Source organism: Pantherophis guttatus, chromosome 1, assembly GCF_059756535.1.
Source record: "Pantherophis guttatus breed Tessera chromosome 1, ASM5975653v1, whole genome shotgun sequence".
Lineage (NCBI taxonomy): Eukaryota > Metazoa > Chordata > Lepidosauria > Squamata > Colubridae > Pantherophis > Pantherophis guttatus.
In genome coordinates, this window is record NC_142063.1 from 205,980,800 (window position 1) to 206,124,978 (window position 144,179).

Sequence of the window (144,179 nt, forward strand, 5' to 3'; positions counted from 1 at the left end):
AAAAGTAAAAAAAAAAGAAGAAGAAGAAGAAGTCCCACCAGCCCTTTTATTCACCAGAAAATCGTAATCCAACAGTTTTGTATAGAAGCCTGTCAGAAATGTGATACATTTGTGTTTTGCATTGTCACTGTCAAAGATGCGAAAGCAATCCATCGTGGAATTCTTGTCAATTGAAAAGTCATAATCTACCAGTGTGGTTTTTCCTTGGCAGAGGCATCAAGAGGATGGGAGAGGCAGTTCCATTTTTCATTCCTTACTGGAAAGGTTCATAAAGGCTACTATTTATTTGGGGGAGGGGGGGAAGTGGATGAAAATTATGTACATTATGGCTCACCTGCAGTTGAATAACCCTACATTATGGAAATCTGGCTTCAGAAAAAGTACAATTCAAATGAATGCTTCATTGCAAATGCAATCAGTATAAACGCGGCTTAATGGACGTAATTATGGTGATGAAACAATAAGAAATTAGAATATCTATAAATTATGTACATTTGATTAATTTTCTTAGGAAAAAAATTACAGATTCTTGCTTTTTTTAAAAAAACAACAACAGCTAATTAGACTAACTGGAGTTGTTATAATTCTGGAACAGGGACAGACCTCATGAGGATGGCCATATTTTTGAACTACAGTTTCCTTATTTATCTTTCTGTTCTACCCAAATGGTTTAATGTGTGTGTCTCTGTGTGAACACACACAAACACACATATAAGGTAGGATAAACTGGGATAAAGGCAGTGGTGGGATTCAAGTAATTTAACAACTGGTTCTCTGCCCTCATGATTTCTTCCAACAACCAGTTTGCCAAACTGCTCAGAATGTTAACAACCGGTTCTCCCGAAGTGGTGCAAACTGGCTGAATCCCACCACTCGATAAAGGTATAAAGAGCTCATCTAATTCAACATTGTCTGTGTCATAGTGGCCAACCATATGCCTTTGGGAAAGCTTATAAATACAAATATGGATAATAAAATGATACTAACTGCCAGAAATTCAGGCCTCCTATCTATGATTCTGGAAACAGTAAGCCATCAATAAGTACGATTATCATGCATTCATAAATGTGTCCATTTATACCAGGGCTGGCTGGGGGATTCTGAGAGTTGAAGTCCACCCATCTTCAAGCTACCAAGGTTGAGAAACACTGATTTATACAAATGACAGGCATTTAGGGATGATTTGCTTTTAATTTTGGAAAACCCTTTAGGGATAGATGTATTATTGGAAGAACGAAGAGAATTTGGAACATTGACTGAATTTAAAATTAATAAAATAAAACAAAGATGCTGACAAAGAATATGAAGATGGAAGACCAAAAAGATTTGTTTGTAAAAACTGGATTTCAGACAGAGAAAAAAGTGAAATATTTCAGTATTATTATGACTAAAGTGAATTGCATGTTATTTATTTTTTTTAAATTCTATGTTAAAGTACAGAATGAAATTAAGAAGGATTTATTAAGATGAGAATAATTATATTGATCACTGTTGAGAAGAATTTCTATGCTAAATATAAATGTGTTACTTAAAATATAGCTCAGGAAGCATTTTATAGAAAAGAAACAGTGGGCAATGACAAGTGGTTAATATATAAAGATTTGCTAGTACAGGAAACTGGGGTATTTAAGATGAAAAAGAGAACAATTGATTGCAAATGAATGTAGTTTTCAATTGTTCTCATATGCACAATTAAGAGAAAGAATTAATATAGTTTTAAAAAGTGCCAGGAACAAAATATAATAAAATTGAATTATATACAAACGATGAACATATGATTGCTAAACTATAAAATCTTTTACCGTTTGAAATGGAAGAAAGCAAATTAAATAATTATGGTAAAGTGGGCCAAAAATATTCAAATGGATCAGTGGAAGAGTATAAAGTTAAAGGTCTGTATAAGATTTATACAGCATAAGGTTAAAAGGCTGAAATTTTCATTTCCTTATAATTTAAAAGAAAACTTTTTAAAAATGATGTACCATTGATATATGACCAAAAGAAATTGTCTAAGATGTATAAAAGTATATTTAATTACTGTTGGAAATATTAAAAACATGATGGGCATTTTATCAAGCAGGAAGGGGTGGGTTTGTGAAAAAAACAAAACAATATTGTACATAAATTTATGTTGATTGATTAAATTTTTGATTTATGTTGATTGCTTATTTCATATCCTAAGACTATCACTAAATATCTTATGATTTATGATGAATGTATTTTTATGATGACTGTGATCATGATTTATCAGTTATAGCTTTTATGTACAATGAGAGTTTATGCACTGAAGACAAATTCCTTGTGGGTCCAATCACACTTGGCCAATAAAGAATTCTGTTCTGTTCTGTTCTGTTCCATTCCGTTCCGTTCAATTCCGTTCCGTTCCGTTCCGTTCCGTTCCGTTCCGTTCCATTCCATTCCATTCCATTCCATTCTATTCTATTCTATTCTATTCTATTCTATTCTATTCTATTCTATTCTATATAAACACATTTGGTAATGCAGAAAGTTTTAAAAATTAACATTCGGATGACATGTAGCTTTTCTTATTAAGACAGATGGACAGTCTTCTAGGGAAAAACTCATGGATGATTGATTTTATATATGGTAACCACTGTTATATGCACAAAGATGGAAGAACCACCAATAATGGATGAATGTGTTGTGAAGATGGCTGAGTTTGTAGAAATTGCTAAATTGGTTTGTTGGGTTAGGAAAGGATTTACAATTACTTTTATACCAGACTGGAAATCTTTTATGGACTTTTTGCTGAAAATGGATAAAAGGATTTATTGCTTAAGAAAGTTTGTTTATGGGAACCACAATATGTAATATGAGAGGGTGAAGATGGTAATTGCTATGTTTGTAACTGATGCAAAGAAGATTAAAAGTCACTTCTCTAGATATCTTCCTTTTCTTTTCTTTTTTCTTTTTTAGTAAAGATAAAGGTTTCCCCCGTTCAGTCATATCTGACACTAGGGGTGATGCTCATCTCATTCCCCAACTGAGGGAGTCTGCATTGTTCGAAAACATTTCCATGGTTATGTGACCAACGTGACTATATGCTGAGGCACATGGAATGCTGTTACCTTCCTAATGAAGTCATACCTATTTATCTACTTGCATTTGCATGTTTTCGTACTACTAGATGAGCAGGACCTGGGGCTAGTATTGGGTGCTCACCCGATCATGCAGTGCTCAGGTCTCAAACCCAGTATCAGCTTTCCAGCTGAGAAGTTCAGCTTCTTTAACCATTGAGCCATCACATCCACAATTTTTTTTTATTATACTTTACTTTTTCCATTACCCTGTTATGTCTTTGTCTTCTTCTGTGTTTCTGTGGTTTGTAAAATCTTCTTTTAGTAAAAAATATTTTAAAAAATAAATGTGTCCATTTAAGATAATGACCATCATCCCTTCTATTGTGCTTTTAAATGATGACTGACCACAAAAGTTTGAAAGATCTCTTCATTCTAGCCAGTAAGAAAATTATTCTTCACTTGTTTATTTCTTTATCCAGAATTTCATCCATTATATTAACATTTTCATATTTATGTTAGAAAATGCAGCAGCTTAGAGTTCTGCTCTCTATAACACTTAACTTATACCCATTATTTTTATATGAATAGCCTCAAAAGCATAAATGTTAAAAAGAAAAGGTTAAGTGAACTGGAAAATAATTCCAAAGGCAATGCAGGCAGACAAGTGCCACAGTGTAAACATTATTGTATGCTAACTGTCTAACTAAAACCCATGGGCAACCTATTGTAGTAGTAGAATTTCTGGATATGGTTTAATTAATTTTTTAAAAAGTTTAAAGTTAAAAGCACAGAGCAGTGGTGGGTTTCAAATTTTTTTACTACCAGTTCTGTGGGTATGGCTTGGTGGGCATGGCTTGGTGGGCATGGCAAGGGAAGGATACTGTAAAATCTCCATTCCCTCCCCACTCCAGGGGAAGGTTACTGCAAAATCCCCATTTCCTCCTGATCAGCTGGGACTCAGGAGGCAGAGAATAGGTGGGGGCGGGGCCAGTCAGAAGTGGTATTTACTGGTTCTCCGAACTACTCAAAATTTCCGCTACCGGTTCTCCAGAACTGGTCAGAACCTGCTGAAACCCACCTCTGGCACAGAGCTATAGATAACATAAATATTCTGAATTTACAACCAGGAGAACTTATATTTAGGGAATGGTGGCGGAGGAGGAGGAGGAAGAGGAAGAAAAAATGAGAAGGAAAATGAGAAGGAGGAGGAGGGGGGGTTGAAACTATAAATATACATATATTCATACACACATACACACACACACACACACAAAGTTTTCACATATAGCTTTTCACCTGAAAATTTTTTTATTGAATTAGACTGTCTCTCATTGGCTATTGAAAAATAATGCCTTTTTAATGGTATCTTCGGCTGTTTGAAAGTGTAAAAAGTAAGGAATGAATTAAATTCATAATTTATAATTAAACACATTTTAATTATTTATAAGACAAAAAAACAGAAACTTGTTTTTTTTGTCTTTCCTTGTTTTAAATAATAAAAGCCAGGTAGTAGAATTTAAAATAAGACATTATATTACTTAATGCATCCTGTTAAAACTGAATAACAAGTTATGTGAGAGTGTGAAATACTCACCAGCAGTTGATTAGATATGGTCTTAGAAATATCTTCTTCTGTTTCAGCTTTAGAAACAAAAGATTAAGGTTTCGTTATTTGTTTCCTGGAACTTTAAACTGCTGGTCAAAGTTATGTGCCATCAAGGGAGCAATTTATCAGAGGAATTGAGAAGAGCAACAACTGTACCTTTTCAGAGTGTATGTTTATCTCTTTAATTTATTTTGGTTGTATGTTTAATTGGTTTTTAATCTATTTGGGTTGTTTTATTGTGTATGCCACCCAGAATCACTATGTGGCATGGGCAGCTATGTAAACATGATGAACAAACAAACAAAGAAACAAATTTTACATTCTACCTGGCTGGGTTTTGTGGTTCCATAGGGACATCTTCTGCAACCAGTCTCAGCTCACCTAATTTGGACAATCCAGGAGAACTCTGATAATACTCCATTTTCAAAAGGTAAAGGAGATGAAATCTTACAAGAGTTGCATCTCTGGTGTGGTATCTGATTGATGCAACAGCCTTCCCCCTGAGAAGCTCTCGCTCTAATACAATTTTTAAAAAGAGTTGGAAGGGTATTTAAATTGTGTCTTTATCCATTTATTTCTTTAATTTATCCATTTCATTTATTTCCTTGCCTTTTGTATTGACTGCTATACATTTGGTTATATGCATAATTTTCAGTCTTATTTTATTTTACTAATATTATTACAAGAGTGTTGTAATACTACAAACCGGGCATTTAATGTAATACATTGGAAGATACTGTAAAATAAACAAACATAAACAAATATATATATTTAAAATCTCTTTAGGTCACATCTATTAATAATGTACGTTACTTATGAGAGTTTTTGGGCCATAGTAAACACTTGCTCATACTGAATTGTGCTTCCCATTTTGATGTCCATTCACCCAATTTGAAGGAATCGTTTTAAATATCTTCACAATAATCCCTTTTCTTTTCTACCTTGAATAGTTTGGCATCATTTGCAAAATCTGGCATTATCACCCTACTTTGAACATCACTTTAATTGGAAAATTATTAGTGCATTCATTCTTTCTTTTTCTGTTTATCAGCCAGTTTCCAATCTGTGAGAACATCTGTCATCTTATCCCATAACTGCTGAATGTGCCCTTCAGTAAAGACCTTTATCAAAAGATTTTAAAGGTCCAAATACACCAAGAATATTGGATCACCCATCAAGATGTTGGCTGACACCTTTTTTTAAAAAAAGCAATACAGTAAAGCAAGATTTATCTTTGTAGAAGCTATCTTGGACTTTTTTCAGAAAAAAAATGCTTTTCTAAATAATACTTTGTGCTGTAACTTATGAAACAGACTGTAACATAACTGTCTTAATAATCTTCTTGATTTCCCCTCAAGTGCTTTTTAAACATTGGAGACATGTTGTTCTTATTCCAAGCCTCAGGAATAAAGGAGAATTAAGGAAAAATTTCCTAATGTTGAGAGCAATCAACCAATGGAACAGCTTGCCTTCAGAGGTTGTGAGTGCTCCATCATTAGAACTTTCAAAGTTACTGCAAAATCCCCATTTCCTCCCAATCAGCTGGGACTCCGGAGGCAGAGAATAGATGGGGGCGGAGCCAGTCAGAAATTTTACTACCGGTTCTCCGAACTACTCAAAATTTCCACTATCAGTTCTCCAGAACTGGTCAGAACCTGCTGAAACCCACCTCTTGGATCCCCTGCTCAAGCAAGGGGTTGGAATAGAAGACTTCCAAGGCAGTGGTGAAATCTAAAATTTGTTACTACCAGTTCTGTGGGTGTGGCTTGGTGGTGGCGGTGGGGTAATGTGACTGGGTGGACGTGGCCAATTTTTTTTTTTAAACTTTTAAAACCATTTTTTCTACAACCTCTTCGGCAAAGAGGTTGTAAAAAAATGCTTTCAAAAGGCTCTGATGATCCAAGCTGAGTTGTCTGATTGGCAGAGGCTTTTTAAAAGCCTCTGCCAATCAGGCAACTCAGCTTGGATCGTCAGAGGCATTTAAAAGAAAAAAAGGTTTTTTTTTCTTTTAAATGCCTCTGACGATCCAAGCTGAGTTGCCTGATCAGCAGAGGTTTTTTTTTTTAACCTTTAAAACCATTTTTTCCGCCGAAGAGGTTGTAGAAAAAATGCTTTTAGAAGTAAAAAAAAAGCCTCTGATGATTCCGCGGTTCAGCTGGGCATGGGTGTGTGTGTGTGTGTGTGTGTGTGTGTGTGTGTGTGCAGGGATTTTTGCTATCGGTTCTCCGAACCACCCGCCTCTATCGCTACTGGATCGGGCAATCTGGTCCGAACCGGGAACATTTCACCCCTGTTCCAAGGTCCCTTCCCAATCTATGTTCTACATTTCAAATGTGGATTATATTCTCCCTAAAGAACCATCTGCCTTACTTGGAAAACACTTCTAAAGTTTGCATTTCTCCTAGGTTCTTGAATACCAAATATCAGACTTTAAATAACTTTAGAAACTTGTAGCTTAATTTCTGGGCCTGTTATTTATGGATATTTTCAATTATATTTTGTTCCAAGCGTTCCATTGTCATAGTCATCTGCCAAAATCATTACCATAGTTGTCATTACCTACACAAAAAAAATTTGCATTTGAATACATATTTAAATACGATTTTCAAAAGTAATGGTTTTCACATTCTTTTTTTTCTAAACATATATCTTCTACATATTTTAAAAAAATGTTTTACTACTTAACTTTAAAATGTGTTTCAATTCAGTGCTTTGTTAACTTTATTTAAAAAGTACAGTGGGTGGGTGGATAGCTAGTCTCACCAGTCCGACTGGGAGGTGCAGATTAGAATGGTTCTTACTGGAATTATTATTTTTTTTAACTGCTATTCACAGGATCCTGTAGAGGGCTCCCTTTCTAAGGAGGGTCCATTTTGTTTTGTTTTATTTAAAATGGAGCCTCCTTAACATTGCAAAAAAAAAAAAAGAGAGAGAGAGAGAGCACCTGTTTGCAGAATAGCATGGATTTATTTTTTTTTAATTTGATTTATATGCCGCCCTTCTCCTGAGACTCAGGGCGGCTTACAATACACTAAGCAATAGCCTTCGTCCAGTGTAAGGTTTTTTTTTTAATTTTTGATTTATATGCTGCCCTTCTCCAGAGACTTACAATGTGCTAAGCAATAATTTACTGGAATTACACTGGAAGGGTCAGATTATTCAAGATTTTCTATGAGATTTAGCTCTTGAAGTTTATGGCTCATGTCATTTTGGTAAAATAAAGTCATGGATTTAATACTTTACATGAAAAAAGCCATGAAATATAACTCCAGTTCTCATTTAAGTCCATTAGTGTCTTATTAGTTTTCTAGGATTGTTCTAGATCACATTATCATGGGTATTGCTTTATGATAGGGCTATCTGCAGGGCATGGTAAAAAACATAGGATGGTGGTCAGTGGTGGAATTCAATTTTTGTTACTACCGGTTCTGTGGGCGTGGCTTGGTGGGCGTGGCAGGGGAAGGATACTGCTAAATCTCCATTCCCACCCTACTCTGGGGCCAGCCGGAGGTGGCATTTGCCGCTTCTCCAAATTATTCAAAATTTCCACTACCGGTTCTCCAGAACCTGTCAGAACCTGCTGAATAGCACGCCTGATGGTGGCTGATCCCTGTGTAATAAAAAATCTGCCATGTGATGCCTAAAAAAAATGAGTGGTACTTCAATCAGACCATCATTGCCATTTTTGACTATTTTCTGCAGAGGGTCCAGCTTTAAGATAAAATAAATAAATAAAATAAATAACTTTATTGTCATTGTACGTATATACACAGTATACCAGTGGTGGGTTCCTCCCGGTTTGGCCCGGTTTGGCCGAGCCGGTAGCGGTGACGATATGACATCACTGAGCCGGTTCTTTTTGTTTGGGAGCTGCCCACCCCTGCATTATTCTTACCTTTTATTTGGCCCCACCCCCAATCTATTCACTGCCTCCCGAATCCCAGCTGATCTGCTAGAAAGAAAAAAACTGTTTAAACTCTTGCTGCGGGGCTTCAAAGGGCCGCCCTACAGCTGATCAGTGTTAAAAGGCAGTGTGGTGGTAGACCAGTGCACTCGAAAAACAAATGGGTAGACCAGTGCCTCCAAAAACAAATGGGTAGACCGGAATGCTCCAAGAACAAATGGGTAGACCGGTACAGCTCTGCAAGCAGTTAAAAGCCTGGTAGATCAGTACCTCTGCTAAATCCTAAAGAATTATCACATGACCATCAAACCATGCCCACAAAATAAGCCATGCCCACAGAACCAGTAGTAAAATTTTTTAGAACCCACCCCTTCAGTATACCCATACAACGAAATTCACTTAACACCCAAAGACCAGGTCCAACACGCATAACAATCCCGAAACACACTCCCATCCACCACAATTCTCCACCCCTAAACCACCCAAGCATCCATACAACAGACCAAGTAATACTGTCCAACAGCTCATTGATGGTGATGTCACCTTTTGAAACCTTTTCAAGTTAAAAAAGGGGAGGGATTCTGCTGCTTAATTTTTCTGTAACTCTTTAGAACAGTAATTTGGGTGGTTTTTTTTTAGCTTGGTGTATTTTGTTTTTTCAACCTTTGAAGCTGCAACCTTATATTGTTGGGAATAATGTCCCTTCGTTTATGATAGATGAGCAGACATACATCTTGTTTTTCATAACTCTTTTTATTTTTAGTGTTCTGGCTTTTCAAAGGGCTATTCAATGGATGCCATTCGTTAGATAAATTAAAAAAGAGAGTACAATTTTTTTAGCTCTGCTCTTCCCTTTTTAGGCAAATAATCAAACCAAAGAGAAAACAAACAGGGGAGTAGAGCAGTTTGTAAGTGTTCCTTATTAAAAATGGCAGGTATAATATCTTTTTAATTGCTGCAGCATTCAATGCAGGAACATCAAAATGCCTCTGGGAATTGGTGACAAGAGTCAGCAGTGAAATAAATTCATCAAAAACATGTACTTAATAAAAATGGCTGCCGCACAGACCAAAGTTGTTGAATTGTTGTTGTTGTTGTGATTTTTGGTGATTTGAATTCTCTCCTGCGACTGTCGCATCGAAATAACTACAGTTGGGAATTGAGCCCGCCCGATTCATAAGAGTATGTTTTATTAATCACGATTCTTAAGGAAACATTTGCACGGAAGAATGAGGGAGGAAGGCCAGGAAATAAATAATACATATAACAGAAATGGCCCTGAGATGAGTAGCTGTTCAGTTTATAAATATTACAGGTCTTGCATATTCCCCCAGATAAAAAAAACACAGCATTCAACACATTTAATGATGAGCCAAAAAAAAAAAAGAGAGAGAGAGAGAGAGAGGAAAGGATAGAGCATTTTAGTATCAAGTGCAAAACAACTTCCAAGTTCTTTCAATGAAAGCTTTAGCCCCAGTTGTTTAATGTTCACATAGAGCTAAATTTGCCCCATAATTATGGGCAAGTAAAACACCCAGTAATTACTTTATTATCACACTGTCAATAATGAAATCTATCTTGCTGTGAATCATCAAAAATCTATTTCAAACTATTTTCAACTCAAGGCTTCACTTAATAATTCTCGATCAACCCCTCTCATTTATCATTGTTACTGCTGATGATATAACGGTACCATTAATGGCTGGTCGTCTGATTCTTACTATTACAATTTTTCATCCATAATGAAAATGAATAAATACATCATTGGGTTTCTGCTGTAATGGATAGCCGTTGTACTTGCATAGACAATGTAGTTATCTCCTTCTTGAAACATAATATAAGGGTCCATAAGTGTGAATGTGTTCATTTTTGTCAGTTTCCCATAATAAAGGTGTTAGATATGATTCCATATGGATCTGGGGTTACTGCATGCCTGAAATACTGTACAGGTAGTCCTTGACCTACAATCATAATTAAGCACAGACTTACAATGGTAAGTCATTGTGGTTGTTAAACGGTGGCTGATTTGATCACAATCGATTGTGACCATGCCCAATTTTACAACTTTTTTCTGGTGGTCATTAAGTGAATATATTTTATGAAATGGCTACTTTTTGCTGGAAACCAGAAGTACATGCTGGAAGGTAGACCTCATGGCAGCATCTGGATAGCTCTGCAGACTAAGCACTGTAATTCAACACCAGCTGTCTGCAATTAAAGTAAGTTCGAATCTTGCCAGGTTCAAGGTTGACTTAGCCTTCCATCCTTTCTAAGGTAGGTAAATTGAGGACCCAGTTGTGGGGGCAATAAGCTGACTTTGTATAAAAATATACAAAAGTATGAAGGCTATTGCTTAACGCATTGTAAACCGCCCTGAGTCTCCGGAGAAGGGCGGCATATAAATCTAATTAATAAAATTAATAAATAAATTAAAAATATACAAAAGTATGAAGGCTATTGCTTAACGCACTGTAAGCCGCCCTGAGTCTCCGGAGAAGGGCGGCATATAAATCAATTTTTAAAAAAAAAAAAAAATCCATGCTATTCTGCAAACAGGTGCTTTTTTTTTTTTTTCAATGTTAAGGAAGCTCCATTTTAAATAAAACAAAACAAAATGGACCCTCCTTAGAAAGGGAGCCCCCTACAGGATCCTGTGAATAGCAGTTGAGTTGCAGAAGAGCAGCAGGCTGCCTCTGTAGGAAAGCTGATCTTCCCATCAGCCAGGCACCTCTCTCGAAGCTGCAAAAACCAGAATGGTAAATTGGGTGTTCTTGGACCATGGAGCTGGGTGAGGGGCATGCTTAGTCCTGCAAGTTCCTGGGTGGCTGAGTGACTTGGTGGGAAGGAAGCTCAGGTTTTGCAAGCTGCAGCCTGCAGCAACCCAGCAAAGCATGATGGGTGTTAGAGGGGAGGGGAAGGAATTCTGTAGCATCCCTGCAGTTCGTCATAAGAATTAATGATAACAGCGGCCATAACTTTGAAACCAGATGATAAGTACAGTAGCTTGGAGCAGCAATTTATCGTAACTTCAAATGATTGTTAAGTGACCAGTTATAAGTTGAAAACTACATGTAGTTGAGGCAATCAGCAGCAATCAATATTCAAAGCTAACCCCCGCCCCAGTACCTCCCCCCCCCAAAAAAATTAGGGTGTTGCTTACATAGTTTTTGGGTCTTTCTTTACAGAAAGGATACATGACTAAATGAGTTCTTATTCCAGCCATAACAGAGGTAATGTGACTCAGGCTTACATTCCCTTTCCTCCTCATTTTTATAAATTTAAGGAAAAAAGTAAAATCAGCCCAGTAAAAAGTAAAATCGTAGATCATTTTCTTAAAATGGTATTGGAGTATATTCCAACTCCATGTTGTTTTAAACTGTTTACAAGACAATAATTGAAGATGGAGAAATTATATATATTTTACAGCTTTTGGCTGAAAAAGTCACTGTGTGATTCATTTTAATGAGCCCAAATCTTCCTTGCCATTCTGGGCATAGAAAAGTAATTTACACTTCTTTGAAGTAAGTTCAGTAAATCTGGCCCACAGCATGGGGTTTACTTTTCAATATTTCTCCATTCACTTCACACCCTCCTACTTCACTGTCCCTCATTTGTTCGAACTGCAAATCCCTAGCAGTTCGAAGAAGGAAAGAAAGCAAAAATCTAAAAATTCTGCTTTGTGTCTCAGGTCCTGTTTCCTTAAGTTATTTTTTTCCTCATATTATTTTTCTAATGCAATATATCTTTACCCAGAAGCAGTTATTCGAATACGACATTTTCTCTTGCCATTCCAGGAACAAACTTAAATTATATGCGGCATGTAGTTTTTAATCAAGGTTTGCATGTTCAGACATACAAGAAATGGCATGTCCACTAATGAAATTAAGTTCTAGTGATTCAGATCTGTTCTGACCAGGTCCCAAAAGGATATTAGAGCTCCTTTATTATTTGTGCTCCAGCCACCCTAGGAGGTTAAATTAATTATTATTATTATTTTCATTTTCATATTACTTTCCTTCAGTCTGATAGAATTATTGCAGACATAGGATTGAAAAATAGGAGTATTGGTCAAGTAATTACTTGTTTGGTAAGATAGAGAAAACCTAATATGGCATTCAAGTAGATAAGAATAGAATCATTGAAGTGTGGAGATGGAAAGGACTGTAAGGATCACCTAATTTTTTTTAAAAAAAGTTTATTTAGATAAATAGATATGTTTGTCTTGCCTGTTACATTTCTTAGTAATATTTTGAAAATCTACTCATTTTTTAATGGATTTTCAAGACTGATTAATTTTTCTTTTCCAATTCCTCAGCAATAAACCTGCCTAAGAAGTAGGTGTGGCACCTTTGAAGTTCACGTGCCAAAAATGTAATAGCATAAACTTGATAGCCTGTATTTGACTTGCTATATTAAGAGAGTCTCACAATCAGTCAAATTTACAAATCTTTTAAGAGGTTCTGTCTTTAGATAATAATTCAATAATCTCCTATTTACTTTACGAAGTGGGTAAAGCTCCTGCCATATCAGGTTGGTGCAGTGGTGGGTTGCTACTGGTTCAGTCTGGTTCTTGAGAACCAGTAGTAACGGCGGCAGGAGGCTCCACCTACCCGCCCGGACGTCATGACGGACAATCTGTGCATGCGCAGAAGCTTCTGCTCACGCACACGTGCATGCACTCCCGTTGCAAACCGGTAGCAAAGGTAAGTGGAACCCACCCCACGGTTGGTAGGCTACATGCAGTTTGGTGGCCCCTAACAGTATCAATTCAATCCTTTAAACAAGAGCACCATCCTGTCAATTCAGGGGAAAAAAATTACTAGATGAACTTCAAAATATGGCCAAGAAACATATCTGGCATCACCCATTTTTCTGGCTTGCTTTTTGAACTTCATCTTTCTGCTTGATCTTAATGCCATGCCAAACTTCCCCCATTTCTCATTTTAAAACTGTTTTTCGACTGCAAATGACTTGGAAACTATGGTAGAAGTGTGATGAAAATGGAACTAATGTGAGATGATCTCACCCAAGTAAAGTTCATGACATTTCAATAAAGCTGAGGAGATAAAAAAAGGAACTCAAAATGAGCTAAAGTTCTTCAAAAGCTGGCATCTGGAGAGGTGAGAGTGAATATTGATGTACTCCAGTTAGAAGTGAGAAATTGGTCAGTTCTTACAGAAAGGGATTGATTGAATAGTTCTGTAATGCAAAGTGTAGTCGAAATGGAAAAGCACAACTTTGTCTCTACCTGGATACGTGTGGGAAACTGTGAGAGTTCTCTCAATTAGTGCAAATGAAAGTCCCACATGAGTAGTGATTCCAACTGCAGCATTTGTTTAGAGTTAAGTGATGTTCACTCTCAATCATTCTTCCCAGAAATAGAGATATTTACAAAGTAACCAGAACATAGTGCAGTGCAATGAATTATAAATTTTAAGTTATTACTATTATTTTTTATAGATACAATAAAAGAGCAATTCTGAGGCAAAAATAGATGAACTCATCTTCACGTCCCATAAATTTCCCCTTGTCCTGGGAAAATATGCAGTTATTAACTAGGGCTGCAATTTTAAGGCTACCATTTTTAATGCAATCAGTGAGGGAAAAAACCTCCACTGCAAATAGTGAAATTTCAATTGCGGTAAAAATGCACCTGATCATACTGGATTATGAGTAACTTTGCTAGATTAAAAAACTTATTTTTAAAAAACAACAACACAGATATCTAATAGATTAAGCAGATTGATTGTAAACAAATAAATAGGAACCTATAAAATGGTAAATGGCAGATGATTGCAACACACTCTACATGGGGCGAAGACCATCAAGAAGTCTTAGCTGGTTCAAAATGCAGTGCAGTAATGTAATGGGCACCTCCCAGTATGTCTACGTTTCACCACCACAATTCAGAGTGCTGGTCTCTATCTATCTATCATCTATCTTTCTATGTATCTATCATCTATCTCTGTATGACATAGATCTTGGGTATCTGTGGGACTCACCTATCTCCAACTATTTCTGCCCATCTGGTATGTACCATCAGAATTGGTACACTCTAGGTTCCTTCTATTAAAATAGTAAATATTTTATGGGATCAAAATGGTGTGCCTTGTCTGTCCTGCCCTCTGGAAGTGGCCTTTCTCTTTAGTTCTAAAAAGCACAAGATCTGGATTTGGTCTCAAATCCAAAGTTCATGTGTTTATTTTTTTAAAAGTTGATTGGATTTTTATTTTTAAATATACATCAATATCCATACATGAACAGTGTGGCCTCTGAGTATAATTCATTTTGATACAAGTAGCCAGTGGTGAGATTATACTGGTTCGGACCGGTTTGGGTGAACCGTTAGCTCCGACTTTCAGCTGTGAGCGAACCGGTTCTCTCTTTCTTTGAAATGGGCCCGCCCGCCTGCTCCTGCATTATACTCACTTGTATTATACTCACCTATATTTTTGCTTCTGAAGCCCAGCTGATTGGAGCGATGGAGTGGATTGCTGCTCCTCAGCTGTTTTCCTTGCTCTCAGCAATGCGGAGGTTCAATTTTCTGCAAACTGTGCACGTGCGCAAAGCGCACTCTCAGCAAACTGGTTGCTAAACCAGTAGGATCCCACCACTGCAAGTAGCGATAATAATATTAATAATATTTGTTACATTAATCAAATTTATGTAATCCTAGTATTAATATACATATTTGTTTTAAAGGAGTTATTCAATATTTCAATGTTTTGTTTTAATGCCAACAATATTATTTAAACATACATAGTAATACCATCTTTCACCTCTAGTCTTTCCAGCAAGCTATTGTTTATATTCTATTATATAATATAATATAGTATTATAGTATGTATATATATGTATATATTGGTGTATATATATATATATATATATATATATATATATATATATATATATATATATATATATATATATATATATATATACCAATATTCCCCCTGTTTCTTATTTCTACCTTTATTCTGGCTTCTAGTCAGGTCACCATTACTAATCCTAAAGTTAATACACATGTTTATATACATAGTCCTTTATTATTTGGTTGTTCAGTGTTTCAATACACCATTCTAGTACCAATCATCATATTATTTAAACATACATAATAATACCATCTTTCAACCTCCAATCTTTCCATCTAACTATTGCTTTATATAAAAGTATATGTTCTTATTTCTACCCCTATTCTAGTTTTTAATCAGGCCATCATAATATTAGAAAAAAAAAATTCTTTCTATCCATCATCTCTTGTCCATTTTAATACTTCAATTCTTATTCGTTTTTTAGCTTGCCTCCCATACTCCTCTCTTAGATCTTTGTCTCTATCAACATCTGCTTTTTCACCATTCAGTCTGAATATTTCTCCCATCTCTATCCCCCTAAGCTGCCAGGTCTCCAGAGTGTCCACCCAAGCCCCTATCTCCCTGTTGAAAGTATCTTTCAGCTTATCCAATTCCATTTTTAAATCTCTTAAAATACTTTTCCCTTGGTTTATTTCATCAGTCATTATTATCTTTATTGTCTTCTCCTTCTCATCTCCTTGCTTTATTTTCTGATTTGTCTGTTCTATCTTTTCCTCCATTCTTCCTGTTATAATCCTCTCTTTTCTGAACTCTTCGATCTTCATTCATTATTAGTTGTAGGATATTTTCTATTTTCCCATTTATGCCTTGCACTACGTTCTTCATCTCTCTGTGATTCTTTGTCATAGTAACCCTAATGCTTTGAAACATCAAAGCCATTTCTTTTGAAATCTCACTCATTTCCCCCTGAAGAAGCATCTTGTCTTATTTTGGTAAGTCCCGCTCTTACTCAATAATCCAAAAGCAGGACGTGGTTACACTGAACCTATTCCTCCCTTTCCCCATCCAGCTTGGGACTGCACAGTCTCTTACTCCGGGACTCTTTCAGGGGGGCCAAAGTCCCCCTCTCTGTCTGCTGCTGCAGGTGCACATCCCATTACAAATTTGACTGAGATAGGGAACATTCATAGTACCCATGTTGATACTTCATTACCAAAAGCCATATTTGATTGTGACCCTGGGGTTGGAATAAGAGGTAGAAAAGTAGTGACCATCAATTGCAGCCATTAGAGAAGCCTACCTCTTGTCCCTCTGGTGTACGGACAGGAGTTTTGCCCCCTCAGTTTGTTTACAGATTAATTTATAATTCTTTCCATCACCTGAAATTTCTGCTCCAGTTCCTTTCCTTCTTTCATACCTTCAATGCATTACTTACAGAGAGAGTTGTAAGTTAATGTTATCTACCTTTCAAAGCAGCCCTCCCCTAACACAAGTTCATAAAATTCCGTTTTAAACCACATTTAAAGAAACAACCAGCAATAGCAAGCGAAAACCCGAAATGTAAAACCTAAAACCAATATGCCCCTCCCCCAAAACTGCTGTGTAATTTTCTCTGACAATTCCCCCACATTGAAAGGTTGGGGATAATTTGAATTTGCAAAAGGAAACAGAGTATATCAACTGTGTTACAACTGATATAATCAGAGGGATTTCAAAGTAGTCTCTAGAGATGAATAAGCAGAGTGTGTGGGCTAAAATGGCAAGGTCATAAATGGCACTGAAGGCAGTAGATGTTATAATCTGCCCTGCAAATTGAAAATGCAGCCAAGACCTATGCAACCTACAACATGAGGTAAATTTTAACCTCTCCTGGCATCTGCCCAGGCTCATTTTTTTTAATGTCAGGGAATTTAGCTGGGTACTATTGCATAGAATTCTATCTTCTAATACCAAGCATAGATTTATATTTCACTAGAAATTGCTTCATAAAAAGAAACAGCTAGCTGTCTTCACAAGTTTACAACTTTTCAGCCTCGTGATATGTGGAAATAACCCATGACAATATATATATATATATTTTAACCTTCTCGTTGAAGCAACAGTTAACTTAGAATTCATTCTGTTCTTCATCACAATACAATATTTTCTTTTCCATAAGTGATTGTTTCTTAGTGCTAGCTTTGCTAAAGGTAATGGGATTTAATTACAATTATTAGAATAGATTTTTTTCCCTCCAATTCTCTCTCCCTCACATTCTTTCACTGTAATAATATGATCTGATGATCTAAGAATACAAGAGAGATAATTGATCCCAACCTTTTATCATGACAGAAAGAAGAAATAATCCCAGATAATAATAGGAGCTGAATGTACATAAAATAGAAATTAGAAAATGTAGACTACGTGCAGTATCTTTATGTAATTGTTAGACACATTTAAGAAATCTTAGACATACCGCCACTCTTTGTTCCAAAGGTTTTAAAAGAGCTTTACCTCTCATTCATAAAAGGTGCAGAGATTGAAATAATATGGAATTCCTTTATACTGTTTCAATTAATTAGTCCTGTTTTATTTCTTAATACCCCGTGCTATTTTCCTCCTGCCTAATTATCATGGGTTTTTTGAACAGTTTCTTAACTGGGCTCGTTGTGACTGTCCTCCTCTCTTACACACACACACACACACACACACACACACACACACACACACAATTTGGTTTTTTTTCCCTCTATACTTGTTAAAATCCTCATTTTGTGAGTGATTGAAATTTCATTTATATAGGAAGAGAATCCAGAAGTCTAAATAGTGGACCCATCTTATAAATTTTCCACTGGAATAGAAAGTTGATATTCTCTAGCAGGTGTGGGTAAGCTAGCTGGGAGTTTTGACAATGGAAAGTTAAGACATCTAAATAGTACCAAGTGGGAGAAACCTCTATGATGTATTCCAGCTCAGGTATTTTCCTAACCTTATGGCAGTAAGATCTCTATTGCTGAATTACGATGACCATGATCATGATTTATCACTTATTTCTTGTGCACCGGAGACAAATACCTTGTGTCTCCAATCATATTTGGCCAATAAAGAATTCTATCCTATCCTATCCTATCCTATCCTATCCTATCCTATCCTATCCTATCCTATCCTATTCCCATCCCCATCCCCATCCCCATCCCCATCCCCATCCCCATTCCTTTCCCTATCCTTGGTGTCGGCAACCTGCAGCTTTTTCATCCCTCTGCTGCAGCAAAGGGATGAAAGAACTGTCACCCTGTCGCAATGGTGGAGATGGCCGGAGCCTTAGTGTGGGAGCGAAGTGTCCCTGCACTTGCCTTTGTGCGCCTTCATCACATACATTTGCTGTTGCCACTTCTCACATCGCCTTGCACAAGTGAAATTTAGCACATTTCAAAATGGGAGAGGCTTGGTCCCCTCCTCCTGGAGCTCATTATGACATAGAGCCACAATGCAACCCTGCCACACTCAGCTCGCTCTTGCCTTCCAGATGTTAGTTGCTTTTCCTGTGCTTTTCCTGCAGAGTTGCTGGTGTTGTGATGCCCCACCTCCCCACCAGCCAGCTAGTCTTCAGCACAGTGCTCCTGGGCTCATTGGCTTCCGGACGTCAGATTCCTAGCACCCAGCACAGTTCAGGGGTTCCTTCCGCCCAGGGACAAAGAGAGAGAGAGAGAGAGATAAAAAGAGGGGGAAAGAGAGAGAGATAAAGAGGGGGAGAAAGAGAGGGGGGAGGAAAGAAAGTGGGAGGGAGGGAAAGAGAGAGAAAGAAAGAGACAGAGAGGGGGAAAGGGAGGGAAAGAGAGAGATACAGAAAGAGAGGGGGAGATAGAGAGGGGGAGAGACAGAGAGAGACAGAGACAGACATAGAGACATAAAGGGGAGAGAGAAATACACGGAGAGGAGGAGAGAGAGAGACATAGAGAGACACAGAGAGAGAGATACAGAGAGAGGGGGGAGAGTGACACAGAGGGAGAAATACAGAGAGGGAGGAAGGGAGAGAGACAGAGACAGAGCAGAGAGAGAGAGAGACATAAAGAGGGGGAGAGAGGGGGAGAGAGAGATACACAGGGAGAGGAGGAGAGAGAGGGAGGGGGGAGAGAGAGAGACATAGAGAGACACACAGAGAGAGATACAAAGAGAAGGGAGAGAGAGAGAGAGAGAGAGAGAGAGAGAGGGAGAGAGGGAGACAGAGACAAAGCAGAGAAGAGGGATGTCAAAAGGGTTTTGTGGTTCCCGGTGTTTTTTAACAACCGTCCTCTGTCCTAATGACCAGTTGGGTAGGCATGGCTAGGGGGTCATGTGATTGGGTGGGATGAGTGACATTGAGTTGGCCATGCCCACCCAGGTTTAGCAGCTCCCGGTGTTTTCTTTTCTGTGGGAAACAGGTCCAAATGGCTCTTTGAGTGTTTAAGGTTGCAGACCACTATCCCTATCCCTATCCCTATCCCTATCCCTATCCCTATCCCTATCCCTATCCCTATCCTATCCTATTCCTAGGATGATTATTGGCTTTCCATAAACTGGGAAACAAACAAACTATATGCCATTTGTTTCTCTGAAACAATACTGGGGAAATCCTCAAAGGGGAAGATAAATGAGAAAGACAGAGTACCACCAATATTTTTGTAAAATTTTTTTCATTGATGAATCCTAATCTACCGTTCCTTGCCAACTAACCTCTATCAAAATTACCTAAACGTTAAGCATGCCTGCAGAACTTCTTGCAAGTTGCAGCGATAGTTGGAAAGAGGAGAAAAAATGAACACTAATAAAAAAAGCTGCTAAACTTGAAAGCCAGATATGAATATATGACAGCTCATACATCCTTAGTGTTGAGCGAGTCCTATTTTCCTTAAACGTCCCTCCCGCTCCCCCATCCCTCTCTCTGCTAGTTGCCACTGAATGCAAAAGAAGACACTGATCAAAAATGCCTTTCCCTGATGAAGCCATCTGCCATCCTTTTTCTCAGCTTAATGATTTTGTACCCAGGAAGCCTGTCAGTCTTTCCTGGAGGCAATTCTGAAAAATGGTATCCAAAAGAAGAGCTTGGCATGTGAGGTTCTTTAGAAAGAAAAAAAAAATCTGCAGCATTTCTCTCTTGCTCATTGCAACATGAAAGAAAGATTAGACCAGGAATCCACAGGTTCTTTCCTCAACAACCCTTTGCAGCAAATGTCAATGCAAACAGAATTAGAAATATAAAGGCTCTACTGGAATTTCTATGGGAATGGCTTTGAAACAGTCATAGCACAAGTGGTAACAGTGAATGAAGTCGTCCCATATCTATCTTTCCTTGGTCAAAAATTCACACAAGCCACGTTTGTGAACAACATGGCTGAAAAGCAATGCAGGTGTCTGAAAGTTGTAAACAAAAAGAGTCATGTTTCAAGACCTTCTTTCGGGGACACAGAAGCTTTAAAAGTTTGTTTAAAGGGGTATCTTCAAGAATTCTCATTAAAAATCACTCTGCACTAGAACTTAGCTAGACTTAATTTCTCTTCGAAACAAATACATCTTTGGTTTACTTTAAAAACGGCAGACTTGGGGGATTTTGATCCAAATTTTCAGTAGATGGAATTGCAATATCCTAGGGAAAATTTCAAATGAAAATAAATGTGGTTGCTTTCATAATTCTCTAGAAAGAAAGAGAAAGATTACAATTAGGCACTCCCCCCCCCCAATGAATTAGAATATGCTTTCTTATCTTGGACATGGTCTGCGCATTCCTAAGGATCATTACAGTTTCCAGAACCACTCCAATGAAGTCATCTCTGTAGGACATGGTCAAATGAATAGTGTCATGCTATCAGCTGATCTGATTACCGCTTTAGAAAGGTCAGATAGAGATGCTATAATGGGCAGATCCAAGTCAGCAGTATGACATTGCATTGGAACACATCAGCTGAATAGTTCTTAGTTTTGAGAGAAAGAACCACTCTAGTTTTGTGCCATTCATTCATTCATCCATCCATTCATCTGGACAACCACTCCCTGCCATATGCTAGTAGACCAATATCCAAAAATGTATTCATTGGCCTGCTTCTATTTTTCCCCATTATTTTGCATTGCGCCCACTACATAATTAGTTTTTAATAAGCAGGTAAACTCAGAATGTGCAAGTGATTTTCAGAATGTGTTGCCAAGGAGAAGAGTTGGCTCTTAGGTCACTTTCCAAAGTGTTAGGTCAATCAGTAGCAATTAGCTGGCTGCCATGGAGTCAGGCTTGACTAACCTCATGGACAAATATTCATCAATTTGACCTGCCTCTAGGAATAACCTGTAGTCTTCCAAAGACAGTATGATAAACATTTTGATACTAGCCATCCAACTTGTCTTCTCCTTCTTTTGCTTCCCTCAGCCTTGCCAAGCAAAGTCATGGATATAACATTTCAGCAACTCGTCGTATCTGCTAAATAAGCAAATTAAATAACATAAAAGCATTATTTTGATGTTGTTATAAAACCCTCCAAAATATTATTTCCCTGCATAAGCTATGGCAGCTGCAAGAAATTTGGTAAAATGTTCAATGTCAGTTAAGAGCCCTGATGGCTCAGTGGTTAGAATGCAGTATTGCAGGCTAATTCTGATGGTTGTCAGCAGTTCAATCATGATTGGCTCAAGGTTGACTCAGCCTTCCACCCTTACAAGCTCAGTAAACTGAGGACCCAGATGTTTGGGGGCAATAGGCTGACTCTGTAAAAAGAGTATCCTGTAAAGCACTGTGAAGTAGTGTATAAATCTAAGTGCTATTATAAAACAAACAAAGAAACAAAAACTGGAAGAGGTGGAACTAATGTTAGCAAGCAGTATTATAAGAATAGGGTGCCATGAGATAGAGACCTCTGCAGTATGTAGGATATTCAGTTTTTCGAATACATTATCAGCTAGTATTTTGTTTGTGTATGTGTATTATTTTCTACTTGCCAATCATCACTTCAAAGAAACTGCCAGTGTTTATTTGGCCCAGAATAAGTGATTGGTTCTTCTTGCAATCGGCAGTATTCTTAGTGAACATCTCTAGATTCAAAATGTGAAAGTATCTATTGTTTTTCTTTCATTGTTTCTCAATGTCCAGCTTTCACAGGTGGACTGGAAAACTGTTCCTTTAAATATTATGATAATTGTTTTCATATAAATATCAGTATCCATCATGATCTTATCTAAGTAATAGACAGTATAGCTAAGTTCAGACGCAGTCCAGTTTTTGATAACAATTTGTGGGCAGACCACATACAGGTGAAAATAACTGGCATCCACCACTATGTGTTGCCAGCCCTCCATACTAATAAATAATTACCTTGTTTGTGAATCACCTGGAAATATCTGGCTTCCCATATTTGGAAGGAGGTTGGATTTGTCAGAAATGTTGCAGAAACCAGGAAAAGTTAATAGTGATCCTGGGCACCAGACAGATGTATATTCAAAATATGTAATTTTGTGTTCTGTATTTATTTGATGTTTACCACTTCTATTTATTTATATGATATACAGTATGTCATATTTTCATTGTTGCTTATTTTAATAATCCTAAAGTACTTTGTCACCAGTCCTGTAGGGCTATCCCATTGCAAATCTGTTCAATACAGTGCAATTATTTGGAAAATACTTTCCCAATAAAAGTGCATAAATTATGCTTTTAAAACTTGATACATTTCTTTTTTTCAAAACAGATGTTGGGTAAACTGCCAATATGCTAGGGAGTGAAGAGGGAAACAACTCTGTACCATGAAAAGTCCCAGGCAGTGGTGGGTTGCTCCCGGTTTGCCCCGGTTCGGGTAGTGGCCTACCCGGCCAGATGTCATCAAAATGCTCTGTGCATGCGGAGAAGCACCGCACGCTCATGCACTACCGATAGCGAACCGATAGCACCGGGATTTGAATCCCACTACTGGTTCCAGGCCAGCATCCTTTGGTCTTTCCCTAAATGTCCGGTTGCACTGTTACTCCATGAAGGGTTGTTATCATAATAGTGATACTACATCTTTCCTAAATAGCATTTCAGGGGGGAAAACCCCTTATGCATTGGTTTTCTGTCTGCAAATATCCAGAGGAAAGTTGTGTGATTAAATGGGTCTATCTCGGAAGCATATATTGGTATCCAAGTGGTGCAGCATTATTTAGCTGGTACATTGCCTGCCTTAAGTTATCAGCATTCTATGCAGAAATATATCCAGCCATAAAGTAGCAGCTAGCTAATTTTGGATGACATCACTCCAGAAGCTGGTAAGATTTGGGAATATAGGCTGGAAAATTAGTAGGCTTCTCAACATGGCTATATTTCTATACTGATTCATTCTCCAGCTTAGAGCCAACTTCCAAAAACTCTAAACAAATTCTGTGCCTAAACTACAGTGCTATTTGCATATCAATATAGTAGCCTTTAAGCATTTGCCTATTTTAAGCATGGCAGGTGATTGAACACATCAAATAGCACTAGCAATAGCACTTAGACTTATGTACCACTCCACACTGCTTTTACAGCTCTCTCTAAGCAGTTTGCAGAGTATTGCCATATTGCCCCCACAACAATCTGGGTCCTCATTTTTACCAATCTTGGAAGGATGGAAGGATGAATCAACCTTTAGCTCCATCGGGATCGAACTCCTGGCTGTGAGCAGAGTTTGCCTGCAATATTGCATTCTAACCATGGCACCATCAGGGTTCCTAAATGTGATGCCATGCTGGCTTACATATGAAATGACACCTATTTTTTAATAAGTCAGAGAATGAATGGATCTGCTGTAAATGCTGAAGTTTGTTTTGAGAATTCCTTGATTCTCCTTTTCCTTCCTTTCCTTTCCCTTTGACACCCAGGACTGTAGGCTGGACTGGGAAATTAATAAAATGAAATGTGTCAAAGGCAAAGACATGCCACTTCCTCATCATTGCCTAAAAACTACAAAGAGGCCATGAAGTTAGCAGAAGTCAAATTATGTGTTATTTTTCTACATGTATGTAATGCAAAAACACTAACCCTTTTGACATTTATTCACAACAAGCCCTCTTCATGAGACGTTTAAGAGTAATTTCTTTCTGCCATGAGAATCCCTTTATTGGCTTCTTCCTCTGCTCATTTTTAAAATGTCCTGTTCACTAGGCCCCCAGGACAAGTTAAACAAGAGAGAAGTAGAATAAAGAGAGAGAGAGAGAAAAGGGGAAAGTTGAATTGATTGCTTCTTTTGCACTGGGATAACCACACCAAATTCCAGTTGAATTAATCCTATGAACAATGAATCCTATCTGTCTCCATTATCCCAAGACTTTTGCCCTATCAAATCTCATTCCCACGTTGTAGGATATTGGAAGAAAATCTTGTGAATTTTCTAGAGTTCACAGCCTGCCATTTAGCTGTAATAAGAGTTCAGGCCTGGGAAGGAATATATCAAAGCTCTGTAAATTAACTTCCATCAGTCCTCCAGACTATTGTCCTTAGAGAATTTTGCAATTTATTTTTCTCTTCTATGGGTAGCCACCATTAGACTGTTTGGTGGCATTTGCTCTTCATTTCCAGGCTGAAGGGCAAAGTGCAGAGCCTGAAAAAAACATGAAGACGTCAACTGCCATTCTACTTACATGTGTCCTATTGTTAGGCAAAGTGGCTTGACCTTCTGTAATGTGACACACGAGAGGTGAAGTAATGCAACAAGACAAATCAGACAGGGCAGTGCCACCCAGCCGATATATGACACATTTCCTTCAAGCCAAACACAGCTTTTAGCAAAGGTAGTACTTTAAAAGTCACTTATCTTTCTTCTTGGTCTTCAAACATTTTGACTGCTCGAAGAGAAGTGGAAAAAAATAAGAAGAGAATAATACATCCTTGTCGTATGTCAAAGGAAAAGGAAGAATGAAGGAATTCTCAAAACAAACTTCGGCATTCACTTCAGATCAATGTCACTGGGTAGTGATACTTCTGTCAATTATAAGCAAGAAATTAATAAGAAAAAAGGCACCATTTCAGATATCAGCAAGTGTGACACTGCATTTGACGAGTTCAACTGCCTGCCATATTTAAAGTAAGCAAAATAAATTGCTAAAGACCTCTTTATTTGCATACATATAGCATTATGGCTTAGGGAGAAAATTTGTTTTGAGTTGGAAGATGTTGGCTCTAAGATGGAGAATACACTGATATAAAAATATAGCCATATTTACAAAGACCAGACTAGACTAGACAGACCAGACTAGACTAGACAGACTAGACTAGACTAGACTAGACTAGACTAGACTAGACTAGACTAGACTAGAATAGAATAGAATAGAATAGAATAGAATAGAATAGAATAGAATAGAATAGAATAGAATAGGATTCTTTATTGGCCATGTGTGCTTGGACACACATGGAATTTGTCTCTGGTGCATAAACTCTCTTTGTACATACAAACAACAAAGTGATGTAATGTAATGTAATGTAATGTAATAATAATATAATATAATAAAATAATATAATAATATAATATAATATAATATAATATAATATAATATAATATAATATAATATAATATAATATAATATAATATAATATAATATAATATAATATAATATAATATAATATAATATAATATAATATAATATAATATAATATAATATAATATAATAGTATTAAAGAGGGCTGTGGGAATCAGATGTTCAGCAGAGTGATGGCATGGGGGAAAAATTGTATTTATGTCTAGTTGTTTTGGGATGCAATGCCTTTAGCGGCATCCTGCAGGGAGAAATTGAAACAATGTATGTCCAGGATGTGAGGGGTCTGTAAATATTTTCTTAGCCCCCTTTTTACTTGTGCAGTATACAGGTTCTCAATGGAAAGAAGACTGGTTGCACTTGTTTTTCTGTAGTCCTAACTATCCATTGGAATCTGTACCTGTTCTGTTTTTGTTACTGTACCAAATGAGAAAGTTATTGAAGTACAAATGACAGGCTCAATAATTCCTCTCTAGAACTGTATCAGCAGTACTTTAGTACTACCAGTAGTATTAGTTTCTTCAGTTCTCACGTTTTGTACTTTGGTGAAACTACTGAGAGTCCTGCTCTAGTGGGTTGTAGTGGGGTATAAATGCAATTTAAAATGTAATTGATAAATATTATTTCCTGTTATTCTCACAATGAGTGCCATCTCTTTTATTGCCCATTCCTTTAATAATAACAAGAACATAACGGAAGATAGCTGGACCCTCATGATGTGGGAAGCAGAAAGGGAATGAAAAGAGCAGGATACTCACTGTTGAATGGGGCTGATAATGAGAAGAGTGACAGGAAAATGGGTAACCAACAGCAATGCTATTAGGGTGAAGAACAATGAGAGGGCACAACAATGTGCTAAGATAAACAGCACGAAAAAATGGGGAGATGCGAAGGAAGCAAAGAATGACCAAAGAGGTTGGGAACAGAGGAAATGGATAGGAGAAGAGCAAGGAAAGAGCAGCAGAATGGTGTGGAGATGTGGAAAGATCATGAAGTTGGGGAAGAAGGAGGAAGAGAAGAAGGAATCTGTCCAGTGGTGAAATCCAAATTTTTTTACTACCGGTTCTGTGGGCAAGGCTTGGAGGGCATGGTGTGGCTTGGTGGTCATGGTAGGGGAAGGATATTGCAAAATCTCCATTCCCATCCCACTCTGGGACCAGCCACAGGTGGCATTTGCCGGTTCTCCGAACTACTCAAAGTTCTGCTACCGGTTCTCTGAACTACTCAAAAGTTCTGCTACCGGTTCTCCAGAACCTGTCAGAACCTGCTGGGTTTCACCCCTGAATCTACCTTGTTAAAAACAAAGCAAAACAAGAAAGCAATACAAGACATTCTATTTCTTTCTAAATATCAACATTGGATTTGTCTGGGAAATACTGGACACATTATCATAATCCTTCTATTTTAGAAGGTTAATTGGTTAGCAATTAATTGCAGGCAGCTGGTGCTACTTAACAGTACTTAACAGCACTTTTTAGTCTGCTGCGCCACCAAGGCTCTGTATTCCTTAGCATAGGATTGAAGAGATGGAGGGAGGTATAGATAGAGCTCCGTATATTTATTTTTAAAAAAAACTCTTTGAACCCTTTTTCAAGGCCATCAACTTTCCATGGAAATGAAAGGAGGAAGAGAGCTGACTGTGGCACTTCAAGGCCAGGTCTCTGAAAGTCTGGCATCTAGAGACCAATGACTCTGGAGCGAGATTCTGAAAAATGCTCAGGGAAGCAACCCAACCAACAGGATTGCTTGTGGGGGGGGGGCACACTGAGATTAGGGAGCTGTTCCAAATACAAGTGCCAAGCGTTTAAACTGGGCTCTGGCTCAAATGGGGAGCCAGCATAGAGCCAGTTTTTATTACAAGGATGTCTTTATCAGCAGCAGACCAATATAGACCAACATGCATTCCAGGTACTGTAGAAGCACACCTAATGCGAAACTCAAGCTTGTTATAGCCATCACCAAACGGTGTGATTTGCTGCTGTATTATCTCTGTCTATGCATCATTTTATCGTCTCGGAACATATATTTTAATTCTACGCACAGTCAGGAAAGGGACTGCATGACTCTGTGTGTGTGTGTGTGTGTGTGTGTGTGTCTGTGTGTGTGTGTGTCTGTGTCTGTGTCTGTGTCTGTGTCTGTGTGTGAGATTAATAGCAGGTGCAGTGGTTTCCTAAGGATATGGGCATTCTGACCTACATAACGAACCCTGCCTCCCTTATGATCTGCTCTATTAATTGCAAAGGAGAAGGGAGATTTCTAAAAACCAAAATCCTACTCCTATTAATATACATCCGGGGAAGCAAAGGAGCACCATGCATTGACACGGTGCTCTGAATCCGAATAAATAAATTAAAACTACAGAAAAATACCTGTAGGTTAAACAGTCAAGTGGTCCAACACTAGGCAAAATGCCAGTTGAAAGATTTCCAAGATTTTGAAAGAGGAAAGGCTGGAGCTGCTTGAGACAGAGGAAATCCTGGTCTAATCAGATCACTTTACTCGATCCTTTGGAAATGATTCCTTTCAACCTGACATCAATTTTCCTTTTTGCCAAAATACCACTGGCCTCGGCTTCCTCTTTTAGGAATAACCGCTGCCCCCCTCCCGCCCGCCTTATTTTACAGTTGTCTGTAGTCACTCTTGCAACCACTATATTTACAGAGGATTAAGCTGTTGGATAGGTCACTCCCTGAAATCAAGTGCATGGCACGTTCCCATTCATTTGTGAGGGCGAAGTGAGCAGGAATGATGGAAAGGCTGCACAAAGCATAAATAAAATCAGACTCCTTCAGGCAATATTCGTCAGTGGTTAATGGGGGAATGATTTTGTTACCTCTGTAGATGAGAATTATTTTGAGGAAGGGGTGGCATGCATCCCTCATGAATAGCAAAGTCATCTGTTTATCATACCAAACTGTTAGCAATATGAAGAGGCTTTATAGCTATGTGTACATCAGAACACAGATGAATCTCCAAATCACAGGTGTAAAGGGAAGGTGATAATTGCCCAGAAACCAGGGCAACAGATGTTAATCGTTTCTTTTTAATTTCTTATATTTCTTATTAAAAAGAAATCATTCCTCAATAGACAAAATCCCCCCTCCCAAAAAAAAAGCAAAAGAAAGGAGGGGTTAGGGAAAAGAGATGTCAGCCTCTCTTTTCACAGATTACTCTTTTCAGTGAAACTGAGTGGAGAAATGTCACTTGCCTTTAATTTGCTGATGATTTTAAGAGCCAAGAAAATATATGCCATTTTTCTGCTTCTGGAGAATACCCTGCACCGATGATGTTTTCTGACACCTGGCAGCGCAGCTTTCCATTAATGATATTTATGCTCAATTTACTCTTCCATTTTTTTTTCTTTCTGATTATTTTTTTCCTTAAACATATCATTTTTGTTCTGCTAAAGGAGAGGGTCTGCATTTTAAAACACCACAATTAGCCACACTTTTGGTAGCTCAGGATTGAATTGTGGAATCCTTGATACTCCCTGAGCTTGGATATTTGCTTACAAACCCATTGCAACTTCCTTGATGCAAATGAGTGGGGGGTTTGCTCCATTAGACATTCCTGCAGAAACAATGATGGAGGTTTCCCCGTGGTGGGATTCAGCCGGTTCAGGCCGGTTCGGGCAAACCAGTTGTTAAATTGCTGGCTGGCCCCGCCCCTTCCTGCCCCGCCCCTTCCAGGAGTCTCCCACATGCCCCATTTTGGCTCCCAGGTAAGTGCAGGGATGCCTACTAGGCCCAAAATGTGGCACAGAGGGGTGGCGCATCCCCCCCCCGCAGCCCCTAGGGAGGTGCAGGAGGCCAAGTGCTGCCTGTAACACCCCTTGGCTACGCCCACCATGGCCACACCCACCCAGCCAGTCATTAGGGCAGAGAACTGCCCTGGTTGTTAAATTATTTGAATCCCACCACTGTGTTTGCCTACATGCCAATTTCACCCACTTGATGCTCATATGTGGAGCCAATAGAGGAGAATAGATGATCAAATCCCATGCTCACTAGGACTGATGATGTTACCTAGTCAGGTAATGAAATGTCAGTAAGCACGCTCAGAGAGCATGAAGGACTCCACAAAGTTCATGCAGTTTTCTTTGACAACTGTGATAAGTTTAGGCTTGGCATTTTTAACTTAACATAGTCCTCTCAAGTCAAAATATTTAATTCTGTTGCAACAGGAGACAGCAACAATCTACTGCCACCATATCTTCAAGCTTTCTGTGTACCGTTTTATGTCATGATCGAGCTGCACTATTGAAATGTAAGTAATAGAAACAATCAAGCAACAGACAGCAAAAGATTATTTCTGCCACAATGAAAACCTTCCCCATCTGCCAGCTAATTCCGGCACTTAATATCAAAGATTACAGAAACAGACCTATTCTATGTATGTAGGGCAATGAAGTGGTAAAAGGAGCTACACCAGGCAAGTTTGACTGAAAATGAGAAGGATTTCTGAAATTACTCCACTAAATTATTTCTGAAAAAACATGGACCTGTCTCCTACCATACTGTTTTTTAGAGATATTTTTTATTAGAGGGAGCAGTTTGAAATAATGTCCTCCTGGCTTTGCATGGTAGTAGTGCAACTGTGTAATAAATTTAAGTGCAGTTTAGAAAATATGTGTATATGTGTGTGTGGAGGGAGAGGGAGGGGGAGAGAGAGAGAGAATAAATAAATATATGACTTGCCTCTGGATAGTATGATTAAAAATGCAGTAGAAACAGGGAGACAGAATGAGAAGAGCCACAGCCTGAAGGAGGTAGATGCTTTAAAGTGACAATGTGCTAATTGGGTTATTCATATCGTGGACTGTGCAAAATATCTGCCAGGATAGAAGCAGAAAAGATTTTTGGAGGATAATGAGTAAAGAGTAAAGAGATCTAACTCTAATGATATACTGACATCTGACAAAAATGTTCATTCTATATTTACTATCCAAACAATAAAGCAATTTTGAATGTGTTCATATCTATATGAATATTGATGATAAGAATATCGAAGGATGTATACATTACAAACCTCTCCAAATATAGCACTTAGCAATAGCACTTAGACTTATATACTGCTTCACAGTGCAACCCTCTCTAAGTTGTTTATAGGGTTAGCATATTACCCCCAACAATTTGGGTCCTCATTTTACTGACCTCGGAAAGGATGGGAGGCTAAAGTCAACCTTGAGCCTGGTGAGATTCGAACTGCCAAATTGCAGGCATCTGGCAGTCAGCAGAAGTAGCCTGCAGTACTGCGTTCTAACCACTGTGCCACCATGGCATATGATGCAAAGGTAGAACATTCTCAGATATGTTCTACACAACTGCTTATCTAGACACAACTGCTTATCTAGAACATTTCCGGGTTGCCTTCTTATAGTCACATCCTGATCATGGCTGCATACAGATCCGTGTTAATTCTGCAAAGCAAACTTTATTCAGGCACATGTTTCAGAATCCAAGAGTTCATATTTGCCTTTTTAATATCTTCTCCTTATAGATATTTTTGGAGATTTGATTTCCCCTGCTAGAAACTCTGAAGAGTTTATGCATACAAAGCACAGGTTGACAAAGACCTCAAATTGCACCTTAAAATATATACACTTCAGATGCAGAAAATACCCAGAGCACAAAAGAGAAAATGGTATTATGCTCTAATTCACAGAAGGAAAAGTGCTTAAGATTGCAGGGCTTCCTGTGCAGAATATAAAACCATTCCAAAAAAGATGTGTGATTTCGCTGTGTGTGAAGAGTTTTCCTTCAATTAATTAAGTATTATAATAATCCTGGCTGGATATTAAGAGCTGCAGCTGAGAGCATATACATTGTTAGTGCTTGAGAGATTTAGTCACTCTTTTTAGTTAGCATTTTCTTTCGTTCTTTTTTTTTTTCAAATAACATTCAGTCTGCAATCATATACCCATTTACATAGGAGTGGTGAATTTAGTAGTAAATTACCAAGTCCACATTTATACATTTGTATTGACCTTAAATGTTATCAAGATGACACATTGGACTTCATTGAAACAGCCTTTTCTTTTTTTGAATGGGTGCTTCTGTTTCACTTGAGATCATATATTTTTCATAATGCAAAGTTTCTCTTTGCTGTATTTATTCAGGCAATGGATTATCTAGACTCATGTGAATAAAGGACATAGCCTTCCATTACAATTTATTCAGTTATGGGAAACATAATCTAGGAAGGACTGTTGAAGGAACTAAGAATATTCTGACTGGAAAAAAGAACTCTGGGGGACAAAACCTAAATACAGAAGACCCATACCATACAGTGGAAGGACTACAGTGGTAGTCCTAAACTTATGACCACAACTGAACCTGAAATTTCTGTTGTTAAGCGAGACATTTGTTAAGCGAGCTTTGCCCATTTTACGATATTTCTTCCCAGAGTTGTTAAGTGAATCACTGAAGTTGTTAAGGTAGCCTTAAGGTTGTTAAAAGAGTGGCTTCCCCAATGACTTTGCTTGTCAGAAGGTTGCAAAAGGTGACCACATGGCCCCAGGGCACTCCAACCATCATAAATACGGGTCATTTGCCAAGCATCTGAATTTTGATCAAATGTCCATGGAGATCCTGTAATGGTCATAAATGTGAAAGTGGTCATAAGTCACTTTTTTCGGTGCTGTTGTAACTATGAGCAGTCACTAAATGAAATATTGTAAGTCCAGGAGTACCGGTACCTAACACTAGATCCAAAGAGGTGACATGATAGAATGGTACATTTTGATAGGAAAGTTGATAGAATCCTTCTTGGCAAAAAGTATATCTACGCAGGGTTTTTAGCATCTTATACACTGGTGGTATTCAGCTGGTTCGCGCCAGTTCAGGTGAACCGGTTGTTAAATTAACCCCCCCTTCCTTTTAAATTGGATTCTGGGTGCTGCGCTGCAATGGAGAAATGGGCAACAGAGCAGCCGGTGTGAAGGAAGGAGAAGGCCTCTTTCCCTCTTTCTTCTCCCTGCTCCTCCTCCTTCCCTCATGTCAGCCTCTCTGTGCCTGTTTCTCCACTGCAGCACAGCACCTGGGATTCACTTTGATAGCGGGGTGGGGGAGGATTTAACAACTGGTTTGCCCAGGGTCAGGTTGGCCATCGCTGGGGGGCTCATCCCACATGTGCGGCAGAGCTGGAGGATGGGGATGGGCCATGCCTCCCACAACAGCCAGCCTGACTCTGAGTAAACTGGTTGTTAAATTATTTGAATCCCACTACTGATTATACCTATAAGCAAGAGTGTTATCTAAGCAGTTTACTCTTTTTTCCCCCTTACCTAGAAGATATGAGTAATTTGGTTCAGGAAATTGTCATTTCTTCATTCTATGGTGGCCTGCAAGAAGTCTTTGAATTGTGCCTGAAAGCAAAATGTATGCATATGGAGCTATTAAAACTGTTAGCCCATTAAGCCATTAAGCATGTCACATGTCCTCCACACCCAAGGCCAGTCAATAAACTGGTTTCAGCTTTCAATAACACCTGATGTTTGCAAGCACATTTCAAAGATGGCTCCACATGAAGCAGGTTTAATTCATCTCACTGAGTCAAAAATAAGATTTGTTTCACAATAACCACAGGAATCATCATCATCAGTCTGGCACAGTACATTTTAAATAAAAATAATAAAACTTTATTGTCATTGTATGTGTATATTTAGTTGCCAAACAACTCTTGACCGCCACTGAAACATGGAGATCTAAATTTAAGGTTGTACCTGGTTATGCCACAAAAATAATATAGGATAGGATTCCTGATAGAAACCATCAAATGATATTTACATCCTCTGATCAATCTGCTTTGACTAATCAGTGGCATCTCTATGGCGTCTGTATTAGAATTAGTTTATTTTACTGGATTTAGTAAATTAATCATTGATATAGAATTTGATCAATTTGCTTAAGTTTAGATGGAAATAAAAATTGGGTACGAGGGTATCTGACATTTATCTTTATGTCACATATTTCAGTGGCAATGTGAGATTATAAAGAGTGTGACACAAGGCATAAGGCTGAATGTCTGTGGCAGAAAATAGGAATCAACAAATAGCAATAGCACTTAGACTTAAATACTGCCCCCGAGTGCTTTACAGCATTTTCTGGGTGGTTTAAAGCGTCAGCATATTGCGCTCAACAATCTGGGTCCTCATTTTACTGACCCCAGAAGGATGGAAGGCTGAGTCAATCTTGAGCTGGTGAGAATTGAACTCCTGGCCATGGGCAGAGTCAGCCTGCAATACTGCATCCTAACCATTGCACCACCAGGGCTCAGTGAAAACAAACATTTTCCTATGAAATTGACACTCCACAAAAGTACTGGAGACAGTATAAAAGAGTCCTTCCTGTCATTTCCACTTACGTAGTCATCAATAGCAATGGCAATTGCTGATAGATTCGGTGGAGAGAACATAGCCATCTACCCGTTCGTAATGTAGATTATCCGCCAAAAAAGACAAAGCAATCTCTGTCTCATAACCTAGTTGGAAGCTAGATTGACATAGATCATGATAATTCATGACATCCAGACACTCCTGAAATTAGGATTCTGCCACATGTCTTAGCACCAAGTCTCAATGTTGGAAGATTCGACAAAAATTAATGCACAGAGGGAAAAGGGAAGAGCAAAAGGAGAAGAGAGAAGAGCAGAGGAGAGTAGAGGAAAGGAAAGGAGAGGAGAATATTATGCTTTTCAGCTGTCCGTTTCTTTGCTGCTTTTGAAAGAGAAGGGGGAAAGTTTATGTAGGTCTCACATCCCATTTTCAGGCATTACAATTCAAAAAGTATGCATTAAAAATGAGCAAGCAGACACCAAAGCTGAATCTACTCTTTCTATATAAAGAGCAGCTTCCAAGCTGTTTGAATTAGTTAAGCTAATCTGAACAGTCCCTCACAAAGTCTCTGCTGGCAAAGAGACTGAGTAAACAGGGAGAGGGGTGTTTTACACAATAAAAGACAGGGCACTATGACACAGGACTCTACAATCTTGGAAGCAAAGGAAATCCCACCTGTTTACATTTCACCCGTAAAAATGTACTACGATTCTATTGTTTTCAAAAGAATGCTCTATCCAATGCAACATTTATTTGTTTAACGGGAAAGTCAAAAGCAAAAAGAAGAAGGAACGTTTAGCGCAGTGCTAGATGCAAAAAGGTGTGAACAAGATGGATTCCTTCTGAAAAAAAAATCTGAATGGAACTGAAAGGGACAAATGCAATCATTTTTAATAAAATGTGTATCCTGAATGATATTCTTCTAATTTATATCCTGTATGGTCCTCCTCCACCTCCTCTGCCTCCCTCCTCTCTTCCCTCTCCTCCTCCCACCTCCTCCTCCTCTCCCTCCTCCTCCTCCCTCTCCTCCCAAAATGCAGCGTTCCTTTTCTAAGAGACATTCAGCATTTACAGGCTGCTTTACTATGAACTTAAACAGTGTCTCAGGAGTTTCTTTTTTGTCTTTTCAGTTTTATAAAAAATCTCAGCTTTCTTTTGAGTAAATATGCTGTGGTTATAAGTCTTTTTTTTTAAAAAAAAAAGAAATATTAGGTTATAAGAGACAAAATACAAAAGTATTTATCCATTAGTCGATGGATAAGTAGCCACAGCTGCAAAATTCATGGATTGAGTACAAGTCAGAACATTTATCATCATTGTTACTTCTAGGGTGCCCATTTTTCTCACTGCCAAAATGCTGCAATTTAGACACACATTTTCTCAAGATAAACTCCCAAAACCTTGGATTCTTGCTTATAGTCTAGTTTCCTTTAAGAGTTATGTGTTTATAGAAATGGCTAGTTTATATTACTATGAAAAAGCAAAAAGTTGGGGTTTGGTGCTAATGCTTTATTTTACTGCAACAGAGGGAGTCGGAAGTCAAGATTTTTTTTTCTTTTTCCCAACCCTTCTTCACTTCTCTTTCCCCCCACTGTCTTCCTATTTATTTTTGTAATTGGTATCTTATCTTATAACCTAATAAAATCTTTTTTTTAAAAAAAAAAAGAGTTATACACACAGCATATTTACTCAAAAGGAAGTTGAGATTTTCCCCCCTCCCTAATACTTGTCCGTGAATTGGATGGATAGTGTCACATTTTTTGAGAATGTGGGAGGCAAGAAGATAGACAGAAAGTGAAGCTATCTGGCTGAAAATAATGAAAGCCAAGGAATGGAAGGAGTTGGGAAAGAAGGTGAAATCACCTCCATTGCTTCTGTCTGTAGGTCCACCAGGAATGAGTGAAGACTCTTCAAAACCAAATTTCACCATGACATGGAAAGCATCCATGGGGTCATGCCTGGATATATTTACCCTCACCCTGTGTGGCTTGCATTTTCATTGTTACTCCTCCTTGGATATAAATGGATGATTACTGGAAAAATGTACAAGATTAAAAGTCCCAAGTGTACTGACCAAGAAATAAATCATCCTGAACTAATAGAGACTTCTGTATAGCATATGCTTACAGGCTTCTGTTTGCTTTGCAATCCAAGGAAAACATTTCCTTTGCTTTGAAATAAAAGGAAAAACAGCCACTTAGAGTCACCTGCAAGATAGGTAGCAAACAAGTTTGAAAGATAGATGATAGATAGATAGATAGATAGATAGATAGATAGATAGATAGATAGATAGATAGATAGATAGATAGATCAATTTTTCTTCAGTTCCCAAGATATCTCTACTACCACAAAGAGAAAGCTGGACTAAATAAATCCATCCCAGCCACAATTTCAGCCTATCTAGGACAAAGAACCTCTGAACAGTGATTTATCACACCATAAACATGCATGGCCTTGCACATTCCAACTCTATTGCCCTTGCTGTTCTATCCTTTTATTTATTTATTGCTTATTCCACTGCAAATATTGGAATATTTATATGCGCGTGTGAATTTATGCACATATGTATGTGTATGAGAAAAGAGAACAGTTTATTAATGTTTATGCAAATTAGTTAATTTTACAAAGGTGTTGCCTTATTCAATACTCCCTTTTTAGACTATCCTCTCAATATACCATACATATACCAGTGTGCCTCCTACACTAATCTTTACTGGCAGAATGCAGCATGGACACATGGAAAAGGTGAGAAAACTGGGGAAAATTCAAGAGTTTTAGCTTTCCTTTCAATGTGATTCTATTTATTCCTTTTTTGGATGTCATCTTAAATTCTGAGTCTTCATACAGTTAGTCCTTTGATTACAGTGGCAGTTGGCACCAGGAACTCCATTGCTAGTGGAAAAGCACAATGTCATGTAGCTGTATCACAACAGTATTACAACAATCCCACGATGCAAAAGCCGCTGGGCATTTTGGGTTCGTGAAGACATTACAATTAAACAACAGTTCTGGTGGCCCTCCCTAAAAAAGGACATAGAGGCATTTGTTGCTAGCTGCCCTGTATGTGCTTCTGCAAAGAGGCCACCTGGGAAGCCGCCTCGGTTACTCCAGAATGTTGCAAGACCTGGAGCTCCATGGAAGGAGATATCCATGGACTTTATTGTTGAACTACCCGAAAATGGTGGAAATACAATCATTTGGGTGATTACAGATTTGTTCTCCAAGCAGGTGCACTTTGTACCATGTCCCAAGATTCCCTCATCAAAGATGTTGGCTAAACTGTTCATTCAACATATGTATAGGTTACACATGTTCGTTCAGGAATGGTATTCCTGAATGAATAATTTCGGACAGAGGGGTTCAATTCACCTCCCACTTCTGGAGGGAGTTCCTGTTATTAGGCCTCTCCCAAGGGCGAAGTTCCTCCCACCATCCTCAGACAAATGAGGCTTGTGAAAGGACTAACTTGGTGCTAGAGCAATACCTCAGTATTGTAAATTACCAGCAAAATAACTGGGCAGACTTACTGCCATTTGCAGAGGTCACTTATAATAACTCCATACATAGTAGTACCAGTTATAGCCCATTCAAGGTGGTATCTGGTCAGGACTTTGTGCCCATTTTTTTTAAAAAAAATTGATTTATATGCCACCCTTCTCCGGAGACTCAGGGCAGCTTATAATGCATTAAGCAATGGCCTACATACTTTTGTATATTTATAGAGTCATCTTATTTCCCCCACAAACTGGGTCCTCATTTTACCTACCTTAGAAAGGATGGAAGGCTGAGTCAACCTTGAGCCTGGTGAGATTTGAACTTACAGTAATTGCAGACAGCTGGTGTTAATCACAATGCTTTTAGTCTGCTGAGCCACCAGGCCCCATTCCAGAACTACTGCAGGAAAAACCTCAAATCCCTTCCTTGGTGGACTGGATTGAGCAGCTTCAGTTTACCTGGCCTGTAACTTGTAAGGCGTTAGACAAGGCTCACCGAGCCCATAAGAAACAGGCTGATAAGAAAAGAGCTATGCCAAAGGATACCAAGTGGGGGATAGTGTTTTCCTCTCCACTAAGTACTTTCCTATTGTACGAGTTGTAAACCCGATCATGGTACAGTTAGACCAAAAACTAGTTCAGTGCAGCTGAATGGACTTGTTGATAGCCAGTCAAAGTCAACCATTCTGGCATACCAGATGGATGGGACCATCTGAAGATACACCTCACATGACACTTTGGGCAGCTGGGGATTGGACATCCACCCAGTGTTTCATGTTAGTTTACTGAAACCTGAACATACCTCCTCGATTCGCCCAGACCAAACTCCCCTCCTCCAGTTCCCCTCCTCATCGAAGGAGAGCAACATTTCGAGGTCAAAGAGATCCTTGATTCTAGAAAACATAGGGGGAAAGTACAGTATTTGGTGGCTTGGAAACATTTCCCTTCCTCTCAATCTGAATGGGTGAATGAGCGCGATGTCAGAGCTCCAAAAATACCCTGATTAGCCTTGATTGTGTTATTCTATATGTATTTTCTGTATTTTGATACATTTGGGAGGTATCTACCCTGTCCATTTTATTTTTTTTAGGTTTGTTTCCTAGGACTAAAGTCTCTTCTGCAGGAGGGCCGATTGTCAGCCTCTATGATGCTTGCTTGCTATTGGCTGCCATAATAATGGGGGGGATGTATAGGTAGTTGGGAGGGGGAAGCAAGCTGGTGGAGATGTCTCGTGATGTGACCAAAAGGGAGGAAAAGGGAGGAATATTCTCATCATCTTCGGCACAGCTGAATGGACTTGTTGATAGCCAGTCAAGGTTAACCATTCTGGCATACCAGATGGATGGGACCATCTGAAGATGCACCTCACATGACACTTTGGGGAGCTGGGGATTGGACATTCAGCCAGGGTCCTTCGGGGGAGGGATTTGGGAATACTTTCAATATGTAATTTTTGCACCTGTTGCCTCAGATCTTGCTTTTTTTCGTTGCTATCAGCGCATGATCAGTAAAAGTACCTTTCTCTACAAACATGGAGTTGGGGTTTTTCTTTCTTGAGTTTTGAACAGAGGCACACGGTGCTGTCATAACTTTGAATGGTCACCGAAAAAATGGTCATAACCCAAGGACTATCTGTACTTTTAAATGTATAGCTCTATACAATTCAGATTATTAGTAAATATGAGGAGGAATGGGCGAGAAGCAAACTGGAAAGATGTCTACATTTATGTCTATGGAGTTTCTCAGTCACCAGATCATTGTTGTCCCAAAGGTGCTTTTTCAAGAGTCATCTGGACTTTCTGGTTTTCCTTTGAATTTCTTTCTCGTGCATAAATATGTGGAATTCTTGCAAGCAAGCAAACAAACTCAGAGAGCAAATTTTATGCAGATATATAAAAATGTTCAACCAATTCATCAGCTCAAGGGCTGATAAAATGACTTATAATAACAATTAAATTAAAATATATTGATCAAGGTGTTAAAAAAAACAGAGCAAAAATTAAGCAGTGTTTGTATAAACAAATTCTAAAATAACCAAGCATTTTTGTTAGGAGAGCAAGTTTATTTTGCTGTTCTGAAAGAAATAAACTTACATTTTTTTAAAAAATGTCAAAATTTATGGAGATTACTTTCCCCACAGCTACATTTGTCTTTATCCATTTTGCTTTTCACAAGGCTGTAAAGAGTATGTTTTCCTAGTGTGTCTGTTGCCTAAATTGATTGTAGATGCCATTATAAATGTGTTTAATCCTACTTTGCTTTTAAACCTGTCTTTTTATTATGTTCTGCTTTGCTGTGAATGACATCCAGTCCTTCACAGCTGAGATAGACTACCAATATTTTAAATAGATCAGCAATTAGAGATTTTTAGCTAGTACACAAAAATAGATGTGCTCCCTTTATTTAGATGTGTCCAAGAAGGATAGATAAACATTTGTTTGGGAAGTTTTAATTTGATTTCCAGGGAAGTAATGGTAGTATGTAGACAATTCTGTGGAGAGAGGAGTCGATAGCCACAGTAGAAAAAGTAGCTGCTGAATCGATTGGCTCCATAGAATTTTACTCTGGAGCAAGGAGAGGGCCAGGATCATTGTGAAGAAGGCACAGAAGAGGCTTTTCTTCCTGAGAATGCTCAGGAAGATAAATCTATCTCAGTATCTACTTCTGTCCTATTATCACAGCACCATTGAGAGTGTCCTGATATACAGCATTCTTGCATGGTATGGGAGCAGCTCTGTAGCAGACAAAAAAGCTTTACAGAGAATCATTAAAACTGCCCAGAATATCATCGGACTCCAGCTACCAGCCCTGGACCAGATTTTTGAATCTTGCTGTTTGAGAAAGTTGCATAACATTCTCAGAGACTCTTCCCATCCTGCTTACAATCTTGTTGCCTTCTGGCAGAAGATACAGAACAATTGAAACTTGGACCACACGTTTTCTGAATAGTTTTTATCCCAGAGCTATAATTGCACTCAACAATAACTAAAGGGCCACCACCAGTGAGGTGTTGGACAGCATTATGTGGTCTGTTGTATGGATATTTGGGCGGTTTAGGGGTGGGGAATTGTGGTGTGTGAGAGTGTGTTTGGGGATTGTTATGTGTGTTGGACCTAGTCTTTGGGTGTTAAGTGAATTTCATTGTATGGGTATACTGTGTATACACATACAATGACAATAAAGTTATTATTATATACACAAAAATGACAGTATACACAGCAAAGGAGATAACCATGCTGCATTTCGTATCACAAATCACTAGTCGAATACTTCCTAAGCGTTTAGGACTGTGTGATGTATTGGCAGATTATGTGAGCAGATCCCAGTAAGGTGGCCTTCTGCAGCTGACCAATGGTGATCTTGTCAGTGCCAGTTGTTTTTAAGTGCTTGCCTAGGTCTTTAGGCACAGCACCCAGTGTGCTGAGTACCACTGGGACCACCTGCACTGGTTTATGCCAGAGTCTCTGCAGTTCGATTCTCAAGTCCTGATATCTGGTGACTTTTTCAAGTTGTTTCTCGTTGATTCTGCTGTCACCAAGTATGGCAATGTCGACGATTAACACTTTTTTCTTCTCCACAATTGTGATATCCGGGGAATTGTGTTCTAAAACTTTGTCAGTCTGTATTCAGAAGTCCCACAGCAGTTTTGCATGCTCATTTTCGACCACTTTTTCAGGCTTATGATCCCACCAGTTCTTTGCTACAGGCAGATGGTAGTTGTGACACAAGTTCCAGTGGACCATCTGAGCGACTGTGTTATGACGTTGTTTGTAATCAGTCTGAGCTATTGTCTTGCAACTGCTCAGTATATGATCAATGGTTTCATCTGCTTCTTTGCAGAGTCTACATTTGGGGTCATCAGCGGATTTTTCTATTCTGGCTTTGATTACATTTGTTCTGATGGCTTGTTCTTGGGCTGCAAGAATCAGGGCTTCATCTCTTTCTTCAGTGTTCCATTGCTCAGCCATAACCAGGTCTTTTTCTTATCTACTTTTCCTTGGATCTTTTCAAGGAACTGTCCATGCAGTGCTTTATTACACCAGCTGTCAGCCCAAGTTTGCATCACTGTTTTCCTATTAATAAGTTGTTGTTGTTGTTGTTGTTGTTGTTGTTGTTATTATTATTATTATTATTATTATTATTATTATTATTATTATTATTATTATTATATTGTCTACAACACATGTGTCAAACTCGTCACATCACGTTGCTGTCATGTGGCGTTTTGTGATATTTTCCCCTTCGCGGAGCTGGCGTGGACATGGCCTGCACGTGAAGCATCTGGTCTACAGCCTGCCAGTTTGACACCCCTGATCTACAAGTGGTCCCTACAGAGACTTTCCCTGAGGGCATCTTAAGAAAGTGGACTCCAATGGGTTTTAGAACTCTGGAAGTCATCTCACCTAAGCCACAATTTGACACCTTCAAATGAATAATGGTTTTGCATATTCCCTCTCTTAACCACCTTAGGAAATTATTTGTTGATGGCTTTTGGGATGTTTTGATGTAAGAATCTTTAAAAGAGCAAATTTCATTATATCAGATAAGTTGCTATTTATTCTTGATAAAGAAGATGCAAGTTTAAGATCTTTTAAAAAATCTTTTGAATAAACTGCAAAAGGGGGACTAGAACATTGATTTTGGAAAGTTATAAACAGATTAAGGGGCCAGACGAACTTGAAAGCATATTTCCTCTGGGTTGGTTAAAATTTTACATGAAGATTTATAAACTAACTGTAAGAAATCCTCCCATGGCAAAGTATTTTTGATTAGATAAAAAATAACAATATCTACTATAAAATGGATTTAAAAGAGCTATAGAAGAGAAATAGATCTTTACTGGACAAAACAGAGACTAAAACCGATTTGAATGTGGGTCTGAAAGTATATTTAAAAATGATTGACTAGATGAATGTTAAGAAAAAAGATACTATCCTTGATTTACAAATGAAACAGGCTGATATCTTAATAAAATGGACATACAAATAATCAATCAGAAGAGTGACTTGGATAGATTTCTTATCTTGGATTTACAAAAAAGATATGTTAATCTAATAAAGGATTTTCTGAGAGCAGACAAAGAAAAAAATGATAAGAAATCAACATGTGGGAGATTACTTGAAGGGATTAAAGATCAAGCTTTTTAAAAGTAAATGGAAAGAACATAAAGTGAATTTATTTTATCAAGATTAAATATATATGCGTTGTTATTTCTGGTTGCCCTTAATGGACTTTTTATTTTATCAAATACCGAATTATGAGGCTTTAAAAGATTGTTTATAGATAAAAGAGTAGACATGGGAAGAGATTTCTCATGCTATATTTTTAGAGAACTTCATAAGTTACTTTGTTAAGAGCCGTGGTGGCACAGTGGTTAAAATGCAGTACTGCAGGCTACTTCTGCTGACTGCTGGCAGCCTGCAATTTGGCAGTTCAAATCTCACCAGGCTCAAGGTTGACTCAGACTTCTATCCTTCTGAGGTCAGTAAAATGAGAACCCAGATTGTTGGGGGCAATATGCTGATTCTGTAAACCACTTAGAGAGGGCTGTAAAGCACTGTAAAGCAATATATGTCTAAATGTTATTGCTATGCTATTAAAAATAAAAGAATATAAAACTGATTTATTTCATTAAGATTAAAATATACATGCTATTATTCCTGGTACCTCTTAATGAATGTTTGCTGATTAGGATGGAATGACAAGATTTTATAATAAGAGATGACATATGGAAAGAAGAGATATTTTACTGAAATATGAGAGAAGGTAATAGGTTACTAGAGTTGTTCGCATTTGTCTGGAGGGAGAAGCATATATATTTCTTTATATATATTTTCTTTTCTTTTTTCTTTTTCTCTGTACTTCAGATATTTTTGCTTTCTATATTCAAAGTTGCATTAGTTTTTTATTTTGTGTTTGTAAACATTAATAAAATTATTATAAAAATTAAGTTTTAATTCATCCCAAAGGTGTTTTTTCAAGAGGCCACTGCACTTCCTTGTTTTTTCTTTTAATTTTTTTCTATAATATAAACATTCCATCTTCCCTTAAATAGTATGTCATCTGGGTACAAATATCTCTGTGCAATAACCATCAAAATTTACAACAGCATTCATTACATTGATATTAATTATCTGATCTTACAATTGTGGCATTGAACATAATAAGCCTATTCATTTTTCCCTCTTAACATATCTTCTAATAAGAATATAATAATAATATTAAACATAATAATCCTAATCATCATAATAAGAACAATCATCATATTGATTATATCTCTATCTTAACATATTTTCTACTCTTCTTTAATTTCCTTCTTTTATTTCCAACTTCCATTTTTATTTTCTAACCATTGATAAAACAATTCCCATATCATATACATTATTGTTTTTTCTTGAAGGTGTTTCACTTCTCATCCAAGAAGCAAAACATCTTCAAAGAAAAAACAAGAAAGTCCAATTGCCTCTTGAAAAAACACCTTTGGGAAAACCATGACCTGGATGACTGAGAATCTCCATAGACACATAAATTTTAATTTGTTTTCCAGCATTGAGCAGAAGATTGGATTTGAGACTCTATATGGTCCCATTCATCTCTATGGTTCTACCACCCTATGCAAAACAAAAACAAAAACAGGAAAGGATGACAGGGCATAACCACAGACCACAAGTAGTCTACTCCTGTTGTAGACCTATGAGATGGAGACATGAGTCAGAACAGAAGATTTTTCCCCAGGTGTAAAATAAATAAAATCCTAGTCCTAGCAGCAATGCATCTTTTTACTGGAGTAGACACAGGTCACCCACTCTCAATCAATCTGTATATCAATAGAATATGGATGTTATGTTTTTCTTATGCATTTATTTATTTAGAACAGGGGTGTCAAACTCGTGTCATCACGGCGGTGTCATGTGATGTATTGGGACTTACAGTAGATTTAAATTTAATAATTTAAAATAGTTTAAAAATTATTTTAATTTTTGTCATTCACATTTCATTTTGTCCCTTTGGCAACCTTTTTCTTTTAATGATTCTATTCTACCATTTTTTAAGATATTAGTATGACTCTTGTCCCGCAGCGAGTTGTCCCATAGCAAGTTGGCCATGATGGGTTGTCCTGCAGTGAGTTGGCTGTGGCAAGTTGACCATGGTGAATTGGCTGTGGCAAATTGTCCTAGACCCATACAATGTACTTTCTGGAAGGTAGGACTGTAAACTCTTTAGATGTCTATCTAAATGTAGCAAATGTTGGCAGCTCTCTGGGCATGTTTTGTGTTTCTTCACATCAGGGTGTCAAACTCAATTTCATTGAGGGGCCACATCAGGGCTGTGGTTGACCTCAAGGGGCCAGGCAGGCGTGGCCGACTGGATGGGTATGGCCAACTGGGTGAATGTGGCCAACTTGATGCCACTTCCCAAACTGCTGCCATGTTTCCTCTTTGCATTGGGTAGACCAGGACAGCCCCACGGGCCAGATCCAACCACATCATGGGCCAGATTCGGCCCACGGGCCTTGAGTTTGATACCCCTGCTTCAGATGGATAAAACACTGCATTACCAAATCACAATCAGCATTATTTTTTTATTAGAACTTCATCTGAACACCACAAAGTGTCCAAGGAGAGGTTACACGCATCTATAAATCAGTTAATGGACAGGAGATACAGATAAATAAATGGGAAACAAGAAATGAGCGAAATGTTGAAAAAGCCATCAAGATAGGCAAGATTGTACATGCTATTTACTTGGGAGCGGGCTGGGGGAGTGATCTCTCCTAAGCCTTGCTCTAATGAGAACAGGATTTGTACCCTTTTAACTCTTAAGTCCTATTGTGAGACCACAATTTCATGGTTCTCCATGATAATGAAACAATTTTAACCACTAAGGCTCTTTATGCAATTTGCTTATCAATGAAGACCCTCCTAACTAGGAAACACTGCAGCATATTTCACAGATTCGGGTCTTGCATGCAAATAAACTTTCCTGAAGATAAAGCTTCCAAGTTTTGCTTTTTATGTTCTCGGTATTTTTCTGATAGTTTTATCCTCACAATGTTGCTTTTTAAATACCACCCACGACAATTAATTACCTAAAAACAGCCATCTTGCAGAGCGCTGTCACTTACAGCAATATTTTGGCATTCTTACCTATTTTCTTTGAATTGTCTGACAGTTAACCATAAACAGCTGGTTTTCTCTTTGCCAAATTTCAGAAGGTAAAAAAACAAACTCTCAACTAACACCAAAAGTAATTTACAATCTCAACTCCCCTACTCTTGTTTCACTTGAAGCATTTTCACTACCTGAAATTTTACACAATTTCACAGTCATGCCCTATTTGGGGGGAGGGGATTAAAACTGTGTATTGCTTGCACATCGAATCCTGTATTTCTGCTGATGGGTTGAGAGGTGCTCTTCCATCAACAGAATTATGTCCTTGAATGCTACCTAAAGCAACATTTTTTTGTTCCGTTAACATTTTAGGAAATGGGACAAGGTTAGAAGGGAAACGTATACATACAAAAGAAATGTATAAGTCACACATAATACACACATACACACACATACAAAGAGAGAGAAACTTTGTGTGTACACACACACACGTGTGTGTGAGAGAGAGAGAAAGAGAGAGAGAGAGAGAGTACTGGTATGTCATGTTATATGATAAATAATTCACCTTTAAGTCAGGTTGTAGAGTAAATTAACAACTGGAGATTAAACATACATGCTTGTATGCTAAGGCCAAATTTCCAAACAGTGCCTCACTCAAGTCTCACAGCAAGAATTTACTCTATTCTAATAGAGTAAATTAGAAATGTTTTTCAGACAGTTGAATAATCAACAGAAAATCTTCATAGCATCATTTTTTTTAATAGCATGGCCAACCATCCCAAATGAGTAATGTTGCATTTTAACAGTACTAAAGCTAACAATTCCTTACTTAAAAGATGTAGAAAGAAATATTAAAGCAACACCTGCAGGATAGTCAATTTCTAATAAGGTTATTGTCGTTGTACATATTTGTATCTTTGTGTGTGTGTGTGTGTGTGTGTACGTGTATGTATGTATATGTGTGTGTGTGTACACATGCACCTTTGAGTCAGTTTTTGATTCCTGGCAAGTCAAGTCCTACAGTTCTCTTGGCAAGAATTTTCAGAAGTGATCTGCTTCCTTCCTGGGGTTGAAGCCGAAGGACTAGTCAAAGATCACCCAGTGAGCTTTGTGGCTAAGGCAGAACTAGAACTCCCAGTCTCCTGGTTTCTAGCCTGGTACTTTAACCACACCAAGCTGACTCAATGCCTTTATAACTAACTCTGCATAAAAATTCACATTTCAACACAACTTCTAAAAATGCATCTCATTTCAAATAAATGTATCTTATTTCTACAATTTGAAAATGTAGCTTGTTATGCTTTTTGGCTTCTGGAATATGTCAGAAGAGTAAAAGCAAGAAGTGCCTAAAATCCAATTTTACCCAAGTCAATGAGATCTGAACAGTTTCAAGTGGAATTAATTAATCAACCTTTGATAAGCCCAATAGTTTTTTCTGTTTTTGTTCATAGAGATGTGTTACAGCCAATGAGTTTCTCCTTCAGTTGTTTGATCTGAAATCTACAAAAAAAAAAAAAAAGATGTGAATTTCATGTGAATTTTCTCATTAAAGTTTGCATGTTGCATATAATTTAACGTCTATTTACCAGTGATGGCGCAGTGCTTAGAATGAAGTATTGCAGGCTAACTCTGCTCACTGACAAGAGTTCGATCCTGACCGGCTCAAGCCTTTCATCTTTCCAAGGTCTGTAAAACAAGGACCCAGATTGTTGGGGGCAATATTCTGACATTGAGAACTGATAGAGTGTGCTGTAAAGCATCTTAAGGGTGGTATATAAATCTAAATGCTATTGCTATATTGCATTTCACAAAACTTTTAGCCTTTCCTACCTTGTTTTATGAGGCATGGGATGTTCTATGAGACATGGGTTTAAATATTGGTTGAGCAGAGGGCATATGCCCTGCTGGGATCACCTGAAGGAAGACTTGTCTCCCTGGATAAGTATCCATACAGGGCTGGGCTGCTAAAACAACTGGAACAACTGGCATCAGTTTAACAAAACCAAATGAGTTGGCCTAGGTTTCATTCAGATTGCATTCAGCTATTCATGGCAATTTTTATAAAAAATGGCATTCTATTACCATTCTTTTCTATTTTTGCCTTATGTATGAAGCCAGGGGTAGGCAAGAACCTATTAGTGGGGTCTTTGGTGTTCTATGAGCTCGGTGGTCAGTGGTGGGATTCAAAATTTTTTACTACCGGTTCTGTGGGTATGGCTTGGTGGGTGTGGCGTGGCAGGCGTGGCTTGGCTTGGTGGGAGTGGCATGATGAGCGTGGCAGGGGAAGGATACTGTAAAATCTCCATTCCCACCCCACTCCAGGGGAAGGATACTGTAAAATCTCCATTCCCTCCCCACTCCAGGGGAACATTACTGCAAAATCCCCATTTCCTCCCAATCAGCTGGGACTCGGGAGGCAGAGAATAGATGGGGGCAGGGCAAGTCAGAGGTGGTATTTACTGGTTCTTCAAACTACTCAAAATTTCTGCTACTGGTTCTCCAGAACTGGTCAGAACCTGCTGAATTCCACTCTGTTTTCTTGCAGATGTTTGCTTATCAAACTAAGTACCATCATCAGTGAACCACCAAGCTCAGAGAGTAACCAAGGACCCCACATTGAATCTTGGGTTAAAAATGTTCTCCTCTATCACTAACCTATTAGTTAGCTGCAACCTGCTCTACCTCCTCCCTCATCCCCTCCATAGGCAGGCTTACACCCATGATTAAGAATTATATTTAAATATATGCAACTGCCAAAAAGACAGCATCTGCCTGTGAAAGGGATTCTATTCCCTTTCCATTCTCCAACTTCCTCTTCCAAACTAATCTACTGAGTTGGAGAAATCTGGACCTGGGCTTGAAGAAGGCAGGATATCAAGGAAAAACTATATTTCATGAATGGAAATACATTTTCAGGATCTTGGATATAGTCCATAAAGTCTTCGTAGAATATTTTTCAATTATAAATGATTTCTCAGCCAATGACCAATATTCTTTAGCAAATTTCCCGATTCACTGGAAAAGCCTCTTTCTGATTAGAAGCAGGCTTTTTTTTAATGGGGACAAAAGAGTGTGACCAACAAAGACAGATGGCTATGTTCTCTTTGGAAAAATTAACTAAGCAATTAGCCAGCTGGCTATAACCTGGCTGCTGTTTTGTCTTTGGTTCCACACTATAACATCAGCTCTTCTTTCTTGATTTTCTACCAGTCAGGATTAATTTAATGATGTGTACAAGTTCAAATCATTTTCACTTTCCCAAGCAATTTCCCCAAACTTGGAAGGGGTTACTAATTTCTTTCATAATTTCCTTGTAAATGGAAAGGATTTTTTAAAATTAAACTGCACAAATTGTTATCATTTTGCCTCTGTCTGCATAATGCATAGCACATAACCTGCAGGTGTACCAGGCATGCCAATAACTCCATAACTCATGCTTGGGTGCACTATTCTTAATGTCAGTCACCAAGGTGAGCTCTCTTACATATTGGACAAGTTATTTTTCAAGCATGGAATTATAGAGTTGGAAGAGACCTCAGCAATTATCTGGTTCAGTCCCTTGCTAACTGCAAAATGTCTTAAAACATTTCAAAGTAATGTGGCTTCCCCTTGAAAACTTCTAATGAAACCTAGCACCTCATGAGCCTACTGGACTTCTTTTCTTGTTGGAGTGAAACGTTTCACTGCTTATTCAAATTGTTTCTTCAGCCTACATGTTCCACTTCCCAGTAGCTAGTACAATCAGGAAATATTCTAATATTTTACCTGAACTAGATTCCCTATAATTTTAACCCATGAGTTCTGATCTTGCTCTCTGAGGAAATAGAAAATAAATCAGTTCTTACTTTGGTGTGACAAGTTTTCAAATACTCAGTCTGCTAATACACTGTATCCAGTGTTTCATTTACCTTTGCTACCGGTTCGCATGCGCAGAGGGTATTTGATGACGTCTGGGCAGGTGGGTGGAGCCTCCCGCCGCCGCTACTACCAGTTCTCCCGAACTGGGGCGAACCGGTAACAACTCATCACTGACTGTATCTCCCATCAGCCCTCTCTTCCATAGGCTAAAAACACTCAGGTCATTTAACTATTCCTTACAGGGCTTTAGTTTAGGACCTCTCATCTTGATAGACCTTCTCTAAACTCACTCTTGTGTGACAATGTCCTTTTTAGGACTGAAACTGTCCCAAATTTGCACAATAGTCTTTCCAAGGCACAGCAGTGAGTCCATATTTTTTTTTTGACAATTTGGACTCAGTGACTCTTGTTAATAGTCCCATAATGGGACTACAATGGGATATTTTAAATTTATCTTCTTGCCACATCAGTAGCTTAATGGTAAAAATGAATATACAATATTTTTTAAAAAAAGATCTGAATGGAAATCATCATCACTATCAATTCAATTCAATTGAATTGATTGAATTGGAAGGGACCTTGGAGATCTTCTAGTCCAACTTCCTGCTCAAGTAGGAGACCTATACCATTTCAGATAAGTGGCTGTCCAGTCTCTTCTTAAAAACCTCAAATGATGAAGCACAACTTCTGAAGGCAAACTGTTCCACTGGTTAATTGTTCTCACTTTTATGAAGTTTCTACTTAATTCCAGGTTGCTTCTCTCCTTTATTAGTTTCCATCCATTGTTTCTTGCTTCTTCTAGTGCTTTGGGAAATAAGTTGGCCTCCTTTTCTTTGTGGCAGCCTCTCAAATCCTGGAATTTTCCTATCATGTCTTTCTTTTCTCTAGACTAGCCATACCCAGTCCTTGCAACCATTCTTCATATGTTTTAGTCTCCAACAACAATAACAACAACCAAAACACATAGTAAATCCATAATTAGGTCTTGCACCTTCATATCAGTGGTGGGTTGCCCCCGGTACACACTGGTTCTATAGAACCAGTAGTAAAACCGGTGGGAGGCTCCGCCCACCAACCCTGACATCATCAGAATGCTTCTGCGTATGCGCAGATGCTTCTGTGCATGCACAGAAGAGCATGCACACACGTGCGGACCCATTGGGAACCAGTAGTAAAGGTAAGTAGAACCCACCTCTGCTTCATATGTCTTCTCATCCAGTCATAGACATAAACACATATTTGCTCCCATATACAGAGAGGTTTATACATCTCACCAATGTACCTTTGTATCCTGAGCTGATCGGTTAATTTAAATAGAGAAAACTGAACATTTTGCTCACTTAAGACACTTCTACATATCCAATTCTGCTACATGTAAACACCAGTGAATTTTGGGGAAGTAGGACTGAGCCTCATGCTATGTCTGTGGGCATGAGTCTATGTGTGCCAATATGTCACACAATATCTTTGTGTGTATCTATGTGTCCAGTTCCACAGCATGAAAACACCCCAAACACTTCATTGCCAGGCACTAAGGACCCTCTTTGTGCTACATAAAGTGGACATAATTGGCCCGAATGTGTTCATAAAGTTGAAAAGGCTGTTCTTTGAGAGACATGAAACTGTACGGTTATAGAGACTAATTTGATTTTGAACTTAATAACCGCAGCAAGACTACTGGTGGCGCAATATTGGAAGAAACAAGACATACCTACTATTCAAGAATGGACATTAAAAGTAACAAATTTAGCAGAGATGGCGAAAATTTCGGCGTATTTGAAGGACCATTCAAATGAAAAATATGTGAGGGAGTGGAGAAGATGGATAGATTATATTCAAAGCAAATATCGGATTAAAAAACTGCAGATAGGTTATGAATAAATATAAAAATGTTATTATGTAATTATATTTAGTACAATGAATGGGGAATTAAAGTACTAGAGTGTGGTAAGATGCTATAGTTAATTAGATTATGTTGGATTATGATTGTTGAACAATATACCCTGTATTTTGTTCTGGGAAGTAGGGTGGGGGGAGGGGGGAGGGAAAGGGTAAGGGAGGGGGGAGGGGGGAGGGGTAGTGGGGGAGGGAGGGGGGAAATGTATGTAAAATTGTTTTAAAACTTTTCAATAAAAAAAAAAAGAGAGAGAGAGATGAAACTGGTTGCTTTCCTTTTCACCATCTATATTTATATATTTATCTTGTGCCCACAGCAATTCTGCTGTTGGTAAATAGTTTCAAATATTTCTTTCCTCCAGACCATCTCCCTGCTTCCTGCTCCTCCAAAGTATCGTTATGGTAATATAAGTGTTTACAGCAAACCATTCTGCCTCTTCTAGACCTACAATCGAACACCATGTCATGCCACTGATGTAGCATTTAAAAGAAGGAGAACAATCTTTGTTTTTAAAAGGCAAGTGCTTGCCTCAAGGATGCTTAAATTGCTCTTCTGGTTCAAAACACGTGGGGGATAATAAAAAAAAAAAACAATCAACTTCCAAGAAAGTATTATCATGTCTGAAGCACTGCTAGTGATACCCAACATTTAATAGGATTTCTGAAGCCTCGAGGGACAAAATGGAAGGGGAGGTGCTAGATTGTGCCCCTTCTTTTGAGGCATTTCACGATGACAGCAGCACTTCTAAATCTCGTACCTGGGGTGCAATGATCCATCAAAATGAATGGAGGCAGCACCATCAGGCACGCTCTGCTAAAACAATTCCTGTGGTGGTGATGAGCATCAGCCACCCAGAACCTTTTGACTATCAACCACAGGGCTGCTGTGAAATGAGTTGGTCACAGATGCCAATTGGTGTGATTTCGGAGATTAGGTGTAGAATACAAATAATTTTCTTTAAATGAATGCGCACTAGAAGACACTGGGTGGAAAGCAGGCCCTAGTTTTGGCTTAAACATACCATTTCAGCAGCTGAGATGGGATGCATTGTGTTACACTTAACAAGACGAACTTTATAGTTGAGGAAGAGAAATGCTGAATTCCAAGAACTCAGTTGCTTTTATTTAATTATCCTCAGGCTGATTCAAGGGCCAGCTTGAATCGGCTCACAGAACGATTTAAAATAACAGGATAATAAAAATTAAAGTTAAAAAGAAACTTAAAGGAACATAATGTTGCATGAATTCCCAAGCTAAAAGAGCAAAAGTTCCTGACTCACCCAGGAACTATATCACTAGGTTAGTTGACTTCCCAATGCAACTACATCCCTCTGACTCTCTTGGGTGCACATCAGTGATTTAGGAGGATACGGAATGATTCATAGCATGTTGAACCAAATCTTTGAACTGCTTGTCTTGTCTTGTTTTGTCTCTCCTTCCTTCCTTCCTTCCTTCCTTCCTTCCTTCCTTCCTTCCTTCCTTCCTTCCTTCCTTCCTTCCTTCCTTCCTTCCTTCCCTCCCTCCCTCCCTCCCTCCTTCCTTCCCTCCCTTCCCTTCCTTCCCTCCCTTCCCTTCCTTCCTTCTTTCCTCCCTCCCTCCCTCTGATCAGACATGTACTGTATTTAATTATAAATACAATGTGTCTGATTAAGTCCAAAGTTTATTTTGCAATGCTATTGTTTTTTTGTTTTTTTTAATCATGGGTATTTATGACCTTTAGTGCCCAACACTATCATCATTTAACTTCAATTTTTGCATACTAGAGGAAAAAAAATAATGACTTTGCTCTTTTGTGAAATTCCTAAGAGAGGTGGATTAATATTGCAGTTTAGAGGGAGTATTATAAAGCAGTGCCTTAATTTTTGTTTTCTGCTTTTTTAAAAAAACATAAACTGGCAAATCTGAAAACGGGCGGGTTATATTCATATCCACTGCCCTTTATAAATTATATCACTGTTCTTTAAATATATAAGTGCAGATATATTTTAAATCAGATATTAAATCATTACTTGGTAAGATGATCAAGCACACATAGATTCAATTTGTAAGTGGAATTCTGCCTCCCACCGATAGAATGAATACACCCCAAGATGCAAGTGATATGATGTGGCATATCACATGATGTGACACTTCTTAAACTACATGGGTGTTAAATCAGATTTTCTTCCCTACCAGATGTCCCATTCAGCCTTCAGGAATTCAGCTCCTACTATGCGGTCTGAAAATTATGGGAGTTGAATTATAGAAGGGCCTTTTTAACATTAAATGAAAAACAAAGTATATCTACTTTGTAATGCCCTTGAAGGTCAATTGAACAGTAAGGTATAACTATTTCTTATTGTGTTTTTAGAATATCGTATTACCATAACGCTTATTAAGAAGATTAATGCATTGCAGCCTAGCTCAAAATCATTCAGGCATTATGTGATTGGTTTTTCATTAAATATTTCATTACAAATAAATCCCTTGATTATTATACTTTTTCAGACTTTGGGATAATCTTTCTTAAAACAAATTATTTAACAGTACATTGACTTTGAGGTTTGTTGATGGCAAGTGCTGCAAACACAGGATAAACTAGGAAGAATGGGTGCCCAATAGCACCAAATACTTCATGATCTGAATAATTACAGGAGTCAGAAAACCGTCCTATAGTGGAGAAAGGAAAGTGGACTGAAATGCCTTCAGCCAAATTTTATGCATCACATTAGCAGATATTCACAGATTTGTTTCTTTTATAGCCAGGACAATCAAGGCAGCAAGCAACCCGACAAATGTGCAAAAATAAATTAAAAGCAATCCAATTAAGGCATAATTAAAATTCATAAATACAAAGTTCACCCTTAAGAAGGTTAAAAAAGCTAGGCTGGAAAAGCTTATCTTCTTTTCTGAAAAAAAGGAAAGAATGGAAATGGGGGTGGGAGGTGTTTTGAAAGTAATTTAACCTCAAGTTGGTTTTCTCAAAGACAAAATTACTTTTGTTTCCTGAATCAGAACATTCATCTATTTCAACTTTTAGTTTACATCTGCACATTTGGCTGCATTTATTTAATGGGATTGGTCCCATTGAAAACCCCTCCAAGGGGTATACTTATATACTCAAAAGATGCTCATTATGTTCATGTGTGTTGGGCCAGTGCCAAAAGATCATTGGACTGGACAGAGGGAAGTTTTGTAGGTGGTTCAACACTGAAGGTTTTTAAGAAGAGATTGGACAAACACTTGTATGAAATGGTATAGTGTTTCCTGCTTGAGCAGTGGGTTGGACTAGAATACCTCCAAGGTCCCTTCCAACTCTTTTATTCTGTTATTCTATGCTGTTATTCTTGGCAATCGGCCTCAGAAGTTCTCCCAGCTCTTGGACAGGTGTAAACAAGTCTATGAGAATCCTATTGGTCAAACTGGCAGCCCACAGGCTGGATGTGTCACTACACCCACCCCACAAAGGCAAAAAACATCTCAATACATCACGTGATGCAATCGAGTTTGACACCCATGTTCTATTCTAGAGAAACTGAAGGATTCCTGTTATCAGTTCCATAATAAGGATACATTCCAAGAGACAAGTTGGTCAGGACTGACACCATAAGATGCTGGGAGGCTTCTTGCCAGTAGAAACATCTTATCCAGGCCAAATAGTTTGGACATTATCTCTCTCCCTCTCCCTCTCCTTCTCCCTCTCCCTCTCCCTCTCCCTCTCCCTCTCCCTCTCCCTCTCCCTCTCCCTCTCCCTCTCCCTCTCCCTCTCCCTCTCTCTCTCTCTCTCTCTCTCTCTGTGTGTGTGTGTGTGTGTGTGTGTGTGTGTATCTTTGTCCATGTTTTCATGTAGATTTGCTGAGACTAGAAGTTCCCAGCAAATCAAAATTATCACAAGCCAAGCTCAACACCTTATGACTATATTTTTTAAAAAACAAGGTTATAGGATTATCATTGATATCATTATCCGAGGGCAACCTCCCCTCTCTTTTAGCACTGGTGATGTTACCTGTTTGGGAAATGAAATATCTGCAAGAAAACGATTAAGCTCAGACCTCTGATATGGGATTTAATTTACCACTGTTTTCTTTTGGGGCAAGTTGAGACCTCTACATCCAATTTATAATCATGGTCTTTTTCGTGATCTTCCATTCAACTGCTCTGAAGGTTTGACCTTTTTTAGCTTTTTAAAACTAGCTAAGGTCAGCAAGATGTTGCCATCTGCTACAGACAATTGCTATTTATAGTTTTTAAAATACCTGCAAGCTGAAATTACCCATTGAACATCACGTATAATCAACCTTTTACCTCAGAAACTATTCTGATCATTGTTCTCAAATACTTGTTCCCCATACAGAAGTAGACTAACCCAACATTACCGTACAGTTTCTCCTTTTTTTTTTATTCCAAAGTATATCTGTGGGTTAAAAATATAGAACACCTCAGATATTTATTTATTTATTTATTAAATTTACGGACTACCTGATCTCATTATGATTGGGCTGAGATGTTTAATGCTCCTATACTTTTTGTGAACTCTGACATCTGCCATTCCCTTATAAAGATGTAACATATGGGTAGTTCTTGACTTACAATGGCAATTGAGCCCAAAATTTCTGTTACTAAGCAAGACATTTGTTAAGTGAAATTTGCCCCATTTTATGACCATTCTTGCCACCATTGTTATGTGAATCACTGCAGTTGTTAAGTTAGCAACATGGTTGTTAAGTGAATCAGGCTTCCCCATTGAATTTGCTTGTCAGAAGGTTGCAAAAGGTGATCACATGACACCAGGACACTGCAACTGTCATAAATATGAATTGGCCAACTTCTGAACTTTGATCATGGGGATTCTGTGTGAAAAATGGTCATGAGTCACTTTTTTCAGTGCCATTGTAACTTCAAACTAGGGGTGAAAAGCTACTGGTTCGGGCCAGTTCGCCCAAACCGATAGTAAAAAATGCTACTGGTTCGCCAAACCTGTAGTAAAAAAAGTGAAAAAAAAAGTACCGAAGATCAGCTGAGTGACGCATGATCATTGGAACTTTTTTTATTTTTAAACTTTTTAAAGCATTTTTAACTACCGGTTCTGGAAAACCAGTTTTCAGATTTCACCACTGCTTCAAATGTTCACTAAATGAACTGTTGTAAATTTAGGAGCACAGGTTATTATATTGTGTGTGTGTGAGGGGGGGGGAAGAAAAAGAGAGAAGGGGAGAGGGGGGGGGAGGGAGAGAGAGAGAGAGATCAACTGCTTGTATTTTGCCAGTGCTGTAAGAAGGAATGACCGAACAGCGTTTTTTGCCCCTGCAAATCATGGTCAGGATCCAGGAATTAAATTCAGTTGGATTGCTCTCTGACTGACTGTTATGTGTCAAATGACAGATCAGGTGACTTCTGGTCCTCTGAAGGAATTGGCTCATCCCTTTATTTAAAGCTTTGGCCCTCCCTCCAGCATTTGTGCTAATTCCAATATGGACGGAGCTCTAAACCTATCCATACTCCAGGCCAATGCAAAGATATAGTTTAATGCTAGGAGTGTTCCCAATGTTTTTCTACTTATCCTCTGCCAGTAATCTGGCTGTAAGGGGCTGCTTTCTGAATAGGCCAAGATTCTCTGAAACAAGGTGCCTGTAATTGCTTTGCCACGGTGTTGCTTAATTTCAGCAATGGCTAATTTAGTATGAAAGCAGTTAGCATTCCTGTTCAAACAGCTGTCAGTTAACATCTCCGGCTGCAGTTGCAATTTGTTAAGTTCATTCTCAAATAATTTGGAAGCAAAAACACTTTGGGTGCCTGTCTGGATCTGAAGACAAAAGGGACTTCTATGTCTTGGAGAAAAGCAAACTTTTTTTTTTTAAAGATAATAGCTGAAGTTAATTCCCAGAAACTTGAAACTTGTTATTTTGCACAGAGAGGAAGATTGCCTATGTGTGTGTATAAAAGCAAATTCAGTTGTGTGAAATAGATTTTAGTTATAAAGAAGGATTTTGATGTTTATAGATTACAAAGTTACTAAATCCCATTGAATTCAGTCCAACTGAAGCTGCAAGCTTAAACATGCTTATTCTGAGGTCTCACTGGAAACAAAGAAACACACATAGGATTGTGCTTATTATGAGTATACAATCCCAAATTCTTGGTACTACAAGAGAAATCTTCAATCAAAATTAAATCTCACTGCATTCCAAAGAACCAATTTCCTAATATGTGCCATCAGCTTTCATTAATTAACACAAATGGGTCATTTAAGAAGACCTCTATTAGATCCAAAATTCCTTTTTGACCTTTTAGTTTGCTGAAACTCATAACCCCAGCCCTAGCAGAATCAATATCTAAAGTGGCCAAAACAGGAAGGGAATACTGTAAACTGCTGCCCCCCTTATTTAAGAGTATTGATGCTATCTAGATAATACTGAAACTACCACCATTCTGAATTGTTACCTAGAATGCCCTAAAGATGTCAGGCACAAAAGATCAAATCCACATGTCAAGGTTCAATTAAACTGACTTATTGCTAATCATGCTTATGCACGGGAATCTTCTCAACTAACAGTTAGCACCTGCTTTGAGTTAGATAAGGATCAACGGAATTCAAGGACATTGGATTTATTTTGTTTGTGGCTATGCAGGGATTCTAGGCTGATCCCTCTTTCAACTCCCCCCACCCAGATTCTGCCATTCCTTCTTCTACATTAGGAAATCTAAAATCCTAACACATCTAAAAGAATCGAACTGGGATGTCTGCCATATATTATGACTGTTAATATGTAGACACAGTGTCATATCCTATTTTCTTAGATGAATCCCTACTACCACTATAACTCAGTTCAATGGAGTGGTATATGCTACAGTCACTGTAATACTGGAGTTGTTTGCCTATGCAATCAAAAGGAAAAGCAGTATATACTCACCCACCCATTCCTCAGAAAATTTACACTATATAGGGGCAGGTCTATATTGACCAGTAATACTGCAGAGCAACTGCCCAGCATTGTTGGCGAACAGATGGCCTTAGACATTAAAATGATAAAATTAAACATATAAACAGATGAATGAAACTTGCCTTGATTTGACAGGCATTTCTCACTTCTAAAGGGATCCAGGCATCTGGGGAAACAGTGTCAAAACAGTCAACAGTTAAATGCACTGGGACGTTCATCAAAAAAAGAAGGAGTTTCAATTGTGTGATTGTGATCACCATCTTGACTTTTTGATTTCCATAGCTTCTTGAATTTGAGATGTAATATATATGGTAGTTGGTCTATATCAGGCTGAGGGAACAGCTTCACTATGTTGAATCATTAGGTAACTAGCTGTTTCTTATTTAGCATGGGATGTAGTTCTTCTGTCCATCCAGTTTCCTCATATATTCCACATAATCCCTCTAATTAGGTTTGGTATTGTCATAGCATTCCATTAATTCCAGGTTCTTTTGTCTCATCCATGTATGATTTGTTCCAGTAATCCATTTATCATCAGATTGTCCTGATTCCTTAACATCTGATCCAACCCTTGTTGATATCCAAGCTGACATGACTCTCTTAGTTTGTGTCATCTCATATCCAAAATAGACAGCTAAAACAATAGGGGGTCTTTGTCCAAAGACTTCTATGGTAAGAAGGTATCAGCCAGAATCCAATCCATGGTTTCTCACATCAAAGAGTGGCACTCTAACTTCTGTGCTATTTAGCTGCTTATGTGTGTGGGGGGGTCTGTGTCTGTAAACACACAGATACATATATGAATATTACAGGAGAGCCAGTTTGATGTACTGTGGTATCTCGGTACTCAACTGCTTCAAAATTCATCAGAACTCGGTACTTGATGCATTTTGAAGCAAAAATCTTGTCTCATCTTTCTCCTGGTACTTGAATACAAGGTAGAACTTGCTGGTGTTGGCTGCCTCATGACTCGCTGCTCCTTCTAGAAGAAATAAAGGGTCACATGGTAAATCACATAGTTTGCTCATTATTTGCTGTTTTTAGTACTCATTGCACGACGAATCCTGGATGAGTACTGAGGTACCACTGTAGTTCTTAAGACGTCAGGTTAGAAGTTGGGAAACCATTAGTTTTAGGTCCTATTGAAGGTACAAAGGCAGCTGGATGACTTTGGGCTGGTCACTCTGTCTCAGCCTTAGAAAGGAAGCAACAGCAAGCCATCTCTGAAATCTTGTCAAGAAAGCAGCAAGGATTAGTCCATGCAGTCACTAGAAGTTGACAGTAATCTGAAGGTACAAAGAAAAGAACTTTATATGAAATGTATTTATATTTCTATGAGAGTTTAAATTCATCCGAATGTTTTGGGGAATGTTACATTTCATGGACATGGATTACAAGAAATCTCAAAAATGGGTAGCTAGTATTGTACTTCAGAAGGACCAAGCATGTTTTCGCCTTCAAATTGAACGTACATGCACAGTTGTGTGTCTTGTCCTTTGATCCCAAAAGCTGCCAAATTATTGCATTTATCAGACTAGCATGGGGAGTCAGTACGCAATCAGAACCACTCAGAAGTCCCTACACATTGTTAAAAAAATGGTATGATACCTACTAAATAAATCTGGCTGGTCTAGCCAAATGGCACATTGCTCTCTTAGAAAGGCAGGGAAAGAAATAGTGACATCAAGTGTCACACAGTCTTTCTAATATTCCTGCAAGGTTCCCCCCTCCCCCCCATTAAATAGGCACAGCTTGTGCCGCGCTCAGCTTCGGCTGCAATCATCAGCAATTGTAGGAAATATAGATCACTGCAATCAATGCACTGTGCTTCCCAGTAAATGGCTTTAGGATCAGGTGCCTATTAGGCATTCCTGTCATGAGTGCAGGGCCTGGTCGATCTCTTCCTGCGCCTGCTGAAATGGTTCCATTCCCTTCATTTAGATGTGTGTTTCTACATCTACAATTTGCTCCAGCAGTTGAACTAAGTTTGACCTCTTCATTATATACTGATGTGTGGGGCTCTTTTATATTATCTGGGCTCTTACAGACATTTTCTGTGACTAGAATGAGCTATAACCTTTTGCTAGCCAACTGTGTTAACAGGGACTCCTTTTGCTCTCTCTCTCTCTCTCTCTCAATAACATTGTTGCTGAAGGTGTTACAGAGCATCTAAGTCACTGGTTTTTCTTCAAGTCGTTAAAGAGAATAATTTCTTGAATCAGGCTCTGAGTCCATATTGTCTGATATTTTGACCAACAAGATTTCTTCAGAATCTGAAACAAAGCTCCTATCTCTGCAAGTTAGGATTCTTTTATAATAGAGGTCTAGCAATTCGGCCTAGCACTGTGTTTCCCAGTCTCAGCTATTTTAAGATGTGCGGACTTCAACTCCCAGGATTCCCCAGTTGACATGCTGACTGGAGAATTCTGAGGGTTGTGGTCTACCCATCTTAAAGTTTGCTGAGAATGAGACTCAGTGCTTTAGAGCAATGCACTTAGAATAGGGCTGTCAAACTCCCGGCCCACTGACTAGATGTGTCACGCGCTAACCACGCCCATGCCTGGTTTAGCGAAGGGGGGAAAAGTCCCGAAACATCATGTGACTCCACCATGACAACATGAGTTTGACATCCATGACTTAGAACATTCAGTGCCTACTCTCTGAGTATTGCAGAACCCTTATTGTATCACAAAGGGTGAGGAGGCACAAAGCTCATTGATCTAGGACTGTGCATTTTAGTCTCCTTTTAGCTAAAAACTCAATTTATTAGGCCAGTAAATAGCTTCCAGCTTAATTTATCTTATAAACTTATAGCCAGGATAAAACAGGCAGAAAAAGGAAAAGTGGAATAATTATTATATTGTATTAACAGTAACCAAGAGTTTGTATTATGACAGTTGGGGTTTGGGTGTCCTGCTAAGCTGTGTTTTGGGTTAAGCAAATAAAAAGACATCCATTCAGTGTCTGAATCAGCCTCTTCATATATTATCTCCCAATAAGCCATACTGTAGAACAGGGGTCTCCAGCCTTGGCAACTTTACGACGTGTGGACTTTAACTCCCAGAATTCCTCAGCCAGCATACGTATACACTGGCTGAGGAATTCTGGGAGTTGAAGTCCACATGTCGTAAAGTTGCCAAGGTTGGAGACCCCTGCTGTAGAATACTACTTATTTATACATATGGACATTGACAATACTTTATGTTGGCTGATTTATAATCTAAAGGTTTACAAAGCAGATTTTTTGGGAAAAGATTATGAAATAAAGATTAAGAAGCTGAGTTATTAATAAGAAAAAGAAATGCCCAGGTTTTAGCCCATTTCAGATCCATTGAATTTTTTCAGTCTTTTTTTTTTTTTTTTCTTCACTGATCAGTGAGTTTGAAACTATATGGAGCAAATTGACATCACTCTAATGCTTTTGTTATTGCGGATGCCTGTTTGAATTAGTTTTTATTCCCCCACTCCCCCCCCCCAAAAAAACCCAAAACCTTGGATATCTTTCTTGGTTAAGAATTGAAGCCCTATTTTCCAAGAAATGTGGAAAGTGGAGAAAAATATGCTCTGATTCAGGAATTCACTAGGCAAATATATATTCGATTGGTCTGTTCAAATCTTAACCAAACAACCTCCTTGGGCATTGTGAAAATTAATGTATAAAACACACACAGTCTAGAGGTCTAATACAACAATGTGTACTAGAGAGAAATCAAATAAAGTCTGGCAAAATAAAAATGGCATTGCTAATGAAAGAACCCTTGTCTGAAGGAATGATGTACCATTTTAATTCTTAGCAGCCTTAGATGCTTTAGACCAGGGGTGTCAAACTCAATATCATTGAGGGCTGCATCATGTTTGTGTTTGACCTTGGGGGGGGGGGTCGGCTGGGCGCACAGCCCTCCCGATCTTCATTTTCATTGGCAGAGTGCTGCAGGAGGCCATCGCAGCTGAAAACAGAGTCCAGGAGGCAGGGGTGGGTTCTAAATTTTTTTACTACTGGTTATGTGGGAGTGGCTTATTTGTGGGCATGGCTTGATGGTCATGTGACAATTATTTAGGATTTAGCAGAGGTACTGGTCTACCAGGCTTTTAACTGCTTGCAGAGCTGTACTGGTCTACTCATTTGTTTTTGGAGGCACCGGTCTACCCATTTGTTTTTGGAAGCATCGGTCTACTCATTTGTTTTTGGAGGCACCGGTCTACCACCACACTGCCTTTTAACACTGATCAGCTGTACGGCGGCTCTTTGAAGTCCTGCGGCAAGAATTTAAACAGTTTTTTTCCTTCTACCCAATCAGCTGGGACTCAGGAGGCAGCAATAGATTGGGGGTGGGGCCAAATAAAAGGTAAGAATAACGCGGAGGGGGCGGGGGGTGCAGGGAGGGCAGGGGGGCAGAACTGGTTCAGTGACATCATATTGTCACCACTACCGGCTCAGTGGAACCAGGCGGAACCGGGCGGAACCCACCACTGTCGGGAGGGCCTCCTGTAGGACCTCCTGTGATAGCCTCCTGCAGCACTCTGCCAGCAAAAACGGAGCTCAGGAGGGTCATGTGCGGCCCTCCCGAGCTCCGGTTTCTCTGGCAGAGGACTCTGGCAGAGGACTGCGGGCCTGTCCTTTGCTCTTTCCAGGGCGGCCCCATGGGCCAGATCTAAGCACCCCGCTGGCTGGATCCGGCCTGTGGGCCTTGCGTTTGACACCCCTGCTTTAGACACACTGTGTTGGAACAACATACTGATAGTCCTTGATTTATGAGCACAGTTGGGACCAGACTACCATTGCATAGCAATAGCACTTATATACTGCTTCACAGTGCTTTTACAGCCCTCTCTAAGCAGTTTTACAGAGTTAGCATATTGCCCCCAACAATCTGGGTCCTCATTTTACCAACCTCAGAAGGATGGAAGGCTGATCTCCACTGCTGCCACCAACTGGTGTGCTAGGCAATAATCAAGGGCTCTTGTGAGCCAGTGACAACTGGCTCCAAAACACCACAGGTTGGGCTGCATGAATGAGGTGTAGGAGATTTCTGGGTTGACACCAGATCTGAAAGTTTTCTTTTCAATCATTTTCAAAGCATGCACAGCTCTAATATTTTGGAAATCTGTGTAAAAAAGCTGTCTGTATGTTTTGGTAATTATATAAACAGCAGTAGGTATCAGATAAAGCTTATTAAGGAAATTGCATTTAAGATTACAGGAAGTTTTCCTTTTCTGTTTACAAGTTCACTGGATTTGTGGGGGAACACACTGCCCTACAAATCATCAAAATACCTAAAGTCAGAGTGCTTAGATGGGTCTGTTTTTTAAGAATTTGTTTTTAAAATTCTTGCAATAATCTGGATGTAGACCCATTGAAGCACTATTGCTCTAGGTATTTTGATGATTTACAGAAGTATTCTAACATGTGTCATTGATTCTATCACACCCCTGTATTTGCAGGCAGTGGGGTTGCTATTCCAAAGATAAGAGGGCTGTTAAGGCTGCATGAAACCTCAACTTTTTGTATAATAGCCACATGGAGAAAAGGAGAAAGTTGTGATCACATGGGCAGGACTACCATATTGAGTTTTTTTGAAGCCTTTTCCATAGACCCACTGCAACAACATCTTCACTTCTGATTAGAAATTAAGGGTGTGGGGAGCTGGTGCTGTTGTCTCACTCTTACATGGAGAAGAAAACCTTAAGGTGAAGCACAGGGACCTTTCTACAAAAGGGTCGTATAAATGGCAGCATTTTTTTTTATTTTCTCTCTCTCTCAATTTCAGGAAAAAAAAAACATCTTGCCTAAATATTAAGGGAAAATTGGGATCCGTTTCCTAACTGCATGAGCTGGTAGGCCTTCCTTCAATAGGCAGTCTCAAGAATAAGTTGGAGAACACTTTGTCCTGGATATTTTTATGTGCAACTTTGCAAATTCTGAAATAAGGAGTTTCATTAGATAGGTGCCCATGAACTTGTTAGCTCTGTGACATTTTGAGTTACCATCATCTTAAAAAGTGTTCATAGAGATACTATATTAAGAGTGCATTTGTAATCACCTGCCATTACACAGAGATATGCTGATAGCTGATAATTTTGCTTGGCTGGTTTAAACTAACTGGGAGATGGAATAAATTCAAAATTTTCAATACTGAAAAAATATTAGGCCCCTCTGTTTCACAGGCATGTAGTTTACTCAACATTATTGTACAGTTTTAAAACTTCACTGGAAAATGCACTCAGTTGCAACAGAAAATGAATCTAAAGAATTTAGTGGGACAAGGTGAATGAAGTTCATTTAATTAAAATCCTGCTAGAGGGTGGGTGACTTGAGTAGATCAATTTTTAAGTTAGTGGAAATTATACACTGATATTCAGACTTAAATTTCTGCATCTAATTAAGGAGTATAACAAATGTGGCTACTTGTATATTTATGAAACATTCAATACTCTTTTAAAACACTAAGATTCTTTTTTTAAAAAGAAAGTTGTGCCATGCACTTTCAGACTATCAATACTAGATATATAACATAGAGTTCAACACTTAACTCTAATTGAAGTGGCAACACAGTGGGAGATCAATGAATAATTTAATGGCTTCAGGGTATGAAAAAGCTGGCTTATAAAAATTGCCTCTTTGCTAATGAATCGTCTATCGCTCTAGTAAGTCTGTGTACAGAAATGGACAAAGGTAACTGGAAGAAGGGCCTCTTGGCCAAGAACCTGTGTCCTTCAGGAAAATTTAGAAGATCTAGAATCATCCAGGTTTAGCCCTTCATTACCTTTGTTTATTTTCTGGCTTCAGAAAGCAGATTCAGAGGGCACCTCACAGGGAGTGAAGGGCCTCACTAAATGTGTCTGTATGCATGTATCTATATTTACAGAATAAATCTAATAATTATTTGTCTATTTATTTATATATACATATACATATACATATACATATACATATACATATACATATACATATACATATGCATATGCATATACACATACGTACGTACGTACATACATACATACATACATACATACATATCCAACCTAGGATGGATGGATGGCAGCATATATTTATTTACTTATTGGCTACATTTCTAATTCACTCCCCATTCCCCCGGTCTCCACAAAATACCTTACAATAATCCACTTCAGTCAATATTATATTTTTAGCATTTAATTGGCATTTTTGAAGCAGATTTTATGTCACTTATGATGATGATTTTTTTTCTTGATTGTATTAACATCAAACAGTGGAAGAGCTATGAAAATAAAGATCATCTTGAGGTTTGTATCTTTCTTAACCGGGGGGGGGGTGCAAAAAGGAAGCAAGCACGTCAGATGATACTCTAATCAGTTTTCTGTTTTATAGAAAGATCTAGAACAGGTATGTCCACTGGACAGCTAGTAAGGTGGCCCCGCAAGATTATAAACATTTAAAGGGGGTTTGTTATTTATATACATTAACTATATTATATATTTTATATGTGGCCCAAGACAATTCCTCTTCAAGCAAGCCAAAAGGTTGGACAACCATGATCTAGATGAAGGACTGTAGCAATGAGGCTTCTCTACTTTGGATTTCTTTGATTTGTTCCTCAAGTCAGCTCTATATCAGCTCCCAAAGGAACTTTCTCTCTGTGCCCATATTTAGATTACTATTTTTACAAGACTGGATATAGGAAAACATTACCATTTATTAGATAGTATTCTTATTTCATAGCTCCTGCTTTACAGTTAATAGTATTAAATATTTGAGTTCTGATTAGATAGAGATTAGATAGGTTGTCATGGGAAGGGAAAGGGCTGTCTTCCTCCTGGACTTTCCACTTAGATATCAGATGCACAGTCTTATGTTTTTGTAGAATGGGCAGAGAAGTCACTGTCTCTTCCTCCCCATGTAACTTTTTAGTGACAGGAACATGGGTAATCTCCAGTTGTTTGGGGTGAACTCCTTCCTCAATTACTGTGATTCAAGCATCAGTGATGACAGCAGTGACAGGCACAATTTGCCACCCTTTCCAATCTGCCATGTTGCTCAGCAGGGTTTATGACAGAGGTGGTCTTGCAAGGTACATAATAGCATCTTCCAACTCACATTTCATTCTGTCCCCCCAAAGCCCACTGTATTAAGTTGTTCATCTCAGCATCTGCCTCTGCTGAAGATAGTTGCTTGGCAATAGACACACTTAGAAAGAAGTCTGGAAGTGGAGTGTAATTTTAGAGAGGGATGACCTTAGCTTAGACCAAACGTCTGGTGGTTCCCAAGTGGTTTCCATCTCAGAAACGTATTGGACACTAATATGTAATTTTAGTAGAAAAGAATCATGAGGCACCCTCATTATTTTCTGAGCCCAAAAAGCCTGCTTTGAATCAAAAGGGTGAAATGTTATGAGGATGTAAATTATTGTGAGAATGCGTAATTCATGAAAATATAGTTTTTGAAAAGTGCAGTGGATTCAGGACCCTCTTTCAAGATTTTGACTAAACTACTTTGTTCCCACATACAGGTAGTCCTCAATTTATGACCAAAATTGATCCTAAAATTTCTGTTACTAAGATAGACAGTTAAGTGAGTTTTGCCCAATTTTATAACCTTTCTTGCCACAGTTCTTAAATGAGTCATTGCAATTGTTAAGCAACTGTAAAGTGAATCTGATTTACCGATTTGCTCATCAGAAGGTTCCAGAAAGCGATCACATGAACCTGGGGCATGCAACCCACATAAATATGAGCCAGTTGCCAAGCATCCAAATTTTGATCATCTGACCATGGAGATGGTGCAACGTCATGTGAAAAATGGTCACAAGTAACTTTTTTCAGTGCATTTTTCAGTGCATCTTGAACAGTCATTAAGCAAAAGTTGTAAGTTGTGGACTATCTGTAATCTGTTTTCATTTTATGATCCAGCATAATTTCTTAATTATGCTTAATTTCATCCTTATCTCAACAAGTCCAGAAAGATTTCTTTTATGGAAATGATAATATCATACTGAATATTTGAGAAGTTCAGGAGGATATTCAGCCAACACAACATACACGCACACTTTAAACCCACCAATACACTAAGGCAGAAGTTTGTCCACCCCAAGGATAAAACACACAGACACAAACTGAGCAACATGGTATATGCAGTACAATGCAGTGAGAAATGTACAGATCTGTACATTGGGGAAACAAAACAACCGTTTCATAAATGCATGACACAACAAGCCCATCAGGACAAGATTCAGCAGTCCATCTGCATTTAAAAGACAAAGGCCACTCTTTTGAAGACAGCAAAGTCCACATTTTGGACAGAGAGGACTACTGGTTTGAAAGAGGGGTCAAAGAGGCGATCTATGTCAAAATTGAACATCCCTCTCTCAGCAGAGGGGGAGGGGTACAACATTGTCTATTCCCAGTCTACATCACAGTCCTTTCAGCAGTACCTAGAAGGCTCCATACATATTTGCACTATTCAGGTAACCCTGAGAACACACATAAACCTCCAAGTAGCCTCAATGACTCTGTAAAAAGAATGCAAATGACCAGCTGTCTGCAAGGAGTATAAATCCTTCCATTCCCCACCATCCAATCAGAGCTGAAGAAGCTTCTTAGATGAGAAGCGAAATGTCTTTAAAAAAAAAAAAGCAAGTCCAGTTGTCTCTTGAAAAAGCACCTTTGAGACATGCTGCTATCACCTGTCTTTCTATACCACAAAATCTGGAAAAAGGGGTAGAGGCAAGTATGAAGTAAAAGTACTGTCAGCCACCCTGGAACCACCTGTCCTTCGCCAGGCAAACACCACATACGCACAAGGGAATTTCTCCAAAACCTGGTTTAATCGTAGCTTACGCGGCGGTTTACAGTAAGCGCTGAAGCCTTATACAGAGCAAAGTTAGAGACACTTGCTTAGTCCGCTAGCTTAGCTTTATAGAGCGATTTTCAATCACTCCTTCATAGCTGCGCAGTTTTGAATCTGTCGCTTATTCTATTTACTCTCGGCTGCACAAGCTTATGACGTCGTCTGCAGCTCCAAAGTTGTGCTCGAGTCGTCTGCATCGGGCCCGGCTTCAAGAAGTCATCTTCAGCTCACCGATCGAAATGCTAAGCTAACCGCTGATTCCCCCCATATACTGCCCGCCACCTAATATCACTGTGTAAGCAAGTCTAGGCACGACACACCCCCTCCACCGTGTTTTGTTGTTAAACTTGTTTCGGAGCCCCCTCGCTTGGGTGTTCATGATGGCGTTGTGTCGAGGGGTTACTTGACACTCGACAGGTACACTACTGGAAATTATGTCTAAATAGTGGAAGATAGATTTTTAAAAAAGGTTATACTGAAGGAATTTACATTTTAAATAAATGAACATTTTTTGAAAGAAAGATTACACTTCAAAGTTATCTCCATTTTCCTCGTGAAGTTGAAGAACTATAACAAAAGACAAACGTTCCCTAGGCTTATGGGACAGGAAAGAACATGCAAATATATATATTTGAACAGCTGAAGTAGACATTTTATGATTAATCTCATCCGTTCCACCCATATATCCCTTTTCCTGTCTCAAAACCAACATTTTTAAATATTCAAGCTAGTAAACATTTGTTTCCCTTTATTATTTTTGGGGGGGGAATCACAATTGTATTTTTTATCTCATCAGCATTTGATTTTTTTTTAACTGCTGACAGCTATGCCCAAAATTCCTACTAAACCAATCTGAGTTATCAACATCTGCTCCAAATTATTTATTTATTTTGCTTTGCAGAAAATTGGCAGTTCTAATATCCTTGAGAGGTGGATAATTGTAATTATCTATGATGCTGTGTAGACTTAATGGCTCAGCAATTCCTGGGGGGGTTGATCTATATTTATTTATTTTGTTCCACAATCTATAGTAGGTCACACTTGTGCTGCAGGAATAGAAGCAGCAAATTTTGTCTTTAATTTTGTATCTGGCATTGCCAATTTGAGGACTTCCAATTTTGACAAATCTGGAGCTTGCCACATTTAAAGAATGGTCTGATGGATACTAGACAAGATGGATTTTTCACAGGCTTTGGTGACGGACTTTAAAGAAGGAAATAAGGAAATGACAGCACTTTAATGGTGAGTTTCCTTTCTTTTTGTATAATAATAATAATAATAATAATAATAATAACAACAACAACAACAACAACAACAACAACAACAACAACAACAAGCCCTAGCCACAAACTGTATGAAGACAAAAATTCAACATGTTACCACCAACAGCAAATGCCGCCTCTGCAATGAGAAAGATGAGACAGTCGACCACCTGATCAGTGGGTGCAGCAAAATTTCACAAACTGACTACCTACAACGCCATGACCGTGTTGCTAAAATCATTCACTGGAAATTGTGCCAGAAGTTTGGATTTGAGTACAGCAAAAACCACTGGGAACATCAGGTTGAGAAAGTTTTAGAGAATGAGAAACTCAAGATCTTGTGGGACTTTAGGATTCAGACTGACAGGCACTTGGTCCACAATACACCTGACATAACAATAGTTGAAAAGAAAAAAGTATGGTTCATTGACATTGCAATACCTGGTGATGCACGAATTGAAGATAAGCAGCAAGAAAAAATCACAAAGTACCGGGACTTACAAATTGAAGTTGAGCGACTATGGAAAAAGAAATCGTGTGTTGTCCCGATTGTAATTGGAGCCCTCGGAGAAATACCCAAAGGGCTACCCCGCTATTTAGAAATTCTAAATTTGCCGGACTTGAACATTTTGACTCTACAAAAAACCACCTTACTCGGAACAGCTTACATCCTCCGACGATACCTTAACAGTTCTTAGGTCCTTGGTTAGGACTCGAGCTGCTGAGCTATTAACCAGCCTCAAAGGCTGTGAATCTCACTAAAGATTAACCAATAAATAATAATAATAATAATAAAAGAATTCCACCAGTTGAACAGAAGAACCGGCATAAACATTGCAATACCTGGTGATGCACGAATTGAAGATAAGCAGCAAGAAAAAATCACAAAGTACCGGGACTTACAAATTGAAGTTGAGCGACTATGGAAAAAGAAATCGTGTGTTGTCCCGATTGTAATTGGAGCCCTCGGAGAAATACCCAAAGGGCTACCCCGCTATTTAGAAATTCTAAATTTGCCGGACTTGAACATTTTGACTCTACAAAAAACCACCTTACTCGGAACAGCTTACATCCTCCGACGATACCTTAACAGTTCTTAGGTCCTTGGTTAGGACTCGAGCTGCTGAGCTATTAACCAGCCTCAAAGGCTGTGAATCTCACTAAAGATTAACCAATAAATAATAATAATAATAATAAAAGAATTCCACCAGTTGAACAGAAGAACCGGCATAAACATTGCAATACCTGGTGATGCACGAATTGAAGATAAGCAGCAAGAAAAAATCACAAAGTACCGGGACTTACAAATTGAAGTTGAGCGACTGTGGAAAAAGAAATCGTGTGTTGTCCCGATTGTAATTGGAGACCTTGGAGCAATACCCAAAGGGTTACCCCGCTATTTAGAAATTCTAAAATTGCCGGACTTGAACATTTTGACTCTACAAAGAACCACTTTACTCGGAACAGCTTACATCCTCCGACGATACCTTAACAGTTCCTAGGTCCTTGGTTAGGACTCGAGCTGCTGAGCTATTAACCAGCCTCAAAGGCTGTGAATCTCACTAAAAATTAAATAATAATAATTATTATTATTATTATTATTATTATTATTATTATTATTATTATTATTATTATTATTATTCCACCAGTTGAACAGAAGAACCGGCATAAATGCACTGAGTTTTCTCTTTAGACTTTTACTCTTGTGATAAAATTTCCAAACAGGGCCCCACATTTCTAAGCAACTCCCAGATGGTCAAGGAGATACAGAAAATTCTAACTCTTTGCTGACACCTTATGGTTTTATAGATTTTTGCAGCCCGGCTTTGATAGCATTATTCCCCAAATCAACCAAAAATGAATCTTGGTCTTGCCTATTTTTGACAAGTTTGTGCAAAGCTTGTTGTGGCCTTTGAGTGAAGAGCAGCTGTACATTCCTTGTTCAGCAATATGTCAAGCCAGACATATTCTTAGACATGGACTAGTGAACTCACAAATCGAAGGCTGGAAAAGTCATCATATGAATCCTCTCAGGAGAATGATAAGCTGACAGACCAAAAGGAAGAGGACAAAGAAAACATTAAGGCTTCAATTTCTAAAGCTAACAAACAAAGCATAAAAAGAAAGCTATGCCAAGAGAGCTTTCTCTCTCTAGGATCACTCTCCATTTCCTGCTGTTGGAAGATGAGACTACAATCCAGGCTGTGTGATATGAAATGCTAATGTGACCCAAATGCATTGAACTATATAATCCATAGCCTTTAGGAAGGTCTCTCATCTTCACACCTGGGAGCATATTCTTGTTCTACTCCCTGACTGATTTTGCTAGTAAAATCAGGTAGCTCCTGCCTCTAACCACAAGTTAGCATCATATACTAGAGCATCTCTTGTTCTGCGTTATCTCCTGGGGTTGCCTTTGATTTGGAGTTGGGGTCAGACGGGATCAGGACAATGTTACAAGCTGATATTGTCGTGTATTTAGATCCAGGCAGCAACCTGGAAGTGTGGGTGTGTGGGTATTAGGGGGAATACTCCGTTGATATTTTTAATGAAGTTAAAAGCAGATAAATGAGAGCCTAGCAAGTGGTGAGAATAGTTTCTTCAGTTTAATTGATTAGAGAGTTAATCAGAGTCCCACAATAGTGAGAAAAGTAGATGGCTCACCTGCTGAGCTGCTGATAGGATTGCTATGATATTTTTTTTTTCATTTTATTTTTTATGCTAGGAAATGACCTAAGCTGTTTAAAATGCTTAATTTGTAAAATTAGATAAAGTTTTCTCTGGCAATGGGAGGATAGAACAAATAATCCATCCTGATCCTCATTGAACTTTTGTTGTGGTGGTTTTTCATCCTCCAAGGACAGTCCCAGTCAGTTGGTGAGGAGTAGAGATCTAACTGTCAGGTTCCAATTAATGTACCCATCATAAATCAAACTCCAAGGCATTTCAGTTCCTCAAAGAACAAATTTATTTAGATACATCATCTTGGCACAAACTGGTGGAAAGCAAGTACTAAAGGTTCCCGTGCTTTCCACTCCACTTAAAGTAAGAGTTTCTCATTTTTCCGAAACAGTATGTCACACTGTCCAATCGTGACAAGAGCTGGTTGCTTGACAACGTCTCTCCTTCTCCTCTGGTCAGCCAGCCATTGGAATCTGACTCATGGGTTAACTATGTTGTTTTGGCTGAAGACTCCATCTACCTCTGCTCTTCCCCTTCAGTTCCAACTTGTGTCAACCTGAATTCATGTGAGAATAACCCATGATAGAAACAACCCGCAGCCTGATCAGATTCAGGCTTGAAACTTTAAGCCATCAAAGTTATGTCTCAGTGGAGAGGCCGGGAGGATATGTTTTAACTCAAATCTAACAAGACCATTGATTGTGGACTTTAGAGCCCACTTCTCTATATCTGGGGACTTTCCATCATTAGTTTTGGATGGAATTGCACTGTAGGAGCTGGTATGCAACTTGGCGGTCCTCCTAAACTCTCCAAGAGGAAAACCAAAACCAAAAATACCCTTCTCAGTAAGGAAGACAGATATCTCTACTTTTTCATATAGTCAAGGATCAGTTTGCTGTTTAAGAACTGAGTTATATTTTTAATGTATCTCATTATGAATATTTTTGCTGTTTCTCTGGTCCGTTTGTTCTGATTATCTTCCTTCCTTCCTTCCTTTCTTCCTTCCTTCCTTCCTTCCTTCCTTCCTTCCTTCCTTCCTTCCTCCCTCCCTCCCTCCCTCCCTCCCTCCCTCCCTCCCTCCCCTGTCTTAGTTTCCATCTTCTCCAACATTTTCTTTGCAGGAGAAATTGGTGCATTGTAACAATTGATTGATTGGGCACAGAAAACCAGAAAAGAATATTTTCACAACATGAGTCAGATCCAGAAGAAATAAGTACACTAGGCAAAAGTTAAAACTCATAGTATTGCTTTCTTAGACTTCGAACAGCACCCAAATTATAATGGAAGCCTTTGTAGGCAAAAATGTGCCTTAGAACTGTAAATTCTGAAACTTTTGAATCCTGCCACCAATAAGGAAGATTTGGAGCTCATCTTGTCAATGGGCTGAACACAGCATAAATATGTCCTGCTCACCATTTTTAAAAATTTTACCCTCATAATGTTGCATTTGTCTCGCCGCTAGTCCACAGTGCAGAAAACCTAAATTCAGAGATAGCCGTTTCAGGTTAAGATCAATATTTTCCCTCTGACAAATCTTCTAAGAAGCCTTGTTAACAATGTGAAAGGTGTTGCGACTAGGATTTGCTCAGCTTTTCCTGATCATGAAACTGTGTCAAGGCATTCTCTCTCTTTTTCAGTTTCTGGGCACTGCTTTTATAGTCATTTTGTGTTGGGCCACAGAATAGACTGGACATCTGCTTTTGCAGAAGCTTTTGCTGGACTGGTGCTCTGAAAAATGCCAGTTAAACATTACGGGGAATCCTTCTATAGAAACTATCTGAAAATGGGCAGGATGAGGCCATTTACAGAGAAGGCATGTGGTCACATTTCCTATGGATTTTAGCCATTATATATTATAAGTTTTTTTTTTTTTAGTCTCATTATTTCACATGATTCTGGACACAAGATATTGTAGGCTGTGGAGAGTTTCTGAGCCTGGGAAGCAGTCTGGATGGTTTGGCCCAATCCTCACTATTTTCTGAAAGTAATTTGTCACGTTTTCTGAATCAATTGGAACAAGCAAGTCAACACTGATAATTGCAAAGCTTTTTAAAGAAACAAAATGCCACAAAGAAAAGCCAATATTCCAACATTTGACAAGACTGGCCCTTGAAAGAAATAGGATGCATATCTGAAGAATCAGGAGAAGAGCCTACTCATGACAAGCACTTAGCTAGTATGGGTATTGAATAAATAAACAACCCTCCACAGAGTTGAAGACAGCTGTAGACGGACTTTCATCTTCTTCTAACAGTTATATTTGGTTTCATTAATCAAATAAACAAACTAAGAACATTAATTGCTGTAAGTGCCTAATCTATGGCAGAAGTTGTGCTTTCCAGATAATATTTTTTTGCAATTTCTTTGATTCATCAGATTACAGTTTTTTTCTACAAAAAAAAAAAAAAAGATCACATACAGCAACGAATAAAATTGTGCAGATTGTGTTTCAGCTTTTTTTCCCCCCAGTTAGAACTGTTTCTATTTTTTCTTTTGTTAAACTGAAATAGGCAACTCAGGCAGCTGATTTAAAGTGTAATAAAAGGGTAGTGGACAGTTATTTATTTTTAATAGTCAGATTATTATACTTATATGTACATTATGTTCAAAAACCAAGTAGATTCCCTACCTAGTATGCCTTGCCAGGAATTTGTCTTTGTGGTGTACTTCAGAAGGCTGCCAAAGTCTCTCAGCAATCATAATTAAAAGCCTTAATTAATACATCAGTAGAAGTTTTGCTCTTGGACTATTGTTTGGATTTGAGGAGGCAGGGAGGAGAAGGAGGAAGCTTACACCAGGGTCTTCCTTTCCTAGTGGACAACCAACTAAATATGAGCCAGCAGTGTCCAGCGGTAGCCGAAAAAGCCAATACAATCCTAAATTGCATTAACAGAGGGATACAATCAATATCAAGTGAGATACTAATACCACCCTATAAAGCCTTAGTAAGACCATACCTAGAGTACTGCATCCAGTTTTGGTCACCACACTATAAAAAAGATGTTGAGACTCCAGAAAAAGTGCAGAGGAGAGCAACCAGGATGATTAGGGGACTGGAGACTAAAACATATGAAGAACAGTTACAGGAACTGGGCATGGCTAGTCTAGTGAAGAGAAGGACCAGGGGAGACATGATAGCCGTCTTCCAATACTTGAGGGGCTGCCACAGAGAGGAAGAGGTCAAGCTGTTTTCCAAAGCACCTGAAGGCCAGACAAGGAATAATGGATAGAAACTGACCAAGGAGAGATTCAACATAGAAATGAGGAAGAACTTTCTGACAGTGAGAACAATCAACCAATGGAACAGCTTGCCTTTGGGTGTTGTGGGAGCTTCATCACTTGAGACTTTCAAGAAAAGATTGGACTACCATTTGTCAGAAATGGTGTAGGGTCTCCTGCTTAGGCAGGGGTTGGACTAGATGACCTATAAAGTCCCTTCCAACTCTGTTAATCTGTTATCTGTTATCCTTTTATCATCACTTCAAAAACTCTGGAAAGAAGTTGAGCCGACAGAAAGTGACAGGTCCACCAAAATCACTCAGTGAACTTCCATGACTGAAGGCCCGGTTCTCAATCTGTTGGGAGCTGCCAAATCTATTCTGACCACATATCCCATGCATTCTCTCCAAATAGTTGTTGGGGGGAGGGCGGAGAGATGTGCCCATTTGCATTAAATACATCACCCCAAGCATGGGCAGGAGAAAACAGTCATTTACAAAGGCTCAGACCAGTGGTGGAATTCAATTTTTTTTACTACTGGTTCTGTGGGCATGGTGTAGCTTGGTGGGTATGGCTTGGTGGGCGTGGCAGGGGAAGGATACTGCAAAATCCCCATTCCCTTCCCACTACTGGGGGAAGAATATTGCAAAATTTCCATTCCCACCCCACTCTGGGACCAGCCAGAGATGGTATTTGCCAGTTCTCTGAACTACTCAAAATTTCCGCTACCGGTTCTCCAGAACCTGTAAGAACCTGCTGGATTTCACTCCTGGATGGGGGCGAACAAAACAGAGCAGAAAGATTTTAGAAGATAGTGATGGAAAGTGGAATGGATAGTAGAGATAACAGCTAGAAACAAGTGAGGGGGAGTAAAAGTAGAGTTTAAAATATATAGAGTACAGGATAAGCAAAAAGCAAAGTGCTGCTATAAGGTGCATTTTTATAATTAGGAGATATAATGTCTTCATATTCAAAAGCCCAACATGCTATAACACAATTTTTTAAAGTATTCATCCATCAAGAAATTGTAACAGAAGCGTAAGCATGGTTTTCAAGAGCAAAGCAATTATGTTGATATTGCTGGCAGAAAATAAATGGAAACCTTTTGTCAAGTTGTGTTGTCATCTGAATGAATGTGAATCAGTGGTGTTATATGAAAGTGTTCTCAGTGGAAATGCAAGAGAGCGGAGAATATCTCAATCAACACCAGAGACTGAGGATATTTCTCTTATCTCTGCTTATTCTTATTGCTGCTTGGGTCAAGCATTTAGGGCTTTAGTTTGTGTTTGAAAATGTCAATCAAAGCCCATAGCTGATTGCACAAAGAATACATGTTTAATAGACTTCCAAGAAAGCAACAGCAAACTGAAGACAGCTCCACTAAAAGTGCAGCCAATGACAGCAATGGTAAAAGGAGCTGGTGAATGGATTGGCTTCTTGGAATTCCTCTCTGGACAAGGAGCAGATTTGAGATTGCCCCTAAGCACTCCCTATGGTAGCTCCCCAGGAGGAGACCATAAGATAGTGGTCTTCAGCAGATGTAGAGCTCTAGGAGCCGAGGGATTGGCATCTTAATCCAAGTTGCATTTGGCATCTTAATAGAAACAGGGTTTACATACTTCTAATCATTTCTGTAAATTATTTGATAACTGCTTTTGGGCTATTAGGAACCTTCAGAATGCAAGTTTGATTACACTGGGTGAATCAATCTTTAGTGAAAAACATTTAATGCAAGTTTAAAGACTTTACAAAAAAATCTTATTTTTAATTATTTAATTAATTGATTAGAACATTGATTTGGGACTCTTCTAATTGGCTAAGGGACCAGATGGATTTGAAATAAGAGTTTGAAATAAATTATAAGAATCCATCCTGCAGGAAAATATTGTGGTTTAGAATGATAGATAGATGATAGATAGATGATAGATAGATACCATGTTTCCCCGAAAATAAAATCCTGTCTTATATTTTTTTTGAACCCTGAAATAAGCGCTTGGCCTTATTGCCATGCACTCAAAAGCCCGATTGGGCTTTTTATCAGGAGATGTCTTATTTTAGGGAAAACACGGTAGATAGATAGATAGATAGATAGATAGATAGATAGATAGATAGATAGATATTGAAACTAAGTATTAAAAAAATATTCCCATGGGAAAATGCTATTCATTAGGGGGGGAAATCATTATAAGATTGGATGTTGAATGTTGAACACTAGAGGCGACCAGAAAGAACTAAATGGAACAAAGTATTCTAATTGGACAAATTCAAGGATATTTGGGAACAATCCACTCAGAAATTATTTTTAAGATAGTCTGCTATCATAAAAGAGTTTATAGATTTAAAATAGAAGATAATAAAGAATAAAATATATAAAAGAGGTTATAGAAGAGCTTAAAGACTTTGATTAAGGCTGATTTGAATGTGTATTTAAAAATGATAGAAGAAGAAGAATGATATGGAATAATGTTACATATACAAATGAAGCTGGCTGATGCTTTAATAATTAAAAGGGATATACAAATGAAAACTAGAAAAGTGATTATTATAACTTTCTTACTTTGGATTTATAAAAGAGATGTGTTGGAAAGATTTTCTGAGAAGAGACAAAGAAAATGAAAATAAATCACGTTTTGGATACTATTTAAAGGGACTAAAGTTTAAAATTGTTAAAAGCAAAGGGAAGGACTATTTGATCAAGGTTAAAATATATCAGTTGTTTATTTATTTATTTATTTATATGCCGCCCTTCTCCGGAGCCTCAGGGCGGCTTACAATGCGTTAAGCAATAAATTTATGGTAATTCTTAATGGACTTTTGCTAATTAGGACTGAACGACAATGCCCTAAGAATTTGTTTATAAGTAAGAGATGAGACATGGGAAGAAGACATCTTTTGTTGTATCAGAGAAGGTGATAAATTACTGAAATTGTACTTGTCAGGATGAAGAAGAAGTAATTTCTTTATACAACTTTTTTCTTTGTTATATTTTTCTTTTTTCTCTGCACTTTTAAATTTTGCTTCTTTTTACTTTTTATATTTTCTTGTATTAGTTGTTTGTAACTATAAATTTTAATACAAAAATATAAGAATACATGTTTAGAGTAAGATGAATTCTTTGTCTCTGACTGTTGTGAATGTTCTCTCAGATTTCAACAAAGAGCTGGAAGAAAATACTTCAAAGCAGCCTACTTGGAAATAATGCAGCATGATTATTGCTAGTGATACTATTATTCATAATTATGTGTTGGGTAATCATAATTAGCAAAAAGAGGTAGCATTGTACAGAACATTAGGAAAGAACCAAAATCTGACACACACAAAAATGCCACAGGAATGAGCTAACAGCATCCTTACAGACATATAACCACCTCTTGAAGTGTATTCTATAACTTTCTGTGAAGATTCTGCCTCAGGTGGTAGCAAATATTTCCTTCTGCTGAAGTAATATTAGTTTCAGGAGGACAAACATTGCAATGTAATTCCCAAATGCATGTAAAATGTATACTTTGGGGAGAAATGACAATGACATTGTAAAATAGTGAGTTGTGTATCTGCATTACAAGGATGGAAACATAAATAAAAACAAAACAATAAAGATGTTTATAGTCTCCCATATCTTATTTCAGGAGCACGAGCTGTTTAAGGTCATGGCTGAGAAAGCAGTTAGTGCAAGTGCTTTGATGGGCACATTTCAGCTGGGCAAATTAGCTCATTCAAAATGGCTGATGTTCAAAAAAATTGAAATATGGATTAGAACCAAAAAAGACAATAAAGGGATTAGAACCTTTGAAACTGACCAAGTGGAAAAGAATCATTTCTCTTTATCCTCTTTCATTATTTTAGGGCCTTATATTACTTGGTTGCAACTCTTACCAATCAAAATGAATTCATTGATATGAAGTGCCACAATAATCATATTTAATAATCCCACTGGCCAAGTTTCATATAATCTTAATGAGTAATTTGTCAACATGAGATATAAATCTTTCTATTGATACATATCTTAATCCTTTTCATAATTTTCAGGTCAAAGTTCTTTATTCTTAATGGAAAAAAATGGAGCAATATTAAAGATACTAAATTGACATAGGATTATTGCCGACATCAATACAGTACATTTTTCATTATCCCTGAAAATAATATATTTATTACAGCAGATTTAAATGGGCATCTCTGTTTTTGTAACAAACTGTAATATGTTACCTCCTGTTTGTACAACTTGGTTGTATGCAATATTTGTGATTATTTTTAATAGCTACATTTCAAGGTACGTTGAGAGTTTCTGCTGGAAGACCAAAAAATTAAACAGAACTTAATTTTAAGTAGAAAAGTAGAGACACTTAATTTTGAAAGGGAAACCCCTTCCCCTGAAAAATATTACATTTATTTAACTTCATAATTTTACATGAAAAATCTGTGTATTTATTTTAACATTTTTCAATCGGAAAAATGTTAACTTTGAAAATAAATGTGTTAATTTTAAATTCCAACTTTTTATTTCAGTCATGAAAATATTCTGAACTTTGCATTGTTTTCATATGTGAATTCAAATATCACACTGATATCATAAAATTTATGAATTATTTTATAGTCATGAAGGGTTTTTTCCCCCCTTTTAGGAATTAACCCTTTCCTAGTATTATGATGCAGGATCTGTCTTCACGTGTTTGGTATTTCATTCCTTATCTCTACAGAAGAGCAATGGTTCCCATCCTGTAGCCAGGTAGAAATATCAGCGTCTCATGATATTTGGCTGTTCTTTATTTTTATTTTTTTTGGAGGAGGGGGGGACTTGGGATGACTTCAGAGGAATGATGTATGACACAGTATATACTTTATTGGGATCAGAAGTTTTCAGAAGCCTACAATGAGGATTTAGTAGCATGTACAAAGGAAAGAAATTGGAGCTGCTGCAAAAGAGCATATTAAAGATAATTAAATTTTGATGTAATAGTAATTGTGTGTGGTATTTATTTTATGGTAATATCTCAGTGTTTAAGTTAAATACTGCATGATAGCAGTAGGTTTAGCTGTCTCTTTTGGTAACAACTGTTGTGGTCAAACTGCTGCATTGAATGTGCATGCTAAATATTCATACTGCTACCTTACTTATCACGGGAGATAATGCATTAAAGTGTGTTTCTTGTATGTTTTTCCTCTGGGTGGAATCCAAGCTGCTTTTTTAACTTTAAACACCAAATATAAAAATGTAGCTTGCCTGGGAATGCTTGCTCAGTCTTTATTATTTTCATAGTAAACCTCAGTTTTATGGACCAACTGGAAAAAAAGGATATTTATTGAAGCTGAATAGCCACTAGATCCAAATGGATATAAATGATGTAATATAAATATTTTGTGAGATCTTATATCATTTGTGTTATTTTGCAAATGATATAAATCAATGCAAAAGCATAAATGATGATTATGTTGATAATTGGCACAAAGTATGAAAATGGCATCAATTGTTTGGATTAGGGTTAAGGTTTTTCTTCACAAAGAATGGACTTTGTCTATTAGTTGGAAGTGAAGTCTGAACTCGAATTCTGTCAATTGTATTTGAAGTCTGGCGAATGAGGGTCTCTACAATTGAGGGTTGATTCCTTCCTTCCAGATTAATATTTATATCAGAACTTATGCTACTACTGCATTTCTCATTTTTTACCAAATTTTCATCTAAAAATGTCTGAGAGAAATTTTACTGAGTCAAATTAAAAACAGTGTAAATATTCTAGTGGGTTCATGAAACATCATAACTTCTGATCTATGTTGAAATATTTGCAATGATTTCCTTTTAAAAAATGCAACTCTGTTTATTAAAAGTATATGCTGGGGTAATCTGCAAAGCTTCCAGCACTAGCAACAGGCGTTATACAATTAATGTATCCATGGGAAACCAAATATGATTTGATTCAATTTTAGATTAAAATTCTAATAAATAAATGAGGCAACACAATCATTAAAGCTCTAAGTAATAAACATAGATAGTTTCATTCTATTCTCTAAAATAATTTATGGAATAGCTCCTTCTTTAAAAATATTAAGATCTAAAAGAAAAATCCTTGTAAACATGCCCTCACTTGTTTTTAAATATGAAAGAAAAATTCCTCTTTGGTAATGTACTCCCTTTGTAATTATTCTACATAAAATGTGTTTCTGAAAATGCTAGGATACATACTCAGAATTTAGCCTTTTCAATTGTATTAATAATTATTATTTATTCAAGAATATTGGTTTACCGATGGAATTTTAGAAAGACTGAGATGATGGATAATAAGAAAATATATTAATAAAATGGGAAAACACCAAAACCCCAATACGTTTTAGGTTAGTAGATGGTAATTTAAGACTAGACAATTTAACTGAAGTATTAATATTAACAGTGTGTTAAAAGATATTGTGAATTTAAAATATTAAGAATTAGAAATGGTGGGGACTTTGAGATATACTCCCATGATGGGTTGAATATTGTTAATAATTGGTGTTATTTGTAATCCTATACATTTGGAATATTGATGTTAAGGTGGAATAATGAGTGATTTTTAAAATATTGAATGACAACATTTACTAAGGGATAATAAACACCGGGTGCGAAGAAATGTTATTTATGCTTAAATGAATTAAAGGGAAAATGTAAAAAGAATATGAAATGAGACTAGTATTGTTTGAAGTTGGAAGATTAGAATTCTACATACTATTTGTATTTGTATTTATTGTTAACATTGTATAAAAAAGACCTGACCCAATCAATGTACTGTCAACAAAACATCATGTACGTTTATATTGGAAAAATAAAACATTAATATATAATTTTTTTTAAAAAAAATGGTTTAGAAGATAGTCACTAAGTTAGAATTATTATCTTAGAAAGAATAGTATGATTATGCTTTGTGGAAAACTGGAGTATTATTGAGTTTTTAGTATAATGTGCTCAGATAGTATTCTTATTATTAGGAAATATTGCATGTGGGATAGAAACAGCTAAAATTAGTAACTCGTCTTAAATGTCTGTATATTATTAAAAATGCCATGTCACGTGTGTGTGTGTGTGTGTGTGTGTGTGTGTGTGTGTAGATGGAGATGGAGAGAGAGGGGGGGGAGGGGGAGAGAGAGAGAGAGAGAGAGAATAGTCTGGAGATGACAGTTGATATATGTAGAACTACAGCTTCAAATGTAAAAAGAGTATAAGTGGTGTGATATAAAGAAAAGTAGATATGTTGAATGTTTGTGAAATTAAGAGAAATGGAAAGATACCTTAGATCTAGATGAACATGATATGTACTTGTAAGTTGAACTACGAATGAAGGTACTAAAATTTATGCCAGAAGTATGGGCTGTTGTCAAGAAAGCTGCAGTGCTTATGAAATTAAGAATCCATAGGCAATACTGGTAAAGTTATGTTCCAATGAATAGTGATAATGGAAGAACCTGAGATGATGGGGGCAGTGGAGGGGAATTGAATGAATGTAATCAAGAAAAAAATTATTCCGTTAGGTGATATGAATATATGGGTGGAAATAAAACAAGATAGCATGGGAAAACTGATGAAAGGTTCTGAATGTGAGGTAAATTACTTCTTTTATATAGCAGTGTTCCAGGGGGTCGTGAGGGGGAAAAAGTGATATGAAAGAAAAGGAAAGAAGTGAAAAACACTAGAGTGCAATAATCACAAGGAACGTCTCGCATAAGGAATGGAATTAAAACTATAATTTATTCATTTAATTATTTATATCCCGTCCTTTATATTCTTAACAATAACTCAAGATGGCAAACATCAAACACATCTTTTTCCTGCTCTTTTCCTCACAACAACATCCTTATGAGGTGGTTAGTGCTGAGAAAGAGTGAGAGTGACTAGCCCAAAGTCACCCAGATGGCTTTCATGGATAAAGGCAGTACTTGACTTTTTTTGGGGGGGGGGAGTTTTTTTTTTTAAAAAAAACATAAACATAAAATACATCTTTTCAGAACGAAGCTTTGATCTGGTCATAGAGTTGTACAATTACTAACACCTTTTTAAAAGAAAATTTTTCATATCTCCACAAATTACCATCTTATAAAATATAGAGAAGAAGAAAAGAAAAAAAGAAAAAAAATAGTTAAATGTATTCTTAAAAATATTCAAATCATTACAATTGTTATCAATGTTTAAACAATATTTTAACTATTACTCCCAACATAACATCTTCATTTTTACTATTTATTCCAACATATTGTTTTACATTTCAAATAACATAACTTAATATTTTACTCAATTATTTCCCTAAATTCTATCTATTTAACAGTACCATTATCCAAAAACCCATTACTTAAATCTTTAAATCCTAGCATAATATCATTTCAATTTTCTTTTCTTTTTGTTCAGATGAACGTGTTCTTAAAAATATTCAAATCATTACAATTATTGTCAATGTTTAAACAATATTTTAGCTGTTACTCCCAACATAACATCTTCATTTTTGCCAAGGGCCCAGGGGAGGGGTGGGGGAGTGGCGGTGATTATTAGGGAGAGTCTTTGTCCGAGGGAGACCACTGTTCCTCAGATAGCCGGATGTGAGTCCCTCTTTGTGAAGTGGGGCCGTGGGGTGCAGATGGGTTTGCTGACTGCGTACCTGGCTCCCTGCCACGTGGCAGCGACCCTGCCCGAGCTACTCGACGTCATTGCCGGGGTGGCGGTTGACACCCCCAGACTTATTGTCATGGGGGATTTCAACCTTCCGTCTGCGGGTGAGGCGTCAGAGGCGGCTCGGGAGTTCATGGCTTCCATGACGGCCATGGACCTGACCCAGTTAGTTCAAGGCCCGACTCACATAGGGGGACACACTCTGGACCTGATTTTTGTCTCTGGTCAGTGGTTGAATGATCTTGGTAGAGGGGACCTAGACATCAAACCCTTGTCATGGACAGATCATTCGCTCCTTCACTTGGACTTTCCTACCGCTTTCCCCCGCCGCAGGGAGACGGAACCGACCAAATGGTTCCGTCCCAGGCGCCTGATGGACCCCGAAAGGTTCCTGACGGAGCTTGGGCCGTTTCCTGAGACTCTGGCACACGACTCGACTGAAGAGCTGCTGGCCGCCTGGGAGAGTGTGGCCGCCGGAGCTTTGGACCGCGTCGTGCCTTTGCGGCCTCTGACCCGATGCCGATCTCAATTGGCTCCTTGGTTCTCTGAGGAGCTGAGAGAGATGAAGCGTCGGAAAAGACGCCTAGAGAGCATTTGGAGGACTAGTCAATCTGATTCCGACCGGACACAGGTGAGGTCTTATATCAAGACCTACCTAGTGGCGATAAAAGCGGCGAAATCTAACCATTTTTCTGCTCTTATCGCATCTGCAGAGAACCGCCCAGCCGCCCTGTTTAGGGTGACCCACTCCCTTCTTCGGGGGGGAGTGCGGGAAGATCCCTTGCAAGGCCGCGCTGAGGATTTTGTGCAATTCCTGCATGATAAAGTCGCTCGGATTCGGGATGGCTTGGACTCCGATTGGATGAGTCCAGGGGAGGAGACAGGGGCAGGCCTTGAGAATATTATCTGGGAGGAGTTTGATCCTGTGGCTCCCGAGGATGTGGACAGGGTTCTGGGTAGGATTAGTGCCGCCACATGTTTATTGGACCCGTGTCCCTCCTGGTTGGTACTGGCCTCCCGGGAGGTTACACGAGGCTGGCTCCAGGGGATTATAACTGCTTCTCTGAGTGAGGGTGCCTTTCCCGCCGCCTTGAAAGAGGCGGTGGTGAGGCCCCTCCTCAAGAAGCCTTCCCTGGACCCGGCTGAATTAGCTAACTACCGTCCGGTCTCCAACCTTCGTTTTGTGGCGAAGGTTGTTGAGAGTGTGGTGGCACGACAACTGCCCGGGCACCTGGATGAAGCTATCTATCTAGACCCGTGCCAGTCGGGCTTCAGGCAGGTGCACAGCACAGAAACGGCATTGGTCGCGTTGGTGGATGATCTCTGGAGGGCTCGGGACAGGGGTTGCTCCTCTGTCCTAGTCCTATTAGATCTCTCAGCGGCTTTTGATACCATCGACCATGGTATCATGCTGCGGCGGTTAAGAGGGTTAGGAATAGGGGGCACCGTTCTGCGGTGGTTCTCCTCCTTCCTCTCTGACCGCTCGCAGTTCGTGTTGGCAGGGGGGCAGAGGTCGACCTCGAGGCATCTCGCATGGGGAGTGCCACAAGGGTCGGTCCTCTCGCCCCTTCTGTTCAACATTTATGTGAAGCCACTAGGTGAGATCATCCGTGGTTTTGGGGTGAAGTGTCATCTGTACGCTGATGATACTCAGCTGTACATCTCCACCCCAGACCACCCCAACGATGCCCTTGATGTGATGTCTCGCTGCCTGGAGGCCGTGCGGGTCTGGATGGGGAGGAACAGGCTCAGACTCAACCCGTCCAAGACCGAGTGGCTGTGGCTGCCGGCGTCCCGATATAGTCAGCAGGTGCCATCGCTGACTATTGGGGGTGAATCTTTGCCCCCCACAGAGAGGGCTCGCAATCTGGGTGTCCTCCTGGACACACGGCTGTCTTTAGAAGAGCATATGACGGCCGTGGCCAGGGGGGCCTTTTATCAGGTTCGCCTGATCCGCCAGTTGCAGCCCTTTCTGGACCGGGACGCCTTGCGCACGGTCACTCATGCCCTTGTCACCTCCCGGCTGGACTATTGTAATGCTCTCTACATGGGGCTCCCCTTGAAGAGCACTCGGAGGCTCCAACTGGTCCAGAATGCGGCCGCGCGGGTGGTTATGGGCGCAACTCGTTGTGCCCGCGTGACACCCATCCTGCGCGAGCTGCACTGGCTCCCAGTGGTCTTCCGGGTGCGATTCAAGGTGTTGGTTACCACCTTTAAAGCGCTCCATGGCATAGGACCCGGGTACCTTCGAGACCGTCTTCTGCCACCAATAGCCTCCCACCGACCAGTCCGCTCCCACAGAGAGGGTCTCCTCAGGGTGCCATCAGCCAAGTTATGTCGGCTGGCGACACCCAGGGGGAGGGCCTTTTCTGTGGGAGCCCCAGCCCTGTGGAATGAACTGCCCCCGGAAATACGCAAGATCTCCGACCTCCGAGTGTTTCGTTGCGCACTGAAGACCCTGTTGTTCCGCCAGGCAGGGCTATCAACTTAATAATTTTAATTGGGGTATTTTAAATGTTTGGGGTTTTAAATCGGCCAAATCTATGTAATTATTTTAATTTTTAATTATTGTTGTGTGTTGTGTTTTTAAATTGGCTGTACACCGCCCTGAGTCCTTCGGGAGAAGGGCGGTATAGAAATAAAATTATTTATTTTATTTATTTATTTATTTATTTATTTATTTATTTATCCCAACATAGTCATCTTATTTTAACTGTTGATCCCAGCATAATCATCCTTGTAGTTACTATTTCACCCAACATAATCATCTTTGTTTTTGCCATTGGTCCCAACATAATCTTACTTTTACTGATAAACCCAGTATAATCATCCTTATTTTTTGCTATTAAACCCAGCATAATCATCCTTATATTTACTGTTACACCCAGCATAAAAATGTCGGGTCTTTGTTTCTTTAAAAATTACATTTCAAAGTCTTCTATGCCCCCATATTCCTCAGCCGCTGTTTTATAGCTAGGGGTCTTATAGTTTAAAGGATGTTGCTCTAAACATTGTTACAAGCCTGAGTTGGTTGTCACTTACTGGCTTCAATAAGCTCCATTCCTTTCCAATCTCCTCCAGCACATCTCTTAGCCCAGTTGTCCCAGCTTCGTGGCAGCCGCCATGGCTGCCACCCCCCACTGCAGACTCACAGAGAGCTCCCTCTGACCTCCGAGGAACTTGCCTGTTCCTCTTGGTCATCCAAGGTGCCTCTCCTTCTACCCCATCCCTGCAGAACGGTTCCGGCCCAAAGACTCATCAGCAGTGGTTCGGCAACCGGGGTTTTCGCGGGACTCATCAGAGCCCACTATTTCCCTGACTGTCTCGCCACAACGCCAAACCGGAAGTCCGGCAGTACTTAAATTTATTGTCTCTTGCTTTCTAACCTGGTATCTTAACCACTAGATCAGACTGGCTCTAATAATAATAATAAAATTATTTTGGTATAAAAGATTATTTAAGAGATTTGTGTGGGAATGCTAAGGATTACTCAAAGTGTGGGATTTAAATGAATACTATCTTTGTTAGTGTCTAACAAGAAAATATGGAGGAAAAGGAAATAATAAATTATGGGAGAATGTTGAAAAATAGTAAGACTATATATGGATGTGGATTGTTTATGGAGTAGTTATGTAAGTTTAAGATGTATGCCAGAGTGCCTGATGACTGCACAAATGCCATCATAGTTCCCTATACAAAGGGAAAGGTAGCAAGAGTGAATGCTAAAACTATAGGGATCTTAGTTTGTCTGAGATATGGAATTATGATTAAAAGCGTAGAAGCAGGGATAGGCATATATAGAAGTCATGATGCCAACAACATTTTATATCTTCTTTATCTATATGAGGCAAAGTAATTAAGTGCGGTATTGCAAGCAAACTCAGACCACAGACTGGAGTTTGATCTTGACGGGACTCAAGGTTGACTCAACCTTCCATCCTTCTGAGGTTGGTGAAATGAGGACCCATTGATATGTTGCCCATGATAGTGTGACATTTGTTCTTAACTTTATCCTTAATTTTTCTTTCCCCTTTGGTATTAAGGAGAAATTTTCCCAAACTCATGTGGAGTTATTTCAACTCTACAGGTGATTATAGCATCATTGTATTTATAAGCACTTTTAACAGACCAAGGAAATTAAGCTAAGATTCATCATCAGGCAAACCCATTTTGTCTTCACTTCCTTGGTAGTACTATATTTTTAAAAAATTCCCCAAGCAATTGCAGGAGTAAAATGCTGCATAGTACTTGAGTCCTCATATTTGTTTCAACCCCTGGACTTCATGTTTCTTAGCATGCCTCTGACTTCCATCATATAAATCATTGATGCTGAAAGAGGATAATAATGTGCAAGCTGTTCTTTATGACATTTCCCCAAAACAAACATGAGTTCCATTATATTTCTCCATTTGAAAGAGAAATTAGTTACATCTGGAGCCATGCAATGGCATGAGCACACCATGTGTATCAAAGAATGCTAATTTCTCTTGCATGCCTCTGTTGAAAGTCATACTGGCTTTTATTGCAAAACCATAGTATATTTTTATTAGTCATGGAGAAAAACGTTGGATGGGATAACACTTCCTATGGATAAATCTCTGCTTACCTCCAAAAAGCGTATTCTCAGTGAAATGCATTCTGAAGCTGCAAGGCATTTCTACTTTAAGGCCATGAAAATTGCCATGCTGGGTTAGATCAATGATCCGTTTAGCTCAGCTTTCAGTCTCCCACACAGAATGGACAGGCAAATGTCTTAGAGAAGTTCATAAACAGGGTAAGAACAGTGATCTTATTTTCCTGCTGTGAGTTCCTAGCTTTTGGTATGCTGAAATATTCCAGCTCAAAAAAAGAGAAAAGAAGGCTGTGATTTTGCTGCTCTCCTGATAGACAGGGCTGATCTATCCTCATTCTATTAATATTTTTCTTTATCTCATCTGAGATAAGAAACATTCCAACTTTTTACATGGCTTCCATGAACTGTGAGGAGGATCATTACTCCTATAAACAATTTCCTCTCACCTAATGTCTTTCTATATAGAAAAACAAATGCTAAGGCAACTTTAATATAAAGGAAACCTTGGTTCTATTGGTTTCAAAGGAAAGTAATGTGTTAATTTATCCATGTTCATAAGAAAATGCAACTGAAAAGCACCATCTGTGAATAACAGGTAGCTAGCTAGCTAGCTTGCTTGCTTGCTTGCTTGCTTCCTCCCTCCCTCCCTCCCTCCCTCTTTCTTTCTTTCTTTCTTTCTTTCTTTCTTTCTTTCTTTCTTTCTTTCTTTCTTTCTTTCTTTCTTTCTTTCTTTCTTTCTTTCTCTTTCTTTCTTCCTTCTTTCCTTTCCTCCCTCCGTCCCCCTCCCTTCCTTCCTTCCTCCCTCCTACTTCTTTCTTTCTTCCTTCCTTTCTTCCTTCCCTCCCTCCCTCCCCCTCCCTCCCACCTTCCTTCCTTTCCTTCCTTCCTCCTTCCCTATTTCTTTCTTTCTTTCTTTCTTTCTTTCTTTCTTTCTTTCTTTCTTTCTTTCTTTCTTTCTTTCCTTCCTCCCTCCCTCCCTCCCTCCCTCCCTACTTCTTTCTTTCTTTCCTTCCTTCCTTCCCTCCCTCCTTCCTTCCTTCCTTCCTTCCTTCCTCCCTCCCTCCCCCCCTCCCTCCCTCCCTCCCTCCCTCCTTCCTTCCTTCCTTCCTTCCTTCCTTCCTTCCTTCCTATTAAAATATCAACAATCCATTTTCAAAAGCTATTGGCTCAATTGCCATTTATAGCATAAAAAGAAGCTCTGTTGGTTAAGCATGCAGGCCTAATACCATGAAAAATCATAACTTTCTGATTTTCTTAAAGCCTGCTGTTTATCCATGCCAGCAGACAATTTTTGTAGGTTGAAAAAGAATGGATATTTTCCTCAGTAAATCAGGTTATTCCATCACTGATCAGTTTATGAGTACCTACCAGGCATCATGAGCTGACTCCTTTTCTTAAATATAAATCCCAAGTTGATTAAATCTTTCATTGTAATAATGTGGTCTAGCTCTTCTATTCCGTTTTCTGGATATTAGAATGGCACACAACAGATGGGATTGAAAGAGCTCTTTTAGATAGATATATCTAAGATACCTTAGATATAGTGGGATAATTTTTAGGGAGCGGGCTCTTAATGTAGCAGGATATCTCTAAGCTTTTCCTGAAACTGCCCTCACCTTCAAGAGCAACCTGCCATGAAAGTTACTCTTTAAAAACACTACTTGCATAACTCTAGTGCAGTAATTGAAAAGCAGCCAAACAAAGTCTGATTTAAAGAACTTAAGAAAGGAAAGCTGGACCCCTTAATGTTATCCTGGACTACAGCTTCACCTGGTACTAGGGTCACGTAGTAATAGCTTTTCCTGTTATAGTGAAAACTATATTTGATGTATAGTAATTACTTTCATGCTTACATCAGTACATGCAAATGAGAACACGTACATTTTATGTAAATAGACACACTCCTCTGTCATTTATGGAAGAGAGATTGAGTCCTCTTCCCAGTGTTTTGGTGGGAGCTACCCCTAAGTGAACACTCAAGTAATGATCAATAAAGTTACATCATGCTACATGAAAAGATAAAGCAATAACAATAATAGGCTAAAACCACTTAAATATGCAATAGACTACATAATCTTCAGAAACATATTCTAAATTTAACAATTTTGCTTGCAGATATCGATGGAAATGTGGTTTCATATCTTTAAGCTTCTAATCCATACACCCTAAATTCAGATATATATGCAATTCCCAGGAACCAGAGATCCCTATATTTAAATGCATTTTACCCAATAATATTATTGTGTCGGGCCCATCCCAGAGTATGGATGAGATAAAAATGTTCTCTCCACATTATAATTTTGTCATAAACTATTTCTTGTATACAGAGAACTTCTAGTGGAAACATCTGTCAAAGGTGATTCTATTGTTATTCCTGTAAATCTTGTTCCTTAATTTGTATGACATCATCCATATCTAGCATGACAGCAATGTGAAGTGAATTGCAAAGGTCTTATGACCATGAAAGAGAGCTGGTCCCAGCAGCTTTCTCCCATCTAACATAGGTAAGGTAAAGGTTCCCCTCACACATATGTTGAAAGACGTCTCCGTGGTCATGTGGCCAGCATGGCTAAATACCAAAGGCACACAGAACGCTGTTACCTTCCCACCAAAGGTGGTCCCTATTTTTCTACTTGCATTTTTACATGCTTTCAAACTGCTAAGTTGGCAGAAGCTGGGACAAGTAATGGGACCCCACCCCGTTACGCAGCACTAGGGATTCAAACCACTGAACTGCCGACCTTTCGATCGACAAGCTCAGTGTCTTAGCCACTAAGCCACCACATCCCTCTTCGATCTAACATGGTTAATGACAATATTTCTCCATCTGCACATGTTTCCAGAGCCTTTGCACTCCCATGAGGCTATAGACTTTTGCTTAGGCTTGATCAGTTATTAATAACTTTGATGCAGCATGATTTATTTATGACCATTAATGGATTTGCCATATGTTGCTTAACACTACTTTTGCTAGCAACACAAATCTGAACTGATCTTCAACACCTAGAACATGAGAAAAGTTGAAAAACTGGTAACGCTTTTGTGATAATTTTAAGGTTTGGCAATCCAATTCTATGGATTGTTGGAACAAACTTTCTAAATTGCCCATAATATATGTCTCTCTTCCTCCAAAGACTTCAAAAGAAGGTTGGATTTCTTTTCCTAAAATTGAATAGATATAGGTATATTATATCTTATTATTATGCATGAAGATGAGTGGTGTGTAAATTGTGGATAGAGAAACAGATACATAGACAATGTTACACACGAAGATGCAGAGACAGAAAACAGAACATCCACTGCCTAAAGGATTTGTGTGTGTGTGTCCCTTCAAATCAATATTGACTCCTTGTGGCATCTTGAACAAGTCCCTGTAGTTATTTAAGCAAAATTTGTAGAAATGGCTTGCCATTACCTGAATCTGGGGACTCATAGAAAATGACTGGCCCAAGGTCAGCCAACTGGCTTCATGCCTAAGGCAGGACTAGAACTCTCGGTATCCCAGTTACCTTAACCACTAAACAAAATAAACTCTCACCTACAGTATATATCTTCAAAATATACACAGAATATTTTTTTGTGTGAAGGCAGTGCAGGAGGGATCTTTTTCAAACAACCTATTAGAAGTTGCCAGCACAGATTGTCAGGGCAGATTTGAGTCCATGGGAGCTCAAATCACTATAGAGAGGTCTTGTAGTTTAGTTCCAGGAGAAAGCAATGCCAAATACATAGAACCCCCCAAGAGAAACAAGAGTTCCTATCAGAATTGAGAACAGATGGGAAACTGATTAAAGCATTTCCTTTGCTAATTGTGTGGCACTGCCTCTGGTTAAGAATGTTGGGTCAATGAATCTTCAGAGTGCCAGCCTCTACTTGCAGTGGGTTTCTGTACCTAGGGCCAAAGTCAATGGAGTCAAGCCAAGGCTTCAGGGAAAGCCTCCAGTGGCAAACAGCTCAGAGGCGCCCTTGATCCTCTTGGGGCTGGAACGGTCTATGCAAAAGTGTCTATTATCCTGTCCCCTGTAAAATTATTTATGGCATAAGGATGTGAATTTTCCAAATCAGCTGGATAGATGCCAGCTACCAGCATCCATCTAAGCATTGCCACATATTTGTTTTTCTGACCTCTGCATACTGTTCAAAATGCATGAAGCAGTTGCAGCTGGGACTAAGTGAAGGCTTTCCAACTTGTTCCCAACTCTCAGTGTGCAAGTGCCAACGGAGCTTCTGTTGTAATTAACCTAGATTTCTTTACAATATCCAGTTACACAGGCATAATCCATGAATATTCATGGACAAAGAGTTTGAATTAGGAACACTCATGAATAAGTCATTTGTCTGAAAATCGGGCTTCCCGTATGTTCTTATCCTTCGATGATTTATCTGGTGATGAAAACAGTTTGTAAAATTAGTTAGTGTCTTTAAGACTTTTAATGACAGCTAAAGTATTATAGAGAAAATGCAAGGATACTCCTGTGCTTCTAGAAGATTTCATGCCAGTTTAACTATTCAATACAGAATAGGAATGACCTACTGGTAAATTGCAAGAAGTTACTTGACTGTCAGACTCTGGTTAATGCGAGCTAGCCTGCAATTCCTAGATGAAGGAACTATCCATCTTTACGGTAGACACTAAAATTGTTGTTGTTATTTAGACTCTCATCAACTCTGCCAATATCCTAACAAGTAGACAAATGCCAAATGCAGCGTATTACTAAATATGCTCTCTGCATATCCAAGAGAACATTTGAAGTGATTGATGTATCTGCCATGAAACTTTCTACTATCCATTGGTTAAAAAACATTTCATTTCATGTCCATAGTCACATCTATCTGTGTTATTCTCTCCATGGAAGCAAAAATTTGGAAGTTGCAATCTGTTTGCATTATTCCTTCTTTTTGGCTAACACTTTTCCTTTCCTTCCAGCTTCAGGAAGATACTGAGGATAACAACATGCTAAGTCATTCTCACAATAATGATTTTCCTAACAAGTCAAGTGCCTTCAGTTTTCTCTATCTATATTACTGTTTGGGGTCACCCAGCAAATCCAGATGTGTGGCAGACCCAGTGCAAAGGCTGTGTTTTTATTTTATCTATTTATTTATTAAAATTATATTTAAATTTATATTTATGTTGATGGTGTTTTTTTTTAATTGTGTGTTTGTGTGTTTGTGTGTTTTACTAGCATATGTTTTTAAACTGTTGTCAGCTGCCCAGCATCATGAATTTGCGATGTCTACTGCAGCTTTCTGAGAGACAGAGTGGTGTAGTGATTAAGTCAGACTAGAAACTGGCAGACCCTGAGTTCTAGTCCTATCCTGAACACAAAGCCAGCTGGCCAGTCACTTTCTCTCAGCCCTAGGAAGGAGGTATTGGCAAACCACTTCTGAAAAACCTTGCCAAGAAAATTTCAGGGACTTGTCCAGGGAGACCCTGAGAATTGGACAAGACTGAAGAAAAAAATTACAGCTTTCAATTCTATTAGGTTTTTTTTTTACATCAGTTTCCATATGTATCCTACAAAGCATATCTGTGCATTGAAAATGCTATAAAAACACACCTTTATGGAAATATGCATATTCACATCAAAATTATTTTTGTTTTTCCACACTACTAAATACACCTGATGATATATTCCCTCAAGACTGCTCTTGTTTTTCTAAAGTTTTATTTGTGCATTTTACACCTTAGTACAAGACTGCTAGAAACAAATCTAATTAAGGAAATAACAACATTGTTTTTTATCAGTGTTTACCTGCGTGCTTAATGTACACCAGACTTCCCCAACACCCAAATACTGATTATTGGTCATGATAATTACCTGAAATAGAAACTGTAATCTACCAATTTCTGGATACCTTGAACTGGAAAATGTTCAGAAGGAGAAAAAGGAACTGAAAACCATGACAAAGTGCAAACTTGTAGTGTTGACTGTAACATTTGGAAATGTTAGCAATGCAAAAATGGATATTAATACAGCTTTGGGTTCAATACTGAGTCAATATAAAATGCTAACATAAGCAAAAAGTTTGATATGGAGACTTCTGGAAGAGGCCTAGTGCCTACATTTCACATCAGTTTTTTTAGTACATCATTTTTTTTTAGCATTCTTGGGGCAAAAAGACTTTATTATATTAGCTTACTAGCTGGATGCCCGTGCTTCACTATGAAACTATGTGATGGGACTTGATAAACTGACACGTACAGCTTGAAACTTAACTAGTAGTTACGATCGGCCTCTCCTCTCCCCTTCTCTCCCTCAGCCTTGCCCCACAGAAACATTTCCTATCCTATCCCCTTCTCTCCCTCAGGCTTGCCTCACAGAAGCCTCCCCTATCCTATCCCATTCTGTCCCTCAGCCTTGCCCCACAGAAACATCTCCTATCCTATCCCTTTCTCTCCCTCAGGCTTGGTGCACAGAAACATCTCCTATCCTATCCCCTTCTCTTCCTCAGGCTTTCTAGCCCATTCTCTCCCTCAGGCTTGCCCCACAGAAGCCTGTCCTGTGCTATCCTGTTCTCTCCAGAGTTATTTTCAAGTTGGGAGGGGAAGTAAAACTATTTTGTCTAAAATAAGGCACCACCCCCGTAAGGCCATGGAGCAGCCGCTCCATGAGACACTGGAAGATCCCCGGCGCCACGCTCACCCCAAACTGTAGTCGGTTACATTTGAAAGCTCCACGGTGAGTGACTATCGTTTGGGCTAATGCGGTGGTCTCGTCCACTGGGAGCTGCTGGTAAGCTTGCGCTAAATCCAGCTTCGCGAACACACGCCCCTGGCCTAGGAAATGAAGTAGGTATTGCACCATAGGCACGGGATAGGGGTTCGCCTGCAATGCCCGGTTTAATGTGCACTTAAAATCACCGCAAATTCTAATTGAGCCGTCTTTTTTTAAGGGGATGACAATTGGCGTTTCCCACTTAGAGTGGTCCACTGGCTCAAGCACTCCTTGCTCAATAAGTTTATCTATCTCTTGGTCGACTTTGGGCCTGAGAGCGAGGGGCACCCTTCGAGGTTTCAGCCAGATGGGCGCCACCTGGGGATCCAGATTAAAGGAAATGGGGCTGCTGGTATATTTACCGAGGCTGGTGTCAAAAACATCAGCGAATTCGCTGAATAAAGAAGATGACACATCGGGGCTGGTAGCGTGGACACCAGACACACCGAAGTGCAGGGCAGCAAACCAATCGAGGCCCAGTAGGCTGGGAAGCTTGTCTCGCACAACAATCAGAGGCAGGCGGCCGGAGAAATCGCCATGTGAAATGTGAAATGTTCTGCACCCCATGGTAGGAATGGGCTTCCCCTGGTAATCTTTCAGCCTGACATAACAGGGTTGTAGCTGCTGTAACGTGAACTTAGGCAGTAACCCCTTGAGGGTGTTCCAGGCCATCAAGGATTTTGGGGACCCCGTGTCAATTTCCATTCTGCATGGGGTGCCCTCCAACTGAACCGTGAGGTAGATCTTGCTGGCGGGGGGCCATGCAGAGGCATGGTTGATGGCCACCGGTGGAGAGTCAAAATCGCGTTCAATCGCGAAACAATCATCTCGGCGGCCAGATGACCTCCGCCGCTTATTGTCAGGTTCAGCGGTTCCAACTGGGGCCGGGCACGTCGCTCTGCAGACTTGGGATAGATGGCCCCGTTTACCGCAACGGCGGCAGATAGCAGATTTAAAATGGCAGTCGGCTCTATTGTGGGATCCGCCGCAACCCAAACAGCTGTTTGTAGGTTTATTGGTGGGCGGAGGCCACTTTTTCTTCTTAACAGCCTTGAGACGGCTCACCTCCTCGTCCTCCTCAGACGAGTCCGTCAGCTCCGTTCCCTCATGATGGATTGATAGAGGCTTGCTGAGGGGGGCCACCGCCAGCAAGGCGTGTCGAATCTCAGCAGATGATTTGTCCGACATTTCGGACGCCCTGGCTTCGTCCATGGCCACTGCCAGAGTCAGTTCAGAACAAGCCAGCAACCGTCTCTGGAGCTTCAAGTCTCTGACCCCGCACACGAGTTGATCAAGTAGCGCATCGGCTAATGCGGGGAACTCACAATGGCGCGCCGCTGTACGCAAGGAAGCCATATAGTCATTTATATTTTCTCCCTCAGCCTGCAATCTTTGATAGAAGGCATGTCGCCTCACGATTTGGGAGGGAGCTGGAGAGTAGTGGTTCTTGAGCTTCTGAAGCAGAACCTCCCAAGGCACCGTAAAAACAGGCTGAGGGGTGCGAGAGCCCTCACAGTGGCGAAGATCTCCCTTCCGCACGAGCTGAGGAAATATCCCCACTTCCTGGCACTTGGCAAATCTGAGAGATCATTTGCTTGTAGAAAACATTCGAATCTCTCGAGATAGTCGTCCCACGTCTCGGTAGCTGGGTCGTATGACGTGAAATTTGGAAACGGGGTGGCCATTGCTATAACGAAGTGTGTCAGCGATACACAAATTGTCTTGGCAGCCGTCACCTAGGCAAATCCCATCCTCGTCACCAGTATTTTGTCTAAAGGCGAGACAATAACTGCGGGAGGCTTGGCTGCGATAAACGAACAACTTTATTGATAACAACTGGAACTTGCACTTCGCGAATGGCAGTAAACAGGCAACAACAACTTCCATCTGACAGCTCCTTAAATAGGAGCCTGTCACACAGGACGGGCCAATACGCGAGCAGGGATCTCCCGCGAATTCTCTGCTCGCGTCTTAGCCAATCCGCGTTGGCTGGTAACAACTCTGCCGGGGTGGAGTCACAACTGCGAGGACTCAACAGAACGTCTAACTAATTAGCACCTATATAATAATATAGGAAATATTAATGCTCTGATGGTCATTTCGAAAAACCCTTTCTTAGTGAGCACCTAGAAGCCAAGAGGAAAATTTCAAGTTTGTAGGCTTTACAGTTCTGGAGATTTCATGATTACGGCATGAGTGGTTTTTACTTTCATATATATATATAGATATATTATGCTAGCTTATATTACTTACAACCATTAAACTATAATGGTTGATAGGAGGAGTGGTAGTTGACGTTTTGGGCTAAGAGTAGAGAAACCCAATTTTGATCCTCTCTTAGTCAAGAAAGCCAGCTTGCACCTGTCATTCTTTCTCACCCATAAGCCAACATCAGAGTTCGCGACAAGCTGATTGAAGAATAAAGTCCTAGTTGCCTCCTATCTGGATGGCTTTGTTGTGTGAACTAGGGAAGTACAGTACGATCAAACCTATATAGTAATGATAGTCAAATGCTTTAAAAAAAAGTAGTTTACATATCTCTGACAAGCTTATTTATTCCAATAACTTAATAAATGAATGAGAACTATTTCAACTGTTTTACCTAGGAAATCATACTGATTTTCATTCTCTGTGTTTTGCAATTTCCAAATTGAAGTCATAAAGTTGAAACTGAAAAGAAAAAAAATATTAGACTAACATGATATTACAAAAGCACACACACATATACAAATACACCACAGAGGTAATCCATTACTTACTTTGAGAATTGAGACCAGAATTTCCATTGTTAAGCAAAGTGAGTCAAGCCCAATTTTATGAACTTCATGCTATGGTTGTTAAGCAAATCACTGAATTTGTTAAGTGAATCATGCAGTTTTTAAGTGAAACTGACTTTTCGCATTGAGTTTGCTTGCCAGAAGACGTCTGGGAAGGTCATAAATGGCGATCACATAACCCCAGAATGTTGTAACCATTGTAAATGCATGCCTGATGCCAAGCAACCAAATGTTGATCATGTGACCGTTGGGATGCTATATTGGTTGTAAGTGTGAGGACTGGTTGTAAGTCATATTTTTCCAGTGCTGTAGTAACAGTCACTAAATGAATAGTTGTATGTGGAGAACTACTGCATTAGTTTTAAAGTCCTCAGTATCTACAATGGATTGTGAAAATTGCAATCTTCCCAGCTGTTTTATGAGGGGTGTGCATTAATGAATTTATTTTTATTTATTCATGTAATCAAATTTATATAGCCACCCATCTCATTCAAGGTGATTCACAACAGTAGATAAAAAGCAAGAATATCAAAATAACAAATACAAATGCAAAAGACTGCAGTAAAAAAATACCCTTTGTAAAACAGAAAGGCAAGCCATAGTTGAAGGAAATAAAAATGAACCCTCAACAATGGAGCCATTTTGCTAGGTTTCCTGGGAGCTCCAGGCCAGATCACATAAATAGGATCTCTCAGAATATCAAAAGGGATTGGGAATAATCTAATTTTGAGGGGAACAATATTTCATAAACTGGACACCACCACAGAAAAGGCCTGGACCCACCAAATGTAGAAAGGCCCACAACATGCTTTTTTGCCAGATTTAATAGGCCGGGCTGATGTAAGCAATCCCTCAAATAGCCTGATCTCAGGCCATGAAGAGTTTTAAAGGTTAAAACCAGCACCTTCCATTGGACCTGGAAGCAGACTGGCCAAAAACAAAAAACAGTGGTGTTATATGAATTATCCTAGAAGCGTACATAACTGCCCGCCCTGCTACATTTTCTATCAACGAAAACTTCTGGGCAGTCCCATGTAGAACATTTTGGGGTAGTCCAATCTGGAGGTGATTAAAGCATGAGTGACTATAAGCCGGGCCTGCCAATCCAGGAAGGAGTGTGTGATGCCCAAGACAAATCTGGACAAGTCCACCTTGAGCAGAAGTTGTGAGCCTAGAGGGATTTTCTGACAGTAAGAACAATGAATCAATGGCATGACTTGCCTCCAGAAGTTGTGGGTGCTCCAAACACTAGAGGTTTTTAAGAGACAATTGGACAATTTGTCTGAAATGGTATAGGGTTTCCTGCTTGAACAGGGGGTTTGACTAGAAGACTTCCAAGGTCCCTTCCAACTTTGTTACCTCCAATAATGCACATTGCATCTGTCTGGGGTAGTGAAATCCCATCAAACATCAAAGATGGCCTAGTCTTCAATCAGTAGGCCTCAAAAAACAAAGTCCTTGGGTCTTGCCAGGGTTCAGTTGAATGCCTAATGTGCCCCATCCAGACAATACCAGGCTCCAAACACAAGGATAAGAAATTCATGGTATTGCTTAATTCACCAGGGGTAGATATACAACTGGGTACCATCAGTATGCTGATGGTACCTCATCCATGACAACAGAGGATCTTACCCAGTGGCTTCATATAGATGTTAAAAAGGAAAGAAGAAGCGCCAAACCCTCTGGCAAATATTCAATATAGATAATAGTTAAGTGGAATTTATTTTAAAAAGTATATTATTTTTACGGGTGTTGCTGTGTCTTTTCTACTGATTAAGCAAGAAACCAAAGTAATTACTTAGTTTTTTTCTATTGCCTGCTTTATTGAAAACCCCAGAAGAACTATCTGCAGTGAATCTGCAAGAATTTCAACATATACAGGCAGCCAGATTTAATTAAATAATAGTATAAATTCACCAACAGGCTGCATCCATGATAACAATTACATCACAGGTCTAAGGCACTTGATAGGCATGTTTATGCTAAAATGGAGCTGTTATTTTGTCTAATGAGGTGATTACTGATCTCACTGCATTAATAAAGCTTTAAAGATTTAAACATTTGGATTTGGTAGCAGCAGAAGAATCATGCTTCAGATCAGGGGTAAAATCCAGCAGGTTCTGACAGGGTCTGGAGAACCGGTAGTGGAAATTTTGAGTAGTTCGGAGAATGGGCAAATACCACCTCTGGCTGGCCCCAGAGTGGGGTGGGAATGGAGATTTTGCAGTATCCTTCCCCTGGAGTGGAGTGGGAATGGAGATTTTGCAGTATCCTACCCCTGCCATGCCCACCAAGCCACATCCACCAAGCCACACTGTGCCCACCAAGCCATGCCCACAGAACTGGTAGTAAAAAAATTTGGATTTCACCACTGTTTCAGATAGATCTAACCACACCAGAGAGGAAGTTTCCAATTTGGGATTCAGTATCCAGGATGAGCCTTCAGTTTATCCAGAGAAGAATCAGGGCTGCCAGGTTAGGACCCAAACCAAACAGAGAAACTTATGCACATTCGTAGTTCACTTACCAGCCTTTAATTTTTCTGTTTCCAAGCACTGCGATTTCAAATCACCTCAACCCAGCTGGACTATTTGCTCCCCTATTTTATACTGATAGCCATTACGCTGAAATTGCCTGCTATTCCTCTGCTCATCTTGCAAAGTACAAGGGGTTGGATTGGTTTTGTTTCTTGCCTTTTGATTATACTGCTATATTCTGAAAACTTTGGTGAGACCCTGGGGTACAGTAATTTTACCTTCCAGAACTTGCATTTTTTTAAAGTTATTATATAACAGCGCAATTTTATAGGATTACCAAACTTCGTAATTTTATTTCCCTATGGCAATTAAATGTGCATTGATGTTGTGGATTATTTCCCCCAGAGACACAGTCAGATGGAATTGGAATGGGACATTATGGAGTGTCACTCCTCGCAAATTGCAACAATCTTAGAAAATTAAACTGCTTTGTGCTTTGTTGATCTGGCTGTTGTTTCAGGTTCCTTTTCTGCAGATTCAGTTTGCATAACCAAGTCAATCAGAGCTTTACTGCTCATAGAGGAATAGACATGCTAATGTAAAAAAAAAAAAGAAGAAGATAAAATCCTTCTGATGACTGAAGTATGTATCTATAAGTAGTTTTCCTGTTTGGAGATCTTCTTTTTTTTTTTTTTTTTTTTTTTTTGAGATTTCAAAAACTCTTTACAAAAAAGAATTTGCTTCCTTCAGAGTGACAGAAACATGCTGGATAGAGGTGGTGAGAGATAAAGTTGCCATCCTACATCAACATTTCTAATGTTTGGGGGGTTTTTTTATTTTATTTTTCACCTTAATAAGATTTTCTTCAGGATTTTTTGCTTTTAGGGTGGGGCAAATATGTTCAGGGTTAAACTGGGACAAACTCTCAAGAACTTATGGCATTTAAAATAATCATGAGCCAAGGTCACAGTGAGGAGATTCCAAGATGGCTGTCCCTAACAATATAATGGGGAGTGAGAAGCTACAGGCTGAACCCATCCTGCTCACTCACTCATCACGTTGCCTTCTGTCCTGAATTTATTTCACTGAATAAGTGGGGATGACATGCCCTTTGCTTTTCACATTTCCCTCCATCATTCACCTCACAAGAACAGCTACCAACCCTATAGCTCCTGACTGTGCTACAGGAGCCATGATGGTGCGATGGTCAGTGGCTAATTCTACCCACTGACCAATTGTGACCAGCTTGATCCAAGGTTGGTAAAATGTGGGTAGTTAGGGACAATATACTGATATTGTAAACCCTTTAGGGATGCTATGAGGTGGTATATAAGTCTAAGTACTATTGCTATTACTATGCATCTATCTGTTAAGAGTAGAATATAGTACACACATTCTGTTAATTCAAGGGCTTAGCATGGCATATTAAGGACTACAAACCAAAAGCAGATTTTTGGAAAGTTAATTCTTTTCAAAGGAAAAAAAAATTCTGCCTTAAACATCTGCAAACTTAAAATACTTTGCAATTCTTTCTGTACTAATATTGTCTTAAATTTAGAGCCCGATCCACTGTGGGATCTCTAGGGGCACAAAAGTTTTGCTGGTAGATAACAGTGTCTACTATGCATGTCAAAAAAGGCAAGATAGAGTTTGCTGCATCAGGCCCCACCTCTTAGCTATGGGCATCCACATTATATACCCTATTTTTCAGAGTATAAGACACACCTTTTACCCCCTAAAAGGGGGTGAAAATTTAGGTGCATCTTATACACCGAATGTAGCCCCACCCATCCACAGGCCCCCACCCTTTGGCCTCTGCCTCGCAGCAGTTTCCTCCTTGCAAGCAAACAGCAAGGAAAAAACAGCTCCTTTCAGCTTCAGCACAGCCTTATTAGCACAAGTCGATTGGATCGGTCTCCCGACTCTCAGCTGATATGCTCTCAGCTGTTTTGTGCAGGGCTCTGCTGCTTGCTGCAAAGAGGTAAATTGCTGGAGCAGATTTTTTTTCCCCTTGTGCTAATCAAGCTATGCTGAAACCGAAAATGAAAGTAAAGCAGGCTGTTTGCTGTTTGCTGCAACGAGGCAAAATTGCTCAGAGGCAGAGGCAGAGTGAGATTTCTTTTTCTTCTTTTCCTCACCAAAAAAGGTAGGTGCGTCTTATATTCCGGTGCATCTTATACTCCGAAAAATACAGTATGTGTATAAAGGGATAGGACTTTATATTCCATGATCACCATTCTCTTCCTCTCCCTCCCTCCCTCCCTCTCTGTGTGTGTGCGTGCGTGCATGTGTATCAGGGGTGGGTTCTACTTACCTTTACTACCGGTTCACAATGGGAGCATGCACAGAAGCTTCTGTGCATGCGCAGATCACCCATGATGATGTCATGGCAGGTGGGCAGGGCCTCCCACCAGTTTTACTACCAGTTCTATAGAACAGGACCGAACCGGGAGCAACCCACCGCTGGTTTGTATGAATGTACAATATAATATCAAGTTGTGCTGAAATCATTGCTTAACCTTAAAACAATTTGTTGCTGTGACTTCTGCTTATGTATTCTATGCTTTCTCACATCCTACTAGTATCGCACAATACTAGTAGGATGACTTTTGAATTCCATAAAAGGAAAGGGCAGGATATGTATTATGACGTCAATTCTAATTTGCTTCTGCTGTGAAATCAAAGCAAAATACCACTGAATTGTGTTTGACATTATTTTTCCACCCTTTACCAAGTCTTAGCATGCATTATTCAACCAAGCAATTATCTCATGAAAAATAAATAAGACCATTCCTGAGGGATACTTTTGTAGCTCTATCAAAACTAGTGTCATACAATCTAAAATTAGTTTCAGGATGAATGCGGAAAAAACATCTTTTTTCCGCAAACATCTTTAAGGAAGAGTCCTCTTAAAGTATTCATCAGAGTTTTTGTTGGCCATACCTGATACATGCACAAAAGAGTTCATGTGTGGACTGAGTCTTAAAAAAATCATAAAATGTTGCAAAAATGGGAGATATAGAAAGGAGGGAAGGAAAAAATACTAATTGAAAATGAACTTCGAAAGTTTGGCACTAGCTATATTTGTTCAATCCTTCCTCACTATAATAAACCAGCAACTTCTCTTTCGGGCTTTCAATTTGGGATGAAGATAAAACAGACAGTGTAACTACACTGGATTATAGATTATCAATTGTCTAATCTTCACATGCTCAGAATAGCTTCAAATATAGATGTTCCTTTTCTCTGACAAATACTGTCTTTAACCACATGCAACGTGTTCCACAGATATGTTACAGTCTGTTTGATTATATCAATATCCAGCTATTAACAGACACGGTACTTCTGTTTGTTTTTCGCTCTAAAAAAAAGTGGAGTGGGGGGAGAAACGACGTGATTTGACATAATTGTTCCATTTTTTTCTTAGTGCAATGTATTAGGTAAAGGAGTTACTGCTAACCCACTATAGTCCGTTGCTGACTATAGGGATGGTGCTCATCTCCATTTCAAGGCCATTCAAAGCCAGCCTGTTCGAAGATGTTTTCATGGTCATGTGGCCAGCATGACATCACCGAACATTGTCACCTCCCCACTGAAGTGGTACCTATTTATCTACTTGCATTTGCATGCTTTTGAACTGCTAGGTTGGCAGAAGCTGGGGTAAGGATGGGAATTCACTCTTCACACAATTCATGGGTATCAAACCTGGGCTGCTGGCTTTCCAGCCATCAAGCCCAGTGTCTAAATAGCTGAGCCATCATGCCTCAATATATTATTATTACTAAATTAACTTCAAAGTTATAGTCCTAGTTTATGATCCTCTTCTGAAAAGTAGTTGCACATCAAGTGGGTGAGAGAGCACAATGGACATGTATTTAATTTTGGATCTTACAGAAACGATTGGACTGTCTTGAGTGTTATAGCCTTTGAAATCCAGTACCACTAGACGACATAAGGATGCATAAGACTGGTCCAAGCCAAATATTCACAATTTTATTATTTTTTTATTTTATTAGTTCAATTTATATGCCGCCTTTCTCCGGAGACTCAGGGCGGCTTACAATGCATTTAAAAAAAAAAACATTATAAAAACATTTAAAAATTAAAACATTAAAATCCATTCACACCATTCATGGCTGGATCTCACAAGATTGCAACAGCGAGATCAATGGCCCCAGGCCTGCCGGAAAAGCCAGGTCTTCACCGCTTTTCGGAAGGCCAGTAGGGTGGGGGTGGTCCGGACGTCAGGAGGTAACCGGTTCCAGAGAGCTGGGGCAGCCACAGAGAAGGCCCTCCCCCACGGGCCCGCCATCCAGCATTGTTTAGCTGATGGGACCCGGAGGAGACCAACTCTGTGGGATCTTACCAGTCGCTGGGAGCTATGTGGTAGAAGGCGGTCTCGAAGATAACCTGGCCCTGAGCCATGTAGCCACAATTCCCTACTATTCCTCACACACATTAATATATTCATCTGGCATAAAATATTTATGATTCCCCTGTTAGTGTAAAATATAAAATTTAACATATACTTGAGAAAGCTTTAAATTTAACTTGACGAATGAAGTGAAGTGTATAGATTGATTTCTCAGTTATGACAATGTGACAAACATTTTGGTACCAAGATTTGCAAGGGAATACTTTTTCTCCCAATGTTTAGGTGTGAAGATTCTAGCAGCAGTCAACACACTATCACTAACTCTTTAAGAGCAGAGATTTCCAACCCATAGGAGCCCAGCTGTGCAAGTGGCAACCAAGCTCTCGAGTGTGCAAAGCTCCACGTGTGCAAGTGGCAGGCATGCAAGCGAAACCATCCCCTCTCCTCTCACCACCACCACTGCTGGTGTGCAGAGCCTGAAATGATGTTGGGGACCACTTGCTTAAAGCAAATATTTGTATTAGACCCTAATGCATTCAACAAAGAACATTGTGGACACATATTCATTCTTAGATTTATAACTTTACTGTTTCAGAAACACCTCAATCCAGAAGGGAAAAAAAACCATAGGGACATGACCACAAGTAGAATTGATTCTCTTTTCTTCGCAACCAATTCAGCAAAAAGAGGAGGTTTTTTTGTCCATGCATGCTGGTTTATAAGAAATCATATACCATCCATGGAATAACTTAAGAAAATGTTCTTTAATTTGGGCTAAAGATGATGACATTGATTTCCATTTCCATATTTTATTCCACTCTTGTTTCTTAATTTTGTATTGGAATTATTATTCTCAAAACATTTTTCAAGCCAATTAGAGACTGATGTGTTTGTTCTGAGACAATACCGTATAATATCCAGACAAATCCTTTAGATGAATCTGAAAGATTCATTACCACTACTTCAAAATTTGTCAAGGGTTTATTTGCCTGAGCTTTTATTTCTGAATGAAGAAGAAAGGATCTGTTATAATTGAAATAGCCAAGCACATTCTGAAGAAGTTAACTCATTAATTATCAACTCTAAATTAATAGGATTGCCAGAATGATAAAAATCCTTTAGCCTGTATAATTTCTAATTAATCTTTCATTTATAAAATACAGTAACAGATAAAGGGATTTTAGGATGGCTACAAAGAGGGGGGGAGGGAGAACTCAAGTTTTAGCCATTTCATCCAGATTTTAAAATTAGGATTTCAAAAAAGATTGTCATTGGCTTTAAACATTTTAACAGTGTTTGGTATGAAAAATATTTTTAGTATCCCAGTAGGTTTCTTCTGAGGCCTCTATTTCCACCCAGAGTTTGGTTTCTGCCTCTATATATACAATAACCACACAATAGTTTGGAAATGAAAAGTACCATAATGGAAAACAATTTCCGAACCTACTTTAAATATAATCTTTTCCCTGCAAGTTTAAAATTAACAAATAAATGAAAATTAATAAATAATTTTTGCCATTATCTAAGAGTTAAGGGAAATAAATAAACTGGCAAAACTTGAAAAAACAATTTAGGGAGTAAAACTATCTTAGTGGCTGCAGTTCTTCCAAGCCATGATCACTTTATGTTTTCTTATTTCCTGATATGTTTTGTTTTGTTTTTTTAATAGATTTTAATTACAAAATACTGCAAAGGGATAAAGTTAATTCCACAAAGCTGAGATAGTGTTTTAGAAAGATTTGATTCCTAAAAGACCATTTTCTTTTTTGTCCATTTTTTTGATTTTACATTTCTGCTGGAAAAAAAAAAGTTTTGTCCCAATTTTAGAACATAACAATTCAGAGTTCAAAAAGTTTATTTTTAAGTTTGCCACAGCCTCAAATTTTTGTCAATTTCTCTTGCAGTTTAGGAACTTCATGGATAATTTATGCTAATATTATGTCAACTATGTCATCTGCATAGATATTGGTTTTATGTTCAGATTTGTAGATTAAGAAGCTTCTGATAAGCTATTTATATCTATCAGCTTGAGCTACATGTTCAATGGCAAGCGCTAATAATATGAAAGATTAGGCAACCCTGTTTTTGTGCCTCCCTTACTCCTTATGACGTATACCAATTGGCTAATCTCAGTATTTCCTATTGGAAGTGGAATAGTTATGAAATCCTTAGGGCAAAATATAAAAATGGAGCCTATCTCTTCAAAATCCAAAAAGGTTTGATGAAAGAAAACAGATTTATTATTAGACATCTGGTAAATATCGTTTAGATTACTAGCAAGGAGTATGGAGTGCTTTACAGTAAGACCTGAAGTTATTGTGACAGTATTGAATAGTGTAATGGTGTGTGAAAAAGACCTTGGGATGCTACCTAGGAATTGTCAGATAACAGCATAGCCTGCAGCTTCATACTGGGTGGAGCAGGAGTATCAGAGGACACCTTGCCTAAGTTCTCAGTCTGTAAATGTGATAGTATAATAATTATGCTTTCAAATTTGCAAGATTCTGCTAATGTACCTTTACATTAATGTACAATTAATTTATCTGGTTGTATTTCTTGTTTGATCTACCTGGTAAGGCTGACATATATTCCTGACCATATTATATTTTTACTTGGAAGTTAACTCCTGATAGAATTCATGTAAATTTGAAAGGAAGGAAAAGCTAGCTACTGTATGTTGGTGCTGCTTGGTAACTGTACCTAAACTCCAGCTCCAACCTTAGAAGATATTTTTATAGTATTTTTCCAGAATTTAGAAGAGTTAAGAAGATACACTCTTTTCTGTAGAAGGGTCATTTTTCTTTTCATAATCCGTGGCTGTTACCTTGGAACCATCTCATATCACACAAACAATATTAGGTGGACTATTGCTGTTCAAACTAGTCTAGCAAGGTTGTAATTCAGTATTACTTGAATGGCTAAACTACATGTTCAGGGTCACCTATAGGATTGAATGCTTTGTCAAAATACTACAAGCAGCATCACAATAATTCAAGCTCTTCTGTTTCATACAAGCCATGATACATAAAAGCCACAGCAAGATGTTCTGAAATTCCCATGTACCTAAGGATTTGGTGTGGGAGATGTGATCAACACAAGGGAGGACTTTTCTATAAACTAGGAAGCACCTACTAATTTCTTTATTGAGGAACAGTTGGCTCTTTAAAGAACAAAGAACCCTGATGTGACCAGAAGGAGTCACTGATACCAGAAAGGCAATATAGGAAAAGAAGAGGGTGTGTCAGGTTTGGGGCAGGAAGAGTTTTTTTTGGGGGGAAGGGGGAGTTAGCTGGAATTTGGGATTATTTATTTAATTTTATTTATTTATTTTGTCAAGCATGTATAAGATAACAGATATAAGTATAAACATGATTATGAATACATGAAATGGATACAAATAAATGGGGACAGTGCTCTTATGCACATCCCTTACAGACCTCTTAGGAGTGGGGTGAGGTCAACAGTAAACAGTCTAAGGTTAAAGTTTTGGGGGTTTGGGGATGAAACCACAGAGTCAGGTAGTGCATTCCAGGCATTGAACACTCTGTTGCTGAAGTCGTATTTTCTGCAATCGATGTTTGGAGCAGTTTACCTTGAGTTTGTATCTATTGTGTGCTCGTGTATTGTTGTGGTTGAAGCTGAAGTAGTCATTGACAGGTAGGACGTTGTGGCAGCTAATTTTATGTATTACGCTTAGGTCAACTGAAGGCGGCATAGTTCTAAGTTGTCTAAGCCCTAAATTACTTCAAGGAGGATTTCAAACTGGGTTGGTTTTGTTTCTTTCAGAATCATATGAGGGTTTTTTTTAAAAAAATTATCTCTGTGTGTCAAGAATGTGAATCTTGTCACCTGAATCTTGTCACCTTTAATAAATTGCTTTTTAAAAAAATCTCTAGCATCTGCCTCAACTTGGCTGAACTACAGACTCTCAAAACTTTTCTTTGATTTCCTTCCTATAATTTAGCCAGCACCAGGATGAATCTTTCTTTTTCAATCTTCTTCTGGACTGTGTCTCAGTTTCTCAGTTTCTCTTCAATCCAGAGAGTTGGTGGAGAAGGGAAAAACAGGGGGAGGGAAACCATTTTATCGGAAGAGAAGCAAACACAATTGTAACTCATTTCCAGGTAACCTCAAAATCAAACTGCCTGAGACATACAATGATGCAAAGAATTTTAAAGATGAATATTGCTAAGAAACCACAACTGTTTCTACTAGGACCTATAGATTAGAAATACTCATGGAAGATTGATTTTTATATGTAGTAACCACAGCAAGATTATTATATATATATAATGATGGAAGACTACTGAAATCCCCACAATAGTGGAATGGATCGTGAAAATGTCAGAACTGACAGAAATAGCAAAACTGACCTATTTGGTCAAGGAGGGAGGAGGGAGTATTTTTCTGAAACACTGGAAACCTTTTATGGACTTTTTGCTAAAAGAAAATTGTGAAATTGTTTATGGAATAATGATCGAAAAAGATGAGGATTCAACGAGGGCTGAAGGGATCTCTGGAATACTTAAGAAGCAGGAACAATGATGGGTTTGTTAATAATTGTTGAAAAAGAGGGTTTGTTTTCTTAGGTTTTTTTCCTCTGAAAAATCAATAAAAATATCTATCTATACAAAAAGAACTGGTATGCCTGAAGGAAGGACTGCTTCAGTACTTCTGTGTCTTTTTACAGCTTCTTTTTCATTTTTGTCTTTTTCAACTATCTAGCATGCCTCATTGTCTCTTGTTTCTTAATATTTTCTAAAGCCATCTCGAACATTGGGTATCTCGCTTTTCAAGTAGGTCTTGAAGAATTTTTTTTCTTGGATGGTACATTTAAACCAGAGCTAAAGAAACAAATATATTGAAGGACAAATGGATATATTAGCATGAAGCAATAATCTAGAGAGTAGTAGTGTACAAGGCCCTATAACAGACATCTGTAAATTATAATTTTTATTTAATTGGTTGTTACAATTATAGAAAACTGTCATGGCCCAATACTCAGAATCTAAGCTGCTCCAACTGAATTCAGTGGTATGTCAGTCTCAGGCGATACCAGCTAGGAATCACCTGACACTGATCAAACACAGGCACCATTGGATCAGCTGGAGCAGATGATGACATCAGTCCAGTGGTGAAATCCAATTTTTTTTACTACCGGTTCTGTGGGCATGGCTTGGTAGGTGTGGCTTGGTGGGCATGGCAGGGGAAGGATACTGCAAAATCCCCATTTCCTCCCCACTCCTGGGGCCAGCCAGAGGTGATATTTGCCGGTTCTCCGAACTGCTCAAAATTTCCGCTACCGGTTCTCCAGAACTTATCAGAACCTGCTGGATTTCACCCCTGATCCAGTCACCAAACTGTCATACCTGATGAGCAGTGCAGAGACATGCAATGTGGCTCCTTGCCAAGCAAGAGAAAAACTCTTTCAATTAAAGACTGCTAGTTACAGCCTGGTATAAGAGGCAGCCCTGACCTATGCTCCTCCTGTGGAAACAAGTATCTAATTTCCTACCCTGGCATATTATTCCTGTGAACCCTGTTTGTGATCCTCTGATCTCGGCTCTCTGAACTTGGCTCTCTGAACCTTGAACTGGATTTTGACTACTCTTGTTAAAAACTAAACCATTTAAGCAAGCTTTCTTTGTAATTCAAGACTTTAATAATCTACATTTCTTCCCTTGTCTGATGTTATCTGCTCAGCTGTGAGTAAACTACTTTCCTCACTTAGCAACTGTGTGTGGATTTGAGATTTGAAACAGGATAGCAAATTAACAACAATATCATAGATCATTATAATCCTCTACTAGATCATTATAATCCTACTACTTGATACGACAGAAAAATGTAGGTTAGACAGCAGCATCACCAAATGGATTGGTAACTGGATGACCAACTATACTCAAAGTGTATTCCTTAATGGAATTGAGTCGACCTGGAGGGAAGTATGCAGTGAGGTACTCCAAGGCTCTGTCTTAGTTGCAGTACTCTTCAATATCTTTATCAATACTTTAGATGAGGGGATGGATGGGGAATTCATCAGATTTGCAGACAACACCAAGCTGGCAGGAACAGTCAACACTCCAGAAGATAGACTTAAGATAGACTTAAGATACAGAAGGATCTTGACAGACTTGAACATTGGGCCTATCTAATAAAATGAAATTCAGTGGTGAAAAAAGTAAGATTCCACATTTAGGCAAGAGAAACCCAATGCATAGTATACAGTAAGTATTACCTGGCTCAATAGTAGTAACTGTGAGAGGGATATTTAAGACAATCACTTAAATATGAGCCAGCAGTGTGCTACAGCTGCCAAAAACAACAACACAATCCTAGGATGCATTAACAGAAGGATAGGGTCAAGATCATGTGAAGTATTAATACCACTTTATAATACCTTGGTAAGACCAGACTTGGGGAATTGCATCCAGTTTTGGTCACCACAATGTAAAAAAAGATGTTGATGTTCTAGAAAGAGTACAGAAAAGAGCAACAAGGATGATTAGGAGACTGGAGGCTAAAACATATAAAGAACCATTGCTGGAATTGGGTATGTCTAGTTTAATGAAAAGAAGGACTAGGGGTGACATGATAGCAGTGTTCCAATATCTCAGGTACTGCCATAAAGAAGAAGGAGTCAAGCTATTTTCCAAAGCATCTGAAAAGGCAGGACAAGAAGCAATGGATGGAAACTAATCAAGGAGAGAAGCAACCTAGAACTAAGAAGAAATTTCCCAACAGTTAGAACAATTAATCAATGGAATGACTTGCCTCCAGAAATTGTAAATGCTCCATTCCTGGAGGTTTTTAAGAAGAGATTGGACAACCATTTGTCTGAAATGACTAGGGTGTCACAACACTAGAGCTCAGGATGCTAGCACACAACCCATTACCCAGGTCATTACAATACAAAAGACTAATGGGCACACAGCTAGGACCTCGCCCACACAGGATGTTACGAAACAGCCGACTAATCTGCAAACATCAACTCCATCAACTAATCAAGATGTAACAACACAGCCGACCAACCCACCTACAGCAACAGAGCCAGCACTCCACAGCTCCCCACCAGTATTTATAGAGAGACAGCATCTCCGATCACGCTTTGCTCGCACAGGCACGAAGCCGAAGACACCAGCCTGAAGATGACGAGTGGGACCTCGTTGAAACATCGCCAAGATACTCTCAATCTTACATGGGAAAAGACCCAAATATACCAAGACTTGCATATATATATATATATATGCATTACTGTTCCAGCCAGGGTTTTTCCTACGTAAATCAAGATGTTTGTATAGCCATAGTTAAGTGACATCCCAAATCACTATTACTATAACAATGGCTATACAAACATCTTGATTTACGTTGGAAAAACCCTGGCTAGAACAGTAATGCACATATAGACTACGAAAAAAGAACAAAATATATATATATATATTCTTTTAACTAAACAAAAGGCCTCTGAAACTGTTGCTACATTGTTATTTTTGCTAAACTATTATCTAAAAGCTTTGGTTCCCAGTGCTTAGTGTTAACAGTTGCCAGACACTTATATTAACCTTCATGGTTGCCTTGTATTTTTGCACTTTTACTGTCTTGTTAAAACCTTGTTACCTCAGGTGCAGCTGAGATATCCAGGTGCCTGGCTGCTGTTAGCTGAATTTTCAATAGTGTTTATAAGAAAATGTATGTAAATTGGGCCCAAAATCAAACACCTCAAATTTCTTCTACCGTCTCTAATATGTGTTGATCCTAAGCATTATTTTGCTTGCCTATGAAGCAAAAATTATTTGTACATGTGTGTTATGTCTCCTTTATTTAGTATGGTATTTAGATCAACCTCATCCTTTTATAAAAATATATATTTTTATTGAAGAAATAAAACAATACAATTATTAGAAAAGAAACAACAATATAGTCAATAAGTAGAAATTGAAAAGAAAAAAGGGAAAAAGATAAGATTATAGAGAAATGGCTTCCATCTTTTTAACAGCAGTTATAAATGTATCTATATTTTACTCTTTCTAAGGTTACATTATAATTTCCTTTTTTCTAAAAGCTCTACTTTCTAATTCTTTTTTGTTTTGTTTTTTGGTTTCTTCTTAATTCTTAAACACATACAGTAAATCACAAGTGCTCATGTGTTAGCAGTTACTTGTTTGTCATTTGTACATAGTTCAACTTCAAATGAACATTTTGAATATTACTGTTCAATACTTTCAAAGCTAAGATAAATAACAATAGTGATAAAAGGCAACCTTGTTTACTCCTTTTCTGTATCCTGCAGTTTTCATTAATGCCCCATTAAAACATCAAAAACATAAAAAATCATCAAAAAAAATATTTTAACTTTTCCATTACCATTTCTTTCTGCAACAGTATTTGATGTAGCCTCCATCTAAATGAACTGGTTTTCCTTTTAAATGCTAAAATCATTGGATTGTTATCTAGAAAAAAAGAGTTTGGCAATATCTCCACTTTACAAAACATTAGTAACCAAATTCTTAGATATTCTGTAAATTGTCGTTTTCCAATCTGTTGACTGCTATGTTGTTCTCCAGATTTGTTGGCTTAACGTGACCCTTTATTGACTCTTCTTTTGTTTGATTGCCATTTTCTGTCCACTTTCCATCAATTCTTGCAGCCTTCTGACTTGGTCATGAACAGAATACTTATTAAGCATCATCTTTTAGTGCTAGAGAATATTTTAAATAAGTAGGGAATATCTTCTACCGATAATATATTCTGGCTGTTGAAATCTCCAGTGCAGGGGTGAAATTCAGCAGGTTCTGACAGGTTCTGGAGAACCGGTAGCAGAAATTTTGAGTAGTTCAGAGAACCAGCAAATACCACCTCTGGCTGGCCCCAGAGTGGGGTGAGAATGGAGATTTTGCAATATCCTTCCCCTGGAGTGGGGTGGGAATGGAGATTTTGCAGTATCCTTCCCCTGCCACGCCCACCAAGCCACGCCCACAGAACCGGTAGTAAAAAAAATTGGATTTCACCACTGCTCCAGTGTACAAAATTTTAATATATTCCATCTTTGTTTGATCTGGGATTCAGTTACTGTCCATTGGCGTCCTTTAATATACTAGTTCAAGGTTAGAACTTCTTCTGAGTGCAGAGATGTTTTGGAAAACTTTTCTGGTTTCCTTGCTTTTCTGTGTCTATATATATCTTCAATGTCTTTATTTATGTCTCTTCTAACAGCTCTGATACCTTTTGTTAAGTTCCTTCCTGAGATCTCTGTCCTTATAGGCTTCGCTTTCTCCTCTTTGCAATTTTCACAGTTTGTTCTGACATCCAGTTTGCTTTTTTTTGTTTCTTGGTCTTCTGCAGTCTCTTTTTACATTCATCTTACAGTGTCTTTGATTTCATTCTACAGTTTCTCTGGTTCCCTGTGCATGAGGTTCAGGACTTCAAAGCAATTTTTGATGCCTCTTGAAAATGGAAATCTTATTATGGAAAACTGGCTGGCTTTCTTCTTCAGCATGACCACATGAGCAGTTCATGGTCTGTTTCACAGTCGGGCCCTGGCTACATCTTTGCTATTAGAACAGATCTTCCACCTCCTTGTACCAACAAAATAGTCAATTTAATTTGTCTGAACTCCATTTCATGCCCATCTATATAAGGTATTTTGGATGTTAGAAGTCTGTGTTTGCAATGAAGAAATTGGCAGGAAGTGACACACTGTTTAGCCTGCTTCTTTTCAATTTTTTAGGCTATATATTTCAACTATGTTTCCCTCTGTTCTCTTTCCAGCTTTAATGTTCCATTCTGTAACCACAAACAGCAGATCTTGCTTGCATGTTTTGCCAATCTCAGATTGACCATAAAACTCATCAGTTCCTCTTCTTTTACATCAATAATTGGAACAATAAACTTGAGTAATTGTCAGATGAAATACTTCTCTGTGAAATCTGATATTTGATCATGGGCTCCATTGTACTAAAGTACTATTCTTACGTCTATATGTACTATATCTTTACTAACCATGAAATCAACTTTGTTAGTTCTTTATTTTTCATGTCCTGAGTCATACAGTAAACTTCGATTTATAACTGTTCATTTAGTGACCATTCAAAGTTACAACGGTGCTGAAAAAAGTGACTTATTTTCACACTAATGACCTTTGTAGCATTCCCAAAATCATGTGATCAAAATTCAGATCCTTGGCAACTGGTTCATACTTATGATTGTTGCTGTGTCCCAAAGTCATGTGGTCATCTTTTGCGACCTTTTGACAAGCAAAATCAATGGGAGAGCCAGATTAACTTAACCATATTATTAACTTATCAACTGCAGTGATTCACTTAACATATGTGGCAGGCAAGGTTGTAAAATGGGGCAAAACTCATTTAACAAATATTTCACTTAACAACAGATATTTTTGGCTCAATTGTGGTCTTATGTCAAAGACCACCTGTGTAAAATATGATCTTGTGACTAAAATTGTCCAATTCCAAGCCATTTCAATATGCTGAGGCCTAAGAAGTCAATATGAAGTCTATTTATCTTTCACTGTGTTGGATTCTTCCATGCTTTGGTTTATTACATGGCATATTCCTATTATGTCTTTGCTGCTTCAGATTTTGTTTTCTAGATGGCAGCATCAGAAACTGGATGTCCCAAAGGCTTTAATATGCTTGTGTCATAAACATCATTAGTACTTCAATAAAAGTTCCTCAGCAGTTCTTCAGTTGTATGTTGAGTTCTGTCCAAGCTGAGAGGCCCATCATCTGGTATTATATCATCAATCACTTTATAATAACCATCCATATTGTGTCTTGGCAAAATACAGAAGCAGTTCACCATTGCCTTCTCCTGCACAGTATAATATTATGTCTTGCCATTGTCATTCTCTGTCTCTGACATCTTCCTATATTGCTGCTGCCCATTATAGGTGCCTGCTTGCTTTAATTGGGTAACTGGAATGACCTTCATGCCTTGGTGACCTGGTGGGAATATGCACTCTTGACATGCACTCCCAATATTTTTGAATTATCCTTTCTAAGGAGTCCAAATAAGTCAACTATTCAGGTTACCAACTACATTTTAGTTGGACATTGCAATAGTGGTGACTATCTGTAGCAATTAACTTAATCTGTACCCACACCGATACCAAACATCACCAGTTCGATTGGAGCAAAACAAAAATCGGCCACGCTACCACCGGCCATACTAGTGAGTTCATCAAAACTTGGCACTCCACAAGCAATTCCATCAACAAACACATTGACCTGCAACCAACCCACAAACCCCTCAGAATCCAAATCAATCACATAGCCAGCCCGAGACAGCATCGACCCTCAGCCAACCCACACAACCCCCCCATCAGCAGTTCATCTCCCAATGACCTTGACCTGATGCAATCTCCTTATCACAAGGCCCATCACAAGACTCATTGATGATTCACACTTGACCCATCACAAGACCCTCACTTGATACACCCATACCTGAAGCCCTTATAAACAGAAGAACACTGACATCCCCTAAACTCTGCTGAAGATGTTACCTAGTCTGGTAATGAAATGTTTGGAAACCAACCCAAATCAAGCTCAGAGGACGAACCTTCACCCTTAGTTGTAAATCTTAAATTGGACTGAACTGAGTTATTGGATTAAGTTTTTATGTGTTTTATTATTTTGTACTGTGCCTAGTTATAGGCAGGTGAAAATAAAACTACTCCTAGACCTGCTAACTATCACTGAATGATTCTTATACATTGAAATCAGGGAGTGAGGCTTGGGCATCATCCCGAAATACATTTCAGTTTAGGAGTGAGTCTTGAATAAGGCAACCTTTTGACCCAAGTTTGATGCCAACAAGGGATTTGCACCTCTTGTCATTTTTTCCTCTTTTATCCTTCAAAATGCCTGTGTTACAATGCTCTTTTCACTTAGAAAATTCTACTTCTGATATCTCCCGCTTTATGTCCTTCTGAACATCCTTGTAATGCTCCTGTTATTATGCTTACTTAGCATTAGTTTACAATGTGAGGAAAACCAAATGGTAGAACTTCCTCTGCACTCTATCATTTTAGAAGGCAGGAAATAAATTTAAATGTATACATAGACATATGGAGGGGGGGAATGTGTTATATACATACATAAAGAATATACACACACATATATTAATAAGTGGAAGAATCATTTACCTTTGTATTCATTTTTTATTTATAAATACCCTGACTTAACCAGTTGAATCTTTGATTTTATAAACTGCCTCTTAGCAACTGAATTTCCTATGAATGTAAAATCCATAGCTCTGCAGTACAGCACATAGGCTGCACATAAAAGGCTACAGATTCAACCCATGGTATCTTGTACTAAAGTTTTGAGAGGAGAAAAGTACAATTTAAAGACATCTGCTCTAAGGCAGGAAAATGCACTGGACTAGATGGAAATATATGCTGATCTCATATTAGATTGTTTCTCTGTCCTGTCTCAGTCATATAAAATCATTCTTATCCATATTGAAAGGAGTAAGATAAAAATCAAGATTAATCAGTTTGGGGGGTGGTATTATTGTGCCAAACCTTTATTAAAAGATGGGGGGGGTTGTTACTTTTTTCTTTGCTCAACAATGACCTAAACTATAAAATGCTATCAAAATCTATGTCACTCTTCGTATTGTTCTGTTCGAGCGGGAGAGCAATATAGGCAATCATGTAAATTGAAAGTGACTGTGAGCCTAAGAATAACCCAAGGCACAAACCAATGGAGGGAAGGTGGGTAGTGAGGGGGGAAAGGAAAGCAGGAAGGAGAAACAGAAATCTCTCTCATTACTTAGCTATAAAAAAATCTAATTAGTCCCAAAGGAATTATTTTATATAAAATCAGATGGAAAAGGCAGGTTTTTTTTGTCAGCTAAACACTGAGAAAAAGTAGGACAGTGACAAGAAAGAAATTTGCCAATGTTGCTGATTTCTATTCTAAACTGAAATGTTTTTAAATCTGGGGAAATAACCATCACTAAAACATTTACATAATGCATAGTTTAAAACAGCTTCTTAATTGAGTTTAGCCTGGTAAAATAATACAATTATAGGAAAACTTCCACATAGGAAGGAAAACAAATAGCACATTACCAAAATAATCACTGAGAGATACAGATATATAATTCTGAACATCTATATTGATAAATGTGTGTGTGGTGGTGGTATGTGTGTATATATATATATATATATATATATATATATATATATATATATATATATATATATATATATATATATATATCACAGAATATTGTCAGATGTGTCTGGAGGTGGGGGGAGGGGTGTGAGCCTGAGGCATCAAAAGTTGCAAGATAGCAGGCACAGCATTGCAATACATATTCCATCCCTTTCATGCATTCATCAACATTGTATGCACCTTCAAAGGAGGTGGGTCTTGGATTTCATCATTGCACCTGCCATCCTGCAGACTTTTACCACTACCACCTGTAATACTGCATTCTAACCACTGCACCACCAGGACAGGGGTGGGCTTCAAAATTTTTAGCAAGGGGTTCTCTGCCCAGTTGCTGGGTGGGCGTCGTCATGGTGAAAGTGGCCTAGTCGGCTTCCTGCACCACTGGGGGGGGGGCTTTTTGCCCTCCCCGGGCTCTGGAGGCTTTCCTTGAGCCTCCAGGAGGGGGAAAATGGCCTCCCCAGGCTCTGGAGGCCCTCTGGAGGCCAGAAACAGACCTGATTCTGGCCTTCCTGAACTTCCAGTAGGCCTGGTTTTCACCCTCCCCAAGCCTCCGTACACGCCTTGCACTTATCTGCATCCAAAACAGGCTGTGTGGGGACTCCTGGGTTTGGGGCCAGCCAGGAGTGGGATTTGGGGGGTTCTCCAAACTGCACAGAATCTTAGCTAGAGGTTCTCCCAAACCCCTGCAAACCCTCAGCAGCCCACCTCTGCACCAGGGCTCTGTAGTGTATTCAGAGTTGTAACAATAAAAAGTCAGAAAGAGCTCAAACAGATTCATCTCCCTTCCTTTCTTTAGGCTAAGGATGGAATAATGCAGAGACCACAGGTTTCATGTAGCCTCTGGCCATTCTCTGTGCCATGGGGAAGATCTCTTTAGTTTGATGATAACCCATTCTCTGCAGCAAGAAGGGGGAAAAAAAACCTCAAAGAATTGGTTTCTCCTACTTTAGAAGTTAAAAAAAATATCATGGTGTGGTACCTCCAGATCAATTTACACTCTATAGCACAGTGTGTTGATACTTAGCCCTGGAATTGTGACAAGAAGCCATGAACCTGCAGACCTCAGTGCCAGGGTTGGCACTTATGTTCTCGACAACTGCTCATTTTCATGCCTCCAAGTGCCCTACAAAGAGTCCATAGAATTTTGAGATGGACTAGAAAGAAAAGCTACAAGTCTGAAGCACCATAGTTATGAGGTGCTTTTATTTATACTTCTACAACTGGGCCTTAACTAAGTTAAGTTTAAGGAGCACTGATGGTTCAGTGGTTAAACTGCAGTATTTCAGGCAAGCTCTGTCCACAGCTGGAATTCGATCCCTGACTGGCTCAAGGTTGACTCAGCCTTCTATCCTTCCAAGGTTGGCAAAATGAGGACCCAGATTGTTGGGGACAATATGCTGATATTGTAAACTGCCCAGAGAGTGCTGTAAAGAACTAGGGAACGGTATATACCCTGTTTTGCCCAAAATAAGACATCCCCTGATAATATGCTTTTGAGCACATGGCAATAAGGCCAAGCGCTTATTTCAGGGTTAAAAAAAAATAAAATAAGACAGGGTCTTATTTTCGGGAAAACACGGTAACTCTAAGTGTATTGCTATTGCTAATGTTATTTGGCTTAATTCCTGTTTGTAGGGAGCATTCTTAGGAAATGAATGTATTATATAAGGTAAAACTGATTTATTTTCAGGCCCTGGTGTGGGGAGTTTGACGGGAAATATGATTACCCTATTGTCAATCAATTCATTTTGAAAACTCGTTACTTGTGTCTTCCAAATAAATACTCTATTGCCTTTTCATGAATCAATGGTTTTTCCAAAATAGAGCATTTCTATTTCTCTCTCTTCAAAAGCATACTATAGAGCCAGAGAAAAGAAAATAAAGGAAAATTTGTATAACATTCATGTGGGAATATTTATTCCCTATAAGCAAAGAACTAGTTCAGAATTATGGGTGCAAACGTTTTTAATTTAACAGGGCCAGAACAGTGGTGGGTTGCCCCCGGTTCGCACCGGTTCTATAGAACCAGTAGTAAAACCGGTGGGAGGCTCCACTCACTGACCCTGACATCATCAAAATGCTTCTGCGCATGCGCAGATGCTTCTGCACTTGCTTCACTCTCGCACACGTGCGAGAGTGAAGCAAGCGCACGCTTGTAAGCTTTATAATAGTGGAACACAAAGGAAAATCATTGTATATCACAATAGGAAATGGGAATGTTTAAATATTCCCTGGCCACATTTTTCCTACACTATCCACTCTTCTTCTCCTTCCGCTGATTCTTACCACCCTTACCACCTTCTCCTACTAAAATGAAGATTAGATGCCTACCAAGGACAAAAGCAGAAGGTTAGCTTGTGGATCCTCTTGTTATTCTTACTCAAAGAACAGGGATTTTGGTTGAGCCACAGCTAGCTTCCTCCTGTGGCTTGTAGCAGCAGCAATAACAGGGGTGGGGGGTGGGGGAATGGCAATGATAATAAGGAGGATAATAAGGATAATATAGAAAAGGCCATCCAACATAACAGACTGTAAGAAACACAGCAACAAAAGGACATGGAAGTTTTCTAAATTTGGTGGCGTCGGGGTTTAAGATTCTCCCCAAATTAGTGTCAACAGCAGAGAGAGGGATAAATGGAAGTCTTATTAAAAGTCTACATGCTGTCTTTGTTTCAGAATGTAGATTAGAAAGAAATTTTCTCTGCGGTGTGAAGAAATATAGAGAATAATGCAGTGAGTGGAGAAAGTGGTCCAATAGACTCCCACTCCCCTGACTTCATGCACTCCAGGGTGCAGGGTTCCAACGGGGAAGAAAAATATTCTGGGCATGGACTTTTCCACCCAAGGCACTATTTGTTTATGAAAGGTACTGCAACAAGATATCAAAATAGCAATGGGTTTCCAGATTGATGAAGGATAACATTATGAACACCTGTTGAGAGTGATAAGTAGCTAATTAGACTTTCCAAGACCAACAAGGGGGATTTATGAAATATCAGATGTGCCTATTATTGGTTTTGACCAAACAAGTTCACTGTTTGCTCCATCCACTTGTGAATCTTCTCTATTCCACAACATCGATATGCAGCTTTCCTTCCAAGAAAAGCTTAGTTTAGCTTTACTTAGTTTAGCTTTCATAAATAAATGCATGTATAGCAGTTAGAGTAAATTCAATAATACTTTTGTTGGGAACATTTAGCAATGTGTGCATTTTCTCCCTCATTGTTATAAATTTGTTGTACCAGTTGCCAATATAATGTGGGTTTTTTTTCTTCACCAAAAAGAAAACTAGACAGTTCTAAATGAACCCCATTGATGCATTTGTTTCCTTCACGCTTATTCATGATTTACATTTGAAACATTTATCTACAGATCCTCCTATAAAATCTTTCATTTGGCTTTTGTTAGCCTCCGTCCTTTTGCATGTAGGTAGTCCTTGCCTTATGGCTACAACTGGGACCAGAATGTCCATTGTTAAGAAATACAGCTGTTAAATGAGTCACAGCTGATTTTTTTGCCGTGCAAAATCACAACTGTTGTTAAGGGAATCATGCATTAAGCAAATCACAGCTGTTGTTAAGGGAATCATGCAATAGTTAAGTGAATCTGGCTTCCATCCATTGACATTACTTGTTGGAAGGTGGCTGTGAAGATCACGAATGGTGATCATATGACCCCAGGATGTTGCAACCTGTCCTGACCCAGCTCCCCAAACACAACAAACCCTCTGAAGTTAACTCAAAGATTCCTTTATTAGGAGTGCCGGCAGCCCCAGCAAAAGGTTTCTCTCTCAACACAGGCTAACAAGTCTGTCTGGCCAGAAGATGAATAGTTGTCTGCCACATCTATTCATCTCTGCCCCCTGCCTTTTATCCCCAGAGCTAGGGTGGGGTTTCACTAGCAGTGGTGGCTCTTCCTTCCCAAGGATCGACCCATGGATTTCCACTGCTCTTCTCTTCTCTGCCTTCTGCGCATCCACGCATCAGACACTGGATCCAGCTGTTCCTCCTCTTCCTCATCAGCCACCTCCAGACCTGGGGGCTGTTGACTCTCCATCTGAGGGCTAATGGACGGCCCAGGCTCTGCCTCTGTCTCTCTCTCTCTGCCAGTTCCATTTCCTCTTCCCTCTCAGAGCTCTCAGGTTGCCTTGATGCTGACCCTGGCTCCCACGCCTCCTCTCCTCTGATTCGGCTGCTGGAGGGCATGGCGGCTGACAAGCCACAACACAATTATTGTAAAAGCCTGATGGTTGCCAATTGCCTGAATTTTGATCACATGACCATTTTTCAGTGCCATTGTAACTTTGAACAGTTGCTAAATGAATGATTGTAAGTTGAGGACTTCCTGCACCTGCACATATTTATTAGATGTTCTGCCTGAGATATATGTTCCACGGTTTTGAAAACATTCAATTCTTCAGTTCTACTGAACTTCATCAGATTAAATCCCATTTTCAAACAAATACCCAGTTAGGCATTTTTAATTTCGTAGCTAGGAAAAATTTAAAAACAAGGACCATGACCAACTTTACCTCTTGATCTGCTGGGAATTTACTGCTTCATTTTTTACTGTTCCAAATTGCATGCATATATCACTTTCTGAAATCTCATTTAAATGTTAGATGATAGATGGTGATAGATAGATGATGGATGGATGGATGGATGGATAGATAGATAGATAGATAGATAGATAGATAGATAGATAGATAGATATAAAACTCAAGTCAAAATCAAACAAAAGTCAAATAAAAATAAGTCCCAGTGAAAAGAATTGAATGTGACTTCACAGCATGATCTTATGTAGAGCCAGGTACCTTTATGCTCATTGATTTCAACAAGTTTAGACATGTCCTTCTTCTCTGTAAGTTTCAAGTTCTTCATCGTGGCTACCATAAGTCATTAGATTTTTAAAAATATATGTCTGTTACAAGGTAAGATATATATACACATTCTGAAAGGTGGTGGAATTGGTTTTGGCACTCATTGGATTTTGATGCATTTTTTTCACACTAGCAAATGCATGTTAAAACTACTTCCGTCACCCTTAGAACATGTATCTCTCTTCATCTCTCAATACATAATTTCCAATTTCCTAGCAGCTCTCTGTTTCCTTGCAAATAGGTATCAGTTCCTGCTGGAAAGGTCTTCCTGAAACAATAAACTTATATATGGATCAGAAAAATAATATTGCCTTTCATTATTATTTGCCCTTTATAGAGAAAAGGGAAAATCATAAATATGATACAGAGTGCAATCCTTCTTTGGTCTTTGCCTGCAACATATGCTAGTCAATTCACAGTTATCAGAGGACATTTCATAACAGGCTCTGAAGTGTAGCCTCAAGCCAGAAAGAAGTTGTCCTTTCAAGAAACTGGCATGACCGTTCATCATTTATCATGGGGGTGAGGAAGAATATGAAGACTTTGCCATTTTCGTATGCAATAGGCTTGTTTTCTGACAGCAGCTCTAGGGAAGTAATATTTGTCAGCTGAGTAAATTATAAATATTGTGCAACACTCCAGTTTTTCAAACCACCTTCCAAAAGTTACATACTCTGAATGGTTGTTAAGCGAATACCACAGTCATTTTAAAAAAAAACCATTTTATCCAATTGGCATTTTTTGTCGGAAACCAGAAGTAAATGCTGGAAAGCAGAAAAAAAATGACAAAAACTGTAGTCACGTGACCACAGGACTGCAAATCCTGTGCAGCCAATGGCTGCAAATGCAAACCAGATGCCCAAAATGCTTGGCTACAAGGATTACTTTGTTGCCAAGTAAATGCTAAAAACGCTTGGCAACAAGGATTACTTGTTGCCAAGTAAAGGGAGGGGATTACAGCTATTGGAACTCTGGAACTGGGATTACAGCTGTTAGAACTTTTCAAGGGTCCATCATAACTTCAAAAAGGTGCTAAGTGACTGGAAGTTAAGCAAGGACTACTTGTATAGTAGAAATGCAAATGAAGGTGAGGAGTCAGTTCCAACAGATGATTGTTGGATGATGGATAGTTTGCAAGAAGTAAGTAAAGTAAGATGAAGTAAAAGAGTTTAGGGCAGTGATGGCTAATCTTTTGCCATTGCATGCCAGGAGCGGGGGGAGCAGGGAGGGGTTGCACACACATGCATGCCCACACCCGTAATTCTATGGAAATTGGCAAACGAGCCATTTTCAGCCTCCGGAGGACCTCCGGGGGGATGGGGAAGGCTGTTTTTGCCCTCCCCAGGTTCCTAGAAAGGCTCTGGAGCTTGGGGAGAGCAAAAAACAGGCCTTCTGGTCCCACCGGAAGTTGGCAAACAGGCTGTTATCAGCCTCCAGAGGACCTCCGGGGAGGGGGAGGCCGTTTTTGCCCTCCCCAGACTCCTAGAAAGGCTCTGGAGCCTGGGGAGAGAGAAAAACGAGCCTTCCCCACCCCCCCAAGGCCCTCTGGAGGCAAGAAACAGCCTGTTTCCCTACTTCTGGTGGGCCCAGAAGGCCCGAAAACCATCTGGCTAGTGCGTGCATGTGCGCCGAAACTGAGCTCGCATGCCCACCGATATGGCTAAGCGTGCCACATGTGGCACATGTGCCATAGGTTCACCATCACGGGTTTAGAGTTTAGTTGGCAAAGACAGCTGTTGGTCCTAGAAATCAAATCTTGATAATATTGGTTGTCAATAACTTGAACATGATATTGCTCTGGGATTCCCTTAGATCAAGTTTCAAGGCTTAGCTAATAACCAGAAATTAATGATCTAAATGGCAGTAAAACAGCTATTACAATATATTAAGAAATCAATACAAAATAGAATAGATTAAAGTGTCTGAAGGACATACAGGCTAAGAAGCAACAGAGGCAGAATATGGAAATAATCTTGAACTTCCTTATAAACAGCATAACCTTAAAATGCATTTAGCCAGAAGTAATGCTCACTGAGAGCAGAAGCGACTTTCCAATCTGTTCAGAATTGCAATTTTCAGCCTAAATGTAATTCTAAATAAAGCATAAGAAATTAACTCCAGGAAAAAAAAAAAGATCAAGCCAAGAATGAATATTAAAGGGGAAAAAATAAATAAATTGCACAGAGAAAATAGTTCTTTAAATGGAGAAATCCTGTTCTAGGTAGAAAGCAAAGCTGGAGAAGAAAACCCAAAGGGGAAATAAAAGGGCTATTCGGTTCGCTGTGTGACAATATCGCTGTTAAAAGCAACTCAATGCTGAAATGAGAGATTGTGTAAAGGGACATTTGCTTGGCAACAGGGCCAGGAAGTTGCAGAGGAGAGGACATTTGCAGTGTATCAAGAGGATTTGGTTTTCACTCCAAATCTCAAATGATTTTAAGCTCCCTGAAGTGTGGCTTCAAAGTACATATTTGCAATCCACCACAATTTATCCATCTAGTTTGTTGTTAGAACTATATTGCTGGCCACTCACATCCTAACATGTCCTGATGTTTGCCAATTCACACATTGTGCTCCACTGAGGTTTGGTGTGTCTCTTAGGAGGCACTGAGCAATCTGATTTAATACAGCCTGTGGCTTCAGCATTACTGATTGTCCCATCTCCCAGACTTCATGATTTGAAGCTGTGTGCTGAATATTTATCTTTGAATGCTTCAACCTGTCTATTTCTAATGTCCATGGCCTATGTTCATATGTTTCTTGGGTCTTTTGACTGAATTATAATTCAAATTTGGGGATATTTGCACGGAAGGGAAATTGGTTGTTAACATCGAAGTCTGGATCTAATAAATATGTCCACCACCCTGAGTCCAGCAGGAGAAGGGCGGTATAAAAATTTAAATAAATAAATAAATAAATAAATAAATAAATAAGAAGATGTGTGGATCTATGTGCTCCTCAGGCTTTCAGAACCTGTAAAAATAATTAAGTTATCATCTAAAGTGGATGAATGTTAAAAAATATAGAACAGCAGATCTGAGAAACCTTTAAGGATATCTAGGCTAGCTTGAGGAAAATGTATTTCTTTTTCCATCTCAACTGGTAGTCATGTTCAGTCTAATTATCTTTTCTTCTCAACACAGCTCTCAGGTTGCAAAGAAAATAAAGTATGCAAAATGATACCAGTTCACCCACGCTATTGGTAGTAAGAGAAAGAACAAAGCTTTCATGTTGCCTTTTTGTGTCAAATATTAAAAATACACACAGGGAGAAAAGAGAAAATGATTGTGGGGATTTGTCTAATCTACCAGTTCAGAGCAAAGCATAGATGGCTGTAGCTTAGTCCTTCAAATGACCTGAAGCTTAGAAGGAACAAAGTTAGATATGTTGTCAACTTACCCATATAAAGAAAGGAGGAGCTTTTCTTGACTGAGCAGGGAACAATTTTCCCATAAACCTGCCTTCAAATATTCTCCAACGTAGAATGACAGAGCTGGGCTGAACCATTTTAGACCATGGTCTAAATGGTTCAGCCATTTGGTCAACCAATAGTCAAACTCACAGCATGATATCATCACATGTATTATGACTTTCCCCCTTTGCTAAACTGGGGGTGGGCATGGCCAGCACGTGATGTATCCAGCCTGTGTGCCGCTAGTTTGACACCCCTAATTTAGACTATTGAGTATATCACTCGGCTCAGGGTATCACACTGGGAGGAAGCATCCATCATCCCTTGTCCTCAGAAATACAGCATGGCTGCTATCCTGGGGAAATATCTGTTTCTCAGTTATGTTTGTTTTTGCATGGATATTTCATATATTAATTGGCCACAATCAAGAATTTCTGCATAATTAGGAGAGAATGGAACTGAATGCTTTCAGAATTACATTCAGTGGCTAGGCACCCTGGGTGAACCAAAAAATTGGAGTATTGACAGTTGTTTACCTGGACTACGTAGAGCTCAGCCACTTTAAAGACTGTGGACTTCACTTCCAGAATTCTCCAACCATCATGCTGTGAAATCCACACCCTAAGTAGTCCAGGACTGTGCTGCAGAGCTAGCTGGAGTGTTCATGGTTATTTTCAATCTATCCCTGTCACAGTGCTCTATCCCTACCTGCCAGAAGACATCTATTATAGTACCAGTCCCTAAGCAGACAGTAGTGGTATCCCTTAATGATTATAGACCAGTAGCTTTAATATCTGTTGTAATGAAATGTTTTGAGAGGCTGGTGTTGAACTATATTAAGGCTAGTCTTCCATCTACTTTGGACCCATACCAATTTGCATATAGGGGTAATAGATCAACTGATGATGCTATGTCTCTTGTTGTCCATACTGTATTGAATCACTTGGAACAACAGGGGACATATGCGAGGCTGTTATTTGTGGATTATAGTTCTGCCTTTAATACCATTTTACCCAACAGATTGTTTTTTAAAATGTCCAATTTGGGTATAAATCAGAGGATTTGTTTGTGGATAAGGGATTTTCTGACAGGTAGGCCACAGTCAGTAAGGATGGGATCTCACCATTCCTCTACTCTGATACTAAGCACAGGAGCCCCCCAGGGTTGTGTGCTAAGCCCTTTCCTTTATTCCTTGTACACACATGACTGCACACCATTGTATAACACCAGCGTGATTACTAAATTTGCGGATGACACAACAGTGGTGGGGCTCATTAATAAGAACAATGAGTCTGCTTACAGGAAGGAAGTACAAGGGCTGACATTGTGGTGTAATGAAAATAATCTCACACTTAACACCACAAAAACTAAAGAATTTATAATTGACTTCAGGAGGAAGAGAGATGTTCATCTACCATTGTACATAAATGGTGAGGAGGTGGAGAGGGTGGGTAGTTTTAAATTTCTGGGCATTTATATCTCAGAGGACCTCTCATGGACTATGAATGCTAACATGCTTGTGAAGAAGGCACAGAAGAGGCTGTACTTCTTGGGAATGCTCAGGAAGATAAATCTATCTCAGCATCTACTTCTGTCCTACTATCGCAGCACCATTGAGAGTGTCCTGACATACGGCATTCTTGCATGGTATGGGAGCAGCTCTGTAGCAGACAAAAAAGCTCTACAGAGAATCATTAAAACTGCCCAGTATATCATCAGACTCCAGTTACCAGCCCTGGACGACATCTTCGAAACTTGCTGTTTGAGAAAGTTGCGTAACATTCTCAGAGACTCTTCCCATCCTGCTTACAATCTTTTTGGACTGTTGCCTTTTGGCAGAAGATACAGAACAATTAAAACTCGGACCACATGTTTTCTGAATAGTTTTTACCCCAGAGCTATAATTGCACTCAACAATAACTAAAGGGCCACTATCAGTGAGCTGTTGGACAATATTACTTGGTCTATTGTGTGGATGTTTCGGTGGTTTAGGGGTGGAGAATTGTGGTGGGTGGGAGTGTGTTTGGGGATTGTTATGTGTGTTGGACCTGGTCTTTGGGTGTTAAGTGAATTTCGTTGTATGGGTATACTGTGTATACACATACAATAACAATAAAGTTATTTATGTTTTTATTTAAAGTGACTGAAATTGAGAAGCACTGATTTAGAGTGTGACCAGTATAATAAGTATATAGATGAATCTTCTAATCTGTAGGTTCTATACTTGGGCCCATGCTCCATTCTCCTCTTTTCATCACTTTATCTGTCTATAGGAAGGAAAGAACCATTTCTGGAAATGGGAGGGACAAATGCAGGGCTGAAGAAAAAAAAAATTTTTTTTTCTGGTTAAAATCCCTTACAATTTTTCAAATCCCTTTCTATTTGAAGTATGAATGCTTTATACATTAGTAACTTTCTGTAAGAAATGATTTGATATATGCAATAAACAGATTGGAATTTATCCACCTGTTTTCACTTTTCCAGAATACACCTATGCAGCTTTGGACTCAAACTAATATCTTTCTTAATATATTTAAAAACATGCATTTTTATGCAAAATTAATTTTAAATATGTATTTGGTATAAATAAGCATAGCTTAAAAGCAGTGGTGGGATTCAAGTAATTTAACAACCAGTTCTCTGCCCTAATAATTTCTTCTAACAACCAGTTTTCCAAACTGCTCAGAAAGTTAACAACCGGTTCTCCCGAAGTGGTGCGAACTGGCTGAATCTCACCATTGCTTAAAAGGCATAACAGGTTTGTGATGAACATATCCTAGTGTGACATGGATTGGAAACAAGCTTTTTTTTTCTTCATTCCTATCTGAACCTATTGCCCAGGAGAACAAAAGCCAACGGATCTTAAATTCCACATGGATCAAGTAGAAAAATACATTATCTTTTCCTTCTTTGGATAAATCAAATGGAGAATTGGAGGTGCATGAAATCCCATTATATGCCTTTCATAGCATATTATCTGCTAGCACCATGTGATATCTGGACAATAAGTCAAATCCAGCTGGGCAGTGAAATATATTTAGGACCCTCTCCTTTAAAAAAAAAAACCACTCTTATTTTCAATGGCCATTCCTTACCATTTAATTGTTTTGTTCAATTGCTATTTTCATCAGTAGAAGTAAGTTCTTCGTTCACTTTTCCATGATCGATTTCAGATGGCTTGACAGGATTTTCAACCGCTCAAAATACATGTACAACATCTCTGTTCCAGAGAACCTCCTCAATCATCCTTTTTTCCCACATACTTTGGGTACTCCCATTCAGAGTGTTGGTCTATAAATGACACAACAGCCAAGAGGAAAAAATGGATCCAGGAGAAACTATCAAGAGCACAGAGTAGACGTCTTCTTGGTGAAAACGATCAGTATCAACTAAGCCTATTTCAATTGATAGTTACCTGCATATTTATTTGCTTATTTCAAAATGTGTCATAGATATCTAAATCCCTTTGAATAGTTTACAATATAAATATAAAAACATTAAAAATCATAGATGCAATATTTCATATAAAATACTAAAATGATGCTTCTCTGTCTTTTAATAGAGATGATATCTCCTAGCTTTTTAAAATTACTAATATTTCCTCAGAAAATACACTATATGTCATACATGCAGCAAAGCAGACCAGATATGGAGAGCTCACACAAGTATTGAATTATTTCTTTTTTTTTTTGAAAAAAGTTTTTTTATTTTTCATCAACATGTATAAATGTACAGTCTTTTATCCATCCTTATACATTGTTCATTCATCTTCTTTAACTTCCATTAGGTAATTAATTAATTATTTGTTTGGGTCTGCTCTCTTACCATTTCCTTCTTTTGTTTTACTACAACCTTTCCTTTTCCCCTTCCCTTCTTTCTCCTCCTTTCTTTCTTCTTTCCTAATTCCTCCTCTCCTTTCCTTTCCTATTTCCTTTCCTCTTTCCCCTCTCCTCTCTTCTTCCTCACCTCCTTACCCTCTCTCCTGCTCTTCTTTCCCCTTCCTTCTTCCTCTCCTTTTCCCATTCTTCTTTTCTCTTCTTCTCACCTCCCAACTCCCCTACTTTCCCCTCTCTACTCCTCCCCTCTTTTCCATTCCTTTGTTGTTTCCTTTTTTAATTCAAACTGAGATGGTATTCGAGCAGACTCGATTTCTATTTACATACGTCTTCATTTCCAATTTCATTTTTTACTTTACTATTATTCCTCTAGTATTCCATGCAGGAATCATCTGGGTATAACATTTGTGCTATCATCTTCAAAGTTTACCATTATTTCTTAAAATATATATTTATCTTTCCTTCTTTCATTTAATTCTAATATACTACAACATATTCATCTCAAAGTTCTTGTCTTTATCCTGTTTATTATCTATACTCACTTTCTATCCATTGATAAAATTTCCCCCAAATGTTGTAATACTCCAATTCTGTTTTCCCTTTAATTGCCAATGTCAACCTATTCATTTCTGCACGTTCCAATATTTTTTTAATTACCTCTCCTTTTGTAGGGATTGTTGTATTGAATTATTTCTATTTCGATATTTAAGCTGTTTTTACATCACAAGACATCACAAGACTCTTTAAGCAATACGATTTGCCTTTATAAAATACAAATCTTGTGTATAAAAGGAGAAGGATGATTTTCATTCACTTTGGGGTAAACTAAAATGAATGTATTTTTCTTTTTCAAAATAGAAATTTCTGATGACATACTCATGAACTTTTTACTTGGCATAACTGCCCAGCACCCTATGGGGGCATTGTGTGTGTGAATGTATTGTACTTTACTGTTCAATCAAATTTTAAACATTGTGCAGCCTCTATGACCAGTTCTTTCCAAGTTTTTTCAAAAGAGAAATTTGGGTCAGCAAGAGAGACTCAGTAGTGATGGAGTGTGGTGTGGGTGTATGGAACAATACCAGTTTTTCTGCCATTATGAAACAATAAAGTATTTAAAAAAAAAAACAACCCTATTTTCTAAAGATGGTCTTGTAATTTTTTTAATGCACCCTAAATGGAAAGGAAAGGAAAGGAAAGGAAAGGAAAGGGAAAGGGAAAGGGAAAGGGAAAGGGAAAGGGAAAGGGAAAGAGAAAGGATTTCCATAAAACATTACAGTTTCAGCATAGTATTCCCTCAAATTATCTGGAGTTGTGGTTGGAGAAAGAACAGCAAAATATTCTAAGATGCTTGGAATCTAACATCTAGACTTCAATATGTGCCAGCGCTTTACACTCTGTGGAATCACAGAATCAACCTTGTGAACCAGACACACTAACTATCTCAGCTCTATTCATGTGACCCAGACCAACCAGAGAGTTATATTTGGTTCTTTTTACAAGTCCTAAGTGGTGGGCCCATGTGTGATTTAAATAACTTGCCTTTTCATGAGTTGACTCAATTGACTGTTGACTTCTGTCTCCATTGGCACAGCTGCCATAGCTGCTGAACGATAAGCCAATGCTCACCTGTGGCCATTAGACTACCATCTCTGCATTTTGGCCTTGGATTTTGCCATTATGTATTCATGTTACTCAGCTGATCCCCTATTGCCTCTTGCAGATAGAGCCATTGAACATTGCACTTACAAGGCACGCTAGCACTCTCTGCTAGCGTTAAAAGTTAAAACTCTTTAACTTCTGCCTCAGATTGAAGGACTTTGGCACATCAGGAAGGACGTGTTTTATGAAGCCAAGTCTGCTTTAATTCTTCACTCTCATAACTCAGAGGTAGGGCTGACATGGCTGTTGTCAAATCTTCAAGGGAACTAATGTATGGTATTGGCTTTTCTTACTCTGGCAAGGATTCAAAGCACAAGGCCAAAAGATATTACCAGGTGAAGTCCAATATAACAAGCAGGAAGAAACCTCCTAGTCTGATCAATCAGAGTTGGAAGAAGAGCCACAAAGAATTATTGGAGTATTGACAGGGATATTTATGAAAAAAAAGAAAATAAAGACAAAAATTGGGAGTAGCTTGATACAGTACATGAAGTAATTTATTACTAAAAGTCTAGTGTGTCCCTGTTTTGAGAACACCCAAGGAAAGTTCCACAAAGTGGAAAGTGGGTGCATTTAATTTCATACATCCATTCCTTGTATTTGCATTAGTTTAGTGTACTGACTTTCAGGGAACTATATTTGGCAATATATCTATGTCAGATGCTGATGTTGGGCAAACTGCTTGTCTGCTGATTTAGGACAAGGAGCACTGTCCATAGGCTGGTGGATTTTAGTTCCCTTTATTGATAGCAATAGCGCTTAGACTTATATACCGCTTCACAGTGCTTCTATAGCCCTCTCTAAGTGGTTTACAGAGTCAGCATATCGCCCCCAACAATCTGGGTTCTTATTTTACCCACCTCGGAAGGATGGAAGGCTGAGTCAACCTTGAGCCTGGTGAGATTTGATCTGCCAAATTGCAGGCAGCTGACAGGCAGCAGAAATAGCCTACAGTATTGCACTCTAACCACTGCGCCACTGTGGCTCTGATGCAACGTGTTGACTTCCTTCAGATGCATAAGACTTGAAAACTGGCTACCAAGATGCAGCAATGCATCTGCTTATGTTGTTTATTTTTAAGAGACATGAATGTAGCCCAACAAAAGAATGTGTATGTGTGTATTTGTTTGTTTCAGGATTAGAGTCAGGTCTACAAATTAGGAAAGTTTTTAATGTTTTGACCCGATCACCCTTCCCCATCCTTTCCAATTGCTTTTAGCATGTCTCCATTTAGGATTAATTAGATACTATAAATAGGTTTTATGTTGTATATAAATTAATGTCATTAATAAGTTTTACATTATATATCACCATCATCATCTGTTGACCTACATCTAGAGACTACAGATAGTCCTCGACTTACAAAAATTCATTTAGTGGCCGTTCAAAGTTACAACAGCACTGAAAAAAGTTATTTAGGATCGTTTTTCACACTTATGACTGTTGCAGCATCCCCATGGTCACATGATCAAAATTCAAACACTTGGCAACTGACTCATATTATGACAGTTGCAGTGTCCTGGGGTTGAGTGATTCCTCTTTGCGACCTTTTGACCAGCAAAATCAATGGGGAAGCCATATTCATCTAACAACAGTGCTGCTAACTTAACAACTGCAGTGATCACTTAACAACTAAGGTTGTAAAATGGGGCAAAATTAACACAACAGCTTAGCAACAGAAATTTTGGGCTCAGTTGTGGTCATAAATCAAGGGCTATCTGTATTTGTTTCAGGGTTAGAGTCAAGTTTACAAATTAGGAAAGGTTTTAGTGTTGATGATTTTAGTGTTGACCTGATCACCCTTCTATATCCTTTCCAATTTTTTTTAATCTATCTCCATTTAGGATTGATTAGATACTGTAAATAAGTTTTACATTTTATATGAATTAATGTCATTAATAAGTTTTACGCTATATATCACTACCATCATCTGTAGACCTACATTTAGAGACTATTAGATCATCCGACATCAATGTAATAGACTATTAAATCAGCTCTGATCAGTCTTTCTCAATTTGATATGCTCCGGCAGGGATTATGTCCTATATGTAAAGCCTTAGAGTGAGACAAACTATAAAGGATTATAGATTATATTCTCCAGAAACAAATCCTACCATATAAGCAAAATTCAGTGCATAGCTTTATTAGTGAGAGAAGGATTACTGTGTGTCTGCGTGTGCATGCACTTTCTTTCCCATCTGGAATAAAACAAGTAACGATTGTGAAAGGATTAAGCTTTCTCCTTGCATTGTTAAAGTGTGTTCCTCCCCCCCCCCACCACTTCCAGTCCTAAGGTTACTCAGTGTAGGAATCCACCATTTGTGGCATAACACATTTTTCTCCTACAAATTCCTTCTTGAGCACAAAATGTAATCTATGAAGACGCTAATGTCTTTCAGGTGACTGAGCTAATAATTCCAGTCTTCAGAAAACCACAGAGGCTTAAATGGTGTTAATTCCAATGGCACCTTGAAGCATTGTCATTTATAGAGTTTCATAGCACACAAAAGCATGATTATATCTTCTTCCATTACACGGAACAAATCAACAATGGAGGAGTTTCCCCCCCCCCCCCCCCAGTATCCTAGAAATAGCTCCAGACTCATAATATTGATGATATATTCTTTCGAAATGAAGTATCATTACGCATTTTAAAATAAAGGTTCCCCCACTCATGTGTGCTATTAGTTTCTGGCTCTAGGGGCACTGTTCATCTCTGTTTCTAAGCTGAAGAGCCAGTGCTGTCCAAAGATGTCTCCATGGTCATGTGGCCGGCATGACTAAACGGTGAAGGCACACAGAGCGCTATTACCTTCCCACCAAAGGTGGTCCCTATTTTTCTACTTGCATTTTTTACGTGCTTTCGAAGTGCTAGGTTGGCAGAAGCTGGGACAAGTAACGGGAGCTCACCCTGTTATGTGGCACTAGAGATTCGAACCGCTGAACTGCTGACCTTCTGATCAACAAGCTCAGCATCTTAGCCACTGAGCCACCGCATCCCTTACTGTCTTCACTGGTTCAAAGCTGACCTCAGGGAAAAGGAGGTTATTTGTTTCATAAATTTCTGGAGCTGCCCACTAGCCAATGTCTCTGGGTGGTGTACATGGCAATAGCAGTTATTCCTAGTCTCCATTAGAGATCTTTTTTTAGAGGTGTCTGGAAGGACATACATTATGTCCACCTATGGTTGGAAGGATACTGTATCTTCTTTGTCCAAGCCTTGGAAGGCATACTTTCAACTTTGCCCACTGCCCAATCTATACTTGTAGATCTCTGAATGTCTAGCTACCAACATTTTAGAAATTCCATTTCACCCAGGAATTCAAAGCACCCTCCCCCATCACAACAAACTGATCAGACTAAACTGTATTGCTTTTGGAGAAGGAAGTGCTTCTTTTAACCTCATGATAATATTGATTCGAAATCTGGGATGTCACTAGTCAGATTACTTAAAGGCTTAACTAATTATCAGAGGATTTAATGTCCAAATGGCTATCATGGCCATGCTATAATTGGGATACTCTGTGCCAATGGGATAGATTAATGACTAACCTACAGACCAAGAGGAAGAAGAGGCAGAACAACGTTTGATTCAAGAACTTCCTAGCCAATAAAAAAGTTTTGAACATATCATATATATTTATTTCAGTTTCCTAATGCATAAGTTTAGCATATTAATACATTTCACCAAAAATCTACGATATTTTCTCAAGCAAAATGTCTATTGAATTTCAAAGGAAGGAAATGGGTTTTCTAAGTGGGAGGGGTAGGAAATCTAATAAATACAGAGGTTGGCAGAAATAGTTTACATGTTTCTTTGAATATTCCTCTCCTTAAATTTACAACACTACCTTCATTGTTATCATTAACTCATTTTCTAGAAACTGATTTTAATGTCACAAACAAGATGATATAGTGTTATGTTTTTAGGGGGGTAAAGACAGCAAGCAGCTGGAAAGGCTGGGGTCTTTATCCCCAAAGGTCTTGATTGCATTAATATATTTTCTGTGTGTCTCAATAATATATTCATGTACAAGTGATATTTTCCTGGAGGCATGAAGATAGCACCATCAGAATGCTCATGAGTCACTTCCTGCAATTACAATACACATTAGTAGAATATTCAAGCACCAGTTTCTGACTAACATGAGAATACAGGAAGAATCCTGCTTAGATTATACTTACAATATACCCTACACTCAGAGTACAAAAATAAGAAAAAAAATCACAATGACATGGCTGGTTCACTAAAATATTTTCCCAGCCACATGGGAATAAGAAAGTACTATGGGATAGATTTCTTTCCAAGAGAAATAAGAAACATGTGCAAATATTTAATTTATAGACACTGCCAGTCTGTCTTGAAATATACCACACCTGGAATACTGCATCCAGTTTTGGTCACCCCGTTGCAAAAAAGATGTTGAGACTTTGGAAAAAGTGCAGAAAAGAGTAACTGAGACAATTAAGTGCCTGGAGACTAAAACATATGAAGAATGGTTTCAGGACTGGGGTATGGCCAGTCTGGAGAAAAGAAGGACTAGGGGGAGTGGGCATGATAGCAGTATTCCAGTCTTTGAGGGTCTGTCACAAAGCATAGGGGGCAACCTATTTTCCAAAGCACCAGAAGCAAGACAAGAAACAATGGATGGAACCTAATCAAGAAGAGGAACAACTTGGAATTAAGGAGAAACTGCCTAACAGTGATAGCAATTAACTAATGGAACGGCGTGCCTTCAGAAGTTGTGGGTGCTTCATACTGGAGATTTTTAAGAAGAAATTAGACTTGTCTGAAATGGTAAAGGGTCTCCTGCTTGAACAGGGGGTTGGACTAAAAGACCTTCCAGCTCTATTCTGATTGGTAGATTGATTGATTGATTGATTGATTGGTCAACCCCAAAACTGTATTTCAGAAGGCTACATTTGGAAAAGTTGCAAAGAAAAATGTATTTTGCATTTGTGAATGAGACACACATATCTGCATCAGTTAGAAAAAATACAAGGTTACATTTTTTTCTGCACACACTTATGAAAAATAAAAGGATGGAACAGAATAATATTTGGATGAACACTGGATGATACTGATAGCATTTAAATTGAACTGCACCTCCCCGTGTGGGAACCATTCAAAACTGCAGCTACAGCAACAAGGCCCTTAAGTTAGTAGATATGTTCTGCCAATACATTTTGTAAGGTTATGATATCTTCAATGCCATAATTCCTAGGACTGAGTGTGAAATTGCTACTGATTAATGTGAGAGTTGAATCCAAATTCTAGAATTTGGGGAAGTGAGAAAATCACTATCTTTTCTCACCATACTTGCTCTAATTTTAAGCAACATTTATCATTGATTTTCCCTTCCTACTTTTTAGAAGCCCCATATTTCTTAGCTTTTGCTCATGAGGAAGTATTTCATAGACCTTGATCATTTTGATTGCCCTTATCAATATTTCCTATAAAACATACCAATTGAAAAAATGTTGTACCACATTAGAAGAGTGTAATGGAGAGGGGAAATAATCCCGAGTTTATTCATAGTAATGCATGCAAGATTCCTGCCTTAATGTAGAATCAGCTCAGCCTGGGCCAGTCTTATAATGTTTGCACTTAGATAGTTTGACATCTATATACCTTATCCTATTTCTAAAACAGATGAATTTGGACACAATTGGGCACATGCATCAATAAAGCAGTCTGGTCAACTAGGAAATTGTATGGATAGAATCTGAATTGAATTTCCAAGCTCAGTAGATTAAATTTCTTCAGGGAAATGAGGCAAGATTGGTTGTATGGTCAAGCATCACAAGCAGGATAAATCTACAAATTGTAGATTTCGGTGAGATGATCGTTAATGATGTCTATCTAAGCTGTCTTGATTAAGATTCACTTGGTTGAATCATCTAAATCACCTTTTACCAACTTGAACTCTAAGGAATAGTTTGCATTTGTTTATTTATATCTCTATTTCCTAATCTGTTGCTCCTAATTATTATCAGTTCTGGCCTACCTCTAAACAAATAAAATATTACCAATGAACACATCTGAAATGAAATATCTTTATCCAGGTTGGGCTGCACATCACTGGTAATAAATGTATCTAGTCCTCAAATGACTAGTGGTGCTATGTTGTTTTCTCCTCTAGTCATGTCCAGCAGTAAATTCTTCTTGATACAAATGCATGACATACTGATTCTGTTATATTATTTTTCACTTTATTGTGTAGATAATTTGAGACAGACCTGGTTTAAATTCCTATGTAACGTGTCTATTTCTGATATCTTGGCTCTTGACTGGATCATAAAATAATGGCACTCAAGACATGAGGATTCCAGCAGAGCATTGTTCAACATCTTCAACCCAGCTGGAGAATGTGGATGGCTTTTCCTCAAGACAAATTTAGGCTTTGTCCTTGCCAGTTAAGATTAGCTTCTACTGTGGTCTTAATTTACCTCACCCTTCATGTTTAGCTTCTTCATTACTGGTTATGTTGTTAACATTTGTTCCATGGAACATTTAACAATCATGAAGGCAATTGCTATAATCAAGGCCAGGTAAGAATTAAAATGCATTACAAATGCAAGAGTTAAAATAATCAGTTTCTAAATTGATAAATGCCTACATGTGGGTACAAAAGCACACATACACTAAAATATATATCTTGTTATTAGTCAGAAAACAATACTGTTGTAAGAAGAGAAACACCTTCTTATAATAAATAGTATTGTGACAATGGTTGTCTAATGGGCCTTTTATTTGCTAACTCCATCACTAATTGAGACCCGGCATATTACAGTAATTTCTTCCTACTATTGCTCTTTTCTCACTTTCATTCTTTTTGGTTTGCTCCAGAAAGATGGAATGCCAATATAAATTTTAACAAAGCTAGTTATTACTGTTCACATTTGTATTCTATGCTTTTTCATCCAGAAGCTCGGCCTGATTTCATGGAATTGTCATGTTTCGTCTTCCAAGAACTCTTAAATGTACAGTACATATGATGTAGAGCCAGGGATTTGCTCAAGGACATCTTTAAAATACTGCAATGAAAATGCAATTTAGTGCACATCTGTCCAGAACTTTTATTTTCATGAAACTTAAATGTGAATGGAGAGTGGGGGTGGACTCAGCAGAATTCTATCCTTAAACTCTCCATGTTTGGATCCAATAACTTATTTAAGTACCTGTCTCTAGTTTAGTTTAGTTTAGATTATGCTTGACTTTATACCTTTCCATTTTGCGACAATCACTTTCAGAGAAAGATGCTATCAATCATCATAGCACTGTTTGCATGCTTATTTAGCTAGTTTATAATTAAAGGCAGTTAAAAATATCACGCATGAATATAAAACAGGTTTTTTTCCCCTTCTCTCCTTTTGTTTTTAAAGAAAAAGAACCAGTGTGGTGACTTATTTCCTTCATGTAAAAGACACAAGTACCATCAATCAAACAGTTGGTTACTAAAGTCATTATGACTAAAAATTAAGACAATTATATGCAAATGAATATTAATGATGCTTCTAGTCTTAATTAAGGAATTAATATTTTTTTTAAACAAAAGATGTTATAAACCTGCTTCCTCTTTTGTCTTTGTTAGGAAATAAAGGCGAGGGCTTATCTTTTACAATGAAAATAACCCAGTGGATTACAGTTGAAGACAATTATTAATATTAATTTTCTTATAGGGAGTAATTTGATGTGTTAATCAAGGCTGTCTAGTCCATCATTGGATTGACTTCAATCTATCTGTTTATATCAGGGGTGAAATCTACTTACCTTCCCAACTGGTTCGGAAGTTCATGCACCGTGTGCAGAGAGTAAAAAACAGGTTACTTCCTGGTTAAAATCAGGAAGCAATGATGACCAGGTAGGTGGGCAGAGCTTTGTGCTGCCATCGCTACCGGTTCTCCGAACCACTGGCCACCATCGCCAGTGGTGATGGTTCAGTCCGGTAAATTTAGAATTTCTAAATAGCGGGTAGCCCTTTGGGTATTGCTCCAAGGGCTCCAATTACAATCCGGACAACACACAATTTCTTTTTCCACAGTCGCTCAACTTCAATTTGCAAGTCCCAGTACTTTGTGATTTTTTCTTGCTGCTTATCTTCAATCCGTGCATCACCAGGTATTGCAATGTCAATGAATCATACTTTTTTTCTTTTCAATTATTGTTATGTCAGGTGTGTTGTGGACCAAGTGCCTGTCAGTCTGAATCCTGAAGTCCCACAAGATCTTGAGTTTCTCATTCTCTAAAACTTTCTCACTGATGTTCCCAGTGATTTTTGCTGTACTCAAATCCAAACTTCTGGCATAATTTCCAGTGAATGATCTTAGCAATGTGGTCATGGCATTGTAGGTAGTCAGTTTGTGAAATTTTGCTGCATCCACTGATCAGGTGGTCGACTGTCTCATCTTTCTCATTACAGACGCGGCATTTGTTGTTGGTGGTAACATGTTGAATTTTTGCCTTCATGTAGTTTGTGGCTAGGGCTTGTTCTTGAGCTGCCAAAATAAAGCTTTCTGTTTCTTTTTTCAGTACTCCTGATCTTAACCAGTTCCAAGTTAGTTTCTGGTCAGCTTTGCCTTCAATACTTTTCAAGTATTGGCCATGCAGAGCTTTGCTTTTCCAATTTTCAGTTCGCTGCTCAATTACTTTTTTCTTATATTCTGCTTTTGTTTTAGTTGTCTTTAAAAGGCCTCATTTATTTACTTCCTTAATCATTGGTTCTTCACTTTTCTGGATGTAATCATTCAAGCTGCGTTTTTCTTCTTCCACAGTCTGCTTTACTTGTAGGAGTCCTCAATCACCCTCTGCTCTTGGTAAATATTGTATAATCGGTCAACATCACTTTTAGGGTGCAAGGCATGATTGTCATACGCTTCCTTGTTTTTCTGTCCAAATTGTCTAACTCCATCTGCGTCCAGTCAATTATTCCTGCAGAGTATCAAATTACAGGTATAGCTCAGGTATTTATGGCTTTTATGATGTTTCCTCCACTCAGTTTGGACATTAATATCTTACAAATTCGCCAAATGTACTTGGCTGAAGTTAATTCCTTGACTTTATTATGCATTAGGTCAGAGGCCTTTACCAAATAGCTTCAAATCATCCATGTACATCAAGTGTGAGATTTTCAGTCCTTTCTTTGCAAGTTCGTATCCACAGTTCATCTTCTTCAAAATGATTGTCATTGAGAGTATAAAAAGTAGGGGTGAAAGGGAATTGCCCTGGAAAATGCCTTGTTTAATTTCAACTTCACCCAGTTCTTCTTCATTAGCCTTATTATTATTGGTTAATCTTTAGTGAGATTCACAGCCTTTGAGGCTGGTTAATAGCTCAGCAGCTCAAGTTCTAACCAAGGACCTAGGAACTGTTAAGGTATCGTCTGAGGATGTAAGCTGTTCTGAGTAAGGTGGTTTTTTGTAGAGTCAAAATGTTCAAGTCCAGCAACATTTTTATTATTATTATTATTATTATTATTATTATTATTATTATTATTATTATTATTATTATTATTATTATTATTATTATTATTATTATTATTATTCAGGCACTCAAAGCTATAGTCCAAAAGATTTTGATATCATTGTGCTGAAGAGAGCTGTACTAAAAGGATACAGCATTTATCTTGATGCCTAATTCCTACTTGTCATATTTTGTGACTAGAGCCACATTTCGCAGGTAGCTGAATTTCAGTCCCATGAAGCCAATTTGTAGGTTGGGTCAGGCATTTTTAATCCCAGTGGGTGCTGGACCAATATAATAATTATTGACAATGGTTTGCTGGAATTGAATATTGTCACTGGTAGCCTAGTTGTTAACGATCTGCTTCCCACTGAGACAAGAGCATAGTGGTGATTGTTTCTGACAGTTCAGTTAAAACTTTTGGGGCTTTAAACCTGAGCAAGGGGGATATGAAGATGGAATGAACCCTCTGAGGAAGACTTCAAACCGCAGCTCTGCAGTATTTTTTCCTGCAGTAGCTTTGAAAAGAACAAACTCTGGAAATGCTAGAAAAACAGAGACTTTGTTTGCTGATCCTAGACTCAAAGGATAACATGTCTTTTAAGAGTCACCTTAAGTGCAAAATTATTTTACATAGGTCTCTGATATAGATTTTCAGCCAGGTATACATCAGAGTTTTTGAGTTCTGCTTGAGGAACTTTTGGATACAACTACTGTAGTAAAACAACAACCACAACAACCACAACAACAGTAATCTCCTAGTGAGGTGCTACCTTGAAGTTCTGGGGCTTGTGTGCACCAAGGAAGATGAGAGCTATGTCAGAGGTTGTACTGTCCTGCTCAATCAAACAGTGGTTTAGCAATAGCAAGAGCACTTAGACTTATATACCACTTCATAGTGCTTTACAGCAGTATAACCTCTCTAAGCGGTTTACAGAGTCAGCATATTGCTACCAACAACCACCGCAACTCAGTTTAGTGAATTTATTAATATTCTCCAGCTATTCCCTTTACCCAATTAAGTCCAGCCACAAGCAGAACAATGCTAGTCCATAAAGCAACGGCCAAAGAGTCCACAAGACACTTGACAGTTTCTCAATAAAAATAAGCCCACCAGGCAAACTTTAATCCACAACACAAGAGGGTTCACGAGGCAAGAAGAGTCCAAAATTTCCAAGGCATGATCCAAGTCAAGGCACAGTATAAATGCAAAGCAAGGCAAGAATCACAATGACCAGAAGACACACAACTAGGAAATGAACATGTTGTTCCCAGCATCACTGCTATCTGTCCGCTGTGCTAAATAGCCAGCTTTCATTGCAGCCCATCAAGAAAGGTGAGGCTTTCTCCTCATGAGTAATCTGGCTGGTCTTCTCTGCTCTTGCTTTTCCCTGCCCTACATGTTCTTGGATCAGGTGCAGAAGGCAGTTCCTCTTCTTCCTCACTGACCAGCTGCAGCTGCATGCTTTCTTCATCTGAAGCCTCGGGGCTGTTCTGCTGCAATTGCGCTTCAGCCAACTCTCTCACAGACAGCTGCTCAGAGCCATCAATCAACTCAGCTCTTGACATGCCAGGAACTGGTTCATCCTCACCTGAACTAACATCTAAAGAGGTATCTGCGGAAGCATCCAGGGGAGTCATCACAGAGGTTCAACTATATTGGACAGGTCTCATCAAAAAGATACACTAAGAGTATCTCTCCCATAAACAATATGGGACATAAACTACAGAAACACATACTAGATCAACTGTTGGTCAGGCCAACAAGGGCTGCACTAGGTGTTGGAGTTCATGGGCATTGTTGACCACTAGGCTACAGGACTCAGGACTGTTGGCTGAGCAACTAGAGCTAGCAGCAGCAGGAGTACTGGAAGAAATTGTGACACAAATATACAAAAATACAATTTTGATAAAGGAGATGGATAAGAATAAAAAAGAAGTTGAAATGAAAGAATTTGCAATTACAGCAGAAATAATGGAGAAAGGGTAAGGATCAAGAATTGGTTAGTTAGATGAACTACATGGTTTTGGTTGAAATATCTGACTGCTCTATACCTACTCATTGCCAAGCAGTTTAACAACATACTGCAAAGAGGGGAAATGGAAGATTGGCAAACATCTGGCACCATCTGCCTGATAACAAAAGATCCAACAAAAGGGGAAGCACCAAGCAAGTACAGGTCAATTATCAGCATAGCAGCAACTTTTAAACTGCTAATTGTTGTGGTAGTGATGCAGTCCAGAGTGTTTAGTTGAAAACAAGCTCTTTCCACATGAACAGAAAGAAAATTGACCAAACAGCAGAGGAACAAAAGTTCATTGACAAGATGATTCTAGAAAACTGTAAGATAAATGAGACCAACTTGAACATAGCTTGGATTTTTGAGGAAGTGTTCAACTCCCTTCCACATGACTGAATAATCAAGTGGTTAGAAATAACAGGATTCAGCACAAACATCAGAATCTTTGTACAAAGATTAGTCACACAATGGAAGACACATTTGCTGGTCAATAGTGATAAACTGGGAGAGGTTAATATCAAGAGATAAATCTTTCAAGTAGACTCACTATCACCACTAATATTTGTTATTACCCTGATTCCTCTGACAACAGGCCAGGCCATGGCTATCAAACACCAAAAATATCCATCAGGCTATCCCATCTCCTTTACATGGACAATGTGAAGTTGTAGGGAAAACTCCATCTGAAATAGAATCACTGCATCCGTATATGCAGCCAACA

The 144,179-nt window shown here is 38.7% G+C and overlaps 1 pseudogene; it reads right to left on the minus strand.

Moving 5' to 3' along the window:
* Positions 1 to 40,952: 40,952 nt before the first annotated feature.
* LOC148116741 (uncharacterized) lies at positions 40,953 to 41,734 on the minus strand (annotated as a pseudogene).
* Positions 41,735 to 144,179: the final 102,445 nt, after the last annotated feature.